The 122818-nt window shown below is 37.8% G+C and overlaps 6 protein-coding genes across 13 annotated transcripts in view; 4 read left to right on the forward strand and 2 right to left on the reverse strand.

Annotated features, from left to right (window-relative positions):
* Positions 1-4950, forward strand: part of pkp3a (plakophilin 3a) — a 20868-nt gene extending 15918 nt beyond the window's left edge. For both annotated transcript variants that reach the window (XM_007228238.4, XM_007228237.4), the window contains exons 11-13: positions 293-488; positions 649-736; positions 2777-4950. In XM_007228238.4, coding sequence (XP_007228300.3) covers positions 293-488; positions 649-736; positions 2777-2818 — 326 coding nt within the window. In that variant the 3' untranslated portion in view covers positions 2819-4950. The remainder of the gene's footprint in view (positions 1-292; positions 489-648; positions 737-2776) is intronic.
* A 5598-nt stretch (positions 4951-10548) lies between these two features.
* sigirr (single immunoglobulin and toll-interleukin 1 receptor (TIR) domain) lies at positions 10549-23700 on the reverse strand. 2 transcript variants are annotated; one of them, XM_007228236.4, is made up of 10 exons: positions 23440-23518; positions 19003-19062; positions 16542-16746; positions 14461-14588; positions 13973-14113; positions 12856-12999; positions 12519-12621; positions 12081-12231; positions 11804-11981; positions 10550-10869 (listed from the first exon to the last, which is right to left on the reverse strand). In XM_007228236.4, the coding sequence occupies exons 3-10, from the start codon at positions 16643-16645 to the stop codon at positions 10697-10699; spliced, it is 1122 nt and encodes a 373-aa protein (XP_007228298.3). In that variant the 5' UTR covers positions 16646-16746; positions 19003-19062; positions 23440-23518; the 3' UTR covers positions 10550-10696. The 2 variants fall into 2 exon arrangements, with proteins under 2 accessions (XP_007228297.3, XP_007228298.3); XM_007228235.4 differs by lacking the exon at positions 19003-19062 and having other exon boundaries at positions 10549-10869; positions 23440-23700.
* A 1105-nt stretch (positions 23701-24805) lies between these two features.
* Positions 24806-50005, reverse strand: LOC103044315 (anoctamin-9). Its single transcript, XM_007228230.4, has 24 exons — positions 49641-50005; positions 47179-47256; positions 45453-45572; positions 45112-45251; positions 43684-43736; positions 43232-43299; positions 42466-42545; positions 42233-42367; positions 40335-40428; positions 39081-39141; positions 38920-39002; positions 32087-32191; positions 31801-31968; positions 30853-30889; positions 30622-30733; positions 30437-30494; positions 30188-30285; positions 29569-29765; positions 29312-29464; positions 29010-29157; positions 27731-27853; positions 27537-27630; positions 27280-27392; positions 24806-25991 (listed from the first exon to the last, which is right to left on the reverse strand). Exons 1-24 carry the CDS (start codon positions 49818-49820, stop codon positions 25949-25951), a joined length of 2541 nt encoding a protein of 846 aa, XP_007228292.3. The 5' UTR covers positions 49821-50005; the 3' UTR covers positions 24806-25948.
* Positions 50006-56486: 6481 nt separating this feature from the next.
* Positions 56487-99843, forward strand: ano5a (anoctamin 5a). 6 transcript variants are annotated; one of them, XM_022672188.2, is made up of 20 exons: positions 56487-56735; positions 63078-63139; positions 84326-84430; positions 86101-86169; positions 86526-86810; positions 89001-89120; positions 89442-89557; positions 89656-89790; positions 90297-90402; positions 90494-90554; positions 91254-91405; positions 92135-92215; positions 93782-94010; positions 94520-94695; positions 94924-95021; positions 95340-95470; positions 96144-96349; positions 96462-96664; positions 96761-96866; positions 97474-99843. In XM_022672188.2, exons 1-20 carry the CDS (start codon positions 56663-56665, stop codon positions 97699-97701), a joined length of 2742 nt encoding a protein of 913 aa, XP_022527909.2. In that variant the 5' UTR covers positions 56487-56662; the 3' UTR covers positions 97702-99843. The 6 variants fall into 6 exon arrangements, with proteins under 6 accessions (XP_022527909.2, XP_049330593.1, XP_007228293.3 ...); XM_007228231.4 differs by lacking the exon at positions 92135-92215 and adding an exon at positions 92655-92729 and having other exon boundaries at positions 56488-56735; XM_049474636.1 differs by lacking the exons at positions 63078-63139; positions 92135-92215 and adding an exon at positions 92655-92729.
* A 490-nt stretch (positions 99844-100333) lies between these two features.
* LOC103041761 (P2Y purinoceptor 1-like) lies at positions 100334-104197 on the forward strand. The gene is made up of 2 exons (XM_007228306.4): positions 100334-100667; positions 102874-104197. The coding sequence occupies exons 1-2, from the start codon at positions 100647-100649 to the stop codon at positions 103990-103992; spliced, it is 1140 nt and encodes a 379-aa protein (XP_007228368.3). The 5' UTR covers positions 100334-100646; the 3' UTR covers positions 103993-104197.
* Positions 104198-105253: 1056 nt separating this feature from the next.
* slc17a6a (solute carrier family 17 member 6a) lies at positions 105254-121051 on the forward strand. The gene is made up of 13 exons (XM_022672189.2): positions 105254-105560; positions 105706-105851; positions 107912-108167; positions 109098-109216; positions 110265-110379; positions 112104-112191; positions 112284-112370; positions 112510-112652; positions 113474-113623; positions 114753-114885; positions 114980-115090; positions 115256-115383; positions 118146-121051. Exons 2-13 carry the CDS (start codon positions 105766-105768, stop codon positions 118497-118499), a joined length of 1770 nt encoding a protein of 589 aa, XP_022527910.1. The 5' UTR covers positions 105254-105560; positions 105706-105765; the 3' UTR covers positions 118500-121051.
* The last annotated feature ends 1767 nt before the right edge of the window (positions 121052-122818 follow it).

The raw sequence follows: 122818 nt of genomic DNA on the forward strand, positions 1-122818 counted from the left end.
AAGTATATTGTCCTATATTATATCCAAATTCATACTGATGCCTAATTTCTTCCAAACATAGTCCTAGTCATGACACAAGACCCTGTGTTTAATTTTAGTTTTAATAACTGTGTTAACATATTGAGTAATTCATCTTAAAAAATATGTAAATGTGTAAATGATGTAAAAAAAAAAAAGAAAAATCAATCACTATTAAAATTTAATCAAAAACAGGTTATAATTATTTGAGAAATATTGACATCCAGTGTGCTTCATTGTAAAATAACACTATTTCCTGTCTGTCCTCGTTTAGCCACCAAGGTGGTGAGTAACCTGGTGTCCAAACTGCCAGCAGACGGCTTCCAGAAGGAGCCCTCGGCCGATGTAGTCGTAAACATCTGCGGTGCACTCAACAACCTTGTGACCTGCAGTGAGGTGGCAGCACGGGACATCACTTACTTTGATGGCCTTCCCAAGCTGGCGGGCATCAAGAACTCTAATGATAACAGGTAAGAGCGCAGAAGACATATGACTCGTCATGTAAAGCATCTGCTGTTGAGTCATAGCATAATATCCACACTTAGGTACCCTGTGGTCTTAGCATTCAAATCATTCTTTACAAAGCATTCTCTGCAGACTTGTTTACTAACACAGTTTTGGTCTCTTTAGTCCTGCGAAAGTGAAGGCAGCCAAAGCAGCATCCACAGTCCTCTGCAATATGTTCCAGTATAAAAAACTACACAAAGACTACAAGAAGGTAATTGATGTATTAACATTACTTCCTTAACCCTTCCTTGAACAGAAACTGAGATTATTATTGCATAATTTAGCGCCATTATTTGAACAGAAATTTGCTAAACATTAGTGTCATAGGGTCTACAGTGTATTGCAGTGTAGTTTTTTCTTCTAGTTTTAATGTGCTCAGAAAGAAAATGCATTAAATTTGCTTGAGTGTGCATCATTTTCAAGTGAGTAAAATTAGATTTTAAAACCCTGACACTGGTCTACAAAGCAAAAAATGGACCACAAGACCTCACTCCCTGATGGTCAAAACCATGGTCTGTACCAAAAGTCATTTAAGCTTTAAGTATAGCTTAGCTTCACCCACCATCCATTACAAAGAGCAAACTAGACTTTTCTCAGTTCTGGCAGCAAAATGGTGAACAGCTGACTGAGAACTCATCTTTCAGTAGCTCTTAACTCCGCATTAATTCTGCACTTTTTCTTGGCCTCTGCACATAACACTATATCTGTCCTGTAGATACCATTATTAATGAAAGTTTTATATAATTTATTATTTGTATTAATTTATATAGTTAAGTATGGTAGCACATTTTGTTGTGTGTGTATAGCTTAGTTGTTGTGTGTGTATAGCTTTGTACCTAACTTTACCCAGCAATTTTCATACATAGAATTCAACACAAAGAGCTTCACAACATAATATAAAAAAATGAAAACAACAAAACAAAAAAGTATATAAACAAATATAACATTTCATTAAAAAAAAAATCTAATAGAAAACAAGTAACGAAAACTATATTAATAAATAGATATAAAACAGATAGAAATAAGGCACAAAAAAAATCTAAATATATCACCAAAAAACAGCAAAATAAATAAATGATGTAGTTGCTTTTTAAAGCTGTTAATGGTGAGTGCCTGGCTAATATCAGTAAAGTGTTTTAGAGCTTTGGTGCACAGCTCACATACTGATACATAAAAAAGGCAAATTACAGAATTGGGAAATCTGTAACTATAAATATAAAAACATCAGTTAAAAAAACTCTCTCAATTACCATTCCCTACGAATGCTAATATTATCTGCTAATATAGTTACATAATCGCCCAAATAAACACAGTTTGCTGTAAAACACATTTAAAACCGCAACAAATACCTATTAAAACAGTACAAAAGGCCTGCTATGGGCTTTTAAACAGATACCATCAAATGTTTTCAAGATGGTGGGTGGAGATTTTTTTTGTGTCGTTCCTAACTCTCGTTTGCTGCTTTCGTGGAACTGGGTTGTGCTACTGAAAACGTGCGTGCTGTAGAGCTTTTAGTCATTTTGAAAAGCAAGCTGCAAAAGTGTAACCGTCAACACAGATAACTCCTCCCTCAATATTGTGCATTAACGTGTTTGCTGAGGGACTATGTGCCTCGGGTTACGGTACATCATGTTTGAGCCATGCTCTCCACCCTGCCCTGCAGCCGTTTTCCAGGTTTGAAACGACTGGTTTAAAAAAGGATACACACACATATACAGATACACACGCAAACACTCACACACCACATACGCAGGGCTTGCTGGCATACGGTTGGCTAGGGTGGAGTCATTCTGAAGATCTGTCAGGTGATTTCCTCATGAGCATGTCCCGACACACCGCAGTTCGCCTCCATTTTACAAACCCAGCTTTGATTCCGTGAAACAGAAATGGAGCAGTTGTCAGTGTTTTGCTAATGCTTTTACTCAGTTCCATTATCATTTAGTGAAAGACAAAGCATGTAATCACTGTCAGAACTAAATCTTGTATCTATGTTTTTATTGTTTATTCCTCTTTCACTTCTGATAATATTTTCCAGCTACAGTTTGTTTTTATGGACACCATTTTGTGCTGTGTCTGTGTGTGTTAGCAACTATTCGTTTATTAGCCTCAGCTCGGGCAGTGTGATCTTCATAGCTTGATGTCTAATCACAGTCATATGATATGTTATCATGGCTGCACAATGCTGCATATTTGCATTTCCTGTTCTCTGTTTGCTGTTGCTCATGAGGCCTTTCTGTTTTGCGTTTTGTAGAAAGGATTCCAGCGACAGGACTTTGCAGACATGACCATGTAGATGTAAACAAAGACTGTGAGAGTGTAACTACATGTAGTATGTGGACAGTGCTGTAAATAATGAGTGACATGATAAAAGAAGAACACTTCAGAACACTTCAGCTGACTGACTGTTGTTCAGCTGTGTTCCACCGTCTGCCATTTGCCCAGCTCAACACAACCTGCCGCAGAATACGGAAACAACGCACGTCAAGACCATAGACTGTATATAAAGATGGACGCCGTATTGCCGTTCCCATTCATTCAATGAAAATGAAGCCAAAATCTTTCGCCATTTTGGCGATTCAGAGACCCGAGTCTGCGCAGTAGAGACCAGAGGAGGGAGAAAGGCTGTGGAGAGACCGCCTACTCATTTAAATAACCCCGCCCCTGAGGGCTGCCTCGCAGTCACAGACTGCAGAGCGGGGCGGAGCGGAGCGGTTATTGGTCCCGCCCATAAGCAGCCCTTTTACCATAACCACACCTTTTTTAATAGAGCCGAATAAAGTTTTAAAAACCGAATTCTGTGTGGATATAAAAATTTGACAATATAAGCAGAGGTTACACTAGCTGTTGCATTTAAATAATGGAGGTAGAATTACAGTATATTAGAAAAAAACGTGATTGAAAGTTGTCTGTTTTGCCATTGAAACCTATGGGAATGGGTGGAGTTACACAGCTTTCTGCAGCCGAACAGCAGGGGGCGCCCGACCTGTGGTGGCTTCACTTTTAAGAGACGATGCTCTGTCCAGCTATATACAGTCTATGGTCAAGACCAACAGTGGAGATAAACAAATCATTTGCAGATGACTCTTGACTTTTTGGATAAAGATTGCACCTTAGCAGAATTTGCATCGACCTCAATTCATTATCATCTTCAGGGACTTTTGCACAGCACCCTCAGCAGCATCCAGCCTGGATTTTTACTGGATTTTGACTTTTACTATCCAAAATACTGGATTTTTACAGTAATACAGACTGGGCCAGATGGAGCCAATGAGTTCATTTTTCTAAATTTCTATCCTGTAAATTTTTTTGTGTATAAATATTAGTTTTTTTTACATCCCAAGATGTGGGAAAGAGGGCTTTGGGGTTTATCGGTAATGAATGTGAGAAACGAGTGCAATATATTGCATATACTGCACAGATATGAAAAGGGTATTGATATAACAGAATAGATCTTTAAATGCAGAGTGAAAGTGTGTTCCATTTTTCTACATGATGTACAATATATTATCTACATATTATACTCATTCAGATACAACAGAGAAACTTTTAGCATGTTATTTTTCTGAACTGCTTTGTTGGATTGATGTTGGTGCTTTTTTGTTTTAAATAGCTTGTTTTTTTTTTCTTATCTTTAGCCTTACTTATAAAATAGAGTATAAAATCATATACTTGTGCCTGCTAGCAGAGTTGAACTGAAGAGCTATGTTCTATATTTTCATAGTATTTTATGAGGACCTAATATGGTAAGAATCCGTAAGTCCATTTGAATGTCTGAATGTAAATGTTGCTCTTTGCTGCATTACAAAGCACTAAAGCTATATTTTCACTGTCCAAAGCAGTAAGGTTATATAAGAAGGCAAACATGTCCTTAATTTCTTATGTAAGTTAACATTAAGAGGTTTTATTTTTGAGAATTTGTTTCTAAGTATATAAAAAAGCAGTTTTTTTGGACAGTGATAATGTAAAAAAATGTCTGACTTGCCAAAATACAACTTTGTTTTCAGATACTTCTTACATTTCCAAGTGATAATACAGATCATATTACTATAGTAGAACAATAAACATAAAAATGGGTATTTTTATGTTTAAAGTTCTCTTATTCTAGTTATTGTGTGTACTGAGTGTTTGATTCATGCTGATTGGTGTAGGTGTGTAAATTTAACTTGGTTGTGTATGCTTGACCCTACCTTATTCTAATTATGACAAAAACATATTTTTGATGTTATGAATGAAAGTGATCTCATGGTGTTCTTGTTGTATTGGTTATTTCTGCAAAGCAAAATTCATACACTGCCCGTTTACTAAAATTATTCAGTAATAGCTGTCATTATCCCTGTCTTATCTACTTAACACTTAACTGTACAACATTCTCAAGTGTCATAAGTGCCATGTTAAAATAAAATGAATAAAGGGAAGTTTTATTCAGTTTTTGTGCAGTTTATTTAAAGAAAGCATCTACAGTCTGGAAGCAACTGAACTTTTTCTTTATTTTTTATAAAGAAAGCTATCATTATCCCTCTCTCCACCCTCACTCCACTCCTCCTTCTCACCCTGGTGTGAGTGATGTGCCTCATGGCCCAGGCCTATTTACATACTTTCTCTCTGCTCAGACATGAAGACTGGGCTGCCCCACCCTTTCCCGAACCCCAGTCTCTTACAGGAGACGCAGACAATTAGTAGTATACTGGGGTGGGGGTGGAAGGCTTTATTCAAGCACCTTTTTTTCCGTTTGTAGGTCTGTATGTTAGGGCTGTGTATTGGTGATATGTTAGTTATTATGATACTGTAAGCAACGTGAAACATTGTGATTGTTTAAATCAAGTTTTAGAGAACTCTGTGTTTGTTTTCCAGGTCACTGAAATGAAAATATTATCTTGCACTAGGTCACATTTTTTACAGTATTAAAATCATATTAATACAATCTGAATAAAAGAAAGGTCCTATCTAGTGGTATACAACACAAAATAAACCACTGTCTGCCACCAATCTTAACATTTTAACTAATAACTAAAAATGAAAAAAAAAAGTTTTTGAAAATTGATACAGTAATGCAAAACAAAATATTGCAATACATTGATATATCAATATTATCTTACACTCCTAGTGTACATAGCACATACTCTCTAACAGCAGGGAATTTATGTCATGCCTCTTCCCCACCTTTGGCCGCAGGCTGGCACATCTGTGTACCTTTGAGTAAATTATAGGGGGTATAATATCGCACACACACTCACATGTCATATATATGGAAGCCCATTTCCGCCACCTGAAGAAAAAAAAAACGTTCTCAACTAAGTCATAATTATGAGATAGAAAAGTCATAATTATGGGATAGTAAGTCATAATTATGAGATAGTAAGTCATAATTATGAGATAGTAAGTCATAATTATGAGATAAAAAAAGTCATAATTAAGCGATAGTAAGTCATATTTATGAGATAAAAAGTCATCTCATAATTTGACTTTCTATCTCATAATTATGACTTTCTATCTCATAATTATGACTTAGTATCTCATAATTATGACTTTCTTTCTCATAATTATGACTTAGTATCTCATAATTATGACTTTTTATCTCATAAATATGACTTACTATCTCATAATTATGACTTTTTATCTCATAATTATGACTTACTATCTCATAATTATGACTTACTATCCCATAATTATGACTTTTCTATCTCATAATTATGACTTAGTTGAGGACGTTTTTTTTTCTTCAGGTGGCGGAAATGGGCTTCCATACATATATCACCTATTTGCTGTTATATTATGTGATCTAAACTACCTTGCCTAAAATTGTTACTGTATCCAAATATAAATTTGATTTAGCTATTGACCTGCACTGTCATACAGTTTATTGCAGTCAGTGGCAACAGTTATTTTAAAGCAGTCTTGGGAGCATTTATTCCCCTCTAGCTCACACCTGAAATAAGGCCTGGTCTTGGACTATTCAGCACTGTGAATGGATATTTTCCTTTAAAAGTAAGTCTACCACTAGGCTTAATCTACACTGCTATGCTGCCCCCTGCTGGCTGAAAGTAACCTGTTCTTCATTAGGTACTGCAGTTCATTCTAGAGTAGGGGGGAAACAGGGTTTCAACAAAGTCCAAAGCTTGTTGATTTCCTTTTTCTGATACACCAACTAAACCAGACAACCTGAATCTGGTTTGGTTAAGCAAGAAAGTCACTCAAATGATGAAGGAATCTGGCCTATATCCAAGTATGGACATTTTGATTAAAAACATGGACGTTTAAAATACACAGACATATGTTGGTTGGCATAATCTTTATTAATGAATTAATAATTGCTTTGGGGTCAACCACTAACAAGAGGAGAGTAAAACCTACAGAAAAAGAAAAAGGCAATTTAAAGTAATAACTTAATATGTTTGAATATTTGCAATTATGTTTGAATTTTTTTGCAACTTGGCATATCTGTGCTTATCTGTGAATGTTTGCTCAGTGAGTGCCATCCATGTCTTTTTTCAGTTGGGTGGACACTGTTGTTGTTGTTCTTCTTCTTCTTTTCCTTGTGAATGGCGGTTGACAACGACTTTGGTGTATTACCGCTACCGCTTGACTGGAGTGTGGAACAGTAGCTGCCTCTTCTAAGAAATTAAATGCGTCTAATTAGACCTGTCTCTTTCAGAAAAGTAAATAAAAATATAAAATCTTTCCATTACTTCTTTGTAAAATATTTTTTTAGACTGAATGCTGTGTCATTGGCCTCTTCTTGTTCAATCAGAGGAGTGGACACTGTTGTGTTTGTTTGGGGGACTTTTATTAATAGCTTTTCCCACCAAAATGGCAGGAGGTGACATCACTACGCTTCCTGTTTGGTGCTATTTAAAGATGTGCATGGCATGTGGCTAGGGTTTGTTTGAGAGCTGTTTGAGCCTGTGGAATAATTGCTGTGGCTTGGTTTGTTAAGCAACTTACAAACAGTAAGTACATGAAAACAAAATAAATAAAGAAAATAAATTTAAAAACCTGATATAACGCCGAAACTGTCATCTTCTGCTCCGCGGAGTCGTTATCATGTGAAAGCTACGTGTTTGCGAGCATTTCTGCCTGTTTTCTGGTTGGTGTTTGTTAACTAGCCGGCTGGACTGTGGTTAGGTTAGCGTAGCTTAGCCTGGCTGATTACCGTTCTGGCTGTCAGACTGCGGCAGATGTGACTGATGATTTTTCTTTTCTTTTTTTCCCGACAAAAGACGAGTCAGTACAGCGGGCTGAGGGCGAGCGTGCCCTGGCTCGGTGTTAGCCTGTGCTAAGCTAATGCTGCTGGAGGTGATGCAAAACTTTCCTGTGCGTTTATGCCGTTACTCAGCAACGCGTCCGCGGAGTGATACAGATTTAGTGTGAGAAGGCCGTGATGTTATCACGAATATAGAGCTCTTCTCAACCAATCAGGTTGTGAGGTCGAAACTAACTGTATAAAGTGGAAAGTAGCTTACATATTTTATTTAATTTCATATTTTCCAGGACAAGAGTTAGCCATCCGAGGAATGACAGCTGCCATATAGAGGCTTAAATTACTAAATTATACCATACATGAAAAATATATAGGAGAAGCTGAGGATGTCACACACACATCTAAGCTATATCAGCCTCACAGACACCATGACAGGCACACAACAAATGACCAACAAAGGGCATGTCTAACTTGAAAACACGTTTTATTTAAATATATACTGTACATTTATATTATATATATATATATATATATATATCAGTAACTGCAGGGGCGGTGTTATTAAACATAGTGCACTTCTGTGCTTTCAGACTGTATAATTTGTATGTGATGCAAGAATATGCAGACTGAGGGCAAGGAAGTTATTAAAATATCGCTCAGTTTACAACTGGTCAAAATACAAAAACATTCAAGAGCCATGCAGAATGTAGCCCTCCATTTTAACATTATTCTGTCAATAAGCAGAATTGCTTCAAATACAGAACTCTCAGAAACATTCAAAATAACAAAGTAATACAATTCTGATCATTGGGGAATATATGGATGTGGTGTGATCTGAAAAATAACGCTAAGCTTGAGCCATCATAAACTTAATAATGAATTTATACTTATTGACAAAAAATAATGATGCACCGTGGATTGCCATAAAATAAGGCATGCAGTTATGATTGCAAACTCATCTTGTTGTCTCCAGGCCTAAAATGCTGCTAGAGCCTCCATCCAATAAACATATCTTTTCACTTTAATATCGCAATTGTATATATATGACATCATTACATTTACAAACAATAAGCTACATTAGATTCTGGTGCATTATTTTGATACAATAAGTATATGTTTCTCTGCTGGGCCAAAAGCTGGTATTCTGAACACATGAGTATGGAGTCAAAAAAGGGTCATAAAGATTTTGAGTTTGTAAAACAGAAGTCACAAATGTACTGAAACTTGTAACTGCGTTTAAACAACTACATGCACAAAAATCCAAATCCACAAATTAACTGGAATGTGCAAACTTGAAACAGAAAGTAATATTAATAATAATTCAAATGTACGAATGCGAAAAAATATTTTAATTATATATAAATATATATTTTTTAATTTGTAAATCCAATCTCTTGAATGTGTGAACCAGTACTGCTCAAATGGCTTAAGCTGGGTCAGACCAAAAATCACATGGAATTTGTGAGGTTGTAAATGTGACAGTGGGTGTTTTTCACTGTGGAGCTAAAAATCCTCTCATTCATCTTCTCTGCTGCGTGTGCGAAGCTCTAGCTGCAGTTGCGAATTTTGACCCTGTTTTGACGCCTGATTGATGGACCAATAGGAAAGCTTTATCCGGACCAATCAGATTACGGGGTTTGTTTAACCAATCAGAACAATGGGTGGGTCTCTGCAGCTCAGAGTACTGGGCGTGTCGAAAGGTGTGGGCGTGTCGAAAGTGTGGCCGCCATTTTGGAGTCAGCCACCATGCGCCCCCGGTGGATTAATTTACACAGAGGAAGGAGTTTAATAAACCGATAATATTCATAACTCTACCAATTTTTTACCTGATTTACACATTACAAATACGTGCTTTCATGCTGAAATACTTTATATTATGTTCTAATTATATGAATTAATTTTATATTTATGTACATAGATGCACACACACACACACACACACATATATATATATATATATATATATATATATATATATATATATATATATATATATATATATATATTAATAAATTAATTAATTTATGTACTAATTAATATGCTATACCATATGTCTGTCTTTGATAAAGAGCATAATGTAAAGTATTTCAGCATGAAAGCACATATTTGTAATGTGTGACAGCGTCCTGTATCATTACTACATCTCTGCTGTTTGTAACAAACCAAACCGTGTGTAAATTGGTAGAGTTGTGAATATTATCGGTTTATTAAACTCCTTCCTCAGTGTAAATTGATCCACTGGGGGGCGCATGGTGGCCGACTCCAAAATGGCGGCCACGTGGAACGTCAGCTCCAATAGACCAATAGACGACCACCTTTTGACATGCCCAGTACTCTGAGCTGCAGAGACCCACCCATTGTTCTGATTGGTTAAACAAACCCCGTAATCTGATTGGTCCAGATAAAGCTTTCCTATTGGTTCATCAATCAGGCGTCAAAACAGGGTCAAAATTCGCAACTGCAGCTAGAGCTTCGCACCCGCAGCAGAGAAGGTGAATGAGAGGATTTTTAGCTCCACAGTGAAAAACACCCACTGTCACATTTACAACCTCACAAATTCAATGTGATTTTTGGTCTGACCCAGCTTAAGCCATTTGAGCAGTACTGATTCACACATTCAAGAGATTGGATTTACAAATTAAAAAATATATATTTATATATAATTAAAATATTTTTTCGCATTTGTACATTTGAATTATTATTAATATTACTTTCTGTTTCAAGTTTGCACATTCCAGTTAATTTGTGGATTTGGATTTTCGTGCATGCAGTTGTTTAAACGCAGTTACAAGTTTCAGTACATTTGTGACTTCTGTTTTACAAACTCAAAATCTTTATGACCCTTTTTTGACTCCATACATGAACCCTTACAGAAAATACAAAGGAAAAATGACTCATGAAATGATTAAGAACTTTCATTCATCCCTGGAGCAAACGGAGTGAAATAAGAAAATAGAAATGTGTGACTGAGGCTTATATATCATCCTCTGTGACCAGGCAGTAAAAATCGGTTCTGGCAGCGTAGTTCCTCAAACCCAAGTCAGACACGTCTATCTCTGGAGGTTTGGTTTCAGTTGCTGGATCAGGGGCTGCAGGTAGTACTGGAGCTTTGGATGGTAGAGATTTGTAGATAGGCAACCGCAATCCTGCAGGAGGTAAAACAATAATACAGTGTATATAAAAAAATCATGTTAACTACTTCACTTAATCAAATTCATACCTAAGCCAAAGCATGTTTCATTAAGGCCCAACAAAATGATAAAACAGTGTTGGACAAAATTACCAAACCAGGTACTTGATTAAAGTAGAGATACCAAGGTTTGAATCCACAGGCACAATATTAAGACCTACTCGTTGTTTCTAAACTCCCCATCTTTTCAGCTTCACTGATTTTATAGGAGCACTTCGCAGTTTTGTAATTATGGGTTGTAGTACATCTGTTAATCTGCATACTTTATTGTCCTTCTTTCCCTTTATTTGTTTCCTTCTATCCTTCTTTCCCTCTTTTCACCACAGAGCAGCTATTATTTGGGTGGTGGGTCATTCTCATCACTGCAGTAACACTGACATGGTGCTGGTGTGTGGGGTGTTAGTGTGTGATGTGCAAGGAGGACTGGATCAGACACAGTAGTGCTGATGGAGTTTTTGAACACCTCAGTGCCTCTGTTGGACTGAGAATAGTCCACCAACCAGAAATATCCCGTCATCAGCATCCTGTGGACAACATCCTGTGACCACATATAAAGGACTAGAGGATGAACACCAAAAACTATGCTGCAACAGATTTAGGAGCTTCCGTCTCTAACTTTACATCTACAAGGTGGAGAAGCTAGGGAGGAGAGTTTAACAGAGTGGACAGTGAGTGGACATAGTGATCAAAAACTCCAGCAGCCCTGCTGTGCCTACCCATACTGTCCTTAAGTTCCCTATAACAGTGCGTTATAAAGTTATGCAGATTTCTGAATGAAGAAAACTGAATCAGACAGCTTTAGACACTCATATTTTTCATGACCATTTTACATATTTCATTCTGGAACATTATAATATTAGAATATAGATGCTTTGTGGTTAGTGTCTTACCCAGGTCTCCAGCAGGGTCTGGGTCTGGTCTACAGTCCAGATAATCAGGCTGTAGGGTGAGCATAGGGTCTTTATCATCTTGAAGCAAAGTCTGAGGATCTCCAGAAGACTTGGTGTGGAAAACCACCTTACGTGGCATAGCTAAAGCCAGCTCTTTCCAAAACCCAGATGATGGGGTCTAAGAAAAGAGTGAGTGTTTTAATGTAAGAACTGATCAAACAGAAGTAGCCTTAGCCTCCTATATCACTTTCTTTTTCTGTCATATAAGAGGACTTACCATAGAGTGTGCTCCCCAGATCAGAGTGGTGATGCGTGCCTGGTGCTCTCGGAGCTGCTGGATAATGTCCACACTTACATGCTTCTGCTGAGACTGGAAGATGATGAAGATGGGCTTCCTAGAAAGCTCCAGCAGATGGAATAAGCCCTGTCTAGCAAAGTTTTAAACAACAAGAATGATTAACCAGATCTTCTAGGTAACACTCTACACTCACAGTTCCACGAAATTAAACATGTAAAAAGTATCTGTTGTTTTACATTTGTAAGATATAACATTATAAATAGAAGGATTTAGATGATTTCCTGATCCAATACACATTATTTAAAAGAGGGTATGGAGACCTCCAAGCCCCTTAAATGTCTAGTGAAAAAATCCCCTAAAGTTATACTAAAAAATAAAACTTTAAGGAACTTGAATCTAGCAGTCCTCCATTCTTACTTGAAGTTGGTGGTGCACCATTCCTGTTCCAGGTAGGGATGTGACAGAACCACAATGAGCCTCCGGCATCGACTACTGTCCATTAGCATCTCTGCAGATGGCTCTGAGGACACAACGATAAACAGACACATTAGCCTTCAAGAACTATGAGATAAGAAAATGTATGATACTTCTTCAGAAATATTTAATATAACCTATTAGTTATATATAACTATATAATATGAATATATTTTACTTGATATAAATAAACAACTTTCTCTACTTCATCATGCACTCAGTAAGGAAAGCTTTAAAATGGCTCTCGGTTTTTAAATACACAACAGCGTGTGGTACGTACCTGCTCCAGGGAGGATGTCTGTGTCGTTAAGCAGTAATTTGTGACCATACTTATTCTCCAGGTGAGGTTTCAGGATAAAATTGACAAATTTCCGGTCATTCTCACTGTTTATGTATGAGATGTAGGCATCGTACATTTTGCCATCTAAGTGTCAGAAAAGATAATGTTTAAAACACTGTGGAATTACCAGTGACGGGCACAAGACTGTATATATTAATGTAATTAAATACACTATGTGGACAGTACTTTTTAAAAAAAAAATTAAATCTTTTTATACTAGATATTATACAATAATTGCTGTGAGGATTTGATTGTGTTCAGTAACAAGAACATTAGTGAGGTCAGAATGTTAGATAATCACATTACAACCCATCCCCAACTCCCTAACTCATAGTTCCACTGTTCCACAGGATTTTATACGCCTCTACTTTAAAAAAAAATAAAACTAACATTTAATTTGTTGCCATAGTACAGCATATGCTCCAAACTAATGAAATATTTTTCAGTGTTTTGTCATATCGCCAGGATTGTAGTTGTTCCAAAAGTTGTTCCTGAATATTGTGATATTATTGTAAGACCATATAGCCCACTCCTAGTGCGTAGTATTGACAGTAAGAAAAGCACACACACAAAAACCAACACAGCAGTGACATGACTTATTTTCCCTTCTCTCAAAATCTTGCATATGTACATGTATTTTCAATTATGAAAATGTAACTAAAACAATACATATAGGCTGTACATAATAAATAAAATGTGTACAGATTATACTCATATATGCATATATACAAAAAAAATCATAATCAATGTGAGATATACTACAAAAAATACTTGATTGTAGAATATTGACTGATATATCCCTCTACCCACACCTGGCATTAGGCATTGTGCCTGTAGGTACTTTTTTCTCTGTTCCAAAGAGTCCAATTCTTGGCAATATGTCTTGATGAAAAACCCTAGACAAGCTGTGTGTGTGTGCATGTGCAATCGGGCATCTGTGTCACCACTGGGGTCAATTTGAAGTCACTGAATGTATTCATTACAAGGATGTGTCCACAAACATTTGGAAATCATTTTTGAAGATAATATATATAAAACAGTGTGGAAAAAGGCTTACCGTCGATTTCATAGTCTCCGTATCTGTTTTTATACCAGAGTCTGAAGTTCAGGTGGCACTTGGAATAGATTAAGGCAGCCAGGGCTAATGAAAGAAGCAAGATCACAGATGCCACCACTGCCCCTGTATGACTGGGGAAAGCTGGGTAAAAGATCATTAAAACATGTTTGTTAAAATCAATGATCTGCTGGAGTAGTAACGTCGTGATAAAAACTGATGAAAAATAATCTAAAGTTTGTGATAAGGGTGCTGTGGAACAATGATCTAATAAAAAGCACTTCAATAATTACCTGACCTACTCAGCAAAACAATGAGAGCTGATAATCAAATTTACTTTACACATACTCAGCATTCCCAACCTTTAACCCATAGAAAAGTGACTGGCGTTTTGCTCTACATTTAGTTTATATTCAGGGCTAGGCTTACTAGTCTAAAAGCATGTGCTTCAGCCCATGATGATAAACATGAATTAGTAATGTAGATCTTACTGGTGCTCTGGATGTTAAAGGTGACTGTGCTGTTCCATATTTTACAGCGGTAGAGACCAAAGTCGTTCTGTGTCTTCAAGCTCAGAGTCAGAATACTGCTCAGACCATGATGGTAGTCATCAGCTATCCTGCAAAACAAACAGTTATTTTAAAGCTTTTTTTGTCCTTAAAGAGTTTTTCTTTTAAATTAAAAAAGTAGTATTCCTGAGTGAAAAAATGGCATTAATGTATTTCTGTAACCATCTTTGCAAAGCCAAATATATTAATTACAATATCAGAGTGGTCTGGAAGTTTTTTTGTGCAGAATAGTCAGCATTTTAAATGGCACTGATACAAACATAAAGATATCAGAAAGAAAGGGTTTTACTCTCCGTATGCGTGGCCCAAATACACATTCTTACCAAAAATGACTGTCACTTTTCTGTTACACACAGCACTACTGCACAACGTTTCTTCATGTAAATTGTATGAATTAAGTTCTGTCATATCTAAAAATCTTTAGACACAGGACTTGTAGATGAGCTTAGGCCTCCACTCTTCTCACATGATAGTCTTTAACAGATGATTTAAACGGAAAAGTGAATTTTGGGTTACTGCCATTTTGGAGATATTCTGTCAAACTTAATGTTAAATCATTATAAACGGACACCAAGGCAAGCCAGCAGAAACTGGTTGAAAAATGTGATGTTAAGATTGTAAAAGTCAAACAATCAACTTTCTGCTTTACTTTACAACTGCGTAGAATCACTCAATTACAGAAATAGTGCACTATATGGTGTGTCAGCCATGTTCTAGAATTTTAGAATTATGCAGCTCAGGAACTGTGCAGTGAGCACTGTGCATACTCTATTTTATATGTTTGCACAAAGGCTATATGCTTAAAATAAAAAAAAATGTTTGTTTTATATTCTTAAACATTGTTAATTATATTGGAGTAGACAAAAGTAATTGTAAATTATGTTACTCCTCTTGGTCTATTTTGGTTTAATGAGTGAGTAGCCTTCTTGCTGTTTTATGTGTTTTGCACTAAGGCTATATGTTAAAAAAAAAAAGTTTGTTCAGAAAGTGTTTTATTTTCATAGACATTGTTAATTACATTAGAGTAGATGGGGAGATCGGTTCTTAATAAACATTGTTCTTAAAAAATAGGTCTATGCTTCTTCAGTGTTGCAGTGTTAATTAACATCATTCTGAACAGATTTCGCTCATTCAAACATGTTAAATAAAATGTTGGGCTTAAATCGGGCTCGGGCTTACAAAAACAGTTTACGGGGCGGGTCGGGGTGGGCAGAACGTGCACGGGCTCGGACTGGGTCAGGCTGGATTTTTTTGGGCTCGATCTAAACTCTACTTACAAAATGTATAGTACAGACTACAGTATGTACCATAATGCATAGAGCAGCACAAAAAGTTCATTTGTTGTTTGGTTGTTTCCTAGTCACTTCACTACATATAGCACATGCTACATAGTGAATAGTGAATAAGTTAATAAGTGAACCATCTTAAACACTGCTTAGGTCAGTGTTTCTTAATCCTGCTCCAGGATTGCACATTTTAGAGGACTCCCTACTTTAACAAATCCCCTGCAACTCTAAAAGTTCTTGTACATGAGATGATAAGTTAAAACAGGTCTACTAAAAGAAGGAAAACACTAAAGGTCTCAGGGTGGGTGGAGCATCAGGAACAGGGTTTAAAAATACCGTGTAACGAATGTTTGCTGTGGGCTAATGCCGTGGAGAGACATGCAAAACAGTGACTAGGTTTATTTTAGTACTATTTTACAATTGTAATAGTCTGAAGGTGAAAGCTGCTCTGCTAAGAACAGCCTTTCTTGGTTACAGACAGTTTACAAAAGCTGTGAAGACTGTGTAGTCATAGTCCTTCAGTCTCTGTGGGATTTAGTTTTGCTAGTCATTTTTCTACTAATTTCGATGCACTGCTCACTATAACACAATACCTCCAAACTACCCCTATACACAAAAACCAGGGCTGTTTTGAGTCAAGTGATTGTAATTCAAGTTCTTTGCACTGTGCAGTACAATGTGCATGGAATTGTGGGTCTTTCATAATGTAGCACTCACCAAGACATGTTCTGGGTGAGGGCACTAAGGTTGGTGAGAGGTTGTCCATCTTTCGTCCACTGCAGATCGGGCACACAGCTATATTCACTCATATTGTAAACCATAAGTGCTGTGCAGTTCAGTTCAACCCTGGAGCCCAGTGGCTCCCAAATGTCAGTCCAAACTGCGCTGGGTTTAAACTGTGGAGCCACGCCACAAAGAGACTCTGTGAAAAAGACATAAGAATGCAAATACAAAAAAGGTAAAAATTGTGTCCCCACCTTCAATAATCAATATGTTTACCACTGCTTTTAATTCATTGTATGCACGCCTAAAACAAATTTGTTTTAAATGATCTGTTTGTAATGACTAAACCAGAGCAGTGTAGCAAAATGGTTCCCTAAATTTGTTTCATGTGATCATCCATACTGCAGACTTCAGCTTCAACCTTAATCAACTTACCTGATCCTTGTAATCACAGCTTTCAGAAATGTTTAATTAGCTGAATCAGGTGTGTTAGATTTGGGTTGGAGGTAAAATTTGCAGGATGGGAGATGGTGTAGAATATAAAGGCATACATGCTATATTATAAGTATGAAAATATAGCGACAACTTAAATTAAGAGCATTAAAAACAAGCTTTTTTTCACTGAAGCAACTGTCTCATATACAAAGACAACTTAAAAATGATGAGTTTCTTTGATTTTACCAAATCGAAAACCTCTGGAAGATAATTAAGATGGATGATCACAAGCCATTATACCAAGCTTAACTGCTTGAATTTTTGCACCAGGAGTGTCAGAAAGTTATCCAAAAGCAGTGTGTAAGACTGGTGGAGGAGAACATGCCAAGATGAAAACTGATTTAAAAACAGGGTTATATGAAATATTGATTTCTGAACTCTTAAAACTGTATGAATATGAATTTGTTTTCTTTGCATTATTTGAGGTCAGAAAGCTCTGCATCTTTTTTGTTATTTCAGCTATTTGTTATTTTCTGCAAATAAATGCTCTAAATTACTATTTTTATTTGGAATTTGGGAAAAATGTTGTCCGTAGATTATAGAATAAAACAATAATGTTCACTTTACTCAAACATATACCTATAAATAGCTAAATCAGAGAAACTGATTCAGAAACTGAAGTTAATTTTTTTCCAGAGCTGTATATGGAACACCATCTTTCCAGGGAAAAAACTACAAATGCTGCCTTCCAATGAAAAACATTTTTAGTTTTCTTCATATTTGAACCCTGTAGCTGCTCTTTACACTGTGTACATATTTCTAAATGAACAGATAGACAGCAGTTCTTTAATTGCACAAAATAAACCCTTTACATTAACTTATTTTTAAAGTTAAAAACATATTTATTTGCCTTCTCTTATGAAGTCACCATTGTGGTGATACAGGTTTTTCATTGGCCAACGACACATTGCCTACTCCTGGCATTGAGCATGGTGCCAACTGGTTCATGTTTATCAGCCCTAAATATTTGTATTCTATTGGTAACACATTTCTACAGGGACTAGACCATGTGTTTGTGTGTGCATTTGCACATCTGTATCAGCAATGGGTGTAAATCAAAGTAACTTAATTCCTTCAGTAAATTGGGGTGTCCACAAAAATGTAGACATGCAGTGTAAATTAATTATCATGGTGTTTCATTGGGCTGTACCTAGACCTAAATGAATGGCCTGTGTTGTACTGCAGGTGTGTATGTGAAAACTACAAGAGTAGGAATGAGCTTCTGAATGCAGTCTCTAGATTAAAACAATGCAGTCTTTATTATCAGAGCTGGCATGTGGAGTGTGGATGGGATCTCTCATCTCAGCAGAACAGAGTGAAACCTTATTCTCCTCAACAGGTAGAGCAAGAGGTTATTAACTCCACCTCGCATACCCCTTTCATTTCATTTTAATGCTTAGAACATAAAGATGTATTACATGACATTTATTCTATCTATTCATAAACTCTATCTCTGCACATCACTTAAATCATTTTACTTGAATATAGGTTAAGTAATAACTAATGTATTGCATAACTCTTATACGAAGAAAAGTTAAAGCATCATCTATAATGAAAATAAATGGATTTTTCAGGCTCTTAGGGAACTTTTTTATGATGCTCTTTAGGGACACTGCACTCAGATGGAAGGCTTCATGATAAGGATGGTGTTTAGCCTATTTCTCATGTGGTTCATGCAAGAACAATTCTTAATGCTTCCCAGAAACTAGAAAAAAAAAAAGATTTCCTAGATTTCCCTGTGATGAAGATCTAACTGAGATGGCAGATGGCATTTTCCACCAGCCCTGAACATTGATATAGGAATTGTAGGCTGATGCTGATATGCAATATCTGTTGGGTATATAGATACAAAAATAAAGAAAAAAATCTGTAGTGTGCAACAAGTGCAGTGAAAATAATACAATTGAAAACTTAAATGTTGATTTCAAAGGTTAGGCAAATCTAACATTTCAGGAATTACCTGCTGAAGTTCATATGATCCTGGTGATTTCATGCATTCCCACTCAAAGTGAAAAGAAGCCTAGAGGTCACGAGAGTGGGCAAGTTTATATATTAGTCCTTCTGAAATACAACTCCTGCACTCTGACCTGCTCCTCTGATCTTAGAGAGAGGGACTCGACAGTCTTTTTGTGTGTTGTGCAAGCTGCATTGCCTCATTGGTTAACAGAAAAAACATTGATTACAAATAAAGACATTCTGAATCATTTGTCAGATTAAAAGATGCACAAATAAATAGAATTTAGACATCTATTACAAATGTATCCACATTTATAGCAAATTAAATCATCCTATAGGCAGGGAGAGTTGATCTGTTAATTGTAATACACAATAATAAAGGGATTAACCACTTTTGATTCCATAAATAACTAGGGCTGGGTTTCCCAAAACATATGTAATGCTAAGTACTTCATAACCTTGTTCTTACAAAACCCTAAGGAGGATTTTGAGATGATTATTTTGATAAGATTTTTTTGTTATTGTGAAAGTAGGGCTTTTATGATTGTTCAACATAATTGACAATGTGGATTATGCAAATCTATAGACTCCAAATTTAAAAGTCAGTTAACTTTTTGTAACTGCATCGCACTACATAAAGTGTGTGACAGAAATGCAACGGGGGAGGGGCTACTCACTCACTCAGCTCAAACAAATTTTACATTTGTTCGTTTTGTCTGCAATTATTTAATGTGCTATGGGAACTTACTTTATGAAGGCAGAGACATTCATAGGTGTGCAGACTTTAGCAGGTGAGGTAAAACGTGCACTGGCGTAGGAGTCATGCTCCATGCAATGATTGAGAGAATGGCAGCAACAAAGTGTGGTTTTTAACAACCATTTAAAAAAACTTTTTTTTTTTTTTTTTAAAGTACTCCAACAAATGATTGCATATCAATTCAGCTAAAGTTAGCAACACCATCATACTACTGTCTATCCCACACGTATACTACATTAGCACCTGAAGAACACTGCTTTGGAATCAGCATTGAAATCACATACATAAGCTGAGCATTATTTTAACATTCAAAATCCAAATGTTTGCTGTCCTAAAGCTAATATTAGAATATTTGTGTATTTCTGTGCAGAAATGGTGTACTGTAGTGATTGTTTTGAATGTAATTAAACCTGCATTATGGCTTTACTCAACACTATACTCTATAAACAGCATAGGACAGTGAATGCAGGTGAAGGTATTGATAAATAGAGCAGGAAATAGAGCATGTTTGCACTGCTAACATGATCTCAGCATGCTTTAATAATGTCCTAATGGTTTTACCTGCTGTTTTTCCTGGTAAGGTAAGTCTTTAAGCAAGGACAGATGTTTGTGTTTGCTTCGTAGGACACAGGGGGGTTAATGGGATGAGTTCTAATTACTTCTAGCTCTATTACACTACAGTGGATCATGACAGATGAAATATATTAACATATTTTGTATAGACCAAGCAATTAATCATCAATAGAAAATATACAAAATCAGGCAAAATAAAAGCAGACTGACATATTTGTTTTGCATCAGCAAATGGCTGTTTTCCCCTGAATAAGTAATATTTTTAGATTACTTGACTTTGCTACGACTTGACAGGCAGGTTTCCTATTTAACGAAATCTAAAGCAAATTTAACAATAACATATGTTCCATAATGTAGATCAAGTGTAATCTAAGATACCATATGTATGTTCTTCTCATTCAAAGGCTTACATTTAGAAAGAAACAATGGATATTTAAAAAAACGAGAAGGAAGAACAGGAACATTATATCCAGGACTTGATTTGCATCTATTTAAATCAGGTAAGGAACATATTTTAATGGACTGAAGGGGAGAGAAGACAAGAATGAGGAAAACATGAGGTAGCAGCACTATATGTTCTTGCAGTTTAGATGTAAACTAAAATACAATAAACACACAGAAAATGACAAAGCCTGAAACAAACCAGCCTGTTGACTGTTCTAAGGTACTTTTGCTGCTTCAGCATTTAATATGCACATAACATCCAACAATGGATGTCAGAAGGTGACAAAAGGTTTGACCTAACATTCTTGTTATTCCAGAAATAACATTAAAGACTTTGTCCAGGTTTTGTGGATAAAGAATCAGTTTAGCACCAAACAGAAGAAGAGTGTGAGCTGAGCCATGCATTAAACTGTTAGCCTGTAATTAACTTGTTATACATTTTATTACACTTCAAAATTCTCAGGCCATTTGCCCACACTGCAAGCAGTTGAAACATATATAATGAAAGCATATCACAACATTCTCACAATGTTTTAGGCTAAAATCACACCTATTGCTATTAAAATAAACTGTAATGCAGTTTTTTACCAGTAGACACTCGATATCACTTCGGATATCAGCTATTAAATGTTTACTAATAATAATATCACACCCAAAGATTAATAAAATAATTCTGACTAAACATACTGCCAGGATGACATATCTGTAATCTCAATTTATGTCTATGATATCAATGACTGCAATAGTATGCTTATTATCTATAATTGCATTTTTACTAGTAAAAAGTACAGTTACAGATATCTACAGTTACTTTTTTTACTGGTAAAAGGTGTAATCACAATATATTCACAGTAATAATGACTAGTGTAATCTTTAAATTAATTAACACATATAAGCAATATTATTACTAGTCAAAACTTGAATTGTAGATATCTAAAATCCAAAATACACATCAGTACTACTCAACACTAAATGAGAGAGACCATGAATTATATTATGTACTAGTCAGAATTTATTTACAGATAGATGGACTTGGATTTTTTTAGTAAAATGAAATTATAAATAAGAGTGGGTGACATTGCATGTAAATCAATAGAAACAAATGACTAGTCAAAATTACATAAAGAATATGTCATCCTGGTAAAATGTTTAGTCAGAATGACTTTACAGTTCTGTAGGTTTGATAGTATTACTACTACACTGTAAATGCACAATAAAGTCTGTTTTATATAAAATTGGATATTTACAAACTATTTTAAATTAGGCGAATATTTGTGGGCACATATACATTCAAATCGAGATCTTTGAGATGAATCAACATATAAAAACTGATTTTAGTCTGTTGACATTTTCCATTGGCTTCTGGCATAAGTTATTTGGATAATGAATGCTCCCCCCCTCCCATCAGTGTGAAATAATTCAACCTGGGGTACCTTAGACAAACTTGTAGATTATATTTTAGGATTAACTGTCTGACCTCTATGTTGTAGGCTGTAAGAACAAGCATATTTCTCTGAGCTCTATGTGTTGGGTGTATGCTATACTGTTCTCTCTATAGCATTTTTGAAATCTATATTTCACTTCGATGAAATCAAAGAGAACAAATCTATTTTATTCAGCTGACCATAACATACAAAGTAGAAATATTATGCAAAGCAAATGGTATAACAAAAAAACAGGAACAATAACTCAAAATTTCAAGTCTAATTAACTCAAAATGTCAGTAAACATTACATCAAAATCTTAAGGCAACTGATTTCCTTCACAAAAAAAGGGAATTCAACTTATCCGGGCTTACAGTGTAGTCACCAATTTACTTTTGAGTTCTGAAATGGGATTTTTTCCTAATAAACAAAATGAATACATTTCTCCCAAATTTCAATAAAAATAGTATCATTTAGAGCATTTACTTGCAGGATTTTTTAAGAGTTCAGAAATCAATATTTGTTGGAATAAACCTGATTTTTAATCACAGTTTTCATGCATCTTGACATGTTCTCCTCCACCAGTTTTACACACTGCTTTTAAATAACTTTTTGCCACTCCTGGTGCAAAAATTCAAGCAGTTTAGCTTGCTTTGATTGCTTGTGATCATCCATCTTTCTCTTGATTATATTCCAAAGGTTTTCATTTTTATTATTTTTTTCCAGAGCTGTATATATGTATATACATATTGTGCTACCAGTAAATACTGCCTAAGGAACGGTAACAAGGGTGTCATTTAAGGCTAGCCATATGACTTTCCACACTGCTGCCAGGTAGTGTGTACTCCATCATTCATTAACCAGTTACAGAATTGTGCTAACTGCTAGCTAAAGGTCATGTTGGCCCTGTCGTCTAATAAACAAACAGGCAGGAGCTGCAAACGTCTGGAGAGTGTTGATGCTTAATCTCGTGACAGTCCTATTGAAAGTGTCAGTCGACTATTAGACTACATTCTTCAGATATAAACCTGAAAAGGTACACGATAGGAGCCTCATTTACTCATCTTTACTCCCATAATGACTACTTTCTTTTCTTTATGTACGTTTACAGTGTTTACATTTGAGCTGCAGGTCACAGAACATGAGGAAACGAGTTGATGATGTTAATCTTACACAATGATGAACGGGCGCAGAAAAGCTACAGGTTATTAAGCAGAGTAGTGGAGATAAGGTAAAGTCTTACCTGCTCTGATCACCACTGTGAACTGACCCCACACACACACGAAGAGCAGCAGAAGCACCTGAATCCGCCCCATATCCGCACAACTCCAACACCAGCAGCCTTCATAAACTCGAGATTCAGTCTGTGTAACCTAATAAACACACAGTAGATGATGATGATGATGATGGTGAATAGTGGAAGTAGTGAAGCTCCAGCTGATGAAAGCCAGAAGAACACCTCACGCTCTTTCCTCCTGAAACGGAGAGTCACGTGACGCACGTTGCGCTTACCTGTTGCGTTGCATTTATTAACCCCATTCCTACAAGCCCCGCCCCACCGCTACGATTGGCTAGTTTTCTGCCTCCTGTGCACGGATTGGCCAGAAGTTGCTAACCTGTTCTCCACTAGATGTTATAACATATATATATATAATGTAAAGAAACAATTAGAAATCAGCGGATAAACTGTGTAAATAGAATATTGGCTGTTTTGTTTTAATTTGTGCCCATTTCAACTCTTGGAAATGGAACTACATAGCTTTTACCAAAATGAAAACCTCTGGAAAATAATCAAGAGGAAATGGATGATCACAACTATTAAACCAAGCTGAACTGCTTGCATTTTTGCACCAGGAGTGGCATAAAGTTATCCAAAAGCAGTGTGCAAGACTGGTGGTGGAGAACATGCCAAGATGCATGAAAACTTTGATTAAAAAACAGGATTATTTCACCATATATTGATTTCTGCTCTTAAAACTATCCTAAATCTATAATAAAAAGCTTCAAAAATATTTATAGCTGAAACATCTGTTTTTTTTTTTTTTTTTCATTTTTTGGTTTTAAAAATTACCCTCTATGTCATTAATTATATTTTCCATTTTATGGAAGCTTGGTAGTCCCTGTGCATATAGCAAATTTAAATTTACATTTTGACTTTTGATAACAAGCTAATCATTTGAATCAGGTGTTTTTGAGAGGGAATCACCGAAAACATACAAGGTAGGAGGAGGTCTCCAGGACCAGAGATGAGATCCACTGCTTGATCAGGATAAATCTGCTGCTGATGTAGCCTTACAGAGTAGCTGACGCACTCAGAGGAAAGCACAGCGACCCGGCTCTGAAACATCAGCTCACAGATGCCTGTGCTGACTGACATCACCATGGGAGTAATGTAGGGAGAGAGCAAGGTCATTTGTGCTCTCTCTGACTCCATCTGCTGATGGAAAGCAGCAGGACCGGGATGCAAACTAGTGATTTCCTGATTCATCATGATAAATCTAACAAAAGTGGTCTATCTGCACAAGGCAACAAATAATAAACATGGATTTAGTAAGTTAACAACCAGAGTGTAAGAATATAGTAAGAATACAAACAGCCAAATATACCTTGTTACATTTTGTTGCACATATAATTTATTTTAATTTAAGACACACATGTACGCCTCATTACTATGGACATAGATATGCCACGTGACATTATATTAAAAATAGATAAATTGTTAAATAAATAAGTGAATAAATAAATAAGGCATGGCGTGGTAAGGTGTAATAACCAAAAATTGATTCGTTGCCAAGAGCAACACTATGCCATAGATGGTTAAGCTTATCTGGAATTTCATTAGTGAATGCACTTTACAGACATACAGGGATAGCAAGATAAAGAACCTCCACTGGGTGTTGCTGTTACACTTATCTAGCTCCATGTGAGTCAGTAAAGTCACAACTAACCAAGACCAGGACCACATTTCCTAAATACAGAGTGTAGCGGCCATTTTTAGGCTGTAATGTAATTCTTTCTTACTTTTCATTGTAACTTTTTGATTCTGATCATTTTGCACTGTTTTGTGTATTCCATTACTACCCACATCTGAAAGCTGGGTAATATTTATCTATTATCTATTATCTACAGTCTGCACAGGTTAGCAGCACCAAGCTGAACTGATTTAGACTTATTACCCAACTGATAGCTCTAGTGATTAAAATTCACAAGCAACAAAAATTACAACTATTACAGTTACTTAGATTTAGTTACTTAGATTTTATTAAAAACCCAATCAGTCTTGCAAAAAACAGGTCATATTTCTATCATAGTCAAGATATTTCTTTTTTTTAAATAAGTATAAAATATATGTATTTATATACTGTATTTATCCAGTAAATAAGTATAAACAAGCAAACAAAATTAATGCAACTAAAACACACTAAAACACAATCTTCAATTTACAGTACAAAAATATACATAGGTGTTTAGGACACAAAATAAAAGGTCACAGGTTTGGTCTAAAGCAGACATTTTTTTCCAGTTGTAAAAATAGATCTATAGAAAGTGCATGAAATTGTGCATACGTAAACATTCAGCAGGTTTGCAGTTGTGCACAATAGATAGTCATTCTGCTTCAAGCCTTTTTTACAGAACTGTAGAAACCTGACCAGAGTTTCTAAAAACAAGCATTTAAGTGGTCAGATCTCATGCTGACACACTGTACAACAGTTTTGTGTGTGTCCATTTTGGCCTTCCTTTTGATGCCTTGGTCATTTATCCTGTGATTTTTCTTTATGTCTTTTTCGTTTAGCTCTGTGGGGAAACAAACAAAATATGTTATATCTTGAGAGTATACTGCAAAGTATATTTAGGATATACAACCCTTCCAGGTAAACATGGTCTTTTCAGTGAATCAAATGAACATCATGATATGATAATAAGGTTAGCATACACTCTGCTGGTCAGGAGCTGGTTAGCCAGCAAGCTGACCCTTATGGGTTAAGCTGTTGTCTGGATGACCAGCCTTTCAATCACCTTGACCATCAAACACTAGTTTGAACCACCTGAAACCAGCTACCAGCAAAATCAGCTCTTTATGAGTTTGTCTGCAGAAAACTCAACTCATCAATGTCCTCAGTATGAAAAATAAACAATGGAATATTTTCTGGCTTTTCATTTGTTTGGAACAATAACAACTTAATTTGTTTGTTTGTTTTATGTAATTTTTTCCAACTGGTGATCACCTCATCATAGTGGTAATTTCAACATACAGTATATACATCTACCAAACGTTTGAGATGCCCCCTTGTGGTGAAATCATATCATATCAGAACATAAACCAAAAATACAAAACAAATTACACAATTATCCTTATTTGACTATAATATATTAAACATGTATCTACATGTATTGAGTGATTTACTGGCTGCTGGGTTCTCATGAGAACTGAAAAGGGTAAACTGAGACACAGTGACCGCTAGTGGATTTATTTAAAATTCCATACACCTGCTGAAGATACAATCAGGTTAAATTCAATAAGATTTTTGGTCTGTTTCCTAGGCAGAGATTAAGCCTCTCCAATCAAAATGCTGTGTTGTCCAAGACTAGGCTTTTCTCTGTGAAAATGCCCCTGTGACTCAAAAAGCTGAGCAGAGCATTAAAGAGTTTAAATCTACATACTATGGTAGGCTGGCATCTATGCTGAAAAACATCTGTCCTAATACTCTTGTACAGAAATGAAAGACCTCCTTATGTAAAGAGTCGACATTTTGCCTATTCAAACCCTTATTAATGTATTTGGTGATTATATAGACAATAGAAACTATAATAATACATTAAATTATAATTTTAAATATAAAAATTCATTCATAAATAAAATAACTAATGTTTCTTTGTAGGAGTTAAACTGAGAACCTGAGAGAAGCTAAACCAATTGGACAAGCGATATACAATTAATTAATTACAATAAAGGATTTGATTTTATATTCAAAGTGCTCTAAAAAATACTTTTTCAATATGTTATATGCTTCCAAGAACAGATAATAAATGATCAAGTACAAATCAAGTCAGTGTCGAGAGAGTCGTAGCTGTGGTCAGTTACCTCAGTTCTTCCTTCAGTCTGTTGAGTTTGTCTTGCAGCCTGTTATTTCTCACCTCCAGAGGAGAACCAGGCACAAACCACCCTGCTATGAACTTAAACATAACCACAACATGCTGCTCAGATACAGACAGAAGGAGGTACATATTGTTTGGGAGAGAGAAAAAGAAAGAATACATTAATGGACAAAAAACAAAACAAAAATGTGATATTTAGTACATTAGTTAAGATTATAATTTGCTCTTCATGAACTAAAATACCTCAAAAAGGACGACAAAAGCAAAGCGGACTGCCTGAATGACCCAAAATTGATTGGTCAAACTTTGGTCCTCATTACTCCTATAATCTCTATAGCTGCAGAATACAAATAAGAAGAAAAGAAAATAAATGATTTTAATATTTCTGCAAATAAATGTGTAGTCATACTTCGTACTTTAATTGTTGTTACACGTACCTGCAGTATGTCACACTATTGCTATTAGATAAAATAAACTGGGCAGGGAGAAAGTCTCTCTGGATGTTTTTATCACTGATGTTTGCAATGGACAGAGAGTTATTGATATATCCTGACATACAGCTGTGGAGAAGATAGTGAAGAAAAAAAAGGTTATGAATATTTAGCACTTATATACAAAATACTCTCATTGTGATAGAAAAAGTTGCGAAAACTGTTGCACCTAGAAGGAAATGTTGAACTGTATTGTTATTCAGAAGAAATACAAAGGCTACCAGGAACATTTAATGATTAAATATTTAGACGGATTTCCTGGTCATATTAATTACAGATTACATACATAACGTCGCTGTCCAATGAAAAACAAGTATCTCCATTTTTGTTGATTTTAAATAATTAGAAAGTACAAACTGTTCCTTACACTGTGCCAAAATGTCTTGATGAATGGTCCAATAGAAATATTTTATAATTACCTAAAATAAACTGTTTTTACATTGACCATTAGATGTTTTTTTTCTCTCCTGTAAAGCTGCTTTTTTGGAGATTTTTTTTGAGACTTGTTTTTCATTGGACATCGACGATAAGCTGTGTGTAATGCATGTGTAATTTAACATGCCATTTAGGCAAGACATCTTGGCATGACGTTGCAGAGGTTTCTCATAGTGTATTGCAATAATCCAGCCTATGCATAATGGATATTGACTAGTTCCAACAGTTTTTGCGATTGGGACTGGGTGTTGATAGCACATATAATGGCATTCCACACATATTTAATTGGGGATAGGTCTGGCAATGTATAGTGGCTGGCCATGGCATAGTACTCTGTCTTCATGGCAAGATACATGGCAGAAAATGGCAGAAAAATGGCAGCAAAATGTGGATGTATGTTGTCTTGTTGGAATAGTGTGCGTCCAGAAAAGGTAGGGACACTGTTTGCAGGATGTCATTTACATAATGTTGAGCTGCCAGAGTGCCTGTGATGAAGACCCAATTGAATCTCACATACCACACCATGACGCCAGGCCTTCTGGACATCTGACACGTGACAACAAACCATTATATTGGCGCTAAAAACAGTGCCTTTACACATGGATTCATTTGTCGTCTCCACCAAAACAAATGTGGGACTCGTTCCTGAAGATGACCTGCTGCCATTCTGAGAGACCCTGTGACAGTCTAGTACGACTTCCCACCATGTTTTATTCCTATCAGTTGATTCCCTTGTTTTTTTTTGCTGATAAGCAATTTATGCAGTGTCAAAAGCAGATGCTTTGCTTACTCAATATCAGAAGCATCAGAGTTGGCACAGGGACCATAGCGGTAACGATAAACCAGACGAGGGATAAAATCAGAGGATATCCCAATGACCAGCCCATTAGCGATGACTGCTAGCACCCCAATCGTTTCCAGCACATCTGTCCAAATACCTAAAAAACAAAAAGCACCTACATAAAGATACAGCAGTTTATTAGCTTCACTTTCCACAAACACAACTGTTAATTAGTCTAACAGCTGCTGGCTTTTCATGCACTTCCATTTGTCCATCTTGACCAGATAAAGATTATCAGTCTCTGCTCTCACCGATGTCATTAGTCTTCCTGGGTATGAGTCTGCGCTCCAGGCTGACCATCTTAATAGCATCCAGCCTGATCTCGATGATGTTGTTGAGCAGAGCAAGCAGAGGGGCCAGAGGAAATGCTGCCACAAAGATGGTGGTGAAACTGAACTGTAGCACTGGGCAGAGCAGAAGTAAACAGAAAGAAAAAGGAAATATTTAGATGAACAAATACTAGAAAAACTGAATGTCACAAAGCTTGTGGTTTAAAACATATCCATACCCATTTCCAGGAACTCATTGAAGAGGCTGAAGTGGTCCACATTTTCCAGATCAAAATTCCTCAGAAGGTCCTTCACTTTACAGTTGTCACACAGTTCAGCTCCTGGCGTGCTCTCCATACAGTCCCTCTTCGAACACTGTCGGACCTTTTGCCTCAGCTTCCGACTCCGCAGCCTCTTCCGCCAGCGTGTAAACCAGCTGTGGAAAGAGCGTGTACATAATTTCATTATATTGCTTTAAACTATAATGCTAGTTAAAATATAATTAGAATGTGGTAATAATAACTTGTATTAATACAAAAAAAGCTCATTATATGGGAAGCAAGTGTTGATTTACTTAGTAACTAATATTAGAATATATTCATACAATAGTGTTTTATATGACTGTCCATTAAAACATCTCCAAAACCCTTTGCATGGGTGTTTAGTATTATTTATAATTCTCATCATACAACATCTGGTTTTGTAAATCAGGGTTAAATTATGTTTAATCACGTAATAAAGTGTTGGAAATTGAACAAATTCACACTCTGGAGACAGCATTTTTTTAATGTGACTTTTTGCAAAGATACATGGTTTAAAATGATGATGATGATTAACAGAATAAGATTTCAATCTTACGGGCCAGCGATCTCAACCACGTTATTGATAGTCTGTTTGAGAATGAGGATGACGGCCATCTGAATGAACAGGTCTGTCAGACATCCACTAGGGTGACACTGAACAAAATAGACACAAAAAGAAATTAATTCTAAATCATGTTTGCATTGATTAAAGGATTATAAAAGGACTAAAATATATTCAAATACTTATTAAAAACAATCTTATAAATAAAACATATATTAACATATGAGAAAGAATGTAAGTTACCTCCTCCAACCTCCAGATGCCAGCAATACGCACATATCCACCAGGGTGTCCGTTTATCCTGGAAAACACAAACTTGCTCTTTATATAGGCAACTTTCACAAGGCCTTGTTGGAAAAAAAATCTGTATGCATTTCAGACACCCACTCTGATAACCTGTTATTATACAAAAATTGGTTAAGATTTACCTGCCAAGAAAGAATGCTGTGTATATGAGCGAGGAGAAGAGAGTGAAGAACTGAAAAACAAACATCTTCACTGTGAAGCTTCTTTCAACAGCTGCATGGGAGCGAACTTTCTCTATGAGAGAGAGAGAGAGAGAGAGAGAGAGAGAGAGATGTTAACTAAGGTTTCAGTAGCAATCCTTTTATAAATTAAATAAAATATAAATGACTAAAAAAATCTGTTTTTTTACTAACCTAGTTCACAAAGCTTCATCGCAACTGTGCGATTGACCTGCACACGTTAAAGATTAGGATTAGTAATGTTTATATACAGTGTTTATAGAACAGTGCTGTGTGAAAGGGACACATATGAAAACAGTCTAAAACTATTTGTCTCATCAGTAATTGTTTTTAATTCTTGTAAAATCACCACATCTGAGCAACAATACATTTTATTTCAGCAATAAATAAATTGAGGAAAATGGTAACCGCTGTTAAACTGCCAAAAGGGTTATGGCTTGATGTGGTTCAAGGAGGCTGATTTAACAATTTAAAGACCCTTCATGTCACACAATCAAACTTTTTTTTATTTAAAGGGGCACTTAACCGTCTCATTTTAGATGTTTCCACTTTCAGCTCAAATATGAAAAATGCTAAAAAAACGGGAGGGGTGGTTTGGGAGGGGCACTGGGTGATGTATGGTTTTAGAGGCAGCGCAGGAGGGAGAACTGATTGGCTGAGCCGTACCAGCAGCAGTGTGCAACTGAGACAAAGTGAGACGCAGATGATTGGACGTCAGCAGGGGGGGGCGGTATTATTGATGGATTGTTTTGCATATTTTGAGTGTTGCATATCAAAGTACACTGAAACATCTTCCACGCCTACAGAACAGTTGAACCTGAGAGGGCGCTGCAGAGGCGGAAATGACCAAAAATGCTTTTTTTTAAAGGTTTGGTTCATAATAATTTTAAGCAGGACTGATCAAAGTAACACATTTTAGCTACCGATGGAAAAAATATGGTTTATGGTTTAGTGGCTCTTTAAAGAAATGAAAATAGTTCTTTTATAGCATCACTCAAAAAACTTTCATTTGTATGCCATTTTGAATATCTTAATATATTATTGGTATTACAGAATTAAAAAGTCTATTACACAAAAAAATACACAAGGAAGTCTACAGCATTGTTTAGAAAAGTGTTTTACCCGAGTCATGATGGTTATTGTGAGGTAATGCAGCACAGCTCCCATCAAGAAAGCCACTGTACTGGAGTTTTCCCTCAGGAATGACCAGTTAGTGGGCTTGGCAAACAGCACACTGGCAATTACTCTGAACACCACCAGAGCATGCGCAAGGCCAATGATGAGCAGCAACTAAACGCACACACACACACGCAGTGATAAGTTCTTAGTGTACGGGTGCAGAAAGCTTAAAATATTTCAATGTTTAAAGTAATGATGAATCAACTTAGGTTTAGTGCCAGGTTCTCACCATAAGTGTCACTAAAATCATCACTAGTGTACTACGAAGGTAGGAGTGCCTGTACTTCTTGGATTCACAATCGGCATCGTTCACAATCTGAAGAATCAGCTCCTCCTGCACACACACATACACAGAAAATATTTAATAGATATTACCCAGATTACAGATTACACTTATTGTCAAATACCTTATTGCAAAAATTGTTCCTAAAAGAGGTACCGATTGCAGTGCTATTCGGAAAGAACAATAAATGATACATAAAAATACCTGCCAGGTACCGAGAGTTTTTATTGAACTGGGAAAATCTGCTTTTAGCTACAGTGCACCGGCGAGCTGGAACTCACTACAGGAAACACTAAAACTCAGCTCTCTGGTTGTCACATCTGGTGCTGTTAGCTCCTCTGTTTCTCACGCACCCAGCTCTGACAGAGGTTCTCAGTCTAACAACTACATTACCCAGAACGCACCACCCGCTGACACGCACACACCCAGTCACACGTCACCTCACCTGCTCCAACCAGGAAGCCCCGAATATTAGTCTGGCACTATTTAAGGACACCTCTCACACACTTCTGTGCCGGGTATTGTTGGATTTTCCTCATTACTAAGCGTTACTCTCTATTGTCTCTGTTATCTTCGTGTATGACCTTGTTTTGTTTTTTCTCGACGCCGATTTTTGGATTATCTCTGATTGTGGATATTTTTGTGTATGACCTGGACTGTTTCACGTTTTTTTTGATTTTGGATTACCTCTGATGTTGGCCTGCTTGTGTTTGAACTCTGGACTGTATCTCACTCATGGTATGGTTATCCCTACGTTGCTTCTGTTTACCGGTGCTCTAACTTTGTTTGTACGACTACCCTTTTTTCTACCTGCTATTTTAATAAACAACCCGTTTTACTGCATCTGCGAGTGTCTGTATTCTGTGCACACCATGACAGAATACCCGGCCTCTCTCGATCAGACAGCAGATGCGGATATGCTAAGATCAGGGTTGTTTAATCAAGGCAGATTGCTCGGTCAGCACCAGCAAACACTCGCCGGTGTGACCCACGCTGTTACTGAGTTAGCTAGCCAGCAAGCTAACCAGCAGCAGCAGCTCTCTAGCATTCTCGAGCACCTCAAGGGCTTAGCTGTAGCTAACGCTAGCCCTGTAGCTAACACTAGCACCATTAGCTCTCCTGTCTCCGGCTTTCAGGTGTGCAAGCCGGAGTATTTTGATGGTTCCCCGGAGAAATGCAGCGGATTTCTCTTACAATGCTCCGTATTTTTTAGTAACGCTTCTCCCGCCTCAGACAAAGCTAAGATCGGCTTTATTATTTCGAGGCTGTCTGGTAAAGCACTCGACTGGGCTACGGCGGTTTGGGACACCATTTCTGAAACCAGCTATTCGGAGTTTTTGACTTTGTTTCGAGCAGTTTTTGATCACTCACGCTACGGACAATCCTCTGGAGAGCTTCTACTGGCGTTAAAACAAGGTCATAAAACTGTTGCTTCATATGCCATGGAGTTTCGCACTCTGGCAGCTGGCAGTGGCTGGAACAACGCTGCACTCATCTCTGTGTTCAAGAATGGACTTAACCCTGAAGTTTTGAAGGAGTTAGCATGCAAGGATGAATCCCTTACCTTGGATCAGCTGATTTCCCTCTCCATTCGGTTAGACCAGCTGCTCTCTCGCCAAACCAAGACCAACCTCCACGTACAACCCACTCCAGCAGAGCTACCTCACGCTTCATCAGACTCCACAGTGGAACCCATGGATGTTCAAAAGTCCAGATTATCTCCAGCGGAACGCCAACGCCGCATTCGGTTCCATCTTTGTCTCTACTGTGGAGAGGCTGGGCATCGCAAAGCTGCATGTGGTCTCCTGACCCGATCCGTGAAGGCTCCAGCCCTGGGAAAGCGCGTGGGGGGCTCTCCACGCGCTAACGTGGTACGTAATTCTATCTCTAATCACAAAGCTAAATGTTTTACGTTACCCGTTATTATCTCTTCACCCACTGGTATGTTCTGTGTCCCAGCGCTTGTAGATTCCGGGTCGGAGGGGAACTTCATCAGTTGGGACCTGGTCAAGGAACATGGCATCCCTACCCGTGACCTGCGCCGTCCCATTTCTATTCACGCGGTGGATGGGAAAACTGTACGCTCCAAGGCTATCACTCGTCAGACACTTCCCGTCGCTCTTCAAGCCAGCGCTCTGCATCACGAGGAACTGCCCCTGTTTGTGCTTCCCTGCTCTGAACACCCGGTGATTTTGGGCATGCCATGGCTCAAGTTTCATGATCCTGTGGTTTCCTGGACTGATGGTGATATTACGGTTTGGTCTCCCTCTTGTTATGAACATTGTTTAGCTCTTAATGAGTTAGCTTTACAGTCTACCTCGGTAGAAAGTCCTGACGCAGTAGATACTCCTGTTATCCCCTCTGAATACTCTGATTTTCTTGATGTCTTTAGCAAAGCCAATGCCACTAAATTGCCTCCACACCGTCCTTATGACTGTGCTATAGATCTAGTGGAGGGAGCTACGCTGCCCAAAGCTAGAGTCTATCCCCTCACCCTCGATGAAGAGAAGGCTATGGCAGACTATGTTGAGGAGGCACTCGCTCAGGGTTTCATCCGCCCGTCTAAATCTCCGGTTGGTTCAGGGTTCTTCTTTGTCAAGAAGAAAGACGGGGGGTTGAGACCCTGTATAGACTACCGTGGGCTTAATGACATAACTAAGAAATTTGCGTATCCGTTACCCCTCATACCCAGCGCTCTCGAGCAACTTCGTGAAGCTTCCTTTTTTACGAAATTAGACTTACGCAGCGCGTATAATTTAATTCGTATCCGTGAGGGTGACGAGTGGAAGACTGCCTTTACCACTACTAATGGGCACTACGAATATTTAGTGATGAGTTTCGGTCTCGCTAACGCCCCGGCAGTCTTCCAGTCATTCATGAATGACATATTTAGGGATATGATTGGGAAATACGTCGTCCTATTTATAGACGACATTCTGATTTATTCAGCTGATTTTGAGTCTCACGTGATCCACGTACGTTCCGTTCTCCAACGCTTACTGGAGAATAGCCTTTATGCCAAAGCAGAGAAATGCGAATTTCACCGTCAACAAGTCTCCTTTCTCGGCTATGTTATTAGCTCCCAAGGCGTCCTGATGGACGACACCAAAGTTTCGGCTGTCACTGACTGGCCCGTTCCGCAGTCTATTAAGGATCTCCAGCGCTTTTTAGGTTTCGCAAATTTCTATAGGCGATTTATCCGCAATTTCAGTGGTATAGCTGCCCCTCTTACTGCTCTGACCAAGAAAGCCACTAAGATCCTGAATTGGTCCCCCGAAGCTGAGCAAGCTTTTAATAAGCTTAAAGCTGCATTTGTGTCCGCGCCTATACTAGCTCACCCTAAGCCCGAACTCCCGTTCGTTGTCGAGGTCGACGCTTCTGATACTGGGGTAGGGGCTGTTTTGTCACAGCGTAGTGGGTTTCCGCCTAAAATGCATCCCATAGCCTTCTTTTCACGAAAAATGTCTCCTGCGGAGCGCAACTACGGCATAGGGGATAGAGAGCTTCTTGCTGTCAAACTGGCTCTCGAAGAATGGCGTCACTGGCTGGAGGGGGCCGCGCACCCATTTACTGTTATCACTGATCACAAGAATCTCGAGTATTTACGCTCTGCCAAACGTCTTAATCCTCGCCAAGCTCGTTGGTCATTATTTTTCTCTAGATTCGATTTCTCTATTTCGTTTCGCCCTGGCAACCGTAACACTAAGGCAGACGCGCTATCCCGAGTCTATACTGCTCCGGATAGCGCATCTCAGTCTTCCGAACCTGAACGCATTCTTCCTCCGGCCGTCAAAATTGCAGCTATTCGCTGGGAATTAGATGATCTCATTCAACAGAGTGTAGCGCACTCACCACCTCCTGAGGGGTGTCCCTCTCACAAAACTTTCGTTCCTGAACCATTCAGAGATCGTCTTATTAGCTGGGCTCACTCTGCTCTCACCTCGGGCCATCCCGGCGTTACGCGCACTCTGCAGCTAGTATCAGCTCGCTATTGGTGGGAAACCATGCGAGCTGACATACACGCTTTCGTCTCCTCCTGTTCCGTTTGTGCTCAATGCAAAACCCCAAAAAACCCTTCCAGCCGGTAAGCTTGTTCCTCTACCTGTACCAGAAAGACCCTGGTCTCACATAGCTGTAGATTTCGTCACCGATTTACCTGTCTCCGAGGGTTACACCACAGTACTCACTGTTGTGGATAGATTTTCCAGGGGGGTTAAGTTTATTCCTTTCTCTGCCCTGCCCACTGCACTTCAAACTGCACAAGCCATTTACGCACACGTGTTTAGACATTATGGTATTCCAGAGGATATTCTCTCTGATCGGGGCCCTCAGTTTACTTCCAGGGTTTGGAAAGCATTTTTTGAACATTTGGGTGTTCATGTTAGTTTAACCTCAGGGTTCCATCCCACTAGTAACGGTCAATGTGAACGTGTTAATCAAGAATTAGGCAAGTTTCTCCGTCTGTACTGTTATAAGCACCCCTCTGACTGGTCTCAGTTCCTTATATGGGCTGAGATTGCGCAGAATTCTCTCACTAACTCCACTTCTGGTCTCACACCGTTTCAGTGCGTTCTGGGTTACCAACCTCCGTTAGCTCCGTGGACAGCCGTGTCCTCTGAGGTTCCTGCGGTGGACGACTGGATGAAGCGGAGCGAGCAGGTGTGGGAGGAAACTCACCAGCAGGTTTCGGAGGCGTTACGCAAATACAAGGAGCAGTCCGACAGACACCGAGGCAGTACCCCCCAGTATCAACCCGGGGATCGAGTGTGGTTGTCCACCCGGGACTTGAGGTTTGAGGGGGAGTGCAGGAAACTTCTGCCTAAGTATATTGGGCCTTTCAAGGTTTTGTCTCAAATTAACGAAGTTACTTATAAGATTGAACTTCCAGCCCAGTATAGAGTCCATAATTCATTCCATGTATCTCTCCTGAAACCTCTTGTCCCAGGTCCACTCGCAGAGGGTCTTCCGGATGACGTACCGCCTGCGGCTGTGGAGGGGGAGGCTTCATCCACCTACGCGGTGAAAGAGGTGCTGGATTCTCGCAGGCGCGGCGGTGGGCTCCAGTATCTCATTGAGTGGGAGGGCTACGGCCCCGAGGAGCGCTCTTGGGTTGCTGCCAGTGATGTGCTGGATCCGGCTCTTTTGGCTGAATTTCATGCTAGTCATCCGGGCAAACCTGCTCCTAGACCCCGTGGGCGTCCCAAGCGCTCACTTTCCTCGTCGGTTCCGGTTCATCGGGGTTCCCAGCTCCGCAACCCCCGCCTGTCCGGCACCTCTGTGGCTACTCCTGTTCCTCCCGCCGGTACTCCCTGTCCGTCGGGTGGTCGTCGTCGTGGTCGTCCTCGTTCCGTTCCCGTTCCGACTCCCTCGGGGGGAGGTACTGTCACATCTGGTGCTGTTAGCTCCTCTGTTTCTCACGCACCCAGCTCTGACAGAGGTTCTCAGTCTAACAACTACATTACCCAGAACGCACCACCCGCTGACACGCACACACCCAGTCACACGTCACCTCACCTGCTCCAACCAGGAAGCCCCGAATATTAGTCTGGCACTATTTAAGGACACCTCTCACACACTTCTGTGCCGGGTATTGTTGGATTTTCCTCATTACTAAGCGTTACTCTCTATTGTCTCTGTTATCTTCGTGTATGACCTTGTTTTGTTTTTTCTCGACGCCGATTTTTGGATTATCTCTGATTGTGGATATTTTTGTGTATGACCTGGACTGTTTCACGTTTTTTTTGATTTTGGATTACCTCTGATGTTGGCCTGCTTGTGTTTGAACTCTGGACTGTATCTCACTCATGGTATGGTTATCCCTACGTTGCTTCTGTTTACCGGTGCTCTAACTTTGTTTGTACGACTACCCTTTTTTCTACCTGCTATTTTAATAAACAACCCGTTTTACTGCATCTGCGAGTGTCTGTATTCTGTGCACACCATGACACTGGTGTCACTCAATCATTTTAAACTTTTAATATCTAACCACCTTCAGACAGCCTGTACCTGTTTTACTCAATCTTAATTATTTATTTTACTTCATGTTTTAGTTCTCTTATTTTTTTTTTTTTTTTTTTTGTATATATATTTATATTCCTTTTATTTATTTTATATAATTTATTTATTTATATATTTATTTATTTTTATTTATTTTATTATTTTTGTTTTTGTATTTACTTTCTTATAATTATTTTATTTTAATATTTTATTTTTTTAATTATGTTTTATCAGTAATACTGTTATTATATATTTTTTATTTTTTTTATTTTTTTATTTTATTCTTATTACTAAATAGTTTTATTTTTTAGTTTCAGTTTTATTCTTCTGTTTCATAAATATTAAATATTTGCTTTTAATTTTGCTTTTTCAATCACTATTGTATTTGCTCGGCTACATTGAAAATGAGGGTCACCCTCAATGTGCTCAATGTGTGAGTTTAAAATAAAGGTTGATTGATTGACTGACACATAAAAGATACACATAAAATAGCATCCCACACATTTTTAATCTGGGCATAGGTTTGACAAAGTGACTGGCCAAGGCATAGTATCCATAGCAACATGTGTACAGACATCGTCCTGTTGGAATAACACACTGGAGTGTGTGCTCAGGTAGGGCCTTAATATTTAGGCATTGATGCTGCTACTTACTTACAACCTTACAACAGGTTGTACTTACAACCTTACTTACAACAATCACTACTACTTATTTAACTGAAGATTGCAGTTACAACAGTGAGAAATCAGAAGTTTGTAGTATTAGTTAAATTTGTTTCCTACCTCTTCTTCACACCAATCAAAAACTTTCCATTCAGAGACATATGATGCTCTGTGGCGTTTCCAGAACTCTAGAAAGACAGTAGCTGAAACGAAAGAAAAACCTTATTAGAATTAGACATGCTAAGTTGTGTTTATAACTAAAGACAAAAAGCTGAACTTACCCCAGACTGCCATAAACATGGCAAATGCGACTGTTCCCTCATTGTCAAACAGGATACTCAACTACAAAGGGTGAAAGAATTCAACTTTTAGACACAAAAAAATCAAGTGTAAGTCTGATCTCCAGTTTTTGCTGTTGTCATTTGTAACCCTGTAATGGTCCAAATCATTTAACATTATTGGTAAAAAAAATGGGGCAAGAATAGGGACAGATTGGAGGATGTGATTCACTCACTAAACACTTGGTTAGAAAAAGATGTACAACTAGTCAATCATGCAATTGACTAATCACCCAATAGAGTAGCAGCAGTGCAATGTGTAAAAATACACTGGCTGGCCAAAAAAGGTCACCATCTGGATTTAACTAAGCAAATAGGTAAGAGGCTCTCATTTGATTATTACTGCATGAGTGATTATGGTTTAGCTAGCAACAAGTGAGTTAACTGATGCTATGAGTAGCTATTCATTTGTTAAGCAACCATGTGAAAAGACTCATCCTGTGGTCATAAAAAAAGATGTTTGGCAAAAGATTATTGGCATGCATCAAGCAGAGAAAACATCTAAAGGAGAATACTGAAACTACTAAAATTGTAAACACTAAAATTCAGAGATGTGTTTAATAGTAAAAGTAAGTATTTCCACACACAACGGGAAGGGAACTCAAGGGACTGGGACTAAACAGCCATGTAGCCTTAAGAAAATCACTTATCAGTGAGGCAAACCAGCAAAAACGGCTTAAGTTTGTAAGGGAGCATAAAGATTGGACTCTGTAGCAATAGAAGAAGTCCAGATTGACCTTGTTCCAGAGTGATGGTGCATCAGGGTAACAAAAGAGGCAGCTGGAATAATACACCCATCATGCCTACTGTTTACTGTACAAGCCTTTGAGGGCAGTGCTATAATCTGGGGTTGCTGCAGCTGGTCATGTGTAGGTTCAGAAATGTTATGTGCCCAAAGAATGAGGTCAGCTGACTACTTGAAAATACTGAACTACCAGGTTATTCCCTGGAAGACAATGGCAGGATTCAGTAGCCTCAAATTGAAAGAGTGCTTAAGGGAGCATGAGACATATAAATTGGCCACCACAGAGTACAGACAAAAGTGTACAAAAACTGCTACCATTTCTGACTTGGCTATGATAGCTAAATTAATGTGAACTTGATTAATTAATGAATTAAAGCACAGAAATTCTAAAGCAGGAGAAGTTTGCACTTGATCCTGTATGTGTGCTAAGTGTTTAAGAATGAAGAGAATACCTTTGCATATATGCAGGTGTCAGAAAGCTGCCAGACCTTGCATTTCTTGTCACACAGCGGGCACATGACAATATTTGACTGACACACTTCTTTTCTGTGATACAAACACAACCACATAGACACACATAAGAGAAAACGCTAAAGAATTGGCGACATAGGTTTGTTTACACTGCTTTAACATGTTGATGTGATTCATGTTGATGTGGTTCAAATATGTCTCAGACCTCCTATTTTTCACACCTGAAAATCTGGACCAAAGTCCCAAACAAAGTTCCAGTGTTTGTTATACATATGGTCTGGTTAATTAGTGAGCGACTGAAAAAATATTGGCACATCGTCTTCATCTTCTACTTGATATTGATTAATTTGTAGAATGCCATGCATTTATATTTGTATATTTGTATTTATATATTTGCTGGTCCTTCCATGCGTTGTGATGAATTTTGCTACCCTGGCACCTTTCAATGATCCAAAAGTTCTGTCCATCTAAAATAAGTTTTCAAACTGCGTATAAACCAGACAATGTTTTAGTTGATCCAGAATTGTTCATTTGGTTGGACCAATTTGGTTAACTGAAACTGCTGTCAGCTTCATCTTTCAGGCCTGCTGTTTTAATGCAAACAGAATTTCTGAAAGACCAAACCAAACAAGGTAGCTGTAAAAAAAAAAAAACTAGTCTAGTCTAAGTAGGCAAATAGTAAAACACAATATCGATAGACGAATAAGGTGTTGTTGATACTAGAGAACAGCTCATCACTGTTTTTTCCTGTTCCAGTGTTTACTGAAGACTAAGTAATGAACGGAAGCTCAAATAATGAACGGAAAACTACAAAACATTTATTTTTAGCTTGTGAGCAGTAAGAGATGTAATAAAGTTGGGTTTTCTGATGTCATAAAAAGAAACTGTGTGTAATTCAGACATCACTCATTACAGTTGGAGTTGTTCAGTATTGACTGTGTTACTAACAGGGCTCATAGTCTTCCTACACCCTTGAGTATTATTACTAAGCCATTCTCAGATGTACCCCCAGGGAAACATATCCTCATGGCTTGTCATCACATGACTCATCCTGAGCTTCAGAATGTTTAAATCATAAACATACTCTTATTCATGCAGTTCTCCTTTCAGTGTCATTCACATTAGCTGTTTAATCTCACAAGAATTGTGTTAAACAGAATTAGGATAATAAACAGCAAATAATAAAATATCAGTGTGAGTCTGTGAGGGTTTGGAATCTGTCAGTAGTAAAATGTCAGCATAACTGGACTTCTAATCTAAAAGTGCTTTATCAATTCAAATGAGTAGTGAGGTATGAGTAGTAGGTTATTGTCTATTTACAATGCCATCAAAACATATTCATTCTACTCAATTTGAAACTGCTGACATTTCCAAACATACAAACGCTGTCATGTGAAGCCACAGTGGAATAACCAGCAGAGGTTTAAAAATATATATTTCATCACTCAGCAAAAATCAGCAAAATAAGTCAGTGTTACAAACCACATCCTCAATTCATTTCACAGTGTCTGGTTTAACAAAAGGTTCTTTAGAAGCATGAGAATCGAAATAAGAATGCAGCTTTGTTATAGCACACATCAGCATAGCTAAAGGCCCTTTCACACCACATCCATTTTTTATGGAAGGAAAAATACATGTGACCTTTTTAATCATAGCCTGTTTGAATTTCTTTACTGTTGGATGTGTTAAAAGAAGGCTGACCAGTCAGAGCTGAACTCTGTTGTCATGGCTGGGGAATGAAATGTGACACATGGATATCTAGAAAGCAATTACTTTGTGTAAAATCGCCATAAGGAAGATAACGAACCAATAAAATATACTTCTTTCAAAACACCTAGCTTTACTTACTATACCGCCAAGTTAATAGCTGATTACTCACATGAGTGGGCTGGTTTTGAAGAAGGCCAGGCCGTAAAGGAAGACTATGACCCCAACCAGGGCAGCAGGGATCAACAGAAATGTGTACCATCCCAGCCACAAGAAATACAGAGCCACCTTCTCCCCAAAGTAGGTTCTAGAAGAAACACACAAACAGAAATATCAGTTTTCTTTCAACACTGTGCCTATATGTCTGTGTAAGTGTCTGTGTCGTGTGTGATTAATACACCATACCTTACATCAGTTATTGGCTGACCATTAAAACAAGCCGTCCATCGAGCCCAACTGTTTTTCAGTTCTTTTTGTTCTTGTTTCTAACATTAAGAAACATCAAAAAAGATAGTGGATGAGACATACACTGTAAAAAATCCAACTGAGCAAATTTTGAATAACTGTATTTATCAAAAAGTCAGAGCCTAAACAAAAGTCAGAGCCACAATACACTTTAAGTTGAGTCTCCAATAATACATCTGGAAAAATGTGGTAGCAAGTTTTTTTGTTTTTGTTTCGCAAGCTCGAAAACTTTACAGTGTGGTTATGTATCATATGTGTGTGTATGAAACTGGACTAGGCTCTTTATGCAAATCTGTAAGTACAGATATGGAGCAAATAATAAAATACACAATTCCAGTAGTGACCAATTATATTGTATTTTGCTAACAATGCAATGAATGTATTCGATTCAATTCTATTTTTAGATGAGAAGTATGCTAAGGAGTGCTAATACTGTGATGCAAAACTAAGGGAATTTCCAAAATAACAAAAGGACCTCAAAGAATGCTAACGACATCAAAGTACAGCCAGTTCAAATCCATTACTTAGGCATGACAGTACATAGATACAATGTCTCTCTGTTTATTTTGCTGTTGAAAAAAATAAATAAAAATAATAATTAAGCACAAACAGACAGCAGTAGATCATATAAAATGAATTATTATTGGATCAGACAAATTGATGAAAGTAAAGAGAACTATAATGTTAACAGCGCAAAGCCTGATACCTCGTGCAGACAAAACTGAGCCTCAAAAACATTCTTCTTGATAAGGTCTGACAGATACTCTGCGCCACCTGGGAGTAAGAAAGACAAAGGGTGTATTAGTGCTCTGACAATCTATTAGTCTATTTCAGATATTTAAGTTGTAATAACCTATACTATATGGACGAAAATATTGGGACATCTGCTCATTCATTGTTTCTCATTCTTTTCTACAGAGTATGTCAAAGAAATAATTATTTTACAAAAGGTACTTAATGATGCCATAAAAAAACTACCTTTGAATCTATATATAACCATATCTGTAACAGAGATGTATATATATTGATGAACCTTTAGGAAAGTAGTCCTTTTACGTCATTGCTTAAAGAACCTTTATTTTTAATAGTGTACTGTAATATAGAACATTAGAAGTAGGTGCACAGCGGCAATGCTGGGTGAATGCCACCAATACTTACAATGGGAAGATTCTATGAAGGTGTGATCCACAATGAACTCAACTATCCGTATCCTGCATAAAACATTGAAATGTAAATTAACTGCACTTCTAATACAGAAAGCCAAGGGGCATCTCAAATGACTTTGCATACTTCAGGTGGGTTTTAGTTGCTTACGGAATTTTGAATAAAATGCAATGTACATTTACTAAAGCCATTTCTCTATATCTGATTGTATACATTCCCCTGCAAAAGTATTGAAACAGTGCTTTATTTCTGCTGTAGACTGAAAACATTTGGGTTTGACAATAATAGATAAATATGTGACATAAGATCTTTAACATATATTGGACAGTATAACCTAGGGATGCAACGGTACAATGTGGCCACGGGCGGGTGTGGGGTTGTGAGGTGGAGAAGGAGGAGCAGGGCGGGGGACAGAGAAACAAACCGGCAGGCTAAAAAAACACACTGTGTTGCCTCATTGAGCAAAGACTCACTGCACCCCAGCACATGCTCAGCAGCCCCTCCCCCTTGCCTTTGGCTGTGCAGTGCATTCAGCACTTTATAAATTACAGCGGCAGAGCGTTCGTTCGCTCTGTTAGTGCGCGCACCGAAATACCACGGTCATTCCAGGTGTATCGAACCGAACAGGCTGAACTGAACGGTTCGATAAAATACAGAGAACCATTGCATCCCTAGTATAACTCTTTGGAATGTCCTGAAGAAGACAGTCATCACTGGTGTATTATGCTGGTGTACTAGCTTTAGAACAGGTAGACTACAGAAAACAACAGTAGTTGATGACAAACATGGTGTGTGAAAGACCCAAAAACAGCTGTTCACAGAAGACTGTAAGAACAAAAGTACAGAGACTTCACCAAAAGATGCAAACCACTGATTATCAAGAAGAAGACACAGATGAATGTAACATGAATCTTTACCAATGTGACGGAAAGGGTAAAGTTTGGAGGAAGAAGGGATCTGCTTACAATTAGGCAGGAGTAGAAGGGTAATTCAGCCTGTAATTTTCTCAGGGAACGTCTGATAAAAACACGTACATGGTCGTTCCGGACGGGAATAAAATCACAGAGGACCCATAAAAAAGAAAATTATCACAGGACCCTTTGAGAAACTAATCCCATCCGGACAGGGCTTTATTCACTTTAATCTATATTAAGTTTATCTGTTTAAATATTTTACTCACAAGAAAAATGTGTGGGTTCAGACAAAAGGTAATACCTTCTGAACTGTATCTAGATCTAGATATAAATACCTAGAAATACAAGCTGAAATGTTGATCTTTTATCTCATCTTTAATTCAAGGTCAAACCCCAATGTTTTAAGTCTATAGCAGAAATAAAAGGATTGGCTGTGCAGTTCCAATACTACTGGAGGGGAGTGTATGTATGTGTGTGTGTGTGTGTGTGTGTGTTTCTCTGTTGTTACCTGGTGGACTGTGGTACTTTTCCCTGCTCCTCACAGCTCCAATTACAGGCATCAGACACTTTGAGCAGATATGTGTACGTCTCAAAGGTCTCATTTGGCGCAGTAATTCCATAAAAAACTCTGTCCTCGTCAACAATTTTCTGCCACATAAATAAAATGAAAAATGTATAAAACAAACATTTTTTTTAAATATTTTTGTGCAACATAACTTTATTTGTAATTTTTGTATTTGTATTTTTTGATTCATAGCTAAGTATCATAGCTAAGTCAAAGTGCTTTTGCTATTCAAGCATTATAACTACTAAACATAATTATTAAGACCAAAAATTAACAACATTTACCGTTATTTTTAGTTTTTTGTCCTTCAGAGCGTTGATAAAGTCTCTCTGCTTCTTGAAGCTCTCGTGATCTCCATCCTCGTTTTTCTGGGCTACTAGAACATAGTCAAATGACTGAGGGGCCTGCCAAGGGGAAACACAGGATTTAAGACATGTTAAACTCAGTTGAACTGTTCAATTACTAAGTTTGCACAAAAGGCTAAAAATAGACATTGCACTACCACCTAAATTCTATTGAATTCAGTCAGGAATTAATCTGCATTTAAAATCTTACATTTTTTCTGTTACTTAAACACTTGACAAAAGTCTTATCTCCCCTTTTTTTAACTCATAGTACACATTGTCACTTCTTACAAACTGAACTCAAGTATAAAAAAACACAACACAAATCATTCTATATACCAATGTATGTAAAGTAATGGTCTACAAAAGGCTGCGATACATGTACATAGTCACTGAGGTAACTATATGCACTATATCGTTCTCCTTATCCTTTTTTGTACTTTTTCTGTTGGGTAAATTATATGTTACTTATTTGAGACTAAATGCAGTTAATATAATGCAAAAATGCAAAAATATAAAGATGAACTCTGGGTATGGACTAAAAAGTGCAAAAAACTGTGTTCTTCTTTTTTTTTTTTACAATAACCCATAATCATATCTTTTGAAATACCTGGACCCTGCTCGTTTTGACTACCCATGTACTGCCCCTTTTGTCAATAAACCTGTTTTATTGTATCTGCACATGTCTATGACCTGCCTCGTTATGACACACCAGTGACTTAGTATTTAGAACATTGTGTTGTTGACAGAGACATTCCAATCTGATATTCAGTATCAGTATTGGTAGTGTAATGGCCAAAATCTCTTGATGGAATATTGAAAAAAAAAATCTGATATTATAATCTGATAATATCCACCTAACTACAACATAATGCAAATGTTTAACCCCTTGAACTAAACAGTACAGGTATTCAAGCCTACATGCCAGTATTCTAGGCTTCATATGAATGAAGAATATTTGTTTTAAAGTTTAATTATGATGTTTTTTACATAGTTTATAGTCTATATCAGTTCAAATGAGTATCGGCAGATATTCATAGTTGCAGTTTCGGTATTTGACAAGAAAAAATATTAGTGTGCCACACATAGTTACTTATGACAGGATTGTGGGTTCAATACCTTAGTTCATAAACCTGCTACTGTTGGGCAGTAGAGGAAATACTCGGACACCATAGAAAAACTGCACAGTAATCCAGGCATGTGTGCTCACTGTATTATATGTGTGTTCAATGCACAGATTGACACAAATTCCATTACAATAGTGTGAATGTCATTGTGAAAAGCCTAAATCTTAAGTCCCTCACATTTTTTAATCACAAAAATGGTTCTTTATGGACCCAAAAGTAGTTTTATGCCATCACTCAAAGAACATTTAGTAGAAATTGCGATAAATTGCAATATTTGACAGCAAGTTATATAATGGGTGTAAACTTGGACACTATAAAGGCAAAACTGTATTTGAAAATACATGTATACTAAAAAAATGTTTGCAAAATATCTCAATAAGTAATTGTAATTTTGCAGTTCCCTTGTAGTTGTAATATGTAGTTGAATCGTTACATAGTCTCTTTGAATGATGATTCATAATTTTGATTTTGACATTCATTTTTTGTCAACTGACTGCAGCCAAATATCTTAATGTTCGTTATGGTATGAGAAATTTTACCCCAGGCAGCAGAGAAAAGCTCCCGGTACCATTATCCTTTTTCACGACTCCAATAGCCTCCAATAGCTCAATGCTCCCCTGCAACAGAAAAAAAAATCACTGCATCCTTATCATCCTATCAAACACTTATGAGAGTGGCAAAACAAGATGCGCCACAAAGATGCACCACAAAGATGCCACAAAAATGCACGTAGGGACTTTTACACAAAGCTTACGACGAAGCCAAACAAACAGAAACCTGTTTTTTTAGTGCTACACTGTCTCTAAATATTGAAAATGACCTTTGTATAAATGACGTTGACTAAGTCAGAATGAATCACTGAAGAATGAAAGGAATGATAGGACTGTATACTCTTTACCCGGTATCGTGGGAGAGTGTTTATCACAGCTATTATTTTGGAACGTGCAACACTGAAATCAGTTTCAGCTAAATGCTTATATAGGATAGGTTTCACTTAGTTTGTAGAGATAATAACCACAACATGCAACATAAACCATATCTAAATATATTCTTGATATATTCAGTTCCAGAGAGTCAGTAGAAATGACAGTGGTGTTGTGGAGACATCATATGATCTGGGTGGTTTCTACAGCAAAAAGTATTTTTAGATGCAGGACTTACATACTTTCGTACTGGAGAGCCATTTGTTAAGATCTGACTCTAGATTATGAAAAGGATCTACCCATGACCCATAATAAGCCATGCAGCTTTTGCACACATGTTTAAATGTCCTCACAACAGACACACAAATCTTTCTATGTACGAAGAGCTGAAGAAATGAACACATAATTTAATTTAATCGATTATTGCAACCATTGATGTTTTTGAGTCTTTGGAGGTTGTATGATCAGAAAGCTATTTGTCAAAAAGTGTTGCAAGGAGAATGTGACCCTGAGTGAAGTTTTTCTGCTGTTCTGCTGATCCGGGGTCAAACGAATATGAACCACAATTAGTGCTGACAATGTTAAAATGATAATACATGTGATTAATCTGAAAACTTTAACTTTTTAAACTATTTTCATTATCATATTACCAAATTTGCCCCCAGCTTTCTCCTGTAATTTACTTTCTTTACAGAGCCCAGTGAGTTTTATTTAGCACTGTGAACACTGAAACACTACAGTTAAGTTCAGAACGTACATTACTTTTATTAACGATAAGATGTGGATTAATTCTCATGGCTAATTAACCCCCCCCTCTCTCTCTCAGGCATGCAGTTGGCACATTTGCTCTCCTACATTGATGAATCCATCTTTACAAAAGTTGTTGAAGCTGGAACATGGAGGGTTTATTGTACAGTTTTACCCATTAAACAAATTAAACAAAGTTAAACAAATATTTATATCCTCCATTAAAGCTTTCCTCTATTAATGTTCCTCAACACATACACAGATTCTATTTAAAAACATCAAAACAACAAATCTACCCTGAGATTTTACTTAGAATACAGTTTTCCAGGCACACCACAGAACACAAGCATTTAAACTTTTGTTTAATCATGACTTCACTCATGATAAATCACAAAATATTGTTGTGATTAATACAATTAATTTTGTGCAGTTTTTTTTTAAACCACGCTAAAAAAAGAAACACTTCAAATGATGTGGCATGTGCGTTTACTGAACCACTGACATAATAAAGAAAGAAAGACAACACAATCTTTCTGACTTAAAAAAACAACATTATAAGCTAATGGGCAGGAGCTAAAAAACATTCCACTGACGTTGTTTATTAGCACTCTATATCATGGTTTTCATATTTGTTAAGAAACCTTTTTTAACCTACTTTGAGCTTGGGGTCCCTGTAAATATATCCATCAAAAAATAAGAATCACACACACTGAAAGGACAATGCAATATTTTTTAAAAAATGCAATACCATGCCATAGAGGGTTAAAAAAAACATTTCCAATCACTGTTGCTTTAAACTTGAATACAAGATATCTCTGACATAAACAAAAAAGAACTTAACTTTACAGCAACATGGGTCAAAACCATCAATGACAACATCTCGATACAATGGCTAAAACTGTCCCTAAATCCACCTCTGACTGAAACTGAAACTTGCATTAGGAAAGGTGGAACTTTTACACACTCACCATACAAATTTACTAACTTGTAATTATCCAGGTATAGCTTAGAAATTAGCTACTTATAATAACAGGAAGCTTACTGTAACAACACAGATGACATGGCATATTTAGTAGAGTTACCAATAGTCAAAAGTCAAGGGTTCCCTCACAATTTTTTTTTTTTTTTTCATTTTTATCGCAATATTTAGCTACGAGCTGTCATATCTGACCACATCTTCTCACACTTGACTTCTGTCTTCTGTCGCCTCACCTGAACACTGTATTCTCAGACATGTGAACTCTGACTGAAACTTTGTGTGTGTGTTACAATGTATGTGTGTGTGTTTTGTAGTGTGTTTGTTATAGTGTGTGTGTGTGTTACTGTCTCACCGTTCTCTTGGTAAGCTTCTGTGGTGCCATCTCTGAGGGAACCTCCAGCAGAGGTAAGGAGACTGGCCGCTCGAGCCGGGTCACTCCATCTCCTCTGAGGGAGAGCCTCTGTCTCGAGCCTGGGCACTGAGTCCAGCCCTCAGCAGCACTGTCCCCTATATAACTCCCTACTTCCGCCATGGCAGGAGGAACTCGGGCGTAATGCAGCTGGTTTCTGCTGCTGCTCTCGGGGCTGGAATGTCACTGGTTGACTTGCTGTGATTTGTCACTCCTCAGGTTTCTGAAGCTGAAGGATGTGCGGGTTGGTCTAACCGGTGCAGGTTTTTTTTATCTCTTCTGGAAAGGAAACACTCAGGGCATTGTTCACTACTGTTAACTACTTATGAACAAAAATAAGACCACAGAAAGAGAAACACCTGCTGAGGACCAACACTCACAGATGCTCTGTATCTGATGGAAATGGGTCATTCCCAGTCTGAACCGCATGATGGCAGCAGTGCCCCAGTTTACTGCGGTCAGGACCAGCGTGAGCAAATGTGACTACACCCCTCACCCTCACATTTTTGTAACTTTATCATATCTTTTTTTATATGACAACTCAAAATATATAACACTTTGATACAATTTAATGTAGTCAGTAGCTTTTATAACATTGAATCAACCCAAATGCTGCATGTTTGAAAATAGACATAAAAACTAGACAAACATAAAGAAACTAATTGTGTATTTAGAAACTAAATTGTGGATGAATAGTTAAGCACATGCTTGGGGTACAAACCTGTAATTTTTCAGGCCTCGAATATTCAAGTCAGGCATTAGCTACTTATACCACCAGGGACTCATTATTTTACGCCATTTACAATATATTTAATAGAAGGTTATACCGAGGTTCTGCAGCATGATGGCAGCAGAGAGTCAGGTTGTTCCATTCAGAGCTGGTGTGTTGAACAAACTGGGAACACAAACCTGTTAGGTTAGTTAAAGAAGCAATCACTTAGATTTCTTCAGATTGACCAAAAATTATTATTTCTAAATGATGAGAGCGCAAAATATTATAATTAATGACATCAGTGTGCTTCTGCTAACAATCCTGCAAATAAAAGTATATTTATTTTAAAAAAGGTGTTTATTTAAGTCCCAGAACTTTTTCTGACTATAACAGCTTTGCTGGTTTCCTGAGCAACCATTGTGCTGCTAATGATACTGATGCAAGAGCTACTGTGAACAGAGATATCAGAACAGCAAATTTAGCCTTTATCTGCTCATTCACGCATTGTTAAACTAAAAAAGGCAAATTAGAGCTGAAAAAAGCTGTCCAAGAGAACACTTACTAAAATCGTCATATTCTTTCACTCTGAAAGAGACTGCACCGCAATGCATGTTTAAAATAACTTTTTAGCATGCTCTGTGCAATTACATATTCTTGTCAAACATTTACAGATTGTCACTTTAACTTAACCACACATCAGACATGTATACTATGTTATAAGAAATAGACAACATTCCAAACAACAAATGAGGGAATAGATACAGGGGGCATAACCCGGATAACATGCCCATGTGGGCCCTATATGGGTATCCCAACCAGGTTTGTCCACAGGTTACATCTTGGCCCCAAATATGAATGTCAGTGATAGGCCCCATCAGGGTCAGTGATTGGACCAGAAGGGGTAAAAATGGGCCCCTTCTGGGTTGTACACTGCACACTGGACCTAGATGGGACTGTGACACTAAGGTGGGCAGTAATTATAAAGCCCATTTGGGATGCCCATCTGGATCTCAGTAAAAACACCTACAAACCCCAACCCATGTTTCACTCATCTAAATCCCACATTAGCATGTTGGCTGGAAATGCATAATGGCTTGGTGTCCAAAACAGGTTTTGTAAATATGGTTGTCTTGCCTTGTTGTCTTAGTCAGCGATACAGAACACCAGGGCAAAGTCTACCTGCCCCGTAGAGTCTATGGTAAATGGTGTTGAAGGTACTGGAATAGTCAAAGAACATTACTCTCCTTATGCTTCTTTTAGTCAGTCACCCAGTGTGAGCAGGCTCTGTGCAGGAGGTAGATAATAGCACCCTCAACCCCCACATGCGGCTGATATGTGAACTGTAAGGAATACAATGCCACACCCCCCAGTGTCCTGAGATGACCAAGAACAAGCCTTTCCATTGACTTCATCAGGTGAGGAATCCGTGCTATCAAACAGCGAGTCGTTGACTACATATTAAACAATATTATTAAATATTTTATCTATCTTAAATACATATTAGCCAAAATATCATTTTATTTCTAATTCTTTTAAGAGATTTAGCATTTTTGTGCATATAGCACTCACCCACCAAATATTTTTAGAATAGTAACATTGAACAGATGTTATTCTTTTTTAGAACCTATCGTACAAAAGAAGAGTGCTGTTTTACACCTGTTTTTATGTAAAGACTAATTATTACTACTAACTATTTTTTGTGTATGTAGTATGTACCTAAAAGTATGTACCAGTAATATGATAATAATAAAATGATAAATCCTGCATCTTACATCTGGGTTACACCTAGGGCACATTGTCTTCTCCAATACTCTACTCTCCTATTCACTCCCTATTTTTGCTGTGGGCATTTATTATCAGATCACAACTTTGACACAAACACACTTAGATAAAAGGGTCAAAGTTAAGTAAACTTAAATATCCAATATACAAACTTACAGCCAGATGTTTTTTTAAAGATGTGTTTAGGATGGACAAAAAAAATAGAAAAAAATGGCATGTAATGACTCAAGTGCATAACTTGTGACTAATGTAGGCATACCAACGCTTTATCATTTCTTGTCGGTACAAAACGGGTTATTTAATATTAGACTTTTGGTGACCACTGAAATGTAGTATAAACATTATAGTGTAAGTGTGTAGTACACAATTGGGACACAGCCTATAATTAACCTACAGTTTCCCTTTGGTGTTAGGTTACTAGTTGCCAAGATACAATCAACTGTGCACACAGTAGTCCAGATTGTCTTATTCTGATAATAAGTGTGCTAAGGCTGGACAATATTATTTGAAATAAACATATTTCCAAATATATCATGGCATCATTTGGAGCTTGATAATAATGACTTGTGTTTTTATGAACGTGACATGCTCAAAAAAATCTATTTGCTAATATGAACATACAAAATATTTATATATATTTATTTATAACATTGTGGAAGCATTAGTACGTTATGTCAGTAGTGATGTATAGTAGTTAATATATCACACAATGTGGAAGGCATGACCCAAAGAATACGTCAAGACAACATAAAATGTTACGTCATAAAAGTGAATTTTTAAAAACAATAACAAGCACTGGTAGTCAGTGTTCAGGCATGGAGCTATATTTTATAGCCAGTGCCTGATTTAGAAAGGTCAACAGCCTTTGTTTTATTTGTGGATGCCCTGATCACATGCTGATGGATGACTGAAGGTGTTTGACCTGAATGTCACCTCATATTCATAGCTCAGTTAAAGAGGAAGTCATGAAGGGGCAAATAGTACACTCATAAACATAAAAAACATCACGACAAATGTAGTAAAATGAGGACAACACATTTTCAACACATTTGCATGGAACACAGAGATATATTATCTAACTGAACTAACACAGGCCTGGTCATGCGATTTAGGTTCCTTTAGGTATGCAGATTATATGTACAAAACATAATACTAATGGCTATATAAAAATGTTTGAAGGCATCAATCAGTTTGTCTACATCAGCATTATTTATTATACTAAAATCATGCTGTCTGCTGACTTCAACCAGATGAGCACAACAGTTTCTTGTTATGTCATTCTGTCCTTATCTGGGAACAATCAAGTTTCTATATGTCAATCAATCTGTCTTGAAAATGTCTGTGAAAATGAGAAAATGAGGGGCAAGGTGGTCTGGCATGTATACGACTTTATGCCTTCTAATATTTGTGTATGCCATACTGAGAAAGATTAGAAAGACTTTACTTAGATAGCGTTTGGTACCGTATGTCATATTCTTGTGGCCCAGTCCCATTTCTTAAGTTCTACTCAGTGAGTAAATAGAAACAATCCAATCTCCATAGTAGTGTAACAAGTGGTCAACTTAAATGTTGTTTGGTAATTTGTATATCTTTATCTTTAACTGTTATACTACTTAATCAATTTATCATCAATGCTTTATTCTGTCAAAATGCACATCTATAAAAGAACAGTGAGTCTGCACACACTAACCCTTTTAAAATTAGTATAAGTGTTTTCAGTTAAAGAGCACAAATTATGTTAGAAACCATAGTATTGCTGTATCTTTAAATGTAATTTGAGGCAACTGGCTTTGGAAAAATTCTTCCAGCCACTGTTTTTGCACATGCAATTCAGGAACAGAGCTCTTTCCTCTTTGGAACTTTATTAGTTACATGATGTGACTTGCTCCATTGAAGGAATGAAACATTACAAAATTGTGTCTAAACGAAATGTGACTTATTAGCTGAGACATGTTTGTTATTCAAAGTGTGCTTCTTTAATTTTACTTGTTTTCAGACCTCTTTTATAAAGGACAAATACTGCTATCCAACATATGACTTTTCCATCTATCTTTGTACCTGTGATTTATTTACTTTCTGGAAACTCTTTCTTTTGTAGTGTCTTTGTTACTGTGTACACACCATGTACTTGAACTGTGAAATATTGGTAGTATGTTAGAGATAACAGTATAAAGGACCAAATATTAGTTCATATATTATTTTCATTAATAAGTAACTTTGTTTGAACCATGTATGACCTGAATTGCTTCACATAAGCAATGTAAAGTAAAATATACTTATATGGCTCCTGAAATTCAGAAATAAGACAAAAAAACAAAGAAACCGAAGATCACAAAAGGGACCAATCCATATCTGGTCAAAACTTCTTATTACTTGCAAAAAGTGGGTAAACTTTGCTATTCTCATATTTTACAAGATGTCACAGTAAAATTACTTGAAATAGTAATAGAGCATGCTGAGCACTGTAATACTTAAATCTTTTTGGTGATTTTAGTTATATTTGTTTTTTTTTGGTCCTGACCAAAATACAGTTTAGGTACAGAAGTTACACTGAAGTTACACTGAGTTAAAATAGTTTTTCAGACCCAGCACAGTGCATGTACGTGTGTGTGGATTTTCATGTCCCCAGAACAGTAATAGTCTACTACACCCGTTATAATCAAAGACTATACTAGTCCCAGACCACCCCATCTTGTTATTGCTACCCTATCCATCACAACCCACAGATCTGTCCTGTCCTCTACTTCTACATAACGAGAGAGGGTGGCCAGATTGGAGGGGATGAGGTTTAAGAAATAGGCACCTAAATGCCTATTTCTGCCCTTTTGCAACGCCCTTAGAAAAACCATGCTGTAATTGCTAGTGTAAAAGACTGTACTAACCACTTGAAGGGAGCCAGGGCCGAAACCGTCTATATTCAGCTAGACAGGCTCTCCTGCTTACAGATGTGGCAGAGGGAGGGACTGACAGAGGAAAGAAGGATGGAGCTGCAGATGTGTATAATTTCTAGGGAACTGCTGTGTATCTTTCAGTCTCAGCAGAAAAGAGGAATCTGGAGTCATAACTGGAACAGTGTATCACTTGAATATCTGTTAGAAAATTAAGAAATAACTGTTTCTGTGTTGAGTTAAACACAACTATTACTACTTCTATTAATAATGATATTAGTCATTTGAGTCCCATCTAACACACAATATTTTAGTATATATAGTATTTAGTATTAACACTGCCCAGGAAAAAAGCAGAGAAGAAGAAAGGTTGACAAATAAATTTAGGCAGTTTATATAGATTCTCCTTCAGATATCAGTTTGGACACTTATTACATTCAGTGTTTTTTATTATTTAAACATTTTGCTTTGTAGACTAATACTAAAGTCATACAAAATATGAAGAAAAACATATGGAATTATTCATTAGGCCAGAATATTACAACTATAAATCAACTTTTCAAAGTAGGCACTTGGTTAGATGACAGCTTTGCACATCAGTCAGTTAACAGCTGTGCCTCAAGAGTTAATTAATTGAATTTCTTGCCCTCTTAATGTGTTTGAGAGCATGAGTTGTGTTGGGAAGACTAAACTAAATAAAAAAAAAATACTTTGAGAAGTGAAGTTTAGTCAATACAAAATATTTCAAGAACATGTATTCTCAAGTGCAGTCCAAAACATCATTAAACATGTTATTAAAAATTGGCTCTCATCAGGACCGCCCACGGAAGGGAAGAAAAAGAGTTACTTCTGTTGCACAGGATAAGTTTATCAGTGTTACCAGCGTCAGAAACCGCAAGTTAACAGCTCCACAGACAAGTATTTTGGTTTGATTAACACATGATTCCTTATGTGTTTCTTCATAGTCTGGATGATTCATTATTAGTTAACAATGTAGGAAAAAAATAACAAATTATAAAACAAAAAAAAAACATTAAAGAGAAGGTATGTCCACGTTTGTGACTGGTAAGTTACTGTATATGTACATTTTCGATATAGCATATGTCTATTCTAATTTCTGTGCAATGTAACATGAGATGTATTTACTAGCCTATAAGCCGCAGCGCTTGGAGGCTTATTTGTTGAAGTAATAGGGAACTGGAGCTGTTTACTGATGCCTGTGTGGTTCAGGCGTGGTTTCACAGTTCCTGAAATAATATACATGTTTGTATTGAAACGCGTGGACTGACACATGCCCACTGTCATTTGGTGGTAATAATTTTATTTTTCCTCCGATAGTATTAGGCCTCCTCCCTGTCTTCAGCTCCTCCCCTTTAACGGCGGGGTCGTGCAGCTGCAGCGACTCCACTGAGACCACTCTGCGCTCTGCTGAAGCTGCGCGAGGCGGGGGCAGCGGAGTGAGCTCGCGCGCGCGCGCGGAGGAATCTGGGGCGGAGGCTGGACCGAGGACTCTCTGAGTAGAAAACAGCGGGTTTATAGCGGCGATTTTTTCCGTTTTGAGCGGCTTATGAGACTTTACCAAGATGACTCGGGGGTCGGGAAAGTCGAAAGAAGAGACGCTGATTGAGATGAATGAGGCCGGTTCTCCAAACGGCGGTGAGTGAAGGATAAATCGGTAACGGGGCGTTTAGCGGGTAGTTAGTTATTGGGTGTGGGTACGGTCGCTAACAACACAGTAACGACAAACTTCTGTAACGTAAACTAGCCTAGCTGTTTTAGAATAACATGGTTAATAAATGCTAATAAAACCAACAGGACCACTTTTTAATATAAAAACTAAGAAAAAATTGTGTCTAATTTGTTGTAGCTTTTAGTTTTTCTGTTTGTGTTACTTGTGAAAGACATATTTTAAGTTGTTTCTGATTTAGCTTAGGTATAAGTTAGGTTAGGTTAGTTAACTTGCTAGTTAGCTAAATATTAACCAATAGTTAGGTAATTTATAGGTAGCTTAGTTAGTTAACTAACTAAAATAAGTAACTTAAGTTAACTAGCTAGGTTATAGGTTAGCTAGCGTTAGCTACTAGTTAGTTATGTTAGCAAATGTCTAATATGACTGTCAAGATAATCATATTTTGGACCATAACAGCTACATTTTCCCATACAAAAATTTACGATAAACTATTTTATTCCACCGACATATAATAATACAATAGTATAACAATGCATTCACACCCTACCTTTAGGCGCTATGAACTAACTCTCATTTAATTATTAAGAAGAATTGGAATCCAAAAATATTTAAACATCCTAGCACTACACATAAAACAAACTTAAACAATAAAGCCACTGCTTGTATAACGTTACAGTGTGGACATACCAGCTCATTCCTTTTAATAGGCTCTTCTCACTAAGTAAACAGTGGGCCAAAAGTTAAGGTCATCAAAACTATCATGCCCAAATGTTGTGTGATAGGTTGGGTTATTAACCTGGCGTAATTATTGTGACAGACATAATTTTAGCTCTAGTTCAGCTTTACAGAACGAAAACTGTGGGTTAGCTAAGTTAACTGTTGTTGTTTGTAAAGTTTGTAAAAGCCTAATAGCTAGTTATAACGTTTAGATTTTACATGGCTTTATGCTTGTGATTAAGTGTTTATTCTCTAGTACATAACCCAGTACAGTAATAATGTTTAAAGCTACACATTCTCTGAAATATACCAATAATGTAATGGCTATGAATGTGTACAGCAGGCATTTAAAAAGTTAGGACGCTTAGTAACTTTAGCAACTTCCCCTTTAAAAAGTGTTGGACTCAAGATTTGGAATCCTTTTTAGGATAAAATACTCCCTCTGTCTCTCTCTCTCTCTCTCTCTCTCTCTCTCTCAGAGTGTACTCAGGCAATGGAAATACTCTGTCACCCTGGGCAGTGTTGTCAAGGCCTGGGACAGCCCTTATTTTATGACAGCAAACACTGACGAACATAACTAGCTGACATGAGCCTCCATAATGCAGAGCATATGTATTATAACATTCAGAGAATGCCTTAAACAGAAGCTCATTTATTTACTTTTTAGACAGTTTTTTTGTACTGAGTCCAGGTAGAAGTTACTGGCAGCAGCAAGGGGATTATTACTGTCCAGGCCTTCCATTGGAAGCTGGGCATTCAATGCCAGCTTGCTCCATGGTGTCCTGTATAAATAGCTGACCATGTGCTGTGGCTGAACCCTCCTGTAACATAACTATGTGTGTCGTTCCTCTTTGTGGAAACGGTGCTTTAAATACACAGGAAAGACACTTTTTTCTGCAGAGAAAAATTAAGAAAGACCATAGTGCACTTAAGAACATGAATCACATTTAGGAATCGATGTATAGGGAGACTTAAAAGACTTTGTAGCTATGTAAAGTTGGGTTATATGTTTATATTTTATTGCATCATGATACATTTCTAAGCATACTAAGGATATTGTCAATGTATAATGATCATTGACCAAACTGTACATTTTATTACAGAAAGTGTAAAACAAAATCATGTGCAGCAAAAACTGAATAAAAATCACTGTGCTATGCATGAAAAAGTTCTTAAATTGCAGTTTTAAAGAATCTGACACTGCTGAAGCACTTTGTCTGTATATCAAAACATTGTGATAAATATTGTGTATCGTGAAATGTCTTTAAGCTCTGTCTTGGAATCAAGTCACTTTCAAGTCAGTTAAGTTGTATAAATACTGATAAGCAGCTTGAATGATGAGTAGTCACTCTCATATACTTCATCTCTCTGTCTGTTAAACAAATATTATTTAACTATAAAACAAATCGTACAAATATTATTAAATTATAAAAACAAAAAATGTCAACTGCGCAACAGCTCTGCCCATTTATGAAACTCCTGAAGTGACTAGATTAGCCTGTAGTGAATTTTAATGATACGTGTGTTTATCTTGATCTGCTGTGAATCGCACTTGCAGTGAACTTGCAAACAGATTTATGCTCGCAATAAAGTATGGATAGGAAGATAAAATGTGGTGTCTGGCATAGTGTTATTAAAAAAAAACACACATGATGTACACACCTTCCTCACTTCCATCATCACCCCACCATGGCCACATACACTGTACACACTTTGAACTCATCATACATGGTTATCATATACGGCGATCTATTCCTCCTAGACTGTAGACATACAGCTCACTGGGGTGTTTTGTGTTTGCACGTAGCAGAGTGGTTGCCATAGTGAATAAGAAATACAGACTCTTTTCGTGATTTCACACTGGCAGACAAACCAACAACTTCTGCACCCGTTGTTTCCTGTAGGCAAAGCTTAAAATCAATTTCCGGTTTCAATTTATCCAATTCTCACAATACATGCTTCAGGTGAAGCAGTAGGTTATATGTTTTAACAGCAGCAGAGGCCTAGCAATGCAAATCCTGGTGTTAATAGTGTAGCAGAAACGCCAGCTTGGTTTTCAGCCCCAGTAGATTCGTCCTCTGGTGAGTCACGGCCTTTCATCTGTATTTCACCAGTGTCCTTTCATGTGTAGGGTGTATGAATTTATCAGCGAGGGAGAACTACCCTAAGATACTGAAGGCTGTATAATTTAAATTATGTTCCTAGATATGTTATCGATTATTGCTTTCAAGGTATTATAAATAGGCAGAATAAGAGATAAGGGCAACTTTGGATAAGCTCTTTATCTGCCCTTTATCAGGATTTAAAGTTTAAGCCACATGTAAATTACTGATAAAAAAAAAAAAAAAACTAGTATTGATTGATCAATTCTAAAATTTAAAAGAAAATAGTGGGGAAAACTGTCATAAACACTGTTATACATTCTTTACACATTTACTGTTGTTATTTTAAAATCCTCCGTAAGGCACCATGCAACTGATTTATGTTAAGTACACCTCCCTGAACCTGACCACTTGTCACCAAACAATGGCTTTATTTTGTGGAAGTAAAACTTCCAACACTCTGTTTGAGAGAGGCCATTTTTTAGACACATACGGTAGTTTGCCAAAAGGGAAAAAGAACTCCTTAAAGGGAACAAAAGTCAGTTCGGTGTTGTTGAGTCCTGTTATTTCCTGATCAGTGATTGTGGTGGTAGGAGGTGGTGTGTCTGTGGAGCCAAACAGCTGTGGAAGTTTGTCACTGAGCAAATGGGCCAACAGGCAAATGTTAACCATGTTTCCTGAGCTCAGGAACATATCTGTGCAAACATAATTCACTGCTTTAATTTAGTTGTTTGTAGATTTTTTCTTACTAGAGATGATACAATCATCACACACTGATCTGAAATCAATCTATGCTCCTTTAAGTGGCACTGCATACAAATAGAGGGCTAATGAATACAATACAGAACATAGTAACTTGCTGGAATCTATTAAGCACTTAACAACATCATAGCAACAAACTAGCAACACTGTAGCAACCTTCTAGCAATACAATAATAGAAAACGTTTAGGAACCACTTGGTAACGCCCCTGTAACTACTTTAAATAAGAAATCAGCCAGCAACCACCTCTAGGTAACACCACTGTAGCCACATCCCATAGCAACAGGCTTGCAGGAAGTTAACCATTTAAACTGTTCACTCTTTTCTACACTTCAGTCAGAGGTCGATTCAAATTCATTATTTATTTCCTGACATTCTGGACAGATAAAGCAGCCAGATACCCATAACCGTCAATAGTGCTTTGTAGGGATGTGGGCAGATGCTGATATCTAATATTACACATGTATATACCTGCTGATGCTGGTACGAATATATACATTTATATATACACACTGTAAAACGTACAGAGAGACTACACGCCTCAGTATAACTTCAGAAACAAATGAACATATATTTGTCTTTCATTTTAGCTTTCAACCAACTGTATGCTGTTTTTTAATTATTAAGTATTAATTAAGTAGTGCCGCTGCTTTTCCAGCATGCAATAAATACTATAGCAAGTATCAGTTTAAAATATTGGCCAAATCGACCAAAGCCAAACGCTAATTTTGGCCAATACAGATATAATTCTGATATCGTTGTGCATCCCTAGTGACTTGCCATCTTCAATAACATTAATATAAAATAGTTTTGATAAATGTAATGCTTGTAAAATGATCTTTTTTAAGATATGAATTTTAAGTATAGAGGTTTTATATGTGCCCTTTGTTTACATTATAAGCAAGGTGCATGTTTACTCTTCAGCTAAATATAAAATTATAAAGTTTACTTAAACAATTTGCCTTTACCCAAGCCTGGTTTAGGGTGGAGTGATATGTACAACAATATATAAACTACACCATGTCTAACCTGACTTTACTTTAATTTATTCCTAATCCCAACAGTTCTTTTTTTAAGCAGTGGACTTTTCTTGATTGGTTGTGTTGTAATTGTGAGCCTGCATAAGCAAATGGTTGTTAACAAGGTGGGGCCCTTACTGAAGGTTTCACAATTTAGAAGCACAGTTGTGTAGCCAATAAGCAAACACAGTATAGTAATGTGAGTATTAACACTGGTCCTTGGGCTTATATAACATACCGATAGGCATAATTTAATTGTAGATTTAATAATTACATAGACTTTTACCTTAATATGTTTTGTTTCAAAAATGTTTGAGAAAACTCAGCAAAGATGTTTTTATGCTACACACCAAAAAATATTTTGTCAGTTTATTGTTTGAAAACATCTGCTAGATGTATAGCACTTTAATATGGTCTCTAAATATTTTTTACTTTTCTTTTAGCTATGCGTTTGTTGAATTATTTATGATCATGGGCTGGTTATGTTGTCTCAGCTTTTGTTTGTTTTGAGCAGCTGCTGCTTGCTATGATCATGTTTGTATGGATATGAATACAGTGGATGGATACGTACAAAGGCCTTTAGTTTTATTTACTGTAAAATGAACAGTCAGCAAGACAAGTGTGCAGATCAGAGTATACCGAGGTCTCTGTTTTCAGCAGGGGTTAATGGTTTAAGTACTTTGACAGGGAGTGCTTAAAAGATAGAGCAGCTGTGCTGAGGCTGTTGCACATGCTGCTGAAAGTCTTCACTGAGTCAATTCAGATGATTCAGCCATCTGTAGTAAATGACTAAACAGGTTGAAGATGACTCTGACAGTCTTAGATAGTCTGAGACAGGAAATGATAGGAACTCTCATCTTGTGTACTTTCCTGGTAGATTCATGTTCTAGTATGAGTACTAAATTATAAATCCAAATCTAGTATCAAATGCTATTATATTCTAATAATTATTGATACAAAAATTCCTGTTTGTCTAAATTTGACCATAAACTCTGCATTGTAGTAATTTTTAAATAAACATTAAACCCTATTAAAACACATTTTGTCTGTAATTCTAATCCATGTGATTCTGCTTAAAAAATTTTACTTTTTTTTTTTTTCATTTTTATCAGACAGATAAGCCAGATTAGTAGATAGATGTGTACAGTAAAATGATCAGCATTAGCCAATGTTTCTCTCATTGGTGCATCTTAATTTATGCACATTACAAGCAGCACAAACCCTTAATGTACTAATGTGTTACTAGTAATAGTAGGCTAACACCCATGCACCACAGCCTATTTTTGTGGCCCCCTAGTCCACCTAATTTAAAATAAAACTGGGTAACCAAACAAACTGAGCTTTTTTAAACAACTCACTATCTGCCAATTGACTCTCTCTCTCTGTTTTTCTTTCTTTCTCTCTCTAACTCTCTACCTATCTACCTCTTGACAAGGTGCCAAATATTTGCCTAAACACACTATAATAATGTTGGGAAGGGGTTTCAGTAGGTTTCAGACATGCAAATTATTAAATAAATATGTTTAAAAATACTATCATAATGTGCAGTCCTATTCAGTTACATTTTATAATTAAAAGTTAGTAATTAAAATAATTTAGTTTTTAAAATGTCAGATATTACTTGATTGATCCTGAAGATATTATTTAGTGCTATTAGTTTTCACTGCTTCTCTCATTCATTTTGTTGTCTGTCTGTCTGTCCTTCACAGAGGAGAACAATGGCTTCCATTCTAGTGCCAACGCTGGGGTATTTCAGCTAGACGATGCCACGGTAGTATATATATTTTACACTCATAAACATGCTTATTCTATTTTTAGTTACTCATTTAATGCACTCTACCTTTATAGAACTAACACAAGAGAATCTATTTTCTTGAGCAAACAGTACTACACATGTATTGTATAAACATCTGAACATTATGTAGAATCTGAAAAAAGACAGTGCTTTGCTAAAACATATTATGTATTAGATTTATTATGCTATTACACCATGCACTATTATACTTTTATTTGTTTTATTGGTGCTCTGTAATATATCTAGTCTCAAGTTATGACCTTGCTGTCAGAGGTCATTTGTAAAGGAAAGCTTGATTGATTGTGTGAGGTCTGCATGGCAACCAATTTTTTTTCCTTTTACGGACCACTGTGGTACATGCAAATAGTCCAGTCTCTTGAACATGCACCTTATTTACATATGCAAAATGGGATGTTAAAAGTTGTTCCTTGGTTGGTGTACCAGGCATTGAAAAATATAAATGGCAGTTCAAAAGGTTTAAGCACTAAGAAAACTAAAGTATGTGTGTGTGTTTAAGTGTCTATGTGTAAACATTGAATTAAGAGTGACTGGACATTTTCTCAGCTTTCTTGATGAAAGAAAAAAGACAAATCAGCAATCCATTTCTGTAATACAAAAGAAGTTAATTTACATTTTGTGGTTTCACATTTAGAGCTCAGCAAAATCGTTTGGTTTCTAAACCAAAGCTAAAATGTCCTTTTTGACGTTTGTTCCAAGTCCTAACCACCCTTAGTTTGGACTATATATTTTGTAATATCAATGAAAAATATTCCCATTAGACCATTTTTAACACTCTTGTTAAGAAAGTCCAGTATTTTTTTTGGAACTGGAATTTTTATTCCAGTGCTTATTCTATACCTAATTAATCTAGCCTGCCCTTCGTTATAGTGAAACAGGTGAGCTGGAACAGGAACAGCAACATGGAACAGGCTTCGATTCCAGTTTACAAACCTAAGTTTGAACCATTCTATGAATTTTCAAAAAAAAAGAAATAGGCTCTGGAACCAAAAAGTGTGTTCCCAGCTGAAAGCAAAGAACAGGAGGGTTTTCTGCACAAATCCTGCCAACATTCATGGGCATGTCTAGTTGTGCAGGAGCAAGAAACACCCTCTGTTGTTGACATATTCTGTGCTGTATCTTTGGTTCCAATTAACTGGTGCAAATGCAGGCTTGTTTGCTGAAAAGCACCAAGGTTCTTGTAAGCCAGAACCTATACAGTTCAAGAACCAGAGTTATTTTGATTGAATAGAGCTAAGAGTGTCTGCAGTGCACAGAACAGTCAGCAACTAAACCAGAGTTATTATAACTGTGCTGTACTAGCCAACATCACAGGCTGTGTCTGAAACTAGAAAAAGCTTGCTGACTTGATGCCTTGCTCTCAATGATGCCTCAATAGACAAATGAGGAAGGTCTCTGTAACCAATGCACTTGTACATGAGATTGAAATGTTCAGGATTTTGCACATCTATGTAAGCTCTTAGCAGGATGTGGATTCTATTCAAAATAACAGTTTTTTTTTTAAGTCAGGGAGAATAACAATTAAAAAAGAGGCATGAAGTGTTCAGTGTCTATGTGTACCTTTCGTCTGTGTGTGTAAGTGGGCATGCCATGGGAGGTTCAGGAAGTGTGTTATATGTACAGGAAATCCCTTTTCCGCTGCAGCAGTTGATGACTATCAATGGTAGTATTGAAAATTATCCACAAGACATCTCTGTGGAGAAAAAACACATCAAAAACACTTGCTCCATATTTGGATAAAGATGGCTTAGACACATCAGAGAAATAGTACTAGTGTTAGTTTTAGAATGGGTATTTTTGATATTTTGAGTGTTACAGGATGTGTGATCTTTTATCTGCAATAGCATCTTAGGTCTCTCTCTCTCACTCTCTCTTACTCTCTCTCGCTCTCTTCTCTCTCCCTTCCTCTCTCTCTCTCTAGAGAAGTTTTAATTTTCTGTGATCTTACTCAGTTTCCTCACATTTCATAGAATTTATAATACCGGTAATAATAATAATAATAATAATAATAATAATAATAATAATAATAATAATAATAATAATAATAATAATAATATTTTAATTTAAAAGTTACTTTTTGTAAAGTCACTTTTTATTCTGCTGGAGTGCTTGGAGTTTCAGATGAAGTCCAGGGAAGGAATAAATAAATAAATCAGTGTAAATGAAACATATTGTGATAGACATACATTTAGATAGGTATGATTACAAATTAAAAAGTATAAGTCTTTAGGTAAAACTAAATTGAGTACACTTGCGCTTAATTTGTCTTAAAAGTGAAAATTAAACTCGATTTTCTAATAAAAGATAAGGGTGGGTATCATAATATATACATTTTGTACAAGATGTAAAAAAATGACTATATCATGATTTTATCATCTGTGTGTGATTTAATCGCAAAAATAATATGTGTGGCTCGTCTGTGGTAAAAGAGTACAGTGCAGTTTGCAATGGACAAAGCGCAATTGTCTTATGTTTATTATTAAAATTGATATTACTTAGATACACAGTTAGATGTTACATTATACTAAATTAAGGTTTTGATTGTATCATATTGTATATCGTTTCCCTTAAGCATTTTAAGATATACAGAGGTTTTTGTTCTCCACCATTGCTGTTATTTACTGCTATTATGATTTGGCACACATACCTGCACATCTAAGATCATGTGGTGAACAAAAAGAGACAGACATTCATTAACATATCAAGATGCTTGGCCACAATGAAAAAACTGAATCTACTAAATTGTCTATACCTAACTTTCTATCCACTTCCTCCTTTTCTCTCTGTAGTCTGCAGAAAGTCTTTGTTCAGAGTTCTCTGCTTCAGTTTCCAAAAGCTCCAGTCAGTCCTCAGAGTTTTTGTGTGATCAGTGTGACAAAGAACACACTGAGCCTGTTCAACATCTTTCCAGCCTTGCAGGGGTAAGAGGTGTGTGCGTGGGTGTTGATTTATTTACAGAGGATTAATTCTAGTCTTATACTAACACTCGTTATCAAATAAGATTCTAGGGGTGACATCATATGCATTTTAATGTTTTTTACAATGTTAAGAATTTGATACAGTCAAGTTGTATGCTGTTGTACAGCCTTAAATTTGCATATGTCACTAGTTGTAATGAGTCAAAATTCCAAGTTTCAGGTCTGTGTGAGATTTGGGAGACATTTAGAATGATCAGTTTTTTAATAATGTTGGTAAAGACAGATTGCAGGTCCATAACACACTTGAGGAAATGAAACTAAATGAAACACATCAATTCAGTGATTAAGGGGTTGTGTCCAATACGTTTGACTATTTAGTGTGTCATGATTTAGGGTGTGTTGTCACTAGTGTCATAGGCTGTTTTGCACAGGCAGAAAAAAATAATGGATTCCATAAAATAGATCCCAGCAGGTCCTGGATCTAATACAACAAAAGTTTCAGATAATCCTAAAATCTCTGTCTGTGCCTTAATCATTATATATGCATCGAATCAAAATTTGTTACTCTTAATTTGCTATGTTAAAGTCAACAACATCACTATCATTACTACTAGCCATTAAAAAATAAATAGTTGTACCATTCTGTGTTATCTGTATCTGGCTGAAATCATGTAAAATGAGCACATTGTTTTACTGTTAAAGATAAGAACAAAAAGGCATTCTGGTCTGCCACTAAACTGCCACTCAGGGTCACTTCTCAAAAGTAGATGCCCGAAAACATGAGCCCTCCATCAGCATCAGAAAGATAACATAACATAAGAAAGCAGTTAGTCAGTCTTACAAAGTCCTGAATCTATAAAGTGCTCAAAGCTAAACACAGACCACCCTGATGATTTATAAGTAATTGTGCATTAGGAATCGCTGAAAATATTGTGTTATATATTTGATTCAGAGGTGATGCCCACTTTAATGTGCAAGACTGTATAAGGAAAATAATGTGTTGTGGTTTGAAGGTGGTTTGTGTCTGTGAGGTTAGTGTCAGAGACACTATGAAAAATAAATCACTAATTAGTTTGTTTGACGTTTGTTATTGAAATAGTTGTTTGTTAATTGTATTCCCACACAGTTTCTATAATGGGCAGGGTGACATTCAGAAAGAAATCCTGTACAGCCAGGATTGAAAGAGGGAAGTCCAGGGCTAGGTTGTCAAGACAGGCAGAAATCAGTTATTAGTCAGGCTTAAATAGATTTTTTATAATAAAGTTAGTGGGCTGATCATCATTCTTCTGATGCCTGTATCCACAGAAAACACATTAGCTTTGTGGGCTGCTCTGTGCTACATGTAGCTACATCAAGTCTGTTCCAAAGCGAGAGACCCTTTGTATACTACTGGAAAAGTGTTAAAAGGATGCAAAGCTTTCTGATGATGTCACCATGAAGCCTCACAGACTCTTCCATATGTGTGAACAATAGGCTACTAAAAAGGAATTGTCATAGGATAGTCCTACCCTTGGATTTGTAACCTAGTCATTGTCTGTAAACTTAGCTACAATTTTAAAGAGAAAATATGTTTTTATAGAGAAATTTTATAGAATACCATGTTCACTGTTATTGTAGCAGCCATTAGATTATTAATATACTAATTGGGAAGTAAATAGAAGATATTAGCATGCCTGAGAGAGAACAAAACATATTAATATATATTATTAGAATATTAGAAAAAACTAAAACTCTTCAGTAGTCAGTTTGCTTTGTCAGTGGTGAATGGCCATTGTATAGCCATGTGTTTTGTGATTTTGTGTGTGTGTGTGTGTGTGCACTTGTGATAATTTTTTTTCACACTTGGCCAATTCCCCACAGATCTGGAGGAAAAGAACACTGTTTCTGAAGTATCGCTCAAGGGTACGCCACGGTAAAGAGGGTTGAACTGAGTTTTGCTTGTTTGTGGTGTTTTAGAATGCTGTTTGTTCAACGTTTTGGCTTGAATGCACGTTGGGTGGTGTTGTTAACTAATTCACTGCAGTCAAATATAGTCTTTATATGGTAGAAACTTTATACAGTAAACCAGTTTTAATGTTGCTCTGTTATTAGGGATGTAACAATGCATCAAAGCATTGTGGGATCTCAGTGCAAGGACTGGTGGACAGTGTGTGACTATTTAATTCTCTTAATTATAATATCTAATGTAGTCACTTTGTTTGCACGAACCAGTATGCAAACAACCAGCCGTAACCAAAAGCCACTTCAACATAGTCATGTCACGCAGCTCACAGCTCACAGTCTCATTGGTAGATTATGCAACAACTGGATAGATTTATAGGAATATCTGAGTATGAGCTCAGTATCTTGAATTAGGCTAAATGTATGATTATGTGTTGTTTAATCTTGTTTAAGTAGCTTTATTTTTGCCCACTTATTATACCTTCTCTTTTTTTCTAAATTAAAGTTTAATGCTTTAGCTTGTCTACAAGCATAATCAACCTGACCAGGCTACTTAACCAGCAAGTCCTCAAGACCAAACTGGATGACCAGCATAATCAGTATCAAATTCAATATTCATTATGCTGTTCAAGAGCTGATTAACCAACAAACTTACCAGTATGTTTTTTTTTGTCTGTCCCTGAATATTGTTTATTAATTGTTTTAATTGAATTGTCAAGTAATTTAAATTATACTGGATGTGTGTTGTTGTATTCTGCGCCTTGTAGTAGTCTTCCTGTTTCTAACCTTCTGAAGTCCTATCTTCAGCTAGTGATTTTATTTTTTTGCTGGCCTGGCGTTTAACTTTGTCTTTGCAGTTCATAACTGGTAGCTTTTATTCCAAATTAGTCATACACAGTTTCCTCTTCTATCACATGTTATTTACAGCCCATTTCCTCCAGGCACGGTGAGTACCAGCCTGGAAGGGTGAGGCATAACGCATTCCTCTGTCAGAAATTTCTGCATTTTTTTCTGACTCGCTGCCTACGTAGCATTATAGTTTTGTTTAACATGCATGGAACAGAGCACTGATCCATTCTGTCTTATTAGACATGTTTGTTTTGTTAGCATCACACAGACAATCCTTTTTCACCATTATGCTTAGTTTGGTTTTTGGAATTATGTTGCAAAAGTAACTTTGTTACCATGTGTAAACAATGGCATTAGCTTGAAATTATGCAACATTCACCCACGTTATTAAACTGGAAACATTGTGCAAGTCAAAAATGGTGGTCCATCTTCTCTTTTAAATATTTAATGTTGCTGCAACAACCATCAAAGTCTATTGAGTTAGCCAAGTTTAATCTCAGACTTAGATTCTCCACCCACATGTAAACGTGTGTGTCTTATACAGTATTTGTTGTGTATTAAGCTGGCCACAGCTGTAAGATTTTATCTGTTGCATTACAATTTGCTACCTGTCTGAACCTAATTACCTGCAGCGGCTGTCTATTGGTAAAACCCATGCTCTGCTCTAGAGGTTGGAGTGAGACAATCACTGTATTTTATAAGTGCTAGAGAATGCTACAGAGGTGCTACATGACTTTGGTTGAAGTGCAGATGAAATTCTTCTCCTCACACACTCATTTACAACCCTTAGAATTCAACTTCTATTTTACTACTAGATTTTGTTTATAGGAATGTTACAAAACATTGTATGTTTTCTCTCATCTTTAGTGTGCAGTTTCCTAGCTGCAGAGATGGATAAGCTGTTTGTCAATGGTTAGCTTTTAGTCTAGCATGGATACCCATGCTCCAAGCTGCCTTTATTTGCACTCTGGCACAGGTAAGGTCATGAGGCCTGGTTTGTGTAGCAAACTGTTTTTGATATATAGCAGGCTGATGAGGAAATGCATGCTCACCCTATTTGCTAATGGATTTTCTCGCCGGTTATGCCGGTAGTTAAACATTTTTGTGGTTTTGGAATTGACATGGATTTTCTTTAGAAGGAAGATACAACAGAGGTTCATGGAAGGGCACTTCCAATTTCCATGAAACTCCTCTTAGCAAACTACAATATGTGGGCAGGTTTGGGACACCTGCTTATTCATTGTTACTTCGTAAAAACTTTCAAAATTGTTACTTCCTAATAGGTAATATTAAAGAGGTTAGTCTGCATTGGTTGGAAGAACTGTATGTCTCTACTATATTGCTGTGAGGATTTGAATGCATTCAGTAAAATGAGCATTATTGAGATCAGGATGTTGGATGATTACCACCTCATCCTTAACACACAAACATGTAGGGTAATTTACCACAGCATGACTTAGATAAAACTCGGATGTGAGAAATCTCAGAACATGAAATGATGACCAATGAGTCAGAGCTTAGAATTAAAAATATATTAAAGTTTACTTTAAAAATAGTTTCAGCATAACAGATATATAAAATGAACAAAAATGAATAGATATATATTAGAAAAGAGTAAAAGTACATCAACGAGTCAACACATAGTGTAATAAAATCTCGATAGATCAACACATTCACAACCCAGAGAGAAAGAAAGAGGGAGAGAGAGAGAGAGAGAGAGAGAGAGAGAGAGAGAGAGAGAGAGAGAAAGAAACTAAAGCCATTCGAGGGCCAGAGAGAACTCCTCAGACTTCATCCTAGCAGTTATACATTTATGCAAATGACGTGATTGGACAGAACTTATCAATATGATTACGTCAACAGTTTGTTGTCCAGTTTTAATGACGTGATCCGCTCCAGCCTGTCTGAGCAACAAGTTCTTATCTGATGTTGTTCAGGACTGTGTCCTTCATGAACACAGCAAACAGTCCTTAAGTGTCCTAAAGTCTGTGAGAAGATGAAACGGAGGAAAAGAGCGGATGGAAAGATCTTCTGGCCTGTGTGCGACTTTACGCCGTGTAGAACAGGCAGGCGCTGGCTATCTGAGGAGAGGTTCCCAGCACTTCACTCAGAGAGCTTGTTGTCTCCTAGTTTATATGCACTGGTCCCAGAACAGCAGAACAGCAGTGAAGCTTCTCTGCCACTCAGGGTCACGTTCTCCTCACAGCTCTCACTGTTTATGAAAACACTCTGACCTTCCTGATTCCTGAAAAAGTAAAAACAACCTCCAAAGCCTTGTCATTGTGACAGTTAAAAAGAGAGCAGAGATCATAAGTGTTACGGGAGACGGAGGGGTGTGAAGGAGGAGGAGGACGTAAGTGCAAAGATAATTATTTATTAAATAAACAAAACAAACACAGAAACGAAAACGGAATATATAAACTAAGGCTAAGACTAAGGTAAAGACAGGGATACAAACACTAAGATACAAGGCTGGGATACTGAGGCTAAACACTATAAACAGGAAACACGGTTAGATTTACAGACTAGAAAACACAAAAGACTCGACACAGCATGTACAAACAGAGGGGCTTAAATACAGGAGGAAAGTGAGAAACACCTGGGCTAGGATGACGAGGGGGGCAGGGTTACAAACAAGACACAGGTGAGAACACTAATGGTTAGGGCGGGACTAGGGCGGAAACAGGTACAAAAACACAACACAAGCACATGGCAGGGAACACATGACAGGTAAACAGAGGGGCAGGAGCACTAGGGAACAAATGAGGGAGAAACATAACACAGACATGGGCTAAGGTGTAACATAACCCCCCCTCAACGGCGCCACTTCCAGAGGCGCCGAGAGAGAGGGAACAGGGACTGGACAGGGGACACGAACGGAGACTGGACAGAGGACTGGACAGGGAATGGAGACTGGGACTGGACAGGGGACCGAACAGGAGACGGAGACTGGACAGGGAACGGAGACTGGGACTGGACAGGGGACAGGACACAGGGCTGGACAGGAGGCTGGACACGGGGCTGAGACTGGACAGGGGGCTGGACACGGGGCTGAGACTGGACAGGGGGCTGGACACGGGGCTGAGACTGGACAGGGGGCTGGACAAAACTGGACAGGGGAACTGGAACAAATACATGGACAGGGACGGACACAAACACAGTGACAGGGACGGGAACAGGAAAACCACCGGGGACAGGAACGGGAACAAACACAGACACGGGGACCAGGACAGGGAGAGACATAGGTACAAACGCAACTTGGGGATGCCCAGGACTGGCTAAAGTCTGTGGGGTAGTTAGAGGGGCCAGCCTGGGCACAGTTCTTGGGCAGAGGTCCGGGGGCCTTGGGGCGGGCCTAGAAGCCCGTGACCTGGGAGCAGGCCTGGGGATAGGCCTGGGGGCATACAAAGTTCTGGGAGTGGGCACAGGGTCAGAGGCGGCCGGAGCCGCGGGCACAGGGTCAGAGGCGGCCGGAGCCGCGGGCACAGGGTCAGAGGCGGCCGGAGCCGCGGGCACAGGGTCAGAGGCGGCCGGAGCCGCGGGCACAGGGTCAGAGGCAGTGGGTACCACATGAGCGGCAGGCACTGCAGACACAGGAGCTGAGGCTGTAGCAGCGGGAGCTGCTGGAGCTGAGGCTGTAGCAGCGGGAGCTGCTGGTGCTGGAGCTGAGGCTGTAGCAGCGGGAGCTGCTGGTGCTGGAGCTGAGGCTGTAGCAGCGGGAGCTGCTGGTGCTGGAGCTGAGGCTGTAGCAGCTGGAGCTGCTGGTGCTGGAGCTGAGGCTGTAGCAGCTGGAGCTGCTGGTGCTGGAGCTGGAGCTGTGGCAGCAGGTGCTGGAGCTGGAGCTGTGGCAGCAGGTGCTGGAGCTGTGGCAGCAGGTGCTGGAGCTGAGGCTGGAGCAGCGGAAGCTGCTGGTGCTTGAGCTGGAGCTGGGGCTGGAGCAGCGGTAGCTGCTGGTGCTTGAGCTGGAGCTGAGGCTGGAGCAGCGGAAGCTGCTGGTGCTTGAGCTGGAGCTGGGGCCGGAGCAGCGGTAGCTGCTGGTGCTTGAGCTGGAGCTGGGGCTGGAGCAGCGGAAGCTGCTGGTGCTTGAGCTTGAGCTGAGGCTGGAGCAGCGGGTGCTGCTTGAGCTTGAGCTGAGGCTGGAGCAGCGGGTGCTGCTGGTGCTTGAGCTGGAGCTGAGGCTGGAGCAGCGGGTGCTGCTGGTGCTTGAGCTGGAGCTGAGGCTGGAGCAGCGGGTGCTGCTGGTGCTTGAGCTGGAGCTGAGGCTGGAGCAGCGGGTGCTGTTGGTGCTTGAGCTGGAGCTGAGGCTGGAGCAGTGGGTGTTGCTGGTGCTTGAGCTGGAGCTGAGGCTGGAGCAGTGGGTGCAGCTTGAGCAGGCGCGGCGGGTGCAGCTTGAGCAGGCGCGGCGGGTGCAGCTTGAGCAGGCGCGGCGGGTGCAGCTTGAGCAGGCGCGGCGGGTGCAGCTTGAGCAGGCGCGGCGGGTGCAGCTTGAGCAGGCGCGGCGGGTCTAGGAGCTCGTGACCTGGGAGTAGGCACAGGAGCAGAGGCTGGACCCCCATGCACATGAACTGGGGTAACAGCGGGCACAGAGTCAGAGGCGGCCGGGGCCGCGGGAACTGGGTCAAAGGCGGCCGGGGCCGCGGGAACTGGGTCAAAGGCGGCCGGGGCCGCGGGAACTGGGTCAGAGGCGGCCGGGGCCGCGGGAACTGGGTCAGAGGCGGCCGGGGCCGCGGGAACTGGGTCAGAGGCGGCCGGAGCCGCGAGCAGCGCTGATCCAGAGGCGGCCGGAGCCGCGAGCAGCGCTGAAACAGAGGCGGTGGGTGCTGCTGGCGTGAGCGCGGCAGGCACCGCGGGTACAAAGTCAGAGGCGGCCGGAGCCGCGAGCAGCGCTGATCCAGAGGCGGCCGGAGCCGCGAGCAGCGCTGAAACAGAGGCGGTGGGTCCTGCTGGCGAAGAAGCCGCTTCAGCGGGAGCCGAGAGTGCGGCTGCCGCCAAGATCCGGACTGGAGCCGCAGATTCAGTAGTGGGCGTGGTTGTAAACACCGCTCCGGAGCTTGCTTCCGGAGCCGGAGTCGACGATCTGGAAGTCGGCCGGGCTGGTGAGCTGGAAGCCGGCCGGGCTAGAGAGCTGGAAGCCTGCCGAGCTGGAGTGCTGGAAGTCGGCCGCGCTGGAGAGCTGGACGCCGGCCGAGCTGGAGTGCTGAAAGTCAGCCGCGCTGGAGAGCTGGAAGTCGGCCGCGCTGGAGAGCTGGAAGCCGGCCGAGCTGGAGTGCTGGAAGTCGGCCGGGCTGGAGAGTGCGGTGGAGCTAACATGCTAGTTAGCTTAGCTGGAGCTGGGCCGACACTCTCCACCCCACGGAGAGGCGCCGGGAGCGGTTCATCCCCCCGAATTAGCCCCGCGAGGAACCGGAGATACGCCAGGTCCGCCTTCCTCGTGGCATTCCACTTTGCTACGTCCATAGTTGGGTCGAGTCTTATGTTACGGGAGACGGAGGGGTGTGAAGGAGGAGGAGGACGTAAGTGCAAAGATAATTATTTATTAAATAAACAAAACAAACACAGAAACGAAAACGGAATATATAAACTAAGGCTAAGACTAAGGTAAAGACAGGGATACAAACACTAAGATACAAGGCTGGGATACTGAGGCTAAACACTATAAACAGGAAACACGGTTAGATTTACAGACTAGAAAACACAAAAGACTCGACACAGCATGTACAAACAGAGGGGCTTAAATACAGGAGGAAAGTGAGAAACACCTGGGCTAGGATGACGAGGGGGGCAGGGTTACAAACAAGACACAGGTGAGAACACTAATGGTTAGGGCGGGACTAGGGCGGAAACAGGTACAAAAACACAACACAAGCACATGGCAGGGAACACATGACAGGTAAACAGAGGGGCAGGAGCACTAGGGAACAAATGAGGGAGAAACATAACACAGACATGGGCTAAGGTGTAACAATAAGGTTATTAAGTGAATTATAAAGTGAACAGTAAAAATAATAACTGTATATATAAATGTATAAAAACATTTAAGAATGAGTTTGCGATCATTCTTCAAACACATCCCAAAAGTATTGGAAAGTGCACCATGATTTAAGTTTCTCATGCCAGTAGGTTCATGTTTGGGTCAGTGTCAGTATCTGCTACAGAGAGCCCTATTCAGTTTTACATGATAGTTGTCTGTTATCAGTCATATTGATCTTTCCTATCAAAGTGGTACTTGGCTGCCTAATAGGATGCAATATAGACTCTCTCGGGTCAAAGGCTGAAGTTGTATAAGCATTCTCCCTGCCTATGGCAGATTCATACATATAATTAGTGAGCTTTCTGGTGGTTTCGAGTTCTGAGCATTGTAGCGTTGTAGATCACTTAGGCCCTTTTTTGTATTAAAGGCATGTTCCATTCTGTTAACATGCCATGTAACTGATGCTCAGTGGATGCTCAATAAAATGCGTGAAACCGGTGCTTGATGTTCCAAATGGTTGCTAAGGAAGACTGTGACGAAACACATAGGTGTGCTCAGACATGGATTTATCAAAACAGCTCTTTATGGCTTTGCATTTCAACCTTTGGTTCTTAGCTATTACAACAGGCGGCTGTGTTATGAAACCTTTAATGACTGGTGCATCCCTGTCAAGAGTAATTAAACATCGTTTTACTTTACAACACATGAAATGTAATAATTTTAATATATTAAAATGTTTTCTTGCGAACAACTTTTGCCAACTTTCAGATGGTTGGTTTATTGAGGGCTTATGACGAGTCATAGGGTTGTAATGAAGTATTGCGTTGGAAGACCTCCATGCTGTTACGAAACCACTGCCGTTTTTTTTACACTTTTAACTTCAGTTACTAAAGGGATAACGAGCAGTGCACACACACCCACCCACCCACACACAGACTCCGAAACATCAGTATAAATTCCGTTTAGAGATGTACAGTACAGTGCAGTTGACCTTTAATTTGGCTCTTGGGGAGGAACTGCAAGCTTGGCTGCTCTCATCTAAAAAAATCATGGGATCCACCCTTCTCTTGATGATAAGCTAGAGCTTAACATTGAACAGGGCATGGAAAGCGGCAGCAAGCATGTTTTATACATAGCAGGAGCTTCTAATTGTGGTATACTGTGTAATTGTTAGGTATATGCTTAGTTGTGGTGTGGAGCATAAGGTGAGGCAGGCCATATGTGCAGTTTTTTACTCACATATGGTACTGGTAAACTATATTTGGTACTGTAGATTAAATTATGTATTTTATCATTGTTGTAACAGAACTAAATACACTACATGTCTAAATGTTTATGGGCCATTCCAACGAATGGGTGCCATTTGCTTGTTGTAACTCTTCCAAATTAAACTTTTTTTTTTTTTCAACTATTTTATCTTTGTATCTTTTTTTAATCTTTTTTTATAAGGTTTATAAGCTGAAGATGGTTCCAAATCTCATGTGACATTTAAAAAGCATTTTAAATACAATTTCACTAATTCCTTTGATTTTCTCTCAAGAAAGTATTTATTTTAATTGTATATAGTTGACTGCATGTTCAAATAATTGATATGTATGACAAAAAATCATTCCTGTTACTGGTACTTATTCCTGTTACTTTTTTTGTTTTGAGTAACAGTATTGAAAGTAACAGGAATGTGTACATTGATCACATTCTACTGATTTTCTCAAAATTTGTATTTTAAAAGTAAACTAATAAAATCTAATAATTGATTTAGGTAATATGAAAAGTGTTGAGATTGGCCTCCTCAATCAATCGTGTTATATATACATTAAAACAAATGACAGAACTTAATTTTGGTCTTCCCATGATCTTCAGAAGAACCAACTGATGTAACTTCCTGTTGTAGATGTGACTTGTAGAATGATCCAGATGTTTCAGATAGGGTAATTTGTTAAGGTAACAGGAATAAGTAAAACCCAGGAACACAACTAAAATGTGTATTATAACTTAAATACTATGGATTTATTATGAAAAAAACTTTTTTTCAATTAGGTCAATGTACAAGACACTATGCTTAATAATAAATTGTACTTAAAAGTTCTTTTGTGTGTACATTTATACATGTAATTTTCTAGGGACAGAAATGGAACCCATTCGGAGAAATGGCCCTTATAGACAGCCCTTTTAACGAATGCATTTGGCTACTTAAGGTTCCACCCATTGCTGATACACAGCTTGTCTAGTCCCTGTAGAGACGTATTGTCTGTATAATGGGACTCTCTGGAGCAGATAGGCATGTACCTTTTGGCACTATGCACAATGCCATTTTTTATTCCCTTGAAGGTTTAAAGAAATTGATATAAAAGTCACAGGATTGCAAAATGTAAATATGATCATGAAGTTACTTCAGGGTTGGATTCAGCCACACCTATCTGAGTTTTGAGGTGTTATCTTGTGAGTGAGGCTGAACACTAGTCAGCGTGTCCATGGCAAGATGGTTGGGATGTTGCATTGTACCCCTCAGATTAATGCAGTATTTTTGCTCCCATGCTTCTACAGGAGATGGCAAAAGTGATGGGGCATAGTAATAGTGCCTTACGAAAGTAGACTGCAATCTGTTAACATGCTTCTCCAGCCTGTGCAGTTAGGGTTGGGTGTCTTTAAAGGCCACTGTGATGAGGGGCTAACAGTTGTACATGTAATCTGCAGTGTGTAATTATATGTAATGACAGCACTGGGCAAAGGCAGTCAAAGTGAAGGGCCTTCTTTTCTAGGCCTTGCTGCTCTGCTACGCCGCTTACCGTCAAGAGGCAGTGTAGAGCTAATTTAAGCCTGGCTTTCACTGGGGCCTAGGAGTGTGTGTGATCATGTATGTGGTAAGTTCAGGAGGAGTCATGTTACCTTGCTCTTTTTTTCATCTGTAGACTACATCCAAGCTTTGTTATTAGTCACAGCAGCACAGCTGGTCCACTTGGTAGAAAAAGGGAAATCAATATGTTTCTAAGGCAAATGACAACAGATAAACAAAGCATATGGTCATGCAACTATTTGATTAATGGCAGCTTGTTTGATGGCTATTTTTTGAGGGCATTACACTTGACGTATTGACTTGCAAACACATACCATTTGCAAGCAAATAGATGTGATATATTAGAAAAAGAATCAATGTTTTTGCTTATGTCCAGAGACCAGACATGTATAAAATACTAGAAACCTAGACTTGAGTGGAAGGTACCTTGGTATTCAATGTTTTTTTTGTACTTAAGTATTGCAATATTACTTAAGTACGGAAAGTAAAAGTACAAGTATTGTGGTATGTAATTTTTATAGAAAGCAGTCAAAAGAGTCTCAGAGTGAAAGAAAGATTGGAAGCAGTGTGTTCTTTATAAAAGACAGCTTGATCGCTTAATTCGCTTAATGATAAGGCAGCTTTATCAAACCCAGTGACAATGCCATCTACCGGTCTGGCAGTGATATTGTAGGTTTGGAATGATTTGTAAGTGTAATTGTTTTTATAAGTGTTACAAGTAACAATGCAGCAGATAAACAAATTATCAAAGCAAAAAAACATTAAACTAAGTAAAAATATGTAGTGAAGTAAGCGGCAGTATGTGAAAAAAAATAATACTCCAGTACAGTACAGATACAGAATTTAAGTTCTTAAGTACTGTAGTAAAGTAGTTCTACTTCTTTACTATACATCTGGCAGAAACAGAGGAACTATATTTCTCTAGCCCTCATGTGTAGTCCAAGATTTTGTTTTGTCATTTCTTGCCACCAGGGTGGTACTTACAGGTGGATAAAAAAAACTCAAACATGTCCACAGATTTGAGCACATTTTAGGTAATAAATAAATAATTCTTTTTTGTTTCTACAACATATTTCTTTAGATTGTTGTGTCTTCACAGTGGCAATAAAGGGAAATCTAATCTTATCAGGCCTAGACAGATTGAAGATAAGGTATTGATACCTCTAACCTTGACCTTTCTGAAAAACAATGAGTGTTTTTTCTTAAACAATAAAGAAATTGTGTACAATATATGTGTATTGAGTGAGATGTGGGAGACAGATATAAACTGATATTTGTTTCTGCCTTATCCTGCTTCTCTTCCTCTCTCACGCACTGTTGCACTGTAATAGAATGCTATGCTGTTATTTTTTATTCTTTTACGGAGTCAGTTTGTGTGCCAGTTTAAGTATTATAATTATGGTTTTATTTTTACATTTACATTTTCATTTTGAAAATCATAAAGGACTTTCCTATAATGTGAGAAAGACATTTAAAAAATAAATATACAAAGCGACTTGTTTTGGTATATTAGCTTTAGGCACTGCTTTGTTTTGGTCAGAAGATCGCCCACCTCTCTCTACCCACAATCCCACACCTCTCAGGATTAGCTCCGTTTCACGCTGTAGCTACAGAGGTGGAACTGCTCCCAACTAGACTGACTAGACTCGCGCTAGTTTCATTTCCTAAAGCAGCGAAAAGCTGGAATGTGAGCGAGCATGCGGCTGGAGGAACTCGGGTATGATTCTGTTGGAGGAGAGCTGGAGGTAAGCCTTAAGCCGAACTCTTAGCGCTAACTTTAGCTGACTTTTGACTGTAGAGTAAGCTAACGCTAAGTTTCTGTAGTGAATGAGAGTAGGTTAGGTCTCCGTACTCTTTTATATAGTAACCACTGTGTATAACACTAAACTTCTCCTTACTCTCTCTCCCTCAGCTCTTTCACTGATTCTCATCTTATACATAGCTGTCTCTCTCTTACTCGCTCGCTCGCTTATTCTCTCTCTCCCTCTCTTTCTCTCCCTCACTCTCTCTCTCTCTGTCTCTCTCTCTCTCTCTGTCTCTCTATAAAACTCACTCACGTAAACAGCTCCTCTGCTCCATTAGCCGGTTCCGACCCAGCCCTTAACATCAAATTCTCTACCGGTGTCGAGCTGAAATCCGATTCCCCGCCAAGTTAGACTCTGTTGTTTCTGTGGATCAATGACAAAAAGCTGGACTTTTACTCTAAACAGCAAAAATATATTTTTTTATTCATTGAACAGACAGAGGATTTGCATTGCTGATACAATAGTACAATGGCCAGCACTAAGTTGTCCTACTATTCTTGTGTTAAACAATATTATTATAATTTTAAGACCATTTTATGGCACTAGTACATTGATAATACACTATCATAATAATTTACACATTTACCTATTGCTCAAAATTAACCAAAGAGCAATGAACTTTTAGCACCTGACAAGATATTGGAATTGGAATATAAAACAAACCACATGTAAATCCAAATGAAATAAAACCACTTTTTCTATACAACGTTGACCTATCGGCTCATTCATAGTCACAGGCTCATCTTCCTAAATAAACACAATGGATAATATTTTTGTAATCAAAAACGATTATTGAGGTGATGCCAGTATATTGTACAATAAGTCAACCTTGTTGTGAAAAGCCTATTTATAATTTGTTCTTGTTCTATATATAAATAGAAAATACATATTAGAAATAAGTTTTTAAAAGACTCTCAGGTTTGTTTCCTATTTCCTCAGTTTGGAACAACCATCACTGACACCTCTGTAACTCTGTCAACATGAACTGACGTCATGTGATTTTCATATTAAAATAGGTTAAAATAGAGAACAAACTATCCTCACTTATCTCTGAATGAGCTCTGGATTATAAAGCAATTAAAAGTGCATGCGTTTCATTATGGTGACAAAAGTTGACCAGTACAAAGGACTGCACTGATAGAGAAAGAGGCTAAATAAGAGTGTAAAGCCTGACATGCAGGATGTAATTTGAACCTGTGGTGAAGACGTTGTTGCCACACCCTTCTGTACAGCGCTTCATCAGTTACACTTGTTTTGTAGCCCCTCAGCTAAACTAACCAGTTGCTTTAATTTTAAATTTGCTTGGTGATGACTGTTTTAAATTACTATTATATTTTTGATTGCATAGGATCATGTATAGTGCAATTGCATTTTAATGTAATACTGTGAAAACTCAATTGTTTATGGGCCACAGAAGCATCTATATGGTATAGAAGTGAACATAGCTTGCACATGCAAAGTCAAGACATCTGTAGCTTGTTTGTTTGTTATTAATATTGTGCTTGATCAATTGAATATCAAATGTATTTGGTCTGTAAGTATGGTGTTTTTATTACTTTTTTCACTTCTCATCTTGGTCTTGGAGTCCACCGAGTCTTAAATGAGCACTATACAAAAATAAACACAGCATTTCCACATGTGGAAGCATACAGCAGTTGTTTACTTTCTGAAGATGAATATTAAAATTGAGATAAGTATTGCACAGTAGCACAGTGGAATTTAGCCTATTCATGGCTTATATTTCCCCATACACACAGCAAAGGCACAGAATCACTCGTGTGAATTTCATAACCATTCCTCTTAAAAAGTGTTTTACTGTATAATTTTGACACCCTCAACAAATGCTGACACAGATTAAATAATTAAGCACTGATTTTAATGCTGATTATAAGAACTTAAAGACAGGAATGCTTATCTTACTTACTGTGAAGAGAAGGATGGAAAAAAAAGTAATTCCTCCTAATTTTTATTTGTTTAGAGGGAGTCTGGGTCTGTTGGTATGCTGGTATGGCGTGAATGAGCTAAAGAGGTAAATTAACTTCTTGGCCTGTCACAGTAATTACATTATCGTAAAATATATGGTTGTGACAGAAGTAATATGCAATTTACCTTGTCATTACCCGTTATGTTTTTTTTATTTATTTAGGTTTTATTTATTTATTTATTTGTTTATTAAGTTCACTACTCTTATAAAAGGGTGTGATTGGATTATTATGCTGTTGCATTATCATTACATCTGTGGCATGAAATAGTCTTAAAATGACAATAATATAGTTTGATGTAATTCATTCTGGGACAATATATCGTCCAATTGAAGATAGTTATTGTGACAGACCTAGTGACTGATTGAAAGCTGGAAGAGAGTTAGTAGCATGGTAGGTTGCATCTCTATGACGTTAGCAGGGCTGTGGCTACCCTGTCCTGCCAGCATGCTGATGTCATCACCTCCAGCCCCCTCTCTGGCTGTCCAGGAGATGACTGAGCAAGCACGGACTCGCTCTACTAGCACTCTGAGTAAGTAGTCTAGTATTCAGGATCCACGCGAGTGTGAGAATCTAGTCTGGCATGAGGAAAAGGGTGCTCCTGAGAAAAGGATCTGACCTCTTTTTAGACGGATCAGCTGCTCTCAGATAATGCAGAGCCTGATGGAGAACAACATGGAGGAGGTAAGGAGCTCTTCACTCTCTTTCCCTTTTTTCCCCTCTGCTAACGGATTGCTCTACTGTGCCTCTAGGGAATGAGATCAATACAGGGTTTCAGCTGGCCACAGATTTGTTATGAGGTTATGGAGCACAGTGGCTAACGGTGTGTGAATTGCTGAGGCCAGTGTGTGTCTGTGAGTGTAGAAAGATGGAATGTGGGAGTTGCTGCCAACTGTTTCCAGCAGTAAGAAGTCTCTTCCAAGTCATTGTGTTTGTTTAGATGGGTTCCTGTGAAGGAGGAGTCCAGTTAATTTTCAGTTAGTGTTAGATTCAGTTAGTGTTAGATTGTAGAACTGTTCGCTGATTGTTTTGCCGTGAGTCTCTCGTGTTTACATCCTCAACAGCAAGACCAGGACAGAAGCTAGAAAGCTTTGGGGTCTAATTTGGGTGGCTCATTGTTGTCTGCTACAATTATTTTCTATTTATAACCCAGAGAAACAGCTGTAGGAACATCTAGCTGATCCCACCCTTGTCTATCCATGGGTTACCGAAATTAAGACGGACTAAAGCAGTAGATCTTAGAGAGCTGCAGTAGGTTCAGGGAGTGTTTTTGTGAATGACAGTTAAAAGCGGCCCACCTCTGTATTTACTGGTAGGCCAAAATTAGATTTAAGTGTAAATACAAGAGCCTGCATCTGTATTTACATGTGAATCTAGTTTTAGCCTAAGGACACTTTTTGACGAAAGATGGTAGCATGTAGTGCTGTCTAACCAATTAAACCCTACCTATAAAATGCCCTCTTAATTGTTTATATTTTATGAAATCTGAAAGCGTATACTATATAATTGTATACGGTATATACCAGTCATGCATTTATTTTGCATGCAGTTATTATTGAGGTATAGTGTCATTAATGAATTAAAAAATACATTGACATTGGTGACCAATATGACATTATTTTAGCGTACTCATTTGTTGTTGTGATAAATGATGCCCACCTTTGAGTAGCTGGACATTTGATTACAGTCCTGTATGGACATGGACAAAAATGCTCTCTAAGTGCTTTCAAGTGTATACTACTACTATATGATCTGCAACATATTTGATGGATGCTTTCTGAAAATAAAGGTACTTAGAATGATTCTTTGAGCGATGTCACAGATTCCATTTTATTCTAGACAGAAATGTTTGTATTAGAGATGTGAAAATGCATCGTTGTATGTAAAGGTTCTTTACCAGTTTAAAAGTTCTTCACTCTCTTAAATGTCATGGTATTTTATGGAGACAAAAGTGGTTCTTCTTAGGCATCACTGAAATAATCATTTGAAGTAGGTAATTCACATTTTAAGGGGTGTGAATTCACTGACTGGGTGACTTCAGTTGTGCCAAGTTCAACTTTTTGGCAATGTTCATTAGGGGTGGGTGATATGGCCCTAAAGTAATATCATAATATTTAATAGTGTTTTCACAATGACGATTCTCTTGCCAATATGACAAAACACTGAATAAAAAAAAATATTTCAAGAATACACTACTGCAACAAAATTAACATTTTATTTTATTATTGCATACGATATGGTATGGCACACTTATCTGACTGAGATATTAAAAATGCAAGAATTTTATCAGATTTGTAACAGGATGTCATGATACTAATAATGAACTCTCTGTAGTAGACATATAATTGTAAATGTGAACAGTGTGAATTTTCCTTATGTTAAAAACAGCAAAATGTAGTATCCTTATGTGACAATTAAGGGTGGATGATATGGTACAATATTTCACAGTATAATATTGTTCATGGTATTCAAAAATGTTGGTGATATTATTGCGTATTATGCAGTATGGCACACCCCCAATGTCCATACTTCCCTACATGACTTTCTATGGTTGTCTACAGATAGAGCACCTTCTCCATAATCAATAAATCTGGTTCTCCTAATTGTGGGAAATGTTCAGGAATGTTGTTATGTCACCCTTCATTGTTGTTCTAAAAGTTGGTTCAGATCTGCTCAAGCTCCTGCTGTACCTGTCAACCAAGCATGTCGTTAGTGTGAAGAACGTTATTGTTTGGCATGCCTGTGCCTGTTCTAAACTATATATTTTGTGGATTGTTTGTCATAAAATTTGTGAGCGACTGAGTAAGAATTTTAGTTAATGTCTCTCTTATTCCTTTGAATCACACTTACAGTTTGTCTGTTTTTTCTGTGTGTGTGTGTGCAGGTGGATAAACAACATCAGAGTAAGGACTCTGTGTACTTCAGAGATGGGAAACGACGGATTGATTTTGTTCTGTCGTACGTTGAAGATAAAGAAGACAGAAAACAGGTGAGCCACATACATCAGTAATACACACTGCAATAGCTGTGCAATCCGATGTAATCCAGGAGATATGTGTGGAGAAAAGAATGGATTACACAGAATAGTAGGGTAGTGGGTAGACAGCGTAGTGATCCAAAACATACATCAGGCCCAAATTCACTTGTTTATGAGAGGGGAGGCCGAAACCCTCCCTCTAAGAAACAGGACAACCCTTCAAGACCCACACAAGGAGCTTCATTACCAGACAACTAGCTGGCCTCTGTGGGTGACCCTTCCAGTCTGTTGCGATAGCAAAGAAACCGTAAAAGCAGGGGGTGGGGAGTTAACTTGTCCATTAAAGTCCATTTGATGGAGACTATGGTAAAATTTCACTAGGGGTTTTATTCTTAGACCCTGACAATGTTTCTTTCACTTCCTCTGGTGACACACGTGTTGTTGTGAATTCTCTGTTGACAATCTCACCAGTGTGTCATTATGTAAGAGGTGAGAGATCCCTGTGTACTTATTTTTTTTTGTTTCTATGCCTCTACAGGCATAAGAAAGCTCTGAGAATATCTGATAATTAATATTTTGTCTATTTCATTACTGATAATAAGGAAAACCTTAGTAAAAACATGAGTTCTGATGATTTAAGACCACACTGAATTGTTGTTGTTGTTAATGCTATTTTTTAAATTCTGGAAATGTAGTTTTAGAATAAAAAAATGACAATTAAGGTTAAAGAGATATTTTGCAATGTTTTTTGTGAATTTGCATTTTTCATTTTTATATAAATTCATGTAATACTAATAGATACGACCTGGTACCACAGATTGTACCATGTAAAAATTTACAGTAATATTAAACAAACTTGGCTTCATATGCATACAGTAGCATACTCTGGACTCCTTTCAGTACTTAGTAACAGCCCATCTGGCAAGCATCACGTTTTTTAAACCCTTTATATTCACATAGTATCTTGTTTGGGTGATTTTTTTTTTTTACCGAATCTTCTGGACAGTCTTTCTGAACTGCTGTTTTCACAGATTTTTGATGATGCTTTCAAAGTTGTCGCCTGTCATTTCCTAACAATGATTATTAACAAGCTGTAGTTCTAACCAGTTAAATAAAATAAATATAAAAATGAATGGAGATCTCAGATTACAGTGGCCAAACCTTCCATGGTATTACCAAACTGGTTTTCTCTAAAATAGTGCAACCTGAATTTTTTTTCCTTTAAAAGTAGCAAAGAGATCAGTTTATCTTCCTTTCACCTCACCAAAAAAGTTCTGAGCAGAAGTGTCTAAATATTTGCATGTCTCTGTATACAAAAATGAGTTTTATGATGCTGATATTTTAAGTCCTGTTGCTCTCAATAAATGTTAACATATGAATTAAAACATTTAAAATAAGTCTAGTTTACAACAATCATCTTCCTTATATGTTGTTTTAGAACACAAAAAAAGAGAAGTGGGTGTTATTTAAATGTGGCCTGTGTGTATATGTGTCAGGAAATGTCAGACCTTTAAAGACCTTGTTTCCTGAGACACTGAGTGCTATTAAACACAAGATGGTAGTTTCACAATAGTCACGATTGCTTAACTAGCTACCCACTAACATTTCCCTGATTACTGTCTGCAGCACACTGATCACTGGTACAGTCATATTTTGTTGTCCTTTTATGTTTAATGATTCAGGAAAGAAGAAAACTCTATGAGGAGAACATGCAGAAAGCAGGGCTGGAACTGGAGCTTGAGGACAAAACGGTAATTTAGTAAAACCTGATACTATATGGTGGAATATAGTGTATATCTAACTTAAGTTAGGTGGGTTCCAGGTAGGCCTGCACAATGTATATATTGTGCGTGTGTGCAATAGTCACATTGCAGGAGGTACAAAGTAACCTAAGGCAATTAAATTAAAGACCTCTTCTGGTCTTATTACTGGCTTTGCTTAAAATCCAAATGTGGAGCCAATATGGAACCTGTGGGGAAAAAAAAAACAGACATGTCATCTGGGATAATAGTTTTTACTGTATAAGAAATTAAGCTAAAATGGAATATCAGCAGTATGTCTGTGTTTCTGATCTCTCTAAATCTCCTGTTTCCCTGTGAATTATCAGGAGTCTGAGGATGGAAAGACTTACTTTCTGAAGATCCACGCACCATGGGAGGTGCTGGCCACCTACGCTGATGTGCTGAAAATTAAAGTGCCTTTCAAAGTCAACGATATCCCAGAAAACCGAGAGATTCCAGTTAGCTGGCTCTTCACACCATTACTCCTGCCTGATCATGTGATGCGTCCTGACCCAGACTACTTCACATCACCTTTTGACAAGAGCAAGGATGACTTCTTCCTCATTGATGATAAGGAGACCCTTTTCCCCCCGTCCACACGCAATAGGATAGTAAGTAACTCTTTTATCTTACCAATGGACAATAGTGAAATTCTGAAAGTATCATTATCAGTATCTGCCTGTCATGGCCTGTCATGATAACCAGTTTGTCTTGTTCCAGGAAGAATTGCAGTAAACAATATTCTTGTCATTTTAAGACTTATTCATTGCCACTGAAAAAATAATAATAAAATAGCATAATAATTACAAAAATAATGAACTTTTAATTCTCAAGAATATTCAGGTATAATAATGATCTCTGAAAGAAGCTGCTCTGTTCACATTTCAACTAGATAACTATTTGCATTGCTTCTACAGTAATTTTTGTGATTAACCATTCATCAACTTAACCAGTTATACCACCCGTATGTGCTTAACAAACACATTTGGATCCTTGAGTGTAAATAACGTACATCTTTTAGCTGATATCAAGGGCTGCAAATTGTTACAGAACCTACAATACAGTATATAATGATAATAAAGGATCAGAAATTAAGCCATTGCATTATGACACATAATTGACAGCAGTTTGTCTTAAATGTGCATATTAACCTATTAACCCTTTCAGACCTGAAAAAAAATGTAAGAATGCTGTTTTTTTTGTCTGTAATGCACAGAAAAGAAGACTCTAATATTCTACTATAAAATCTGTATAGCAAATTAATCAAATTAACTAAAATATTTAATAGTTTTTTATTTCCATTGCATTGGATGCCTAATGTAGTATTTTTTTTATTTTTTCAGTAAAAAAATATGATTAAAAAGTGTTCTAAATTACATTAAATTAGCAATAATTAGTTAGCTGTTACTTTGTCTCAATAGCTTTAGTACTACTGTTTTTTCCAGTGCTGTAGGTGGGGACAAGTTACTGTTTTATTGGTTTATAAACTTGTTCATTGGCTGGTTCATGATCTATTCTCATGGACAACAGCTCTCAAATAGTGGTAATAGTGTTATGTGCAACAAAACATTTAAAAATAAAGAAAATACATTTATGTCCATTGTATTGGATGCAGGCTCTGAAAGGGTGAACCATAGACTGTATATAGCTGGACAGACCATCGTCTCTTAAAAGTGAAGCCACCACAGGTCGGGCGCCCCCTGCTGTTCGGCTGCAGAAAGCTGTGTAACTCCACCCATCCCAATAGGTTTCAATGGCAAAACAGACAACTTTCAATCACGTTTTTTTCTAATATACTGTAATTCTACCTCCATTATTTAAATGAAACAGCTAGTGTAACCTCTGCTTATATTGTCAAATTTTTATATCCCCACAGAATTCGGTTTTTAAAACTTTATTCGGCTCTATTCAAAAAAGGTGTGGTTATGGTAAAAGGGCTGCTTATGGGCGGGGCCAATAACAGACCGTCAGCTCCGCTCCGCCCCGCTCTGCAGTCTGTGACCGCGAGGCAGCCCTCAGGGGCGGGGTTATTCAAATGAGTAGGCGGTCTCTCCACAGCCTTTCTCCCTCCTCTGGTCTCTACTGCGCAGACTCTGGTCTCTGAATCGCCAAAATGGCGGAAGATTTTGGCTTCATTTTCATTGAATGAATGGGAACGGCGACATGGCGTCCATCTTTATATACAGTCTATGGGGTGAACCAGTGCTCTTATACTGAGCAGTTCACAATGGCCCATGAAAAGTTGGGCCTGACTGTGCCATGGTGCCATCTTGTGGATTAACAATGCAGTTCATTTTGTTTTTACACATTAGCCTAAATGAGTCAAGATTCAGAGAACAAGATCTCTAGCAGATAAAATGCAGTGAATGGTTCATATTAGATGCACATTATGTTCCTGGCCATTATATTTAACAAAGCACTATAAAATCTCTTACAGAAAGATTTATTGTCTAATCATCTGTAGATTATATCAGTCACTTAAAGATCTACAGATTCCTTTTAGTAAAGCAGTGGCGATTGGCCAGACAATGCATTTAACTTCCATGTTTGAGGGGTGTGAAGGTTTTTACATTTTTTTACTCTGTGTGTGGTGCTGCCCACTATAAAATTGCATATCAGTATAGTACATTTATAAACCTATCAACACTTAGAATTTAGCTCATAACAATTAGTTCAATATTTCTTAATAATAACAGTTACACTTAAATATTAGTTCTTTGTCACCTGTGTATTTAAACTTGTTTTAAAACCTGTTGTCATGTTCAGCTCAGACTACCACTGACAGAAATTTCTCTGTTCAGGTGTACTATATACTCTCCCGCTGTTTCTACAACAGAGATGACAATATCAACAAGGATAAGAGAGGCATAAAGAGGCTGCTGAACAATGGAACTTACACTTCAGCCTTCCCACTGCATGATGTAAGTGTCTGTTACAAACCACAGTGTATCACAGGACAATCAATTCTGATAATATTTTTTTGTTAAGATTGACATGATTTTTTATATAGTTTTTATGGAACATTTTGAAAAGTTTATCAACCTAAATAAAAGTCCTGTTCAACCCAAGCATGTGACATTTAGATGAGGTTTTTCTGTGATAAAAGTGTTGTGTTGTTTTAACTAAAATAGTTTTTTCCAGTGTTCTGTAGAGTGTGGCCATTGTTGCTTTAAAATACAAAATATAAAATGCGGTAGGGTATTTATTATTCATCCCTTAATGAGAAATTTATGTGTGTATAGTGCAGGTACTGGACAAAGTCTCGAGACACTCACTGTGAGAGTGAGCGGTATAGCCTGTACCGATACTGGGCTCGCTTCTTCCGCTTTTACAAGGAGCAGCCCCTCAACCTCATTCGGTGAGATTAATAAAAAGAAAACAGTGTGCATATAAACACTTATCCCTCATCCATCTTTTTTTTTCTTAATTTATAATGTGTTTTCTTTTCTCCTGTAGGAAATACTATGGAGAGAAGATAGGGATCTATTTTGCCTGGCTTGGATTTTACACTGAGATGCTGTTCTATGCTGCGTTGGTGGGACTCATCTGTTTCATCTATGGAGCTGCTACGTACGATGACGTAATTTGGACGTGAGTAAAAAAGAAAGGGGGGGGGGGGAATAATAGAGATCATTGATTCTGTTGATCCCTGGTAATTTCATAATTTTTTGATATCAGAACTATACCTGGAATTAGTATCCATGTAAAATTCAGGGGTAAATGCTCCCACCTCAAACACGTCAGGGGAACTATGAATACTGTGATTACGCTTTCATCTCCTGTTGTGCATAGGGAAAAGAGAACACCCATTGGACTGGCTCCACTTAATAGGAGCACTTCTTCCCTTCTGACTTTAGTTTCTTCCCCAAGTTTAATTCAGTAGCCTTCTGGACTGTGATGAGTTAGTTAGCTTAATGCACCAGTTTGGTGAACTTGTACTTCAATGTTATCAATCTATTTAGTGGCAATTGTCTTCAAAAGAATAGGAAATAAAAACAGAAAATTTGATTTTAATATTAAAGCTGCATGGCCGTCAAATTTAAATCTGACTAATTAGAGACATTTTGATGACCTACGGATGTGTGAAATTTCTGCAGCAAAGAGATCTGTGATGACGACATTGGGGGGCAGATTGTCATGTGTCCTCTCTGTGACAAGAAATGTGGCTTCTGGAAACTCAACAGTACCTGTAACTCTACCTGGGTGAGTTGATGTTTTTTGCCTTTTCTGTTCCTCCACATAACCTCCAGAATATTATTATTAATAATTCCTTTCCTTATTCTTTTTCTTCCAGCAATCGCATTTGTTCGACAACACGGCAACAGTATTTTTTGCCATATTTATGGGTATATGGGGTGAGTAAAGGGTCTTATTGTAAATTTTCACTTGTGTTTTAGTGCCCCCTGGAGGCAGAACAGCAACACTGAACCTTTTTGTTTTTTTGGGGAGATTTATCGATTCACATTTGAAATATATAGCTCTGGAAAAAATTAAGACCACTCCTTTTTCTGAATTAGTTTATCTGATTTTGCTATTTATAGGTATATGTTTAAGTAAAATGAAAATTGTTGTTTTATTCTATAAACTACAGACAACATTTCTCCCAAATTCCAATTAAAAATATCGTCATTTAGAGCATTTATTAGCAGAAAATGAGAAATGGCTGAAATAACAAAAAAGATGCAGAGCTTTCAGACCTCAAATAATACAAGGAAAACAAGTTCATATTCTTACAGTTTTAAGAGTTCAGAAATCAATATTTGGTGGAATAACCCTGATTTTTAATCACAGTTTTAATGCATAATGGCATTAGAAGACTAACGCTTTTAGTTTTACTACTTAACTAAAACATTGCTCTTGAAAACAGTAACACAAATATGTATACTTGTAGACAACTGTTCAGTAAGTACTACCCAGAAATATATTACATATAGGCAATTCTTGTACATCATAAGTTCATAACTCTTGTAGATTTCATCAGCTATTACTGAACTTCCATGTAGGAGCAGTCAGCTACAAAATAAAAGCTAATGATTTGCACATGCTTTGTGTAGTGACTCTTTTCCTGGAGTTCTGGAAGCGGAGGCAGGCCAGGCTGGAGTACGAGTGGGATCTTGTGGACTTTGAAGAAGAACAACAGCAGCTGCAGCTCAGGCCTGAGTACGAGACCAAGTGCACCAGCCGCCGCCGTAACAAAGTCACACAGGTAAGCAAGCATCTTTCTCACAGGAGCATTTTTTTTTTACATTTATATTTTTCCATGTGTTGTTACAGTTATGCACATTTGATACCAATATTAATTCTACAACCTTGATTATCCAATATCAGTCGGATGTCATATTTTTCCTCTCTTAAACTAAGCTGTTAATAATATTTTTTTTAGAATTCACATTGCTAAACAGAGACATCTAAAGAACATCATGCTCAAACTGTGAAACAAATGTTCTGCTTCCCTATGAAGCCTAGTATGCTGGCATGTATTCTTGAATCAGGTTAAGCATTTACATGATATTGTAGGCCAATGGGATCATATCAGATTATACTTTTTATTTTTAATTTTTCTTCAATTTAGTTTATTGATCTTGGTCAGTATACTGTAGACTAATACCAATACCAAAAATCAGATCAGCACACCCCAACAAATACAATAAAGTTAGCCATTAAAATGTGTTTATATATAACTAATATATAAAAATAATAATAATATAAATAAAATGCAGAATGTCTTTTTTTATGCTGTTTTACTTGGATGATTGTATGAATGACTGAATGATGGAGGAAAAGAGAGCACACACAGAGTTACATTGCAGAAAGCTGGAACCAGATTAATTGACTTGAATAAAATTAATTAAATTAACATTAATGTTCCCATTCAGGTTATAAATAATGTACACATTTGATTTAAGTAAATTGGCTGTACTCCTGTTCACTGTAGGAGATGGAGTGGGTTCTAGAACAACCGGTCGTTGGTTTAGTAGGCAAGATCTTCCTGTGCTGGTCCACTGTGGTCCTGTGGGTAAGACTCGCACAGGATAAGCACAGACTAGGGTTTTTTGTGTGTGCGTTTTTGTCTGCGTTTTTGTGTGTGAGCATTGTATCCCTGCAGTTCAGTAAGCTGCTCATAACTGTTCATGGCTTGGTTTCCCATTTTAGAAAAAAGCTGTTTTTTTATGGTAAATGGTTGAGCGAGCATCGCACTGAATGCTCTCTCTACTATAAAAAAGATATTGTGGGAAACTAGGCCAGGTTAATTTTCTTGCAAACTTTACGCCAATAAAAAAAAAAATCGAAAGTGTGTAACATGAATGTTGTTAATAAACAACAGGTGGAGAAGATCCAGATGTCCAGACAGCGTTCTGTCAGAGCTTACGCATGCCTGACTGTAGGTGTGTGCTGGTGGTGGTTGTGCTAAATGCTAACTGCATTGTTCCCTGGTCTGATTGCTTGCTGTGTAGGAGATGGAGCCTTACTTCCCTGTAACTAGCAAGTGTGCTCGCGCCTGCCTGTCTGGGGCCACTGTCTTGTTCTGGGTGAGCATCAGTGCCACTGCTACATGGAGTGCAGTGGTACCTCAACTTCATCACTTACACACATACACAATAATACTTCATCAGTCTTCATCAATCTTCATCATTAATTGAGCCTATCAAATGAATAGCAATATAATGGCCATTTTTACCAGAATACTCCAGAGTCAAACAGACAAAAAACATTTGGGATTTGATTGGAAACAGTATCTGTAAAGTAAAAGACTTTGATTTTAAGTAAAAGTCCCCTGTTCCCAGCCCAGTTAGCATCTGGACTGTCGCAATTCCTGATCCTGTTGATGGCAGAAGCAGAGCCAATTCTCAGGTAAAGACAGGTCGAAGCTGGTGATTGGTCAAGGTAAGGTGACCTAATATTAGTCTCCTGGTAGAATTAGACTTGAGCTTTTATTTTTCACCTTTGGGAGAAATCAATTATATATATATATATATATATATATATATATATATATATATATATATATATATATATATATATATATATATATATATATATATTTTATTTTTTATTTTTTTTTTTTTTTTTACATAAAAATGTGCTTTATTTAGACTAGAGTTCTTTTTTCATTAAATCACTTAAAGTCAAATAACTTAATAATAAAAGGAGGAAGAAATTGTTGATATATGGTTATTCCTTAGAATGGCTCAATTTTAAACACTGACATTTTGAGATTGTTGTTTTGACACTTTTGCAGTCTCTGGAATGTATAAATGTAGATGCTATTTAATACACAACTGTATAAATTGTATTATATGCAGAAAAATATATCAGAATATCTTAATTTTAAGTAATCTTTCATGGTCACTGTGTAACAGCAGCAAATTGAGGTAAGTAATGGAATGGAAGTGAACGTTTGGAAAGATAGACGTTTATGTCCGTGGATGCACGTTTGAGTAGCATGTTGTTTTTAAGGTTTCCAGGTTTTTGTATGTTTAAGTTTATTTATTTTACACTTGATTAACTGTTAAAATAGTTTACATTGCATTCTCAACTCTGACATACCTCTTTTCTATTCTCTGTTTCATTCTTTATGAAGATCTCTCTGATCATAGCCAGTATCATTGGAGTGATAGCATATCGGCTTGCTGTGTTTGCTGCATTGGCCAGCGTCATGAAGGACAGCCCCACCAATAAGATGGAGCTGGTGGGCTCACTAATAACCCCACAGCTTGCCACCTCTGTGACTGCCTCCTGTATTAACTTCGTCATCATCATGATTCTTAACTTTTTCTATGAGCGCGTTGCCATCTGGATCACAGATATGGGTGAGTTAGACCAGCTTGTTATGGATGCCAATGTTTTTTATTCACTTTAAAGCTAGAAGTATCCTCGCTGTTAACTATGCGTTCTAATTTCCCTGATGCCTGCCTGGTGTATCCTGCGTCTGTTTGTTAGTCTGCTTTGTCGATTGTGCTCATCCTTAGTAATTAATATAATGTTTATGTAAGGTGCAGTACATACAATAATGGTAGGGGCAATGCAGGCACTCAGCAGCATCAAAATAGTGGAGTGGTTTGAAGAAAAGCTGTGTGGGAGCCTGCATTTCATATACGTTTATTCCTCTGTTTCAAATGGCACATTATGGTCCTGTAGTTTTCATATTCAGAGGGTGTCCCATTTCTGATCTAAAGAGTGTTCATGTTTGCCCTCTATGTGCCCTTGCTTAGAGTTTGTTCCAAGCTTTCAGGCTGTAGCATTCAGTGACCAAACTGACTGTGGAACTAGCTAAACTGTTGTTTTTCCTGTACTTAGCCCTTTCTATTTCTGTGTGCAGAGGTCCCTAAAACTCATCTGGAGTATGAAAACAAGCTGACCATCAAGATGTTCCTCTTTCAGTTTGTAAACTACTACTCCTCCTGTTTCTACGTGGCCTTCTTTAAGGGAAAGTTTGTGGGCTACCCCGGAAAGTACACATACATGTTTAATGGGAGCGGGCTTAGGAATGAAGAGGTATGTATCTGCAGATCCTTAAATGGCATCAATCTTATCAAGTCTTATATTTGTTTAGATAAAATTGCATTTATTTGTGTTTGAAATATTGGTATACAAAGGCCTACAGATCTTTAGTTTTTAGTACTGCTCTGTATTGAAAGGACCACAATGAATCATAATGTAACGGCTCAAACAGCTTGTCAGCTTATTCTGCATCATCACTGACAGTGTTTGTTAATTCTGCAGTGTGACCCTGGTGGCTGCCTGATTGAGTTGACCACTCAGCTGGTGATTGTCATGACTGGTAAACAAGTTTGGGGTAACATCCAAGAAGCTCTGCTTCCGTAAGTGTCTTGTAAAGTATGTGTGCAAAGATTAGTTAGAGCTTGTTTGAATCCAATTATGAGAATCCATGTACTGGATTCATGTTTGTTTATCATGTTCCTTAGTGAATGTTATAAGTGGGACTTGTACAATTTATTAGCATATTCCTCCCTGATTGGCTCAATAGGGTTGCTACTTGTCATACACTGTGGCATGTGGCAGCTCTCTTTTGAAATAAATAGAGTGCATTGATGCAAAGTGGCAAATGGACAAGTGCTGTTACTGTGCTGCATCTGTGGTAAATAGAGTGTAGTAATGCAGTGTGCTTGTGTGTGCAGCTGGCTGAAGAACTGGTGGAGCAGTAGGAAGGCTCGTAGTCACCCTGAGAGTCTGTACAGTCGTTGGGAGCAGGACTATGACCTGCAGAACTTCAGCCAGTTTGGTCTTTTCTACGAGTACCTTGAGATGGGTAAGTGTAAAATATTGCTATATCAGGGTTTGAACGGTTATGAAAAAAACAATAGCAATTTCCAGGCCTGGATAAGTTTTGGAAAAATAAAAATACCCAGAAAGTTTTGGTAAAGTCATGGAAGTTTAGTCTACAAATCTTTGTGTTTCATTTTACCGAAGGAAAAAAATCTATTTTAAGCTAACAAATACATAAATTCAGTAATTTAGCCCTATACAATGGAGCTTTCAGGATCTGACACACATTTTATTATTAAAGATTGTGTGTCAACATTTTATCAGATTCATTTTAGGCCTCCTATAACCAATTTTGATTGTAGTTTTAGTTTTGGTTTTATTGTTCATGTCTCCACTAATGTTTTAAAAATCATATGGTCATAAAAACATTTGCCTTGAAGGCACGGAAAAGTTATTAACAAATCATGGAAATGTATTGGTTAAAACATGTATGAACCCTGTATATCAAAGTATTACAATATTATGTTTTGCAATACTGTACTGAATCTCAAAAACACAGTATTGTGTTTCTATCCATTTTTCATAAAAATGTATGCATATGTTGGGAGTATTTTGGTATTTTGTCTGGAATTATCTGAGTTAAACTGTATAAATCTATCTCTATTTCTTCATGTCAATCATTCATCTCTCTTTACTTTTGTCTCCATTTTCCACAGTAATCCAGTTTGGTTTTATCACACTCTTTGTGGCCTCCTTTCCACTGGCTCCTCTTTTGGCCTTGATTAATAATATTCTGGAGGTGCGTGTGGATGCGTGGAAGTTGACTACTCAGTTCCGTAGACCTGTAGCAGCGAAAGCCCACAGTATTGGAGCCTGGGATGAAATTCTCAACATGATTGCTGTCTTCTCTGTTGTCACCAATGTGAGTTAACTTGTGCCTGTTCATCTTTCACTTGTCTGTTCTGCTTTGACTTGACAATATATTATTTTTACTTCTACACATTCTCAGATTTGTTTGTTTCTCTCTTGATCAGGCTTTCATCGTGGCGTTTACCTCAGATATGATTCCTCGGCTTGTGTATCTATACGCATATCACCCTGGAACTGAGCTCACCATGCAGGGCTACGTCAACAACAGCCTATCCATCTTCAACATCTCACAGCTGCACAGCGATAATACACCTGATCCTGGTGAAAATCCTGCCTGGTTTAACAATTCTGTAATTACAACCTGCAGGTTTGTTCAGATTATATTACTGTATTAGAGTATTCTTTTATTTTTGTTACAGATGGATGTCTAACTTGGGATTTGTGTGTATGTTTGTGTGCTTAGGTACCGTGATTACCGCTATCCTCCTGGCCATGAGTATGAGTACTCTCACACCATGCAGTTCTGGCACATCCTGGCTGCCAAAATGGCATTTATTATCATTATGGAGGTGGGCCATCGTTGTTTTCATTCTTCAGACAATGAGTCTTTAACCCAATCTTACTTTACATTTGACCAGCAATATTTAGATAATGCTGTCAGCATGTGCTGTACACATTTAAATTTGGGTATTTAAGGGCATATTATTGTTTTATCAGAGTAATAATAACTAGTATATAAATGGTATTGCTAGTTTGTTAGTTCAAACCAATGACTGTAGACAAATAGACAGTGCAGCATCTCTCAAAATTCGGAAGCCTCCACTGGTCTAGCACTTCTGCTGGCTGTTTGCAGTATATTCCCCATAGGTTTCAGTTAATTTACTATCTATGTTTTTGTCCTTTACACTGTATTTCCATCTGCAGTGTCTCATTATTACAGTTAGTTTTCCCTGTGCTAATATTGGCACATTTTTCCCCCTGTTTTAAAACAGAAGACGGGTTACACCTACGGGTTAAGTGATTGACAGCCGTAGATGAAACAGACCATCTGCAGTTTACATTGAGAAGCTGTGTTGTTATTATCATTCAAGTATTAAAGGGTTAAACCGTGTTTTTTTCCTTATATCTCTTCCTTAACTTCATCACTGATGTATTAATATGTCTGTTCTTTTTCAGCACGTGGTGTTTGTAGTGAAGTTCTTAGTGGCATGGCTGATCCCAGATGTACCGTCAGACGTGCAGGCTCGTGTAAAGCGTGAGCGATACCTGGTGCAGGAGTACTTGCACAACTATGAAGTGGACAAGCTGAAAAAGCAGCTGAATCAGATGGGAGGAGGAGAGTGCATCTGTCCAACAGTAGCTCAGCCTTTAAAACATGAGGTTGTATCTGAATGCCTGACCTAATCTCAGCTTTCTGTTCTTATGTGAAAATGAAAGCGGCTCCTATCAGGCACTTCCCTGACCTCAAACCCCAGACACTGACTGTTCTTGCCATTCTACTCATAAGCAGAGTGAAAATACTGATCTTGGATCTGCTCCTTTCCGCCCAAACACATACTCATTTAGACATGAAGGTAAAAGTACTTTAGCTCTTTTACTTTGAGACGTCTGATGCAAAAGGCCAAATGTGGCTTCTTTTATTATTGAACTGTGGTTTAGAAACTCTTTTTTTTATTATGTGTTGTTTATTATCTCTTATTCAGATTTAAGATTATTTTTATCAAACCCATTATGCAGCCAAAGACAAGATGCCTTATTTCTATATATCTATAGCTTGTATTACTCTCTTCAAGGCAAAAATGTGAGTCGTTATATCAGCACAGATGCCTGTTCATTTTAGTGAAGTTCAACCTTTCAGATAAGAAGTTCAGGGGAAACTTCAGTTTATATTTATTTCTGTATGAAGACATTTTACATAAATAGATTTTAAATGCATTTAAAATCATAGACAGTTTAACTTAAAGACCTCTATAAGCTCTTGATTAACTATCAGTAAAATGTAAAACAGTATTTTCACAATCAGGACACTGTACAGTGCACAGTTCACTCATCACTACAAAGTGCCCTTTTCATAGCATGCAGCTGCACAAGGTTGTTGCAAGGAGCTTTTCTTTTATTCCTGTGAAATATACCGTACCTCTATGCAAAATAAGAGCAAGTGCACCACATTTCTCAAGTACATTCTGTCTGCCACCAGGTGATGTCACTAGTGCATTCACACTCTTATTTAAAGAACAGACACCTCAGCCGATGGTGGTTGCAAGCAATCAGCACCTCGAACCCTGTGAACCAAATCCAGCCAAAACTTACTGTTTAAAGCCAAAGTGTAAAGAGTGTAAAGAGTAACTAGCGTTTAATGCAGGACTGAAAGAGGAGTCTAGGCACACTAATGGCTTTTAATGTGCCTTTATTTATCTTCACATTTATTACAGAGGAGTAAAGTCCAGCTGTAGTCATGGGAACTCTGTGAGTGTCTCTTTTGTTCGTTTGTTTTTTCTTTTCATTTTCTGTTCTTTTTACAGGTCAGGGGACATAAATGAGATTGTGTAATGTTGTTGTCTTGCACAAAGCACTTAATGAAGAAGGGGTTTGTCAGTGTGATTAATGTATTTACACTACAGTATCAGTGTTGTAATGAAATGCCTGAAATCAAGACGGCAGGCCAACCGTCCAGGTCTGCTGTGGATAGAAGAGATTAGTTGATGTAAATTACTGTCAGTGCTTTGTAAAGCATCACAGTACAGTAAAATTGATGTAATTTTAGCATTGGGTAGCATTTGGGCCCATGCATACATACATACATACATACATACAGAAACATATGCTGTGCTTAAGTTCCTTTTATCCTGAAGCAAATCATTGTTAATTTGTTCCCCTTTACATGCATGTAAGTGTTCCACCCTCTCTCCCTGTGTATGTCTGTCAAATGTCCTACAGAACATATGTAAACAACACTGGTATCACAACACAAATAAAGCCACTCAAGTTTATGTAGATTAGTAATTGGTTTTCAATGTTTACAGTAAATGCCACACTCTGGTTTTGTTTATATTTGTGAATTGAATTCTAAAGACTTTTTGTTCAGATTGTTCAGTTTGTTTAGGAATTATGACATAAAATGATAGGATAAATCATGAAAAAATCTTGTTTATGTTTGCCATTTGTTTTTTTTTTGTTTTTTTTTTCTAATTTTCTATGCACATTTCTCAAAATGCCTAAAATGCTACAGATCATACATACTAAGATTTCTATGCATTTGTTAGAGGTGAAATGCAAAAAATCATGGTTGTGTTTCAGTGTGCACTTCTGCCTGTATGCTGGTATGTTCTGCTGTTTTGGCCCTTTAAATATAATTCCAGATTGGACTTTATCTGTATAGACAATCAACAACCTTTGCGCCAAAATCATTTGTCTTTTGTTACTGATCATCTCTGTTTTAAAACACCATTATTGATTTTGTAATGCTGTAGCAATTTGCCAAGTTACTAAGTTATCATTGGATCTGAAATCATAAATGAATATAATTTTAAATAAATGAAAAATCTATTTCTTGTGGTTCATTTTTATATTTTCTCGCTCATCGGTTTGTTCTGTTATGTTGTAATATGTCCCTCGGTCACTCAAAGTAATTATCGCAGAAATTACTAAATGCATATTTTTTTCTACTGTGTATGTCCAAATGTTTTTGGGTACGCCTTCAAATGAATTAACTTTTAGGTTGCACCCATTGCTGTTATAGATGTGTAAATGCACAGACTGATTGGTTTGATTTGTAAATTCCCATAAATATGGCTAATAGAATAGAACTCTTCAGGTCAGGGAAACTGAATGCTTAGTGTTAGACATGGGCTATGGGGATTCATAGCCCCTGGCCTGAGCTCTGTTGCAGTGAAACTGGGTTCTCAATAATGATGGAGCTCCTTCCACATGTTTTAGGATTTGCTGTGAATTGTGGGAGGAAGTGAGGTGATTATCATCCAACATTCAGCAGTAACACTTTTTGATTAATCAAATTCTCACAGCCGTGCTTCTTAATCTGGTAGTAAGTCTTCCCAGTAGACAGTAGAGACAGTTACTCTAACAAAAGCAGGATAAACTGTCTAATACTCTACATTTTAAAAGAAACGAATGTATGAGCCGGTTCCCCAGTACTTATAGTGTATTTCTGATGGCACACTTTCTAATGAGAGCAGCGTCATCAGTAGCAGATGGCATGAGGGGGCAGATATTTACCTTGGGTTATTTACCTGTTACCAAAGAATGTAGGGGTGGGAAGAAAGGTGGGGACACTCCTATTAATCTTCCCTTCCTCACAGAGACGGGGCTGCAGGAGGAGCATCTATGCAGAGATGGCAAGCAACCACACACTGGTAGGTAACTGCTGCAGGTCTGTCTTTCTTATATTGTGCAGATAAATGTGGGAGATTTAGGCACATTATTGCCTTTTGTTAATTATTTATTTATAATATATATATATATATATAAATATAATATATATATACAAGTAACCTGCTAATCATTGGTAAACATTCAAATATAGATTTTAATTCCAAGTGGTGTAGTAGGTGCAACTGTTACAACTACCCTTCACTGAAACACGGAAAAAACACAGTTTATGACCAGCTAAGTTTTTGGTTCTTACCTAAATTTATATCTGATAAATGTCTTGATTGGAGAGTCAAATAATTCTGAGCATTGTACTTTATCACTGTTTTTCCAGAAGTTTAGTTGTAACACGGTGTAAAAAGAAACACCATCGTGTGAAGAGTGTGCTTTAGCATGCTAGCTACCTCTCCAGATCAGGAACTTCAAAATTGTGCTGTATTACTGCCACCAAGAGGACATTAAATTACCTAGACACACAAGTCTGTGACTGAGAAAGGTTATGGCAAAAACATGGTATTATACGGAGAAAAAAATATGCATGGCCACGATTTAGATTAAGACGTGGGAATGAGATAATTAAGGCTTGGCACAATATGACTGCATAAGCAAGGTAAACGGGTCTGCTTACTGTCTGCATCTGAGCCCATCAGATTTTAGTACGAGAATAAAGTGTCTTTAACTTAGAATTATGCCATGTCTCGCAAGAGACTCTAAAGTATCTCCGTAATTTATTCCAGAATAAAAATAAAAAGAAACCAATTCACTCTCCATTTTCTTACAAAAGATAATTATTGGATTGGAGCTTTGATGTAATATTCAGTCTTCTTCATGGACATTAGTTTTTCAGAAAAGCAAGCTTTATTTTTTTGGTTACAACTTAGTTATTTTGTCTCCATGCCTTAATAAGTTGTGGCCATGCATTATTTTTATTTTTATTTTAAATATGTTGTTACCTTAGGGTCTCAATGTATTAAGAGTCAGTACATTAACAAACATTCATGAATTTATGGTTAAAAAATCACAGTAATAAACTCATGGATTATGTTACAGAAGATATTATATTATTATAATATATCATAATATATTTTTATCATTATAAAAAATGTGTGCTAAAAGTTAATTTATTTAACTCTCTACAGTAGCTTCTTGAAGCGCTTCTACAATGCCTTCAGTCTTACTAGTTATGATGTGGTATATAGATATAACATGGTTTATGGCAAACTTTCAAGCCTAAATGTATGAATTGTTACTAATACTTGTCTATTAAAATTTTATAAAGAATAGTTGTCTTCTATCATTGTTTCTCCAGAGATTTTGAGAGATTTCTACAGAACATTAAGACAAAAAAGTAAAAAAAACAAAAAAAAAAACATTGATGTTTGTTTTTCATAGTCATGAATATGTTAGAAATTCTGGATTGATGTTTCTATGACACACAAGAAACTAACTAAATATTCATTCTTCCTACAACAAAAAATCTATTATTTAATTGTTTGTATTTTCTACCTTGCTTTAATCTGCTACCTATTCTCATTATGAAATGGGCCAAAAAATTAAGCTTTCTATGTTTCCTGACAGTAGTGATTCTCAAATCGCTACAGTAATCGTAAATCTAGAACCTTACATCTACACCAACCATGATCTTGGTGATTTATTGTCCTAATACTCACTGGATCAGTATGGTAGATTATGGTTGGATCTGAAGTCCCCAGGGTGGTCTATATCTTCAGGACTGGACTTGGAAGCAAATTGTTTTAGTGTTCACCTGCTCCAGCACACAGATCTATTAAAGTCCATGCCAATTTGAAAAAGTCCATGATTTAAATAGAGAAATGTCCAGTGCAGATGCTCTTTTCTTTAATTAGGGTTATTTAGATTCTTTGTGTTCTCTGTATAATTTATTTTGGTTTAACTTGATTGTGTTTCCCTTGCGTAGCATGAGTTTGGGGTGGAGGGTGGATAAGAGTCTCCAAAGATGGAGCCACCATTTGATGAGATAGTTACTGCTCATTTGAAGAGTTGTTTTGTACGTTAAATAAGTTACTCAGCCGGAGTTTGGCCCAGCCTTGTTACTCTGCCCCCAGTGACACTACACTGCTAATGTGGTGATCAGTAATTAGTATGATATTCATTTCTAGGTCCCTGATCTTTTTTTTAATGTTCTTTCTTTCTATTCCTTTCTTTTTGCAGGCGGACACTGTGTCCTGCAGTATGACGGCTCCTGGTCAGGGTGTCATGCGCTTTGTCCAGTTCTTTCTGATGCCGGGCTTTTTCTTAGGAGTGCTGATTTTGGGCGTGCCTCTTAATGTCTTCTCTCTGTGGGTGTTCTCCCGCCGCCTGAGCCGAAGTAACCGTACCATCCTCTTCCTGCACAACCTGGCCATGGCTGACACCTTCTGGCTGCTGGCCTTGCCATTCCTCATCCAGTACCATTTGGTAGGGATGCAGTGGTCTCTGGGCCTGCCTTTTTGCAAGGTCATCCGTCTCCTCTACCACAACTACTTCTACCTCAGTATATTCTTTGTGACATGCCTGAGTGTTGACCGGTACCTGGCTATCGTCCATCCCCTTCGTTCACCTGTTCTCCTCACTCGTCGACGTGCCGTCATTTTATGCATCAGTGTTTGGCTGTTGGCCTTAGCTCTGAGCATTCCAGTGGGCCAACTGACCTACACCTCTCACTGTGAACACAACAACAGGACAGTCTGCATCATCTACGTCTTCATGGATGAGTTTAATGCCAGCCTGTTGTATTCCCTGAGCTGTTCATGCCTGGGGTTCTTTTTCCCCTTCATTGCGCTCAGCTACTGCTACATCCACAGCGTGTGCCACTTGCGCAGGAGGGCCGACCCCCGCCTCAGAGGCCTGGCCTGGGAACTAGGCGTAGCCATGGTCATCTTCGGACTCTTCTACCTGCCCTATCACCTAAGCAGGAATGCAGCCATTATCATGACAGCTCTGGTTCCCCAGGACTCCTCAGCGAAGGAGGCGGCCTACCTGGCCTTCTCTCTGGAGATGTGTGTGTGCAGCCTGTCCTCCTGCACCAACCCTCTGTTCAGCTGCTTTGCAGGAAGGCCCGTTCGCAGGGAGCTGAGGTCCACTCTCATGAGGCTGTGGAAAAAACGCAGAGTGGAGCCTCAAACGAAGCAGAAGAAAGAGGAGAGGAACACGAGTGAAGTAAGCACTGTGACAGCCAGCAAGGCAGAGACTGGTGCTAAGATCAAACCCTGGAGCAGCACAGTGACTGTGAAACTGGTTCACTCGAGGGGTCTGGTGTCGACTCTGACAGCTGAGGCACAGAGCAGATGATTCAGATGCTTCCAAAGAGCCTTAGTGATGAGACTAGACCAGTCTTATAGCTGTGTGATGGTCTGTCTCCCAGTATTAGACACTGTTGGAAAGTTTGCAGTATGGACATTTAATATACAAGTTCTTGTGGATCAGTCCTTTTGCTCTGTTTGTAATCTTTGTCCTTTGTGAAATCACTCTTTAATTAAAATTTTTCTTTTATACATTTTCTGTCCATGCACACATTCTGTCCTATTTTTGTTTTGGGTTTAATAATATCTATTTGTACTTTTTTGTTACTATTTTCTATTTGTCAGCATAATTCTTGCCTGTAGCTTTTGTTCTTTATCCTTTTTGTCATTGCATGCTTCTGTCTTGTATCAGTGTATTTTATTTTCCTTTTTTTCCGTTCTGTTCTTTATATTTGTCTTTTTGCATGTCTTTCTACACCTTCTGTCTATCCTTCTTACTCCTTTTTTCATTAGTTAATTCCTTTGATCCTTTTCTTCTTTTTTCTTCGTCTGTTAGTCTGCACTTCATTAATTCTTTAATCTTTCAAGTTATTTTTTCTTTCTTCCTTACTTTATTTCTTTCTTTTCGACCTTCTGATGTTCTGCTATTAATTTGTTTTAACAATTTTGCTGTCTTTCATTCCTTTGTTACCTTATTGTGTTACTTTATACTTTTTGTCTTTCTTTATTTCTGTTTTTTATCATTTCTAGCTTCTTTTTCATCTATTCTTTTTGTCCATTCTTCTTTCTCTTTTTCATTTTACCTATAATCTACAATTGCTGCCCTATATTCTTTACAGGCCAGTTAAATTATTAGTATCCATGCCTTTTCTTTCTTTCTTTCTTTCTGTCTTTCTTTTTACTATTCTGTCATTCATTCAATCCTTCCCTTTCTCTTTCCGATGTTTTTCTTAACATCCTTATTTTCTTTATCCTTTGCAGTGTTTTACTCTGGTGATGATGATGTATGCATTTTGTGTTTTCCTGTATTGTTCAGATTTCTTGTTCAGATCAGATCGTTTCGGTGCAGATAGAGGGATGGAGGGGCAGATTTACACACACTGACAGTGCAGCTGCCCTCTTCACCCCTGTCTTGTCTCTGGACAGGACCCTTGAGACCCCCATGCACACACACTGAAATATGGTTTCCATGGCACCGTGGCTCCTGTGCAGGTTTTAAGTAATGGAATGGACACACACCACACACACACACACACATATACATATATACACACTCTCGGGCTCTCTCAGGCTGTAGTGGAGTGGTGACTGTGAGACCGGGTGCAGGTGTGTGTGTGTGTGTGTGTGTGTGTGATGAGGATGGCGTGTCTTTCTTTGGAGGCGCGTAAATGAGAGCGCGCGGCGCGTGCGCACGGGTTCCTGGGCGCGCTCCCGCTGTCCGCGGTGCTGAAGGCAGGCGCGCGGCAGGTTGAGTGTGAGAGGAGCGGCGGCGCGCGGCGGGCGGACCCGCGGGTTTAGAGCTGCACTGTGAAGGAGGATGGAAACACGCCGGCCCGCTGAACTCCAGGGACAGGGAAACTTAAAGGACGAGTCTGAGGCCGAGAGAGGAGAACATATGTGAGTGTGTGTGTCCGTGCGAGTGAGTGAGTGTGTGTGTATGTGTGTGTAGGCGGTTGTACAGCTCACGCTCACGTGGGGATTAAATAACCCAAACCGATTGTGCTCGGTCAAAGAGATCCACCCGGCTGTTTGTGCACTCCAGGAATATGAGATTTAACTGAAATCTGATTCTGAAATAACGAGCCGGACCAACAGTGTGGAGATGGAGACGGTGAAAGAGAAGGTGCTCGGCCCCGGGAAGGCGGGACTGAAGAATCTCGCGGGTAAAACCTTGGGCCACATGCACAGGTACAGTCCAGCCTTTAAGCATTCATTTATACACACACATCAAGCTCTTATTATTATGTTTGTATATAGCCTCTGTTTTTAGCGTATTTACGTATATAAAAAAGATTCTGTCAGATAAAAACTGGCATTTTTAAAAAAATCAGTTTTATTAAGGGTCATATACACTTAAAAATGACAATTTGTGTTTCATAAATTACTTTTTTTTGTTTGCTAAAAATAAAGCATTTGTTTAATTCATAGAAGAGCTACTGACGCGAAGAACCTTTACACTAGTAAATAATCGAAAAAAACCTTTGCATCCACATATTTACAAAAAAACTAAATAACATAATCTAAAGGTTTTTTTAAAACACACACACAAAAAATGTATTTTTTATTGGCATCGCTTAAAGAACCATTCGATACACCTCCATTTATACTATTGTATGCTGTATATCAGAGTCTCCATCATGGAGAAGAACCGTTTTACCCAAAGGAGAACCCTTTCACTAAGAAAAGAACCATCTGAGCATCCAGTTGTGGTATTAAAATCGTTAAAGAATCCTTTTGTCAGCGTTCGTAAGAGTATTTAAAGTAGCCTATAAATAAGCAGAACGAAGGATTTAACGAAATTCTCGTTTTTGTATTAGATTGAGATCAAATGAATTCAGAATTCAAGCAGATTCACACATACACACACGTCCACGCACACATACACACACATTGCCTACACACGTTTCCATTTGAATATTTCCGAATTCGTTTCTGTATTATACAAAAAAACACTAAACGTGTCGTGTTAAATAACGATCAGGTCCAGATTATTAATGTCTAACTCCGCTGGAGCTGCTGGATTAAATACCCCCCCTGAGGGTCGCTGCCTCTGGTTGTGTCTGTCTTAAATAATGAATGAAATCTGGCGAGTCGTGATCCAGCTCTGAGTGAATCCTACATCTTCCGTTTACTGATCAGTATTCAGTGGGTCTGTGCTGGGAGGTGTTCAGTCTGCACTGCTGCTGCACGACTCGCGTTTCAGCTGATTTCTCACGATTTAAATAATTATTCTAGATTCACACCAATGCTGTGTTTTTGATCACTGCTTTTCTATTTCTCACAATGCAGTGCTGGTTTAACACTCATGTAACATGAATTTATGGCACGATGAAAAAATCTGATTATTTTTTTTTCATACTAACACAAACAGACATTTAATTTATTTTCTCTTCTTAAGCTTCAGCGACGCCTGACTGGAATTTACAGGTTTAGGAAAAAAATGGTGGCTTGAAACCTCATTGTGACCACAACTTCAGCTCGTTTTTTTTCAGACCTCACATTTTTCACACCTCACGTTACACATCTGCTTTAGTCCTACTGCAAGAGAAAAGGCGTCATCGTGCTGCAGCCATTCTTTCAATATTACATAAATCCGTTCTTTTCCTCTGTTCGTGCTCGCTATAGGAGGATTGGCTGAGTATATGTAATCTGAAAGGAGGGACTGAATAAATCAAAATGCACAGAGGTTGTCAATTTCGTTCCTATTTTTTCCTCTTTTTATGTATCTTTATTTATTCATGCTGAATGCAGTCTGTGTGCTGATTTACGCCTCATTTACGCATATTACACTTCACAGCCTAAAAAATGTATTTCCAAAAAATGTATTCCAAAGATTAAGAAGCAGAGCACATATTTTACAGGAATTTGACAGTTTAGAAAACATTTATAAAACAAAAAAAACCTGATGAGTTATATATATTTACTTAAATTTATCATTATTAATCTATGCAAGTTATATGCGGTCAATGTAACGCAACTCCAAAATGGCAAATTTACAGAGGGGAAATGTAATGAAATGTAAAAAGATGTATTGCTTTATTCAGAATTAATTATTGATGAGACTATATAGAAGACAGTTGGCTTTTTCATATTGTGCCAGAGATGTAAATGTATATCTATTTATGCTGTTTTAACGAAATAATCGAATTAAATCCTGGCAGCACGAAAATTAGAAGTACTGGACCCTCGATCTCTTAGTGTTGAATACAACATATATATGTGACACTCACTAAAGCTTTGGCTTGCAGGCTTATGGAAAAGAAGCAGAAAGGAGGAGAGGAGCTGGAGCTGACGGAGGACGGTCGGCCCGCGGAGGTGAAGAAGAAGCGCGCGCCACCCATAGACTGCACGTGCTTCGGTATCCCGCGCCGATACACCATAGCCATCATGAGCGGCCTGGGCTTCTGTATATCATTCGGTATCCGCTGTAACCTGGGAGTGGCTATAGTGGACATGGTCAATAACAGTACGATCCATAAGGACGGGAAAATCATCATCAAAGAGGTGCGCCTCAGAATAAACCTATGCTTTGCTCCTCCCACTTTACCTGCCCAACCCTTTTATCAATTTATTTTAAGATTCCCTACCATTTCCTCTATTCACCCACCCCCCATTTTGTTTATAAACCCCGCCTCTTTATTTAGGCTATTCCCTATATGATATATTTTCAGTGTTCTGACTGATTAATAAGCACGGATTCTAGACTTAATGTTTACAGGGTAAACCGGTGTTTTGTACTATCATGTCGAAACACACTACAATGAAATATATACATAGTAAATTTAAATTACTGGTACCAGTCAACACTCTTAGTTTAAAAGTTACGGCTAGTGTTGAATTTCAACAACCATAGTGTTAATTTAGTGTAAGTGTTAAAACTGAAGCTGCTGTTTGAACACTGAAAGAAAATACTATATGAGTAACACCACCCCCTAAATATATATATATATATATATATATATATATATATATATATATATATATATATATATATATATATATATATATATATAAAATATATATATATATATATATATATATATATATATATATATATATATATATATATATATATATCATCCTGATATGTTAAAAGCATACTATGTAGTCTATATACAGGATTTTTGGATGGCCTTATCACAGTGTATCACTTTTTAGCTGGACACGTCCGTTTAACACGTATTAATAAATAATATTAAAAGTTACACCACGCGTGTTAATACTGTGTTATTTTACCACGTCCAATTGGGGACGTATTATATGTAAAGACGGAAGCATCACATTCATGTCTTTACTGGAGCCATTTTATTATATGAATACAGTACAATAATAATAAGATATATTTAAAAAGAAAATCATCTCACACGACTTTCGCTCACATCCTAACACAATTAACAAGCTAATTTATTATGTTTTATTTGTGTGGTTTCTTAGAAAGCGAAGTTTAACTGGGATCCGGAGACGGTGGGAATGATTCACGGCTCTTTCTTTTGGGGCTACATCGTTACTCAGATCCCGGGAGGATACATCTCCTCCAGACTGGCGGCCAACAGGTCACTCACCACTTCTCTCCACTCCCCCCAACACACCCATACACTCACACGTACCGATCACATCTCAGGCGATAGTATTCAGATAAGCCCAGCCTCCAAACTCCACTGACCAATCCTCACACAGGGAGGCGGGGTTAGCTGAATCAGGGATGTGGACTTTTTCTAACAGAGCCTAATAAAGTGTGTTGACAAAACGGTGTGAAACATAATTCTAATGATTGCAAATTAAATTATTCAGTTGAACTCAATACACTAAAATAAATCCAGTATGAACGTATACATTTTATATTTGAGGAATTGAATGCTTTGACAGTTCTGATTATTCTGTCTTTTCTATGAACGTTTAAATCAACGTGATTTTTAGAGACGAACCTGAATGCAAGCAGGGGGTTCCGTTTGAGGCGCGCGCTCGTGCCCGCTCCTCCCCCTTGTGCGTTAATGAGGTCCCGAGGGAGGCGCGTGCTCGAGGCACGTGGCAGTCAAACACAGCCGCGCAAGGAAACATTCACAAAAATCCCTATAACCGAATAAACAGCACAAATAAGCTGCATTAAACCACACATAGACCACTAGATCCTCGATACACACTATACCTTATATAAGGTATTTTGTAGTAATTTACATTTATTCGTTTTTTGTCAGAATAATATGAATTCTTAAGACATTAGCATAACATAAATATTACATGAATTATGTTACGAATATTAAAGCAATCAAGTCATTTATTATAATATTGTAAATAATGTTTCTGAGATTAATCTTAAAATGTTTCTAGTGTACACCCTTAAAAGTAGGTTATATTGGGCAAAGGTTCTTTACAGAGTCTCAACAACTCACCATTTAAATGTTTACGCCTTCCTCCATTGTATTTGGGGAAATTGTTTTAGAATGTTATATATTTGTTATATGTGCTTGAAATTATAAACATTACATAAAAACAAATATATTCGGTTCATAATCATACACTTAAACATTTTATTTATGGTTTATTTATATATTTGTTTTATTTTGTGAGACTTATATGCCTCTGGTTCGCTTCTATTTGCAGGGTGTTTGGTGCAGCCATCCTGCTGACGTCAACACTCAACATGTTCATCCCGTCAGCTGCGCGCGTGCACTACGGTTGCGTCATCTTTGTCAGGATTTTACAGGGGCTCGTGGAGGTACGATGCATACAGAGATAATTAATTTACGACGGTTACTGTACATCAGTAGGGCCACTGCATCAATTTAAGCCATGGTTTTGGTCTCCAAATACTCTAGATTTCTATCCAGCCTGCTTAAAAACCATGCTTCTAATACCTGAATAAACAGAAACTGCACAGCAGAGAAAAAGAGACAGAGAGATCACAAAAAGAGAAAGAGAAAAAGAGAGAGAGAGCAGAACATAAAAGGGCGAGAGGTAAAACTAGGCAGATGGAGATGGAGAGAGAGGGAAAGAGAGAGAGCAAGCAGAGAACAGAGAGTGAGAAAGCAAGAGAGATGCGAGCAATATATAGAGAAAGAGCAGAAAAGAAAAAAGAGTAAAGGATAAAAAGCAGATAGAAAGAAAGGTGTAGACAAAGAGCAGATCAGATAAAGAGAAAAAGAAGGTTAAAGAGGTTTAGAGAGACAGATCACATAGGAAGAGAAAGTTAGAGAGTTGTGGAAAGAAAGAGCAGAGCAGAAAAAGAAGAAAGGAAATCTAGAGAGGTGTAGAGAAAGAGCAGAGCAGAAAAAGAGGGAGAAAAAGCTAGAGAGGTGTAGAGAGAGAGCAAAGCAGAAAAAGAGGAAGAGAAAACTAGAGGTGCAGAGAGCAGAGCAGAAAAAGAGGAAAATAAATCTAGAGAGGTGTAGAAAAAGAGCAGAGCAGAGGAGAAATAGAGGAAGAGAAAGCTGGAGAGCTGTAGAGAGAGAGCAGAGCAGAAAAAGAGGAAGAGAAAGCTAGAGAGGTGTAGGGAGAGCAGAGCAGAAGAGGAAGAGAAAACTAGAGAGGTGAAGAGAGAGAGAGAAGAGCAGAGTAAAAGCTAAAGAGCAGAGCAGAAAGAGTAGAAGAGAATGCTAGAGATGGAGAGAGAGAGACGAAGAAGAGTTAGAACAGAAAAAAATGAGTGAGAAAAAGAAAAAGAGAGAGAGAGCAGAGCAGAAAGAGTGAATGAGAATGCTAAAGATGATATACTAGATATGAGAGAGATGGAGCAGAGCGAAAAAAAAAGTGTGTGACTGTGTGCGATAGAGAGAGAGAGAGAGCGAGCAGAGCAGAGAGAAAGCGTTGACAGCTGTTGGTCTTTCACCAACCATAGGAAGGTCATCTACCTTTACCTCTTTTGTTGTGTTGTAGGTGAAGGACAGCAGTAGGCTTGGGAGCTGTGCGTAATGAATGGGAGCACGCTGGCGGTTGTGTTGAAACCACAGCAGCTCATGTTCTATATGTGCTGACTGATTACAGCAAATTAAACACCAGCCTACTAGATCCGCTCCCCTTGCTAGCCCCAGCAATTTGTGTCCATCAGTGACTGATTGTGCGCAAATTAGTAGCTAATGAAGATTTAATGGGGGCATTACTGTTTTTGTGGCCGACTTGGATTTGCGATGGTCATCACGGCTCATTAATCCTTATTTAAAAGGTGACCGGGCATTTTATTTGTTTTTTCTTTGCTTTGCTTGCTTGCTTTTTGTTCTACGGATCTTATCTCAAGGGATTAGAATTAGCATCTGCTCACCTCAGCATTGCTGTTTTAATGTGGAGATGGTTTGTGGTGGGGATACTCTATACAATTTTCATTATAAGAAACAAAATAAACCTGTTTAATGGTACTAGGTTTATTACTAGATTACTAGTAGAGTACACATGGATCTATGAATGTAATAATTTTTTTATTATAATGAAATCTTGATTTTAATACAGGGTGTGACCTATCCAGCATGCCACGGTATCTGGAGCAAGTGGGCTCCACCCTTAGAGCGAAGTCGTTTGGCCACCACATCTTTCTGTGGTAAATATGGAATATAAAATCACTCTTGTTTAATGTATTGATCACATTATCTCACAATGATCTGGCCCAACTGACCACAAATATTCCCTCAGGTTCGTACGCTGGCGCTGTAGTGGCCATGCCTCTGGCTGGAGTACTGGTGCAGTATTCAGGCTGGTCCTCTGTCTTCTATATTTATGGTGAGTTAATTAATAATTCATCTGTGTTACATCTGTGATTTGAGCAGCACATGAAAATGGGTTATATGTAGAAGAAATGTGGAGAATCTCGCTATACTTCATCTGACCTGAAAACCTAAATCTCTTCCACTGTCTGTAGGAAGCTTTGGTATTGTCTGGTACATGTTCTGGATCCTGGTGTCTTATGAGAGCCCAGCAGACCACCCCACTATTACAGATGAGGAGCGACTCTACATAGAGGAGAGCATCGGAGAAGGAGCTAATCTGCTTGGAGCAACAGAGGTGGGTCTTCAATTCCCTAATTCCATAAGAATCTACTATTGTCTGTAAGAGAGCAGCTTACACTGTGAGAATCTTAACAAGGAATATGCTGGGAAAAAACTGCTTGCTATAAGGGCACAGTAAATCATCAATTCCCTACGGAACCAAAATGCTGAATCTCACTGAAGACATTATTTATCATTATATAAATCAGAAAACCAAAATAATACCCCTGAGGACCATGTGACCTTGCTCAAGTCTTATTTAAAATACAGATGCCAAAAGGGATCATGTAACACTAGCAACAGAATATCTAATTCTGGTTCCCTGAAGAACCTTTTAGGAAACATTTTTGTGAAGAATTTAGTATTTATTATTTCTTGCAAAATCAAGCTTTTGTTGGAGTTACTGTCTGTAATGTCCAGGGAATGCTCTCTGATAGATTGTGGGTCATTGTTATGAGGATTTAATTGCATTTGACAACAAGAGCTTTAATAAGTTCTGGATGTTGGATGATCACCATTCTAAACTTCCTAACTACATCTGGCACCATCATTCCAGAGAACAAAGATGATCCACTGCTCCACAGTTCAATGCTGTTGAGCTTCATAACCCTCTAGCCTTGGTCTGGAATTAGGCATGGTGCCAGTATGTTCATATATACAGTATGTGCTCCAGAGAGTTCTCTACAGGGATTAGACAAGTTGCGTTACAAGCTAATTTAACATCTAGTTTCACAGACAGGGATTAATACTAGTCTTTGACTACACAGTGTTTTTAAATGAAGGCCTAGGGCTTTGCATGATGTTCAACACAGCCTGCAATTTTTTTTCTCTTTGCAGAAATTCAAGACACCCTGGAGGAAGTTCTTCACCTCCATGCCTGTCTATGCAATCATCGTGGCCAACTTCTGCAGGAGTTGGACTTTCTACCTCCTGCTCATTAGCCAGCCTGCATACTTCGAGGAGGTGTTTGGATTTGAGATCAGTAAAGTAAGTTGAGTTTGCAAAAAATCTAGTACATGTATCATGTACTTTTTAAATGTCCATAATCGTTTATTCAAATGGTAGTTACAATATTTAGCAAGAAATATTTTTAGGTCTATGTTTGTCTTGACATACAGCTCTGGAAAAAAAGAGACCTCTTAAAAACGATGAAAGATGAATGATTGATGATCACAAGCCATCAAACCAAGCTGATCTGCTTGAATTTTTGCACCAGTAGTGTCATACAAATGCATGAAAACTGTGATTAAAAACCAGAATAATTCCAACAAATATTGATTTTTGAACTCTTAAAACTTTTTTTTAAATAAATGGTCTAAATGACACAATGTTTATTTGGAATTTGTCAGAAAAGTGTTGATTTTATTCATATATATACCTATAAATAGCTAAATCAGAGAAACTGATTCAGAAACTGTAGTGGTCTCTTATTCTTATTTTTTCCAGAGCTGTATATATTGGTTGGAAATTAACTATGGGTGAATATGTTCAAGTTCACACTGTGTTTAATGTACACAGGACAGTCAATCCTAGACAGCAAGACTTGCTTCTTCTCTCATAATGGCCTGCTAGTGGCATTGTCACTACTAACAACTTTAGCTGGCATGATTTGATTCTATTTCCTATGTTAGACATTTGGAAATATTATCTTAACGCACCAAGCACAAATAAAACCTGACACAGTCATTGATTTCTGGCACCCAGGCAGAGCCAGCAGTATAAATCTGATTTGGCTGACTGGAATCATGTAACAGCTGGATTGATTTTGCTGGTCGTAACCAGCTCTGAGTGATTGCCTAGCCTGAAGATTGAAGTCAAAGGTTGCTTGAGTTTGTCATTTTTCTTGGAGGGTCACTGTTTCAAAGACAGCATCTGAATTAAGATATGTGTTGCTATTTAAGATTATGCTGTGTAGTATTACAAGGAATGAAAGCTAAAAGAAATTGGAATCCACCACTAAACTCACACAAGTGTATTTCTTCAGGTTTAGTTTACTGGATTGCTTGAATAATCAATCTGTAAAAGTATCTGTTCTCTAACCACTGAATGTCTGTCTATTAGAGGTATAATAATATGATAGTATGATTTTGTAATGATCTGTTGTATGGGTTTACAGGTTGGCGCTGTGTCAGCTCTGCCTCACCTGGTTATGACCATTATAGTGCCCATAGGTGGCCAACTTGCTGATTATCTGCGCAGCAACAACATCCTGTCCACAACTACTGTACGAAAGATTATGAATTGCGGAGGTAAGGCTGACTAATGTTAGTGATTGCAGCTATGTGTGTGTTTTTAGCTTTGGAAGGAAGTATAATCCGGTTTCTTATGTTTGTGTTGCTGCAGGTTTTGGAATGGAGGCCACACTGCTACTGGTTGTTGGTTTCTCCCACAGTAAAGGTGTAGCCATCTCATTCCTGGTGCTGGCTGTGGGTTTCAGCGGATTTGCAATATCAGGTAAAAACATTTAAAAAAAAAACACTGTCTGTGGGAGTATAATTTAGAGTAATTATCTGTATCTAATTTCATCCTTCATATGACTCAGAGTATGGCAACTGTTTTAGTAATTGTAAGTTAGCTTCTAATTAACAACTCTAATCTTTCTTCATTTTCCTCTTTAAGGGTTTAATGTGAATCATCTTGACATTGCACCAAGATATGCCAGTATACTGATGGGAATTTCCAATGGTGTTGGTACTTTGTCTGGAATGGTCTGCCCTCTTATAGTGGGTGCAATGACCAAAAACAAGGTAAAAAAAAAATCATCGTCACCTACAGACTGTTATACCTCATGCCACTACATTTTAGTAAAAAGCAGATTTTATCATTATACAGAAATTGTGTTAAAGCTAGTTTTGGTGATTGTTTTAGAAGCATCTTATAAATCTTGAAACATTTTTACATCCTAATAGTAATCAATAAATAAAATATTTATATATATATTTATATGGCAATAAAATAAATATTATTGTTGAACCCGTCCAATCATTTTACTCAGATTGAATATATAAAAGGTTGAAAGGGAGTGAGCTAGCTAGAGGTCAAATCAAAGTTACTGTTTAACTGTTGGAATTGTAATTACACTATATGTCAAAATCTTTGTAGTCAACCCTGACTGAGCTAAACTTAGGCCATGTTTACATTACAAGCCACATTGCTCCGATCTGATTTCACTATCTTGACGGTTTACATTCACAAATGTAAGTGACCTGTATTTGTGTGTAATGTGAAAGAATCTGTCCCTTAAACATATTTGAAAGATGACTCGTAGCTTTATAAAGGTGAAATGGATGAGTTAGCAGCTCATATGTGGAGCATCTTTTGCTCAAGTGGAGAACAAACAGCTGGTCTGAAGTACATGCTCATTACATTAGATCTGATTTGAAAAAAATGGATTTGGCTCGTTTACACAGCCATGAAAAAATCTGATCTGAGCCACATTGAGCAAATATTAGATTTGAGACACTTTAGCCTGGTAATGTGAATGTAGCCTAGGTTGCACCCATTGCTGACATTGCAATGCACCATAATCTACTGGAAAGTCTGTACTGTGCAGTAGAGACAGATACTGCATGAAAATCAGGAACAATTATTTAAATATCATTGATTTGCGAAGAAACAATGAATAAGCGAGTGTTCAGATACATTTATCTATGTTGTGTATATGGATGGTTTTGCTTGAATGAGAATTTGTTAATTTCCTGGATTACATAGACAGCATAGCTGTTTGTCTGTTTGTATTGCATACACTGTAGATCAGAGCAAGTGTGGTGTGATGGTATTTATCTAATGTTAGTCCATTATAAACTTTTTCACATTTCTGTTTGTGTCCTAATCAATGGCTAAAGCTGCTGACCATTTTTAATACACCAATAATTCAGTTAAACACCCTCATCAGAGATTTTACGCCCATCAGGATTAAAATGTTTAACTCAAGCTGAAAAGCTCTGCTTGTTACGTGTCATTTTAATGAAAACATTTCTAAAACCAGAATAAAACTAAACAGTAGTGGTCCACTGTTTAGCCCAGCCCAATTCCTGTTCAAATTAATATTACATAAAAAATAGAGTTTACAAACACTAAACTCAACATCAGATTTGATTCATTCAGCATTTATTTAGATTATTAGTGAGGATTGTTATTTGAGGATTTGTTCTTGACTAGTTTAATGTAGAAATACCCAATATGTGAGTGAGTGGGGAACCTATTTAATTTTCTCTCCTCCAGAAGGAAGCTCAGTAAGCATTATTATAATATGCTGTGTGTTAAGAGATGGGATGCTAAAGAAATTCTCTGCTCTGTGAAAACTTGTATGCCATCTGAATACAGCTGCAGAAGGCTTACACACGGAGCTCTTTGCAGTGGCACTTTAGCATGACGTGACATTCCCAATGTTAACTAGCCTTTAGTCTGTGCTGGAGGAACCAAACATGTTAGCTGTGCTCCTGCTAGCTGTACTGAATGTTTGAGGGAGTATGAAATCCGGCGAGCGCTCTGTTAAACAGTGTAGGTGGAAATTCATTATTATTGCCACTCAGAGCCAGACAGTAAAAAAGTCTATTAGCCTTAAATGAATTAGTCTATATTAGCCTTGAACATGGTACAAATGGGGTGATGTTTCTAACTTTAGCTTAATTGTGTTTTTTTGTATGTAGGAGAAAACCTTTAACTTTCATAACTTCAAAGCGAGGATTTATGAGATCACCCACCCACTGCATTGTGTATCTCTCTCTCTGTCTAACTCCCTCTGCCTTGATTAGTCAAGCTTTGTGTGTTCACATGTTTTGGGGTCGTTGAAAGGAAGTAGGGGTGGTAAGTGTGGTATTTGTTTTATGTTTGGACCAGCTTATGCTTACTATACTGTTTTTTTTTACAAAAAGTACCAAGTCCAGCTTTAATGCATAGCTTGATGCAAAATTATATATATACAAAAATATAAAAAATAAGAGACTGCTTGAATATGATGAGTTTCTTTGATTTTACTAAATTGAAAACCTCTGGAATATAATCAAGAGGAAGATGAATGATCACACGCCATTAAACCAAGCTGAACTGCTTGATTTTTTGCACCAGGAGTGGGATAAAGTTATCTAAAAGCAGTGTGTAAGACTGGTGGAGGAGAACATGCAAAGATACATGAAAACTGTAATTAAAAGCAGAGTTATTCCATCAAATATTGATTTCTGAACTCTTAGAACTTTATAATATGAACATGTTTCCTTTGCATTATTCCATTTCTCATGTTCTGCAAATAAATGCTCTAAATGACAATATTTTTATTTGTAACTTGGGAGACATGTTGTCAGTAGTTTATAGAATAAAACAACAATGTTCATTTTACTCAAACATATACCTATAAATAGCAAAATCAGAAACTGAAGTGGATAAATGACTTGAAAAAACAAAATAATTGCAAATTGAAGAAAATTAACTACAAAATTAAAGGCACATAATACAGTATTTTAAATAAAAGTTAAATATAGTATTTCAAAGCTCCTCTTGTTCTCCTCAGACTCGGGAAGAGTGGCAGAACGTGTTCCTGATCGCGTCCCTGGTGCATTACGGAGGTGTGGTGTTCTACGGCATCTTTGCCTCCGGTGAGAAGCAGCCGTGGGCCGACCCTGAGGAAACCAGTGATGAGAAGTGCGGCTTCATTGATGAAGACGAGCTCGCAGAGGAAACCGGTGACATCACACTCAGCCATGCTCCCCTGGGAGCCCAAGGAGCCTTTGGTGGGCCCCCGAAAACATACGGAGCCACAACTCAGCTAAACGGGGGATGGGCGACGGGATGGGAGAAAACAGACCAGTACATTCAGGAGGGGGCTGAGCAGACCTACCCTCATGGTAGTGATGAATACTCATAGAACACAGGTTATGTTTACAGGTGGAAGATCACTGCAGAATAGAGGAGCTGTAGAAACATAAAAGAATGAGATGGCTGTGGTGACGGATCTGAAAATATATCTGCTTATAGTCTGCAGGGATGTGGGAAGCACAGTTAACTATGGGTGGGCTTCTCCAGACAAATTCAGAACAGATTAGCAAGAAGAATGAGATATATATATATATAAACATATGGAGTATATAGAGTTTGAAAAGCATTTATGAAGAAATTAAGTAATAATTTAAATGTACTTTAAAAAGTATTTAATAATAAAAAATGTTCAATCGCTTGGAAATTAGCACAAAGCTAAAAGAAACAGCAAAATAAAGCATTTTCTTAGAAATGTTTATGATGATTGTCATAAACTGTTCAGTGAAAGATCTATGGTTTTACGATAAAGGATGTACTATTTAACATTTTGTAACAAAAATGAAGATATTATAGTGATGAACTGATAAACTATTCAAAGAAAGTATTGTATAATAATGTAGAAATCTCACTAAAACAAGCAAGTTTTAGATGTTAGATCATAGTTCTAAAATGCACACCAGTATTTTGAATGCTGTTATACCTACATTTTTAAAGGAAGGTGCGATATACTAATATAGCAATATGTATTTTTGAATCTTACAAAATGTTACATAGTATGACTATGAGAACAATATCTATATAGAACTCATATTTACTGTTTATTCAATCTCGCACTGGTCTCGTCTGCTTCGTTAGTAAGTTTTAGTTCTTTTATTTGGTTAGTACAATTTTGCTGTTGTTGCTAATAGAACAGAATCGTACAGAGCTGAGTTTTACTTGTTTTACTTGTTGACACTAAGCTTGTGCTTTTCGCCATCTTAGGACTGTCAGATGAATTGATGTTACATAAACTAGACAACATTATGTCATCTAGATATATTATTCAAGCATATAATACCTTAAGAATAAAGCACTGTGTATCAGTATAAAGTAATACGGTACACTATATCCTGGTCCACTTTTTTTGGGACCTAATCTTTAAAGGGAAGGAAAGGTGTAAAGTTTAATGTTTATAAAGTGAATGTAAAAATAAGAAATTCCAGAAAGAACATGTGGTATGACAGCACAACCGTTCGGAAGATGTTGATATACCTGAATGTCTGTAGATGAAACGAGATGCTACATAATGGAGGAGCTGCAAATGTTTAAACGAATGACAATTCTTCTGCTTATATTTTTGGCACAAAACTAGCTAATTCTGCAGCACTGAGTCATTTACAAAATATGTGTGAAATATAAGGACAGGTGTGTAATTATCACACCTGTGTTGCCTTCCCACTACAGTCCTCCTGAGCCAGTCTTTTGCAAGACGCTTATTCTGACCATCCTAAACAGCTGTTTTGCCAACTTCTAAAACATTTTGAATGCACTAACAAAGTGATTTCATTCCTTGTGCGTGTGTGTGTGTGTTTATATAGACCTGCTGTTTCTGTGAGGCTGTGGTGAAGTTGGGTTGGTGATCTGTATGCTTATTGTTAAACACAGGCCATAAGTGTCATCGACGGCGCCATATCCGGGAGCTGTCCAATTCTGAAGTGTACTGACATGTCAAACAGAGCATGCTATGTGTTGTCGAATGCGAATGTGTGGAAAAACCTTCTGAAGCTTTCATCAGAATCAATTTGTAACTGTAATGTTTTCAATTCTCGTCATTCAAGGTTGGTTTAATATGTTTGACTTTCTTACAACGATGGGCTTTTAGTCGAAGATGTTTACTTGATATGCTACCCAGCACAAGTCTGAGATAAAAAAATACAATCCTTGTTAACTGGAAAAATGCACTGCAATAACTTTATGGTAAAGGTAACTGTCATAGCACATTTAGTATAGTGTGATTCTTACTCAGTCTTGCTTGTTATTCTCAGAGTGATGTGAAGGAGTTTAAATCAATATGGGAATATAAAGGAGAGGCTTAAATCCAGCGTTTTAACTTCAGGGGACGGATCCTGCAGCAGTCTGTGGGAATATGTTGCAGTTTTCGGAACAAGAGCCATGGTTTCTTTCTCTCTATAAACAGGCTAGTTGGTCCATTTGTGCAGCACTATGATGAAAGATCCAAATTCTCTGTATCCTGCATTGCTTTGGATCAAATATGATACGGAACATTTTTTGCAGTTACTATACAAATACAAAGCATCAATATAATATATGCGTAAAATATTTCAGTAAAGATATTAAGAATATATACACAGATACAAAAACCTATTCCTGCCCGGTTTCTCACCGGAAAATGAAGTGTAAATGTGATTATCTTCTATTGTTGTGTCAAAGAGTGATCTATTGATGTCAAAAAAGTGTTATACTGTACTGTATACTTGCGCTTTATCATTTTATATAAAAAAAACAAGACTAAACAAGACAAATATGTCCCTTCCTTTAATTTTCAAGACTTTAAGATGGACCAAATATATGAACACATTTTCTACCTGTGTTGCTATTCTTTACAGAATGTATTGGCAATTTTTTTTGCATGATTTAATCATTAAAATTTCATGGTTCTGATTTGAAAGTCATGTGTTGTCTTTGCTTGTCCGTCTCTGAACAGTCACTACATGCTTTACAGTTACTGTATATAATACATCTATATGAGTTTATAGACATTTCTTCTAAAGAATGGTTGGTGAATAAAGCCAGTTGTTCTTTATGGAACCAAAATACGTTCTTCCATGGCATCAACCAAATAACCCTTTGTAGCTTTAGCTTTATTTTAAGAGAGTACTGTGGTTTCTGTCTGTAAGTAGAGCTCCAGTTGTTCTGCTTGTTTTCACAGCTTTTAAGTACCTATTAAGTGTTGTCTATTACAACACATTTAAAGTGCTGTCTATTACAGCATTTTATAGACAGAACAGAGTCAATGACTGCAGCCCAGTCTCCACCACAGACCACACTGTGGTTATTGACCACTGTTCGTTGCAAACAAACAACAAAAAAAGACAAATTACCACTAGGAAATTAGATTCAAGCAAATGAACAATCAATATGCTTTAACCACTTTGCAAGAGATGCTGAAAGGCTTTCGCTTTAAGTTGTAAAAAGAAATAGTGTGACCTAGAGTTTCTGTCCGACGTTCTGAAATCTGCATTGGCTTGAGAATAATTGTGTACATCATAACTATATATATGTATATTTGATACTTGAGTATAATTAACTCTTACAGTATTGTGAACATATTTGTATGTGCTTATATGCAAAATAACATGTGTTTAAAATTTAAAGAAAACTGAAAGTGTAAAACTCTAGTAAACTAAATATATACTCAAACTATTTCAACAAAAGATAGTATACGAAAACTATTTTTTTTATTTTTTTTATAATTTTATTTCTAATTTTTTCCCATTTTCTCCCCAATTTACACGGTCAATTACCCAACCCATTCATTAGGACTCCCCCTATCACTAGTAATGCCCCAACACACCAGGAGGGTGAAGACTAGCACATGCTTCCTCCGATACATGTGAAGTCAGCCACCGCTTCTTTTCGAGCTGCTGCTGATGCAGCATTACCGAGCAGCCAGCGCGCTTGGAGGAAAGCGCAGCGGCTCGGCTCCAGTACATCAGCTCACAGACGCCCTGTGCTGCAGACATCCCCGTAGGAGTGATGTGGGGAGAGAGCGCCATCTACCCACCCAGAGGGAGCAGGGCCAATTTTGCTCCCTCTGACGCCGGCAGCTTGATGGCAAAGCTGCATGAGCTGGGGTTCGAACCGGCGACCTCCTGCTCATAGTGGCAGCGCTTTAGACCGCTGGACCACTCGGCGCCCTCGAAAACTATTTTTTATAAATATTCTGAAATGTATTTAGGACAAAATATTCATTTTGTGATTCAAACAACTCTGGACACATTTCCATCTGTAAAGTCTCAGAGTTTAATTAACATGTCAGGTCTTAATTGACTTGTTACAGCTATCCAGCTTGTAGGAGGTGCAAACTGCTGTGGTGAGAAACCTGACAAGCACAAGAATGAATAATATTACAGATTACAGTTGTCCTTAAATAGCTACATTGGTAGATTATAAGATTTTTTTTACTAAAATCCTTCATGTTTCACTTGCTCCACTGGACCTCACTAGAAATTAAATAAAAATACCCTAAAATAAAAGAGTGTTCTGGGATTTTTGACTCATCCTATAAAAGAAGCCTACTAAAAGCAAGGCTTTGAATGTAGCAAGAGAAGTACAGTGATTGTGCTCTTCCACTGACGTGGACCCGGCACTGTTCTGTTTCGCGAACCTAATTTTGAACTGTTTGCCGTGTTTCCACCAACAAAAGTA

This window comes from Astyanax mexicanus, chromosome 2 (assembly GCF_023375975.1).
Source record: "Astyanax mexicanus isolate ESR-SI-001 chromosome 2, AstMex3_surface, whole genome shotgun sequence".
In the NCBI taxonomy this organism is placed as follows: Eukaryota; Metazoa; Chordata; class Actinopteri; order Characiformes; family Acestrorhamphidae; genus Astyanax; species Astyanax mexicanus.

Excerpts from the sequence above, each read along its gene's own strand:
- sigirr (XM_007228235.4), bottom strand. The coding sequence starts at position 23,512 with ATGGGGCGGATTCAGGTGCTTCTGCTGCTCTTCGTGTGTGTGTGGGGT. Across the intron at positions 16,747-23,439 it reads CACAGTGGTGATCAGAGCAG|AGTCTCTTTGTGGCGTGGCT; the intron begins GTAAGACTTTAC and ends TCTTTTTCACAG. Across the intron at positions 14,589-16,541 it reads CTCACCCAGAACATGTCTTG|GATAGCTGATGACTACCATC; the intron begins GTGAGTGCTACA and ends TTTGTTTTGCAG.
- LOC103044315 (XM_007228230.4), bottom strand. The coding sequence starts at position 49,820 with ATGGCGGAAGTAGGGAGTTATATAGGGGACAGTGCTGCTGAGGGCTGG. Across the intron at positions 39,142-40,334 it reads ACACCTGCATATATGCAAAG|TTGAGTATCCTGTTTGACAA; the intron begins GTATTCTCTTCA and ends CACCCTTTGTAG. Across the intron at positions 29,465-29,568 it reads CAATGAGTTCCTGGAAATGG|TGCTACAGTTCAGTTTCACC; the intron begins GTATGGATATGT and ends TGCTCTGCCCAG.
- ano5a (XM_022672188.2), top strand. The coding sequence starts at position 56,663 with ATGACTCGGGGGTCGGGAAAGTCGAAAGAAGAGACGCTGATTGAGATG. Across the intron at positions 84,431-86,100 it reads ATAAAGAAGACAGAAAACAG|GAAAGAAGAAAACTCTATGA; the intron begins GTGAGCCACATA and ends TTAATGATTCAG. Across the intron at positions 86,170-86,525 it reads TGGAGCTTGAGGACAAAACG|GAGTCTGAGGATGGAAAGAC; the intron begins GTAATTTAGTAA and ends GTGAATTATCAG.
- LOC103041761 (XM_007228306.4), top strand. The coding sequence starts at position 100,647 with ATGGCAAGCAACCACACACTG. Across the intron at positions 100,668-102,873 it reads TGGCAAGCAACCACACACTG|GCGGACACTGTGTCCTGCAG; the intron begins GTAGGTAACTGC and ends TTCTTTTTGCAG.
- slc17a6a (XM_022672189.2), top strand. The coding sequence starts at position 105,766 with ATGGAGACGGTGAAAGAGAAGGTGCTCGGCCCCGGGAAGGCGGGACTG. Across the intron at positions 105,852-107,911 it reads ACCTTGGGCCACATGCACAG|GCTTATGGAAAAGAAGCAGA; the intron begins GTACAGTCCAGC and ends TTTGGCTTGCAG. Across the intron at positions 108,168-109,097 it reads GGAAAATCATCATCAAAGAG|AAAGCGAAGTTTAACTGGGA; the intron begins GTGCGCCTCAGA and ends GTGGTTTCTTAG.